A 138,861-nucleotide genomic window follows, 5' to 3' on the forward strand; every position below is an offset into this window, starting at 1 on the left:
CAAAGGTTGAGAGGCTTTAAGAGGGGATGCCTTGTTCCCTCCCTCTGGCTCTTTCTAATCTCCAAGCTCATTTGCCCCTTTTATTCCCCATCATTTTCTGTCTTCCTCCTCTCCCCTTTTCCATTATTCCAGCATACTCTATCCTAGTAAGGATAACTTTCAAGTTATCCTTACTAGGCTTAGCTGCTAACTAACCAGAAGTACATCTCCAGGTACACACTCCGTCTTTCAAAAGAGATATCATGACATGTACATCTAATATTAATTTAAAATACAGGGAAATGTCCAATAGTAAGAAACCTAAGAGCAAATTAAAATGTTACATCTCATGTATTTATGTTATATATTCAAGTATATAGAAGTTCTCATCTATGCTGAGAAGACAGTAGTGGAGACAAAGTTTTATGAGTAAAGGTGCTGATCTCAGCATTGTTTGTGATATCAAGTACCTTAAATATCTAACAATAGGCAGATGCTTGAATAAGTTATGGTACATCCAGGATGTAATGTTTGATAACTATCAAAAATTACACTTGTAAAGAATTTTAATGCTGGAAATTCTTGGGATATATTATTAATTGGAAAAAAAGATTAAACTACATGGTATGATCTCAATTACATGTTGACTTATAAAAAAATATTACAGAGGAAATCAATTTATTAATCCTGGAATAAAATATGCCAAGATGTTTCCATTTCATTTGTAGACTTTTTGAAATGATCATCTTTTCTGGCAAACAAAAATGTATAAAAATACAAGAACTTCTGGATTCACATTTGGCTACAATTGTGCATCCTTCCCATTGTTTTTGAAACATTATCAGTTGCTTAACCTAATCCCAAATTTTATCCCAGGCCAATGTGAACTAATCTCTTACTGTAGACGCAGGCATTTCCCAGGTCTGCCCAGTCTTCCTTCAAAGAGTCTAACATCCTATTTTCCTAATCCAATAGTAAATGTAATCTTCTCTGGAGGAATGAGACAATTTCTAGACTAAACCTTACAAACACGCTCTGGATTATAATGTCTGAACTTCTGCCAAATAGAATCTGAAACAAGTGTATTAGGGTTCTCCAAAGAAACAGAAACAGTACTACCCCTGAAATCATTGTTGCATTATATGCTAACTAACTTGGATGTAAATTTTAAAAAATAATAAAATTTTTAAAAACAAAACAAAGCAAAAAAAAAAACAATAGGGTATTTACCCATGTATATAAAAGAGATCTATTATCAGGGGTTGGCTTACATGACTATGGAGGCTAAGAAGTTCCACGATCTGCCATCTGCAAGCTGGAGGCCTGGGAAAGCTGGCTGGTGGTGCAGTTCCAATCCAGAATCCAAAGCCTGAGAACCAGCAGCACCTGTGTCTGAGGGCAACAGAACATGCATGTCTCAGTTCAAACAGAAAGAACAAGTTTGCCCTTTGCTTTTTGTGCCATTCAGGCCCTCAATAAACTGGATGATGCCCACCCACACTGGTGAGGGCCACCTTTACTCAGTGTACCAATTCAAATGTTAATCTCTTCTAGAAGCACCCTCACAGGCACACCAAGAAGTATTGTTTTATCAGCTCTCTGGGCATCCCTTAGCTCAGTCAAGTTGGCACATGAAATTAACCATCACAATGAGAAAGGGGAAAGCCCCCAAATGCAGCTGTATTTTTAAAATAAAGGAACACTCTTCTAATCCAAAAAGCTTCATACTTAGTTCCTTCCTCTCCTCCCCTTCTGATCAATAGTTGTAGTGTAATATAAAATTCATAGTTATGTCAATACTTAGAATACTGAACCACTATCTTGCACTGGAGTTCAAATTCCAGGCTTACCAAATAACATTATACTTCTAAAACAAACTTAGGTAGAACTTCTAGAATGGTATTTTTTGACAGACTCGAAACACAAGTGTTAACAAACAACAAAAAGTATCACATGCATGTGGTAAAACAAAACAAAAAAAAACCCAGCAAGCTATCAAGTGAAGAGTCTCCCCTTTTTCATTTCCATTTGTACTCTCTGGTTTTTTTGTGTGTACCCAGAAATGTTTGTATTTTTTAACACATGAATGTCAGCCATAAGTCAGTGATTCAATATACCCTTCATCCAGTTTCCTCAATGGTAACATCTTGCACAGCTATAGTATAGTGACACAAACAGAACATTGACATTGACGCGATCCATCAACCCTATTCAGATTTCATCAGTTTTTCGTGCACTCATTTGTGTAGATTTAGTTCTGTATTATTTTATTGTGTACGTGACCACCATCACAAGATATGAAATATTTTGAGCATAAGGGATCCTCATGCTCCCCCTTTTATAGCTAGGGCCACCTGCCCTCCCCACTTCTCTAAGCCCTACCAATGACCAATCTATTCTTCGTATAGTTTTGTCACTTCAAGAGTGCTATATAAATGGAATCAGATTGGCTTATTTTCACTCAGCATATTCCCTTCAGATCCACACAAGGTGTTGCACGTCTCTGGTTCTTTTTATTGCTGAGTAGTAGTCCGGGTATGGATGTGCCAATTTGTTTAACCTGTTGAAGGACTCTTAGGTTGTTTCCAGTTTGGGGCTATTACAAATAGACCTGGTATGAATATTCTTGTACAGGTTTTTGTGTGCACACAAATTTTTGTTTTTCTGGGGTAAATGCCCCAGAGTCATAATAAGTGCATGTTTAGTTTTATAAGAAACTGCTATACTTTTCCTAAGTGGCCATGCCAGTAGAAATGCATGAGTGATCCAGTTTCTCTGCATCCTCACCAGCATTTGGTGTTACTGCTATTTTTTTTATTTTAGCCATTCTGATAGATGTGTAGTGATAGCTCACTGTAATTTTAATCTGCATTTCCCTAAGGGCTCATGAACATCTTTTTGTGTATGCTTTGTCATCTGTACATCCTCTCCAGTGAAATATCTGTTCATGCCTTTTGCCCATTTTCTAACTGGATTGACTGTTTTTGAAATGTCAATATTGGGGCGCCTGGGTGGCTCAGTCGGTTGAGCGTCCGACTTCGGCTCAGGTCATGATCTCACGGTCCGTGAGTTCGAGCCCCGCGTCGGGCTCTGTGCTGACTGCTCAGAGCCTGGAGCCTGTTTCGGATTCTGTGTCTCCCTCTCTCTCTGACCCTCCCCGTTCATGATCCGTCTCTCTCTGTCTCAAAAATAAATAAACATTAAAAAAAAATTAAAAAAAAAATGAAATGTCAATATTGTTCTTAATAGTATATTTTAAAAGAATGTACATTTTAAGACAACTGAGGGAAAGTAACAGAGACTGGATATTAGGTGATACTAAGGAATTAAGTGTGATAATGGCAGGGTGGCATGCACGAGTAAGTTCTCATCAATTGGAATTGCATTCTGAAACATTTAGGGTAGAGGTGACATGCTGCCTTTTAAAAAGTTGGGGAGGTGGGGCGCCTGGGTGGTTCAGCTGGTTGAGCATCCAGCTCTTGATTTCTGCTCAGGTCATGATCCCAGGGTTGTGGGATCAAGCCCCAGTGTTAGACTCAGTGCAAGTGTGGAGCCTGCTTAAGATTCACCCTCCCTCCCTCCCTCTCTCCCTCCCTCCATCTCTCTCTCTCTCTCTCTCTCTCTCTGTCCTTTTGCCCCTCCCCCCCATGAAAAAAGTGGGGGAGGTGGAAAAAATAGATGAGACGATTGTTGGAGCTGAGTGATGGGTACATGAAGAGTTCATTATACTATTCTTTCCTCATTTATGTGTGTTGGGATTATTTCCATAATAATGTCTTGAAAGTGTACTGAGGGGCACCTGGCTGGCTCAGTCATTGGAGCTTATGACTCTTGATCTCAGGGCCATCAGTTCAAGCCCCACATAGGGTGTAGAAATTACTTTAAAAAAGGGGGGGAGGTGCCTGGGTGGCTCAGTCAGTTAAGTATCCAATTCTTGGTTTTGGCTCAGGTCATGATCTCAGGGTTTATGAGATTGAGCCCCGCATCAGGCTCCATGCTGACAGCATAGGACAGCATGCTTGGGATTCTTCCTCTCTCCCTCTCTCTCTCTCTGCCCCTCCCCTGCTTGCAAGGTCTCTCTTTCTCTCTCTCTCTCTCTCAAAGTAAATAAATAAACTTTAAAAAATGTACTGAAATTTAAATTCTGTGATATTACACATTTTCACATATCCCCACAGTACTGTGCACACAAGGTCAGCCTCAAGGACTTGCATCCTGTGCACTCACACAGGGCCCCATAACTGGTTTGATGCTCTGCCAGCACTGTCTTGTAATCCTTCATAATTTTGAGCAAGCGGCCCTGCATTTTCAGTTTGCACTGGACCCAACAAACTATGTACTGTATGCAGCTGTTCCTGTGAGCACATAATACATGCTGAGTAAATTCTTACCAAACAAATGGACCAAAGAAAAGAGGAGAAAGTGAGAGAAGGGAAAAAGAGATGGGAGGTGGCAAAAGAAGGAGATAACAAGGTCACAGAGGAGATGGGGGAAGTCTTGAAGTAGAAAAGGTGAACAGGGATTCCAGAAAATGATGCTGCCGGGGAAGTGCACGGAGAAAGTAGGAGTCCAACTGGAAGACAGGGACTTGGGGCCCATTATTTATCATTCTCCTTCTCAGAGGAAGCCTAGTCCTTCATTTGACTAAGATTCCCAGGTATAAGCAGAAGTGAAAGCATAAAGAAGTAGCCACTTGTATCCAGGGAATTGGCGGCAGGGAGGCCAACTGGATGCTGTTCCTCACTCATCCCGTGACCTTAATCCCAGAGAGTTCCTTCAATGTGTTCACAAATGGGAAAACTGAAACCCCTGGCTTGGGTCAGACTAATTCCCTCTTCCGCCAAGCCCATGTTCAAGGGTATGGCTGGTGCTAGCTGATGCCAGACCAAAAAAGACTGGAAAAGAGGGGGAGACAATTGAGGGAGGATCAAGGGATCCAAAGATCATGAATCACTAAATCAGTAAATATTTACTACCAACAAATGATACAAGCATTTATTGTCTACTCCATGCATAATGATGAGATGGACATAAAGAGAGTGTAGGGGCACCTGGGTGGCTAAGCGGTTAAGCATCAGACTCTTGATTTAGGCTCAGGTCATGATCTCACAGTTCTCAGGATCAATCCCAGAGTTGGGCTCTGCTCCGACAGTGTGGAGCCTCCTTGGGACTCTCTCCCTCTCTCTCTGCCTCTCCCCTGCTCACAAGTGCACGCATGCATGCGCACACACACTCTCTCTCTCAAGATAATAAACATTTTTTTAAAAAGGAGTGTAAACAAACCCCCTTTATATCCGTGATGTATTCCTGATCCCCACCCTTGTCAGCACCAAGTTTCTGCTCTCAGCAGCACTTTGTACCTTGTCTCTTTGTATCCTGCCCTACGGTTAGTCATGTACACGCCTTTCCCCTTAGGGACAGTAAGCTCTTTGAGAGTGATATTCCTGTCAGATCTACTGAATATGCCTTGGAGTGTCCTGTGTAGCAAGTGAACAGTAAAAATTTATTGAACCCAAGTTTGATAACTCACTGTTGATCAGGGTGTGGGCCAATAGGTAACCCTGCAATGTGAGTAGGAGTGTGAATATTTACAACTCCTTTTGAGAGCACATGGTGGTATCTATTAGAAACTTCACTTTCAGGATTTTTTCTGAATCACACATATGAATAAAAACACGAATAGGAATATATGAGGGCAACTGGCTGGCTCAGTCTTGATAGAGCATGTGACTTGATCTCAGGTCTTGAGACACATTGCATGTGGAGCCTACTTAAAATAAAATTTAAAAAAAAAAGAAATATATGAATTACAAAATCCTGGAAACAAACTAACTGGTTATCAGATAACTAAATGTTTATGGTTCAATAAATTGTTGTTCCATAAAACAGAAACCATTTTTAAGAATATAGTAGATGGAAAAAAAAACAAAACAGTGGTTGCCTATGGGGTTGACTGAAGGGGGCTTGCAGGGAACTTTGGATGATAGTAGTGTTTTGTATCTTGATTGGAATTTGGGTTACACAAGTATAAGTCTTTATCAAAACTTATGGAATTGCCCACTGAAAATTTGTGCATTTTACTGTAGACCAATCTTATTTAAAAAGAAAACAAGTTAACTAATATTTAACTCTAGTTACTTTTATGCATGAAAAAAGGTTAAATAGCTTATCAAAGGTCACACAGTTAGTAATTGGTAGAAATGAGACTTGAAACCTGGTCTGGCCATCTCCAAAAATATGTGCTTAACCGCAACCACGATACCTTCTTGTCTTCTCTTATTTAGGGACATATTCATGTGGGACATTTTTGCCACTATCTACAGACATCTTCTATAAACACAATGTATTATTTGTACTGGGCAACAATTACACTCAACTTCTCAAATTTGAGAATCACTTTTGTGGCTTAGTGCTGAATATCTGAGCTAGAGGGACAGCCTAAACCTCATATTCACTCAGCACATTGCCAGTGAGCTTTGTGTGGTATTACAACTAGTTGCTGAGTGATAACGTGTATTTATCCTTACATACTTGAGAATTTATGATTTATCGGAAGCATTTCCATTCAAGAAATATCAATGATGCTGATACAATTCACATTAAATCATTTATCCCCTTCCCTACACATTTGAAAGAGCGGTGGGTAAGGCAGCGAACACAGAGAAAAACACTTTCAGCTGAGTGAGAAGGTCAAGATTCTGAGTTTGATTCTAACTAAATAAATCATGTACTTTCTCTGAGCTGGTTTCCTCCTCTGTAACATGAAAATGATAATCAGACTTACCTACATGACTGTTATTAAGGATCAAATGAGATCAGACCAAATTGTTTCTACACATACACATTCCCACCTACACCCTTTAAAAAAAAAGTCACCCGCACATTGGGCTTCTAGAGCTATTCAGGTAAGAGCCTTATCTTTTGTAGTCACTCTTAATTAGCTCCTAAAAGATAAACATATACTGCTACAGAGCCTGAAATCTTAATTTCCATTCTTGCCTTATATGTTGATAACCTTACTTAATCTTCTCATAATCTCTTTTGCTGCCTTTGCTGTCAGAAGGTCAGCCTTTTCTTAAGATGCCAAACAATGAGAAAAATAGCATCTAACCACTCTTCCATGGAAACCCCAGAGTAATGATCTCAGAATGTCATAAGTATGGGGGCGCCTGGTGTCTCAGTCAGTTAAGTGTCCAACTCTTGGTTTTGGCTCATGTCATGATCTCACAGTTCATGGGATTGAGCCCCATGTCAGGCTCCATGTCAGCATGGAGCTTGCTTGGGATTTTCTCTCTCCCTCTCTCTCTGCCCCTCCCCTGCTCACTTGTACATTCTCTCTCTCTCAAAATAAATAAATAAACTTTAAAAAAAAAAGAATATCATAAGTGTTTTGTTAAATTATCATTATTAAGGTGGCCAAAAAACAGTGTTTATAGTCAGATGACATGGCGGTTAAGAGCCAGGTTTCCGCACTGGGACTATGGGTTCAAATCTTGACCCCAACCTTGATTAGCTATATATTTTCCTCAAGTTTCTGACCTCACCTATAAAATGAATATAATAATTATAACTACCTTTTATTACACTATATTTTAAATTAATTTGTATAAAGCATCCAGCATAGTGAGTAGTACACAAAAAACACTCCACACATGTTGGCTATAACACAGACCCACATTCAGAAACACCAAATCACAAGTATATGGAGACACAGAGAAGCACAGGGAGGGTAGACATCCATTATCATTCACAGGAAGTCTGTCAGTTATCTCTGCTTCTCCCTCCTTCCCTCACCTCCCACTTCTCTTCACCATCATCCCCCAAAATGGCACAGTGGGCCAGCCTAGAGCGGTAATCCAACTGCTCACAAGATGATTTGCAGAGGCAGGCAAGTAGAAAACGAAATGACTAATAGTATCCTTAGCACTCATACTAAGTTGGTGAAGGAAAAGAGGAAAAGTAAAACCTTTGGAAAGAAGTTTGGCCATATGTATTCAAGGCAACAAAAGCTTTCTTTCACATTGTCTTGATGACATTTCTTAGACTGAACCGGAGTAAATAATCCAAAAAGAAGGCAAAACTATACGTAAAAAGATGTTCGTTGTAGCATTTTTTTTTTAATTCTGAGAGAGAGTACGCATGCACATGCAAGCAAGTAGAGGAGGGGCAGAAAGAGAGAATCCCAAGCAGGCTTCAAGCTGTCAGCGCAGAGCCCAACGTGGGGCTCGAACTCACGAACCCTGAGATCATGATTGAGCCGAAATCAAGAGTTAGATTGACTCAACTGACTAAACCAACCAGGAGCCCCATTGTAGCATCATTTTTAAAACAGATTTATAGAAGCATAATTCACCCTTTTGAAGTGTAAAATTCAGTGGGTCTTTTTTTAGTATATTCGCAGAGTTGTGCAAGCAACACTAATTTTAAAAGCTTTTCATTACCCTCAGAAGAAATCCATTAGGAGTTACTCCCTATTCCTCTCTCTCTCAGCTCGTGGCAATCATTAATCTCCTTTCTGTCTCTTAAAGCAGTTGATGATCAACAACAACAACCAAAAAAAAATAAATAAAAAATAAGAAAATAAACTCATTGTTACCAAGTAACATAACATAAAGGTATGCTAAATTATGGTACATCCATTCAGTATTATGTGGCTGTTAAAAATTACCACAACAAAGACTGTACCAAAAAGTGAAGTATATACATGATATAATGTTTAGTATTTTTTAAGGATACAAAATTATGAATATACTCTAATTTCAACCAGGGTGTGGACAGACTAGAAGAAATGTGTAGAAATTTTAAATGGCCATGTTAGAATAATGAGATAGTGGGTGCTTTTTCTTTATAGTCTTTAAATATTTTTGCAAGATTTTATATTTAAGAAGTAGAATTTCTAGGAAATCTACTTAATGTTGATTAATGTAACAGAGAATACATTGAAGGGCCCAGTCAGCCAGCCAGCCAGCAATCCAGCCTTTCTGACGTGGACCCGGTTTTTAACTAGCAAACATCTCTAGTGTAGGCTCCTTCTGGTAACCAAGAGCCTCATGCACAAAGATCTCATTCTCCCAACTGCAAAGCCTGTAAAAGCCTGAACTGTAGACATTCAGTCTCCCCCTTTGACTCTCTTGCCTCTCAGCCTACGCTCCCTGCCATGTCCCTGTCCAGGGACTCACTCCTTAACAAAGCCCTCTTACTTATCACACATACCAATGACTCTTGGCCAATTTCCTTCTATTAATATATTAACTGCAGATGCAAATCCTTCTGATCACTTTCCTTTTATGGGACCAACAGTATGGAAACTGGTGTAAACAAAACAACAACCAGCTCCCCCCCTACTCTCCATTCCCACTCCCTGTAGAGACACAGCTCATTTAGACTAGCACAGCCTTCCCATTGCATCTTCTCCCTCCATCTGTGGGAGAGTCATCATTGATAGCCCACCATTGTACACACCTGCACTCCACTCCAGGCCCCTCATCCTCATCTTCATCCTTCTTCCCTCCTCTCTCCCTCTCTCTCTCACTCTCACACACACATACATACACTCCATACATCCTCTGATGCAGCAGCCCTGGCTATGCCCCACAACTGTCCGTGGGATTAGATTTGTGCCCCACTATCTCCTACTTCTTTCAGTTTGTCCAAAGGCCCGGAACCCAGCCTCCTCTGTCCTGCTCTGTTTCTCAAGAAAAAAGTATGCCTCCATCCTCTCTACACCTCCCAACACCTGCCTCACCTTGACTTATTGTCAGGGTTCCCTTAAAAGACTGGGTCCTTGGGGCTCCTGGGTGGCTCAGTCAGTTAAGTGTCCAACTTTGGCTCAGGTCATGATCTCACTCATGGCTTGTGAGTTTGAACCATGCATTGGACTCTGTGCTGACAGCTCAGAGCCTGGAGCCTGCTTCAGATTCTGTGTCCCCCTCTCTCTCTCTCCCCTTTCCCTGCTCATGCTCTGTCTGTGTCTCTCTCAAAAATAAATAAGCATTAACAAAAAAAAAAAAAAGAGTGGGTCCTGGATCTCCAGTGGGTGGTGAGGCCAGGCAAAATGGTAGCCTTCTTTTTTTTTTTTTTTTTTTTTAATTTTTTTTTTTTTCAACGTTTATTTATTTTTGGGACAGAGAGAGACAGAGCATGAACGGGGGAGGGGCAGAGAGAGGGAGACACAGAATCGGAAACAGGCTCCAGGCTCTGAGCCATCAGCCCAGAGCCTGACGCGGGGCTCGAACTCACGGACCGCGAGATCGTGACCTGGCTGAAGTCGGACGCTTAACCGACTGCGCCACCCAGGCGCCCCCAAAATGGTAGCCTTCTAATGAGAGCATTCGACTTTGTTTAGTGAGCACCTAACGTGTCAGAAACCAATGTCAGTTGCAGGGATTCAGAAAGTATTGAAACTAATCACTCACTTTGAAAAGCTGACAGTGGGAGCACCTGGGTGGCTCGTTGGTTAAGCGGCAGACCCTTGGTTTTGCCTCAGGTGATGATCTTGAGGTTTCGTGAGTTCAAGCCTGGCCTTGGGATTCTCTCAAGCCTGCTTGGATTCCTCAGGATTCCTCAGCCTGCTTGGGATTCTCTCTCTCTCCCTCTCTCTCTTCTCCCCTACTTGTGCTGTCTCTGCCTCTCTCAAAATAAATAAATAAACTTAAAAATTTTTAAAGAAAAGCTTACAGTGGAAGAAAGGTATGTAAACAGAAAATTACTAAATAAACAGCTAAAGGCTTAAACAGGGGTAGGAAGGAATGTTCTAGATACACTGTGGAGACAGCCTCCACAGTAGGCATCACCCTGGATGTGGCTTTTGAAGAATCAAGAGTCAAGTGGGCCAAGAAGCATACACCAAAATGTCTTACAGGCCTGCAGAAAACAAGTTCACAGAAACGGTACTTTGGCAGCAGCTGAAGCAGGACACGCCATCCCATGCCCACAGCAAACCATGCAAAGCACTATGTGATCTAGAGAGATTAAATAAATTGTGGCCTCCGCTCCTAGGCATTAAATACATTACCTAAATATAAGACAAACTATTCAGAATACAGTGTGCTTTGAGCAGAGGTGGAAACTGAATATAACTCTGGTCCTAAGTACAAAGATCACTGAGGTGGGGGTGGGGGTGACAGGAGCACTCTCATTAAGGCACGGGTACGGGGTGGGTGGAGTAAAAACCAAAAAAGAAAAAAAAAATCAAGGTGGGGCAACAGCAGGTCAAGTGGAAGCAGAAAGAGGAGGAAGCCTATGCCAGGAACTGAGGGATTGGAACAGAAAAGTGGGTGGAGCCAGTGGGCTCCACCCCCGCCTCCTCCGGCTCGGCTACAACCTACTTTCTGCGGAGTCGTTCCAGACAGGTGAGAGAGGAACTTCTAAGACCGGTGAGAAGGGTAGGGGGGGTTGGGTTCAAGAAGGGGGATTGGAGTTAGGGTTAAAGAAGGGGGTCTGGGCCCTACCTAGAGTCTTTGATAGGCTTCTTGATAGCAGAGTTCAGGGAATTCCTGATGGGTTGGTTTTGGGGTCCTGCTAACCAGGTGTTGCTGCTTCTCCCCACCAGCCTCCCAGCCCTTGTGGTAACTTCAGGCAGGAAGTTTGAAATCTGAGCTTACGGAGTTAAGGCCCATAGAGGATGGGGTACCCTGGCAGGTGCGGAGTATAGAGAGATCAGGAGTTATCTGGGCCTCCAGTTATCTGGGCTCCATCTGGGCCTCCAATAGATGGAGGCCTTTGTAAGGGGCCCTCTCATATAGTTGTGTCCCTGTGGCTTTGTCGGGTCCATGTACATTTTCTCCATCCAACCAGAGCACGGGCTGAGTAGAGGAAATGGGAAGATGGAGTCAGACAGGGTAATGGTGCTCCTTCCCAACTTCTCTCCCCAACAGGGTCTAAGTGGGGAGACGGGGAGGTAGGGTGGAGGTCCAGTGCAGAGCAATTATAGAGAAAAGGCAGGGTTTGCCTCATTACCTGGATTCCACAGATGCTGGTGAGCATCAAAGCCCCAGGCAGGGCCAGCCAGGACTGGGTCTTGGATGGTGTAGAAAGAGCTGGAAGGGACACTGCAAAGAAGAAGGAAGAAGGAAGGAAGGCAGGGCCATTACACAGTAAGTTGCATAGAAGATCCTGGGTTTATTTCCTGGCTACTCCACACGCACTGATACCCTGGCACTCTGATTGATCCTAGAGAGAATTACAAAGCTGAAGGGAACCCTGAAGGTCATATGTTTTGGCCATTTATTTGATTTGAGACTGAAGAACCTGAGACCCAAAGGTGTCCAATATGGTTACTGCGGAATCTGACCTGGCCGGGACGCCAGTTGCTAGTTTAGACACAATACCTGTGTGTCTTTTTGCAGGAGCCTGGGGAGGGGCCATGGTGCCAAGACAGTTTTGGGGGAGACTGGAGAAGCCGCTTCTCTTCCTGTGCTGCGCCTCCTTCCTCCTGGGGCTGGCTTTGCTGGGCATACAGCCAGACATCGCCCCTGTTGCTTATTTCTTTCTCACCTTGGGTGGCTTCTTCTTGTTTGCCTGCCTCCTGGCCTGTATTCTGGAAAGGGGGTTCCGATCCATGCAGACCGAGAGTTCGGGGGCCTCAAGCAATGCACGGTGAGTTAAGGGTCGGGCAGAATTCTAGGAATACATGATGGCCCCTTTTTCCTGGTGTCCCTCTAGTCTCTCAGGCATATAGCTCTGCTTCCCTGTTACTAGTATCAATGAGGGGGTGGGGGGTGGGGTTAGTGGAAGGTTCTTTTGCCAATAGAAGACAGTAAAGCGGAAAAGGACTCCACACAGGAGGCCACCAGTGATTTTATTTCTCCTCCCTCAGCGACAACGAGGCCTTTGAGGTGCCAACCTATGAAGAGGCTGTGGTGTTGGAATCACAGTGCCGCCCCCAAGAGCTGGGTCAACCACCCCCCTACAGCAGTGTTGTAACCCCTCCAGTACTTGAGGAAGGACAGCCTGGCCATCCAGAGGGGCCCGAAAGAGCTAGACTGGAAAGGCGAGTGGGCTCAGAGGGATCCACGACCTCAGGAAACCCTGGAAGAGCTCCAATCAGCCTTCGGCTTCGGGGACCCCGAGCTGTGTCCACTGCTCCTGATCTGCAGATCTTGGGGATGCCCCCCAAACTGGAGCCTCTTACCCCACCCCCTGACTATGATGTCAGCTTTGGTCAACCTGATGATGTTTTCTTTGAAAACAACCGGACACCCCCCTAAAAGACTATGCCAGGATATATCCTCTCTGCGCCAGACTCATTCATTCATTTGACCAACATTTCCCAGTGCCTGCCACGTATCAGGAACTCTGTTTCCACGTGGGGAACTTAACACCGAGGGGAGTCAGGCTATCCTAAGCCTCTCCCAGCTGAGATGTACATAGCACTGTTGGAGTCTTCGAGTAACATTCAGTGACCTACCCCATATCTGATATTTCCAGAGTTAGACGAGTATGAGAGGAGTGACCCAGAGAATCTGGAGAAGGAAGAAAAGAAACATCTGAGTGACAGCTATGTTGCTTCTGTTCTGGGTGCTTCATCTCTATTAGCACAAGAAGACTTTCCCAGCCTTGTGAGGTATTACTGCCCTCATTTGAAAAATAAGGATCCCAAGGGTCAGAGGAGTTTGATAATTTGCACAGGGGCACACTGCTAGTAAATAGCACAAAAATGTTTACTCTTCTGATCCCAAAGCCTACTGTATTTTCAATGCAAGGTCATCCACAAATCTCTCAATCTCTATCTTGAGCAACTGCTGGAGACAGGTGGGAGCCTTCCTAGGGACAGAACGGTGGACCAGTTGTGTCTGCGGGCAGTGTGGGCTGATTGTGACCAGGAGTGTGCCCTCTCTCCTAGATGAGCAAAGCTAATCAAAGCCGTGATAGCCCCTGCTCCAGGTAAGGGGCAATTTCTGCCCTGGGGCTAAAGAGCAGTCTCCAGGGCAGGGTCCCCACCCCATTGGGAAACTGGAGTAAACTGCCCCGGGGGGAGGGACTTCCGATTTTAAGACGAGTGGACAAGGGTCAGAAAGGATAAGACAGGGGCTTGCCAGGGGTGGCGGAGTACCTAAGGGTGACTCTTGAATCACCTGCTATGAAGCGCTGGAGCCACATGCACGGTGTCTAACCGCTTAAGCCTCACCCCTGCGCTCGGACCGCAGCGTTTTACCCCCGCACCCCCCCCCCCCCCCCCGGGTCCTGCTCGCTAAGATCCCAACAGAACACTAGATTTTCCGGAATCGTGCTTCGGCTGTAATGTAGGTTTTAGCCACTGGGAGCTGCTCGGCCATCGCTGACCCACCTTCCTCAGGAGTGCGCTCCCCACTTAGGCTTTCATCCACTGTGTGGTATCTGTGTAATGCCTAGTGCCCTCTATCTCTTCCTTATTCTGGCCCCAACAGTTCAACTTCAATAAAGCATAAAGTCCGGCCAAACCCGTCTCAGTAACGTTGCAATAGGCGGGTGAGACAGGGTGGGAGGCGCCGGAGAGGCATCCGCGATTTCCGCGGGAACCGACGACCAATCGGACCCCCGCGTAGGACAGGGTGTTTCCTCGCCTCCCCCCGCCCCTTCCCTTTCCGCCAAGAGCGCTCTCTCACCCCATTGGACGGCGCTTCTAGCGCGAGGGCTCTGTGCCTGCGCACGCACTGGCGACGGCAGAGGCGGGGCAGCTCTCGCGTGGGGGTGGAGCTAGAAGAAGCAGCGCGCAGACGCAATGTGCGCCGGCGGGCGGGGAGAGGGATGCTGAGGGCGTGAGGGTTTTCCGTTTGTTTGGATGTGGGCGGTACGCGCGCAGCCCGGGAAAAGCAGTAAATGGCGGCGCCGAGCGCGGCCTCCCGGCCCTGTCTGCACCGAAAGGAGGTAATGGCCGCTGACAGAGGGCGCAGGTGAGTGAGGGAGGGTCGCACAGGTCCTTAGTTGGGCCCAGGGAAGGGAATACGGATCATGGCCCTGGCGCCCCCTCCTCTCGGAGCCCCTGGAAGCAGCAGTGTCCACCCGTGCAGCCAAGGGTGGGAGGCCAGGCGAGTCCCCGAGGGGCGCGCGAGCGGCGGGCTTCCTCTCGGCCCTGTTCCTCGTGAGCCGACTGCCCCAGCCTGCTTTGACCAACCCCAGGGGTCTCTGGACATGAGGAGCTCTCCGGTACTGCCGAATCTCGGCTTCTCTTAAAGATTCTCCATCCTTTTTTTCCCTCTACTCCTATATGAGGAACTTTGCCCCCTTAAAAGCGGATGACATCTGCAGACCTCGCAGTTCTCCCTGATGTGCATTTGATTTGGATTGACTGTATCATGACACGTATTGCTTTGGGTACAGTGATCAGGTTTTCAAAGCAGTCGACACGGGCTTTAGGGGTTGAGTACTTTGAAAGGACGAGGTGGTTCCGAGACTCCCAGTGTGTCTCCGCCTCTGCCCCAGTTATATCATTTCATGGCAGGCATCACCCTGGATAACATTTTAATGCCTCGTGGTCCAGACCCAGAAGATTAACTTAGGGCTTTGGAGCCAGAACCTGCAGAAAAACACAGAATCCAGACTTAGGAATTCCTTTTGTGTCCTCTTCTCCTTTTCCTCCTCCCCTTCCATCTGTGGCCTGGAGTTCTAGATGATTATGATTACTTTGGGAAAGTCCACAATTGAGACTTTGGCCTAAAGTGGAATGCAGAAAGCAGCAGGTGTGTGGAGAATGGATAATGCTTCTAATTAAACCTAATTGACAATTTAAGTCTAGAACTTGAAAGAGTTAAGAATTGTGAGTCAGTTAGTGAATTGTGAGTATGGGTGAAATTGAATAGGGAGAGGCTCTTTGAGGGGGTTCTTAATGGAATGTCAACATTCAAGGGCAGGCTACAGATCTTGTGAAGGAACAGGAACAGTTGGCGGAGAGAGGGACTGGAGAGAAAGTATCAGGGAAACCAAGGGAGGAGAAAGTTTGAAATGCTGCTGGTAAACTAAGGGAAGAAACTTGAGGAAACCTGCTTCACCAATGATAGGTATCTTAAGGAAATACCCAGCATCTCCAGCTGTGATGTTGTCTTGCAGTTGGCCTGATAACATTTATTTTTACCAGAGTTTCATATATGCCATCATTGTTACTGGCTTGGTGTTTTCTAAGGTGATTCTTTTATATATGTATTTTTTAGATGTCTATTTATTCACTCATTAATTAATTTATTATTTAAGAGAGAACAAGCACAAGCAGGGGAGAGGGGCAGAGGGAGAGAGAGCATCTCAACCAGGCTCCACGCTCAGCACAAAGCCCCATGCAGGGCTTGATCCCATGACCCTAGGATCATGACCCAACCCGAAATCAAGAGTCAGACACTCAACTGAGTCACTCAGTCACCCTAAAGATTTTTTTATTTTAATTTTTTTTAAGTTTATTTATTTCAAGAGAGAGAGCACAGGAAAGGCAGCGAGAGAATCCCAAGCAGGCTCCACACTGCCGGCTGAGCCGGACACGGGGCTCAATTCCACAGCTGACTCTGAGATCATGACCTGGGCCAATATCAAGAGTCAGACACTTAACCAACTGAGCCATCCAGGTGCCCCACTTTTTTTTTTTTTTTAAACGAATCTCTGCACCCAGCGTGGGGCTCAAACTCACAAACCCGGGATCAAGAGTTGTTCACTCTGCCGACTGAGCCAGCCAGGCGCCCCTAAGGTGATTTCTTAAATAAGGTTTTTGATTTCTCCAGATCTATTGTAGCAGGTTTCTACTGAAGGTTTGGGGTCATGGGAGTATTTCTAATAAACAGAAACCCGAAGCTTAAATGGAGTTTCAAACATCACTGTCCCAAACCCTAAACTTAACTGAAGTTGGCTGCTTCCAATCTTGGGAATGTTTTGCTGACCACTTCCTCTGCCTTAAGGTCCACAAGCCATCCTCCTCTTGGGTCTCTCAGCTCTTCCAGGACTCTGCTTTTCCTTCCTCTATATATCTCTAACCTGGACTTAAGCCAAGTGCATCCTATAAATGCATGGTATTTAACTGATTCTAAGATGCAAATTCCTCATCCCCCCTCCCCCACATTTTAATATCTTTGAAATCAGTATGCATCTTTTTTTTTTTTCAACGTTTATTTATTTTTGGGACAGAGAGAGACAGAGCATGAACGGGGGAGGGGCAGAGAGAGAGGGAGACACAGAATCGGAAACAGGCTCCAGGCTCTGAGCCATCAGCCCAGAGCCTGACGCGGGGCTCGAACTCACGGACCGCGAGATCGTGACCTGGCTGAAGTCGGACGCTTAACCGACTGCGCCACCCAGGCGCCCCAGTATGCATCTTTAAATAGGCTTTAAAGTTATAAACTGAAGCTGTTATCTCATCCCTTTCCCGCCGTCAGACCCTTACTGTTGTCATCTTCTTGGGAACTAAGCAGGCTGGTGAGCTCTGGGTTTATGTAAACTAGGCACAGAGATGATATATATTGGAAATGGGAATTTTAAAATTCATAAACAGAAGCTGGTCTCTTTCCAAACCAATAGCAAAACCAAGAATCCTTGAAATAGCCATCTCTATTAAATTACCAAAAGAATTTAGCCTTTATGTTTTAACTCTTTAAAGTGATCTCAAGTTATGTTGATTCTGTTTGTCTTCTGTATTTACTGTGACTTTCTGTCATACTTTCTACTTACCCAGTTCTTATTTCTAGCATCATTTTGTCACAGGAACTTAAGTTTTAAAAACCATAGGTATAAGTGGGATCGAGAGTACGTGCGTGTGTGTACACCTATCTCATTTATTTCGTGTTAAAGCCAGCGATTGGCTTGAACTTTTGCCATTGTATTAAATTATTTTATTCCTCACCCGGGATCATTTTAAACATATCATTTATAGCAGCCTAGATAAATAATGCAAAAGGTTTTCTGGAGTAATCTTTTAAATTTTTTTTTTTAATTTTTTTAATGTCTTTATTTTTGAGAGAGAGGGACAGAGCATGAGTGGGGGAGGGGCAGAGAGAGAGACAGACAGACACACAGAGTGGGGAAGCAGGCTCCAGGCTCAAAGCTGTCAGCCCAGAACCCGATGCGGGGCTCCAACCCACAAACCGCGAGATCATGACCTGAGCCACCAAAGTCGGACACTTAACCAACTGAGCCGCCCAGGCCCCCTGGAATAATCTCTTAATTGAAATTGGTGTGTCAGAGGAATATTTCTTCTCATAAATACATGTGTGCTTCTGTGTGTATCATTTTTTTGAAGATAGGTATTTTCCTCCCCTAGACAGACTAATTCATCTCAGAGGATGGTCTCAGTTTAACATACTCCATAAAAAATTATACGTTATTTCTTTATGACCAGTGTGTTACTGCTGAATACTGCTTTGATTTTAACCAGATTCAATAAAATATGCTTAATATTGGTTATTGCAGTCCCATTCTTTGTGTTCTGTCTACCCACAGCTGTTCCATTCTACTCTTCTGTGCCAAATCTTGTACCTGACAGCCTTTCCCTCTGCCTTAAATCTGTAGGATACTGGGAGTGTGTGGCATGCATCCTGACCATCAGGAAGCACTAAAAAAGAACCGAGTGGTACTGGCCAAACAACTTTTGCTGAGTGAACTGTTAGAACACCTCCTAGAGAAGGACATCATCACCTTGGAAATGAGGGAGCACATTCAGGTATTTGGAAGCAAAAGAGAAACACCAAATAAATAAATTGGTCGTGGGAGTATGACAAAGTATGGCAAGGATGTAGAGCCTTACTAAGGAAATGAAAATGCCCTTCTACCCTAAAGCCTTAAACAGAAAAGACATATAATTTAAGAATAATAGGAAAGACTTCCCCCCATACATGTATTTTTCCTGTAAAAGGATTCTTGAGATTACTAAGAAGGTCGTCTGGAGAGAGAAAATTATAGCTGGATAAGTAAATATGATTTCATGTTGTTGTTTTTTTTAATCTTAGGCCAAAGTGGGCAGTTTCAGCCAAAATGTGGAACTTCTCAACTTGCTGCCGAAGAGGGGTCCCCAGGCTTTTAATGCCTTCTGTGTGGCCCTGAGGGAGACCAAGCAGGGTCATCTGGAGGATCTGTTGCTCACTACCCTCTCTGATCTTCAGCATGCAATCCCACCGGTATGGAGCCCTAGACATGTGGTGTGTTGAGAAGGATTCGTTTGGTGGGAAAGGAATTTTTGAGATGGGGCTGGGGAGACTAGATGATGGTTTTATTCAGACTGGATCATCTCCTTAAGACCTGGTATGATGGGTCCTGGTTTCTTACAGTTGAGCTGTGACAACGACTGGAGTCTCCCCTTCCCGATGTGTGAGTCCTGTCCCCCTCACAAGCAACTCCGCCTGTCTCCAGGTGAGAATCGATGGCATAACACATCCCACAGATTGACTTGTTTCTTGACTGGTATCTGACTTTGCCCTAGCACGATTCCTATTTATATTCATACTGGGAACAGTTTCCTCCGTGAATTTGTTAGGGACTAGCAGGAAAGTTTAGATGGAGTATTGGTTGGGCCTGCTTCCTTCCATCACAGATGATTTTTCCACAGTATTTAGCCCTTAGCTCAGGTATAGGTAGGAAATTCCTACCCGAGTGGCCTGGCTCCTTAAAGCCGCTACTTTAGAATGAGCAAAGACTACATTTTGGGCCACTAGCCTGCTGACTGAGTAGCCTATTGATTAGAACAAGGCTTTTATCAGATACCCCATTCAGTACGGTATGTGGGAGGGTAATCCAGCAGTGAGCAAAAGCACATAGGGTCTCTGCCCTCCTGGATTTGACAGTTTTGGGGAGTGAGCAGAATCGCTAATTATTAAAACCCCAGTTCAACGGGGTGCCTTAAGTTACAGTGAAGTACTAGGATTGACACAGATTGTATACTAGTGTTTTTGGCTCTCTGTGCCACAGATGCCGTGGAACACTCCCTAGACAATGGAGATGGTCCTCCCTGCCTTCAGGTGAAGCCTTGCACTCCCGAGTTTTATCAAACACACTACCAGCTGGTGAGTCATGCAGAATGCAAGAGGAAGAGTTGGGAAATGGGAGACCCTTCCTAGGCATCTGAACTTAGATTGTGTATATATCTCCTTCCTGCTTTATTAGTCAGAAAGGCATTACTGATTGGTTATCTTCTCTGGGCATTTCTCTGTATTGACCTGGTGGGGTTAACGAAAATAGGATGGCTTTGTTTTCTTGAAATGTGTCGGATTTTTTAGTTGGGGAGACATCGTTTGTGTCCATAAGAAGCTCTAATTGGCCTCCCCCATACCCCCATCCTGCCCCAGGCCTATAGGTTGCAGTCTCGGCCTCGTGGCCTGGCGTTGGTGCTGAGCAATGTACACTTCACTGGAGAGAAAGACCTGGAATTTCGCTCTGGAGGGGATGTGGACCACAGCACTCTGGTTACCCTTTTCAAGCTCTTAGGCTACAAAGTCCATGTTCTACTTGACCAGACTGCACAGGTACATCTAATGTGTGCATTGGAGGGCTGGGCAACACTTTGGGGCCAGGAACATTCACTGCTCTTCTACCTGCTGGATAGATGTTACTCAGGTGTTACTCAAATTATGGTGGGTTTTTTGTTGTTTTTGGGTTTTTTTTTATTTTTATTTTTTTATGTTTATTTTTGAGAGAGAGGGAGACGCAGAATCCAAAGCAGGCTCCAGGCTCTGAGCTGTCAGCACAGAACCCAGTGCAGGTCTCAAACTCACGAGCCGTGAGATCGTGACCTGAGCCGAAGTCGGACACTAAACTGACTGAGCCACCCAGGTGCCCCTCGAGTTCTATTTTCCTTTGTACCTTTTTACTCATTCTGTTCTGTGTCTTGCCTTGCAAGCTAGTTAAAAAAAAAAAAAAAAAAAGAATTCAGGCCAGCCAGCAGCTCCAGTGTTAAGCTTAGGGTCACTGTGCTCTCCTGAGCAATACCAGTCCCAGTTTGGGTTCTTACTCTTCCATGTTCAGAAACTTGGTTCACAGTCACTCAGGATGTGAGGAGACACTGAGATTCTCCCAGCCAATCAGGAAAGATACTTCTAAGCCATGATGACACAGGACACTTATTTCTTGGTTGATATTGTTGCTTACAAGTCCAGTTATTGTTGAAAAGATTACTTTGGCAGATAAAATTCTTGCAAGTGAAAGTTTGCTAGAGCTGTTCTTGGCAGTTTCCATGAATTAACATGGAAAAATTCCTTACCCTTACCAGTTGTGTGACCACAAGACAGATCTTAGAGTAGATTACTTCCGGACTAGATTCCTACAAATCGCAAGCATTTTCATTGTGTGCTATTCCCTGTTTCCCTGTTAACCCCAATTACTGAGCCGTACTGCTGACTTAGTTACCTTTAGGTATTTCTCTTCTGGAATTGATGATAGCCTATTGGTAAATAGATATTAATCTTCATTTTTTTTCCCATTTCCATCCTTTTGCTCTTTTTAAGTTTTTATTTTAATTCCAGTTAGTTAACATACAGTGGTATGTTAGTTGCATGTATACAAATATAGTAATTCAATACTTCATACATCACCCTGTGCTCATCATGACAAGTGCACTCCTTAATCCCCATCACCTATTTAACCCATCTCTCCACCCCTAATTCTTCATTTTGATTCCAGAATAATAGTACTTTCTCAAATTTGCTTTTGGGAACATCAGTGGTAAAATCAGAGTTTGTAGGAAATTCTCTTTGACTTGTTGAGATAGGAAATCTTTGTTTTGTCTTCAGCATTGTCTGTGGTCTTCATTTCTGTTTCTCAGCTATCTTCTATGAGAATGATTGTATACATGCTGTACTTTTGGTAAGGCTAGTTTCAACAGTAGATACCTGAGTGTTGTTATTTACCACCTTTTTACCACCTATTTACCACCGCTCTTTTCACCACCTTTGCAATAATAGCCCGTGCAGAGAAGTAAACCCATCCATGCTTCAAAGCCATGGCTGGAACAGCTTCTGTAGTAATCAAGTGATATTCAAGTAGGTTATATGCTCGGGGCACCTAGCTGGCTCAGTCAGTAGAGGCTGTGACTCTTGTTCAAGTAGGTTATATGCTTTCCTAAGAGGTCTACTGAGCGTGAAGGGAATGAGGGTAGGACATCAGCCGTAATTCCTACCAAGAGACCACTTAGAAGACCACTTAACAAAATGAATGTTTATTTATGTTTCTCTAGAGCTTTTGGTCTAGGCTTTTTTTTTTCTTTTTTAAATATTCTGAGAGAGAGCACATGCACATGTAGGGGAGGAACAGAGGGGAGAGAAAGAATCCCAAGCAGGCTCCATGCTGTTCAGCACAGAGCCCAAGGAGGTGTTCAAACTCATGAACCATGAGATCATGACCTGAGCCAAAATCAAGGGTCAGATGCTTAACCGACTGAGCCATCCAGGTGCCCCTCTAGCCATTCCTTTTACTAGGAAGTTATTATGTCATAGTTTTCCAAATTGTATGCAGTTGATAAGGGATTTTATATGCTTGATAATTAAAAATACAGTGCTGGGGTGCCTGGGTGACTCAGTTAATTATCTGACTTTGGCTCAGGCCATGATCTCATGGTTTGTGAGTTCGAGCCCCACGTCAGGCTCTGCTGTAAGCACTGAGCCCACTTCCGATCCTCTGTCTCCCCCTCTCTCTGCCCCTCCCCAGCTTGTTCTTTGTCTCTCAAAATAAACTTAATAAATAAATAACAACAGTCCTGAGTCACCAAGTCAGCTATATACTACTGTTTTTCAGAGGCATTCAGCAGATTTGGTATACCCATGAACCCACTTCACAAATACCATTCCCATTTATGCTAAAATTGATGTAGATTCAAGTACCTATTAGATTCTAATTCTCTGGTTACATTGTCCTAGGGGCTCCTGGCTGGCTCAGTTGGGAAAGCATATGATTCTTGATCTTGGTGTTGTAAGTTCAACCCCCACGTTGGGCATAGAACTTACTTTAAAAATTAATCAGAGGCACGTGGGTGGCTCAGTTGGTTAAGCATCCTACTCTTGATCTCAGTTCGTGTCCAGATCACAGGGTTGTGAGTTCAAGCCCCACGGTGGGCTCCACACTGGCCATGGAGCCGACTTTTAAAAAAATAAAAATAAATAAATATTAATTAATTTTGAACACTTTACAATGGCTGAGACGGAAGTATGTTTGCTTCTATAAATTTACTAGAAATTTTTTTTTAATGTGATTCTTGAGTTCACAGGACCTCAGATGAGGTAGTCTTGACATCAGCAAAAAAAGAAGTACTTCCCTTATATTCTTAAGGACCAAGCAAGAGTAGACAAGTCTTCTACAGTAGTTAAGATAAAGAAACCATCCCCTCAGTAGATGTGGTCAGAAAGATAAATGGATTGTGTGAGACTTGAGCTGGCCTTGAAAGATAGAAGCCCCTGAAGCACAGAGGAGTGGGGAAGGGGTCCTAGGCAGGGAGAATAGCCTATAGATAGAAATGTGATAGTAGACTAAGAGGGAAAGAATGTGTGTGGAAAATAGCGTAATGGCATGATTGTACTGTTTGTGCTCGGTGGTTAAATGACTGCATATAGAAAAAGAAAAATTAAGTAAGGATTTGAGGGTCTCAGAGAAATCAGGACCAAACATTTGGGCATTACCTGTGCAGGAGAAATACTTTAAGTGATAAGAATATGAAATCTTTGAGAAGGAGGTTAGAGTCAGAAGACCAAAAGGCATAGAACTAAACCTTGGGGGATAGCCCTCCCTGTAGCCTGGTCCTTAGCTCTGGAGACTCAGAAACATGAGGAGGACGTTGCACAGTCAGTTTCCAACAGTGGCCAATCAATCAAACTCTCAGTACAGTTAAAACCAGGTAGTTACAGTGGTTGTGATAATTTGGTTCTTTGGGCATCTGCACAGAATATTTTCTTCCTGGTAGGACTTCTCAAGAGACTCAACTCTTTTCTCATGTAATTATTTGGCAAGCAAAGAGAACCAAAAAAAGTTAAGATCTTTTTTTCTCCCTATTATACCTTTTTGACTTTAGAAATAATTGCATTTAAAAATTTGAAATAGTATAGTCTTAGAGAATTCACTCCACTACACGGTGCTGGACAGTACACTGGTATTCTCACTGCTCGTGGAGGTTTTCAGTTTTCCTCCTGGTCATCAAAGTCTTCTGTCACTGCACCTCCCATGAGGCTACTTGTTCTAGAATTAACAGTTATCGTATATTAGGAAATGAGATACATTTTATTTTTATTTATTTTTTTAATTTTTTTTTGATGTTTATTTATTTCTGAGACAGAGAGAGACAGAGCATGAATGGGGGAAGGGCAGAGAGAGAGGGAGACACAGAATCAGAAGCAGGTTCCAGACTCTGAGCTGTCAGCACAGAGTCTGACGCGGGGCTCGAACTCACAAACTGTGAGATCATGACCTGAGCCAAAGTTGGTCGCTCAACCAACTGAGCCACCCAGGCACCCCAAGGAAATGAGATACATTTTAAAGTGGCAGATTTCCTTTTACCACGTGGTATTTATTTTTTAAAAATTTTTTGGGGGCGCCTGGGTGGCGCAGTCGGTTAAGCGTCCGACTTCAGCCAGGTCACGATCTCGCGGTCCGTGAGTTCAAGCCCCGCGTCGGGCTCTGGGCTGATGGCTCAGAGCCTGGAGCCTGTTTCCGATTCCGTGTCTCCCTCTCTCTCTGCCCCTCCCCCGTTCATGCTGTGTCTCTCTCTGTCCCAAAAATAAATAAATGTTGGAAAAAAAAAAAAATTAAAAAAAAAAAATTTTTTTTGTAGCGTTTTATTTATTTTTAAGACAGAGACAGAGCATGAGTGGGTATGGGGCAGAGAGAGAGGGAGACACAGAATCTGAAGCAGACTCCAGGCTCTGAGCTGTCAGCACAGAGCCCAACACGGGGCTCGAACTCACGAACTGTGAGATCATGACCTGAGCCGAAGTCAGACGCTCAACTGACTGAGCCACCCAGGCACCCCCCCCCCCACCCTCCCGCCATGTGGTATTGATTTTTAACTTACATTTGGGTCACAGACTGCTTTGAAAATGTAAGGACATGCTATGGCTCATTCCTGGAAAATGCAGCTAGCCGTAAAGTTTTGCGTATCATTTCAGAGGGTTTATAGGTTATTCTCTTGTGTCCCCCAACCTCTGGTTAAGAACTCTGCTATTTTTAGAAGTACTGTAATTTTATCAGGAATAAATCTAGAGATCCTATTTTAAGCTTTGCTGCTTTCAGAAAATTTTACCCAAATGATATAACCCCCATTTGTCCATTTAGTACTATTAAATTCAATTACTAAGTGTGTGTGTTTTTACTTTGGGCTCTGTTGTCCACTATTTACTGACCTGATAGTCTCACTTAAGGTCAAAATGCTCTTGAGTAGGTACCAAACATACATTTTTACAACCTTCTTCCAGTAAAATGAACTTCAACTACTCTATGTTACAATTCTATTATGGTCGACTCAAGAAGAACATTCATACTCATGTATTCTCTTAAGATTATATATTCTAGAAATAAATGAATTTTGGATATCTTTTTATTACCGTAAGATTTGCAATATTATGATTGGCTTCTCTTTGCCCAGAAAATGAACATACTTTTCAATAAAGCCAAGTTCTTCATATCCAGTTTAAGTTGCAGCCTTTCAAGGCTTTTGTATAATTGTCTCCATTATCTGCAAACGGAAGTATTCTGAACAAATAGATTAGTAGTTCTCAAACTTTAGCATGTCAGAATCACCTGGAGTTTGCTAGGACCCAAGACTTTGCCTTTCTTACAACTTTCCAGAACTTGTAAGAAATGTATTATACAAGTGTGCTTTTTATTGGGGGCTGTACATGGTAACTAATGTGCCTAGATAGCATATTCATTTTCATGATATTAAAATTCATAGTCAAAATGAACTTGCTTTCTCCCTGCTCATCTCAAATAGGAGGGACCATTCAGACTTCTCTAGTTGTAGAGGGAGACCTGGATTTAATAGTTTAAATTGGATTATTAAACTATTTTGTATAGCTTGCCATTGGATGGGCCAAGTGTTTAAGGTAGAGTGATACTCACATGTGGCAACCTGGTGCATGACAAGTAAGGTTCTTAAGTTGGACTACAAGGTTGACCAGTAGTAGGTTTCTTTGAGAAAATGACATCGCTACTCTTTGTAAGATATGCACATTATAATAATGGCAGATCTTTGCAGTAGGTGCCAGTCATAATTCTAAATCCTTTCTATGCAGTATCTCATTTAATCTTTATACAAACTTGGAAAAAATTTACTCTTAATTACCCTCTTACAAAATGAGTATTAGAGCTTTGAGGGACGAAATAATTGATTCTAATTTATGAACTCAGGGATCAAAGCTAGGTCTGTCTGATCCTGTAGCCCATGTATGTACCCATGGCCCTGTGCTTAATTATCTTTACAGCACACTCTTCCCTGAAGTGAGCATTTTGTACAGATATCATCATTGTTTCTGGGAACTTAAAATCTCAGACAGAAAATAGCATAAAAGTGCTAGTATTCTCTATTGTCATGATCCTGTTAGCCCTTAGTGAGAACAGCTTATTTCCTTATGGCTGGGTAAATATTTGATTCACTCATAACTCACCTGGTGGTCCTCCTTGTGTCATTTTTATACAAGGGCATTTGCTAGAAGATTTGGTTGATGACTGGGGAGTGGATAAAGTTAACTATCTCATGATTAGCTTCATTAGTAACTTGCTTTAGTCCAGGAGTTCTTAACGTATCTCAGTGAGTCTGAATTTTGTGAAATTATATTCAGAATTCTGTGTCTGAAGTCATGCATTTTTGTGATGAGTCCATAGCCTTTTTTTAGCCTCTCATAGGGTCTCTGACATCTGTTATCATTGGCCACATAATATATAGAACGCATCAGGTCTTCTAATAGCTCAGGGTTCAGACACCAAAGAAAGATGATATTGGCGCAGACTACAGTGAACGACACTAACCAAAAGGTATTTTTCCTGCAGGAAATGCAAGAGAAACTTCAGAATTTTGCCCAGTTACCTGCCCACCGTGTCACTGACTCCTGCATAGTGGCGCTCCTCTCTCATGGCGTGGAGGGAGGCATCTACGGTGTGGATGGCAAACTGCTTCAGGTGTGTGTCATCTCGTGTCCGACAGCTGTCTGAGCTCGGTGACTTCCCCTCCTGCCTAGCCATCTCTCCTGTAATGGCTGCTGTGGCCAATACAGGACTCAGGAGGCCCTGCGGGCTACTTAACCTCCCTTCTCTTTCCTTCCTTTCTGGCAGCTTCAAGAGGTTTTTCGGCTCTTTGACAACGCTAGTTGCCCAAACCTACAGAACAAGCCGAAAATGTTCTTCATCCAGGCCTGCCGTGGAGGTGAGTGCCCTGGCAGACCAGCACCCGGGTGGTGGCTCCTGGGCAGCCTCCCACCAGCTCTCACTTTCCTGTTTGCTCCTCTCAGGTGCTATCGGATCCCTTGGGCACCTCCTTCTGTTCACTGCTGCCACCGCCTCTCTTGCTCTGTAAGTGTCTCCCGATGCATGGGGTGTGCTGGGACTTGGGCAGCCCATGGCTCTCAGGTTGGTCAGCTCTCTGTGCACCACCTTACCCTCTTCTCAAGACTCTTTCTCAGTGCCTTGCCTTCCTTCGTGAGAACTCTGTCACCTCTGCACTATTAACTCTGCTGCGCTTTCTTTTGTTACTCACTGCAGTTGAGGCACTTCTGTCTGTCTCTTCTGTCTCTCTTTCACTTCCTCTTTTCCTTCCTGCATCCCTCTTCCCCTCTCGTCTTTTCACCTGCGCTCCATCGTTGCCTCTTCATCATCCTTGTACCGGGCAGGGTTGCAGTGCAGAAGCCCCAGGTCGGGCTTTGTCTCTTACTTGTCCCTGAGACACTTCTGTTCCTCTTCTTTCTCGCCTGCAGCCAGGACTCCAGGACTAGGCTCCAAAGACATGCGGGCATACTCTTCATCCTGGAGGGCAACTCTAACTTTGGAGTCACATTTTGACTTTACCACTGACCAGTTCTGTCAAGTTAGAGAAGTTACTTGATGTCTCTCCACCTTAGTTTCCTGCGTACAAAATGTAGATAATGATCAGACCTACTTCGTAAGGTTGTTGTGATCACTGAATAGAATCATACACTTGAAGGGCTTACTTAGCACAGGACCTGGCTCATAGTAAATCCACAGAAAATGCCAGCCATGACCATTATTACATGGTTAGTGGCCTCAAGGGGCTTATAGTTTGGCTTAAAGGTCACTTTGTCCTAACGTACAAATAATTTTTTTTATCTGTTGTGTATTCAACAGATGTAAATGGTTAATACTGTTAATAATGTCATAATATCACCAAAGGAGATAATTTTATTAAGGTTCTACAACGTGACTACACTAGGCACTGTCACAAAGGCAAAAGAAAATGTGTGGGCTCTCTAACTGCTCCTCTTTAAAAAAAAAGAAGAAAAAATGTGGTGTCTCTCTAAATAGCCTACCGATGACTAGAAAGAGAAAGCAAATGTACGTGAAGTAGCTTGAGAATAATTCAGAGGCCTCAAGCAAGGGTGAAATTAGTGAGATGCAAACCATATGTGTGAAGGAGTAAGCAGTAGGGAATAGATCGTTTTAAGTTGGCTTAGTTTGAACACATTTGGTAGAGACTTAATTTAGTAAGGCTTAATTTGGACCCAAAATGATAAAATCTGCATAGGTGTGGCGTAGTAAATAGGGGCTTCCAGACGAAACAGGAATACAAGACCACAAGCACACCAGGACTAAAAGGACAGCCCCCACTCTTCCCCAGATGTTGTGCTGGGCTGGAAGTCTGCCCGGATCTGATTTAGAGACTGGGTATCTATGTGGGTGTGTAGTAAGATAAGGTAGGCCACTGATGATAAATCTTTAGTCAAACAGATTTTGGACTTCAGCAGATCATTGTGTGGAGCTGTTGGTAGCTTAAATAATGTGATGAATTCTTTTCCAGGACGATTACCGTGCTAGGGAACTGCACTGAGGAAAGAGTACGTGAGGACAGGAACTTAGTGTCTGTTCAGCTAGATGCCCAGCCCCAGAGCACTGCCTGATATATGGTAGTACTTAATAAATATTGAATGAAGGGATGAAAATTAATCTCCTTAAAAAAATAGCAATAATACAGAAAACAGATGGGATATTGTGTTATTGGAAGAAGCAATAACACTTATTGATTAATAGATCTGAGACACCAAGGGAGGAAAGAAGCTTCTTTTTTCTTGAGGGAACACATTTAGCTTGGCCTATTTCCTTTAGGAGGTATTATTGGCAAAGTGAAATGAAGATACTCGTGATCATTTTCTCCTCCTATATTCGGAGATCTGTGTACAGGATCAGAGCTGGATAGGGAGAAATTGCTCTTTCCTAGGGTAATCCGAACCTTCTCTCTCAGAGTAAATCCTTCAAGAGATGACCTTTGAAGATTTGAGCTCACCTGTCTTCTCCTGCACTTAGTTCGTGTAATTGATGTCTGTGAAATTACTCTCCCTTCCCCGGTTGACCGGCTCCCAAAGTGGAATGTGAGCTCCGTAAGGGCAGGAGACTCTCCTTCTCTACATCCCTAGGGCTTAATGCAAAGCAGTACCTGGCACATGGCAGTTGTTCGATAACTGTAGGATCAGTGAATTTTGGTCATTTCACCATAGTTCTTCAAGCTTCACTTGCCTTTTAGGCTCTTGAGTGTTGCATGGAACAGAAAGTACTGGAAAGGAGCATACTCTCTTAGCTTAAGTGTGTTGAGCTGGGTGTCCTCGGTTTCTGTCTCTGCTACTGACCTCACCCCACCCTCCTCCAAAATAAAAGTGCAACATCCAAATAAGACTATGTCTGGGCACAGAGGAGGCCTGCATCAGGAGGTTGGATATACTCAGGGTATGTTGAGGAACTGCTAAAATTGAATAATGGTGTTCTTTTTCAATTATCTAGAAGAAAATAGTCAAATTACCGCAATTTTAAGTTTTTCCTCTTATAAATTTCTCTCAGATCTTGGATATCTGCTATAATTTGGCTTATGAAATTAAAAATACCAAAATACCTTGGAAACTGAGCATGTTCAGTTTCATAACATAGATTTGAGGTGGTTTTTACATAGCCTACATGTAATCATATTGATTTATTAACTTGTTTTTTTGATACAAAGCTGCATTATCAATATTTGTGTTTTGCAATAAAAAGCACTGTGACTGGCAGGTACATTGCTAATTGAACAAGTAAATCATGGGCATATGATTTTTAGTTCTGTTTACAAGGAGTATTTGATCAGCACTCTGTGATTTACACAGCACGGATGGAGCTCAGACCCTGTACCTTGCACATGTGCAGATGCTTGAGCGTGGTGCCGGGCCTCTGGGTGCTCCCCCGAGGAATGGACGCGTGCTGGGGCAGGGATGGGAGTAATGGTTTTGTTGTTTTGTTTTTTAATTTCAGCAGCCAGAAGTCGGAGGCAACAGCTGGAAGTGGCTCTTCCCAGTCAAGGCCATAAGGAACTTTGGCTTGCCTGTGGCAGGCCCCAGAGCAATGGGAGGAAATAACATGTTTGTCCGTCCTGTCTGCCGTTGGTACAGATGAAACAGATCGTGGGGTTGACCAGCAAGACGGAAAGAACCGCGCGGGGTCCTCCGAGTGCGAGGAGAGCGATGACAGCAAGGAGATGCTGAAGACCCGACTGCCCACGCGCTCGGACATGATCTGCGGCTATGCCTGCCTCAGAGGTATCCTGAGCCCCCAGCCACAGTCCGAGGCTGCACCCTCTTAGACGTGCTCTTTCGCGTGCTGGGCTCTCTGACTGGGGAGGGTACAGGGTACCACGGAAGTCTACTTTGGGACACCCAGCTGCGTGAGGTATCCCGTGACCTCCGCAGTGTGGTTAATACTATCCCGGTTGCAGGCACCGCTGCCATGCGGAACACCAAGCGGGGCTCCTGGTACATTGAGGCCCTCACTCAAGTGTTCTCTGAGAGGGCTTGTGACACGCACGTGGCCGACATGCTTGTTACGGTGAGTAGCCTCTGCGCGGTGTTCCCCCTTCCTCCTCGTCCTCCCTTGCGCCATCCTTCATAACCTCCCTACCCTTCCTCTTGTGCAAACCCCAGATTCTCAGACTCTGGACTACTGGTTCCTGTCTTTCCAGGTGAACGCACTTATCAAGGAGCGTGAAGGCTATGCCCCCGGCACAGAGTTCCACCGGTGCAAGGAGATGTCTGAGTACTGTAGCACCCTGTGCCGGCACCTCTACCTGTTCCCGGGACACCCTCCCACGTGAGGCCCTCCTTGTCGTGAGGCCATCCTTGTCGGCACGGAGGCCACCGGGCCTTTTCTCTTCGGACGCATGGTTTCTGTTCCCCCTCAGGGATCGGGAATCTCCCAGGCTTGTGGCACACCACGCCCCTCATCGGCTCCTCCCTGTCTTCTAGCGCCAGGGACCATAGGCCAGCGGTCTCGCTGAATCTCCCTTCCTGTAGAGCGGGCTCTGGCTGGCCTGGCTGCCGGGAGTGTCTGGCTACTGTAGAGGCGCCTGGCGGATGATGTTGTGAACACAGGGTCTTGATGGGGAGAGGGCACGTGGGTTGCCTCGCTGCTGGTGTTTGGTTCCCGCCCTCAGGGCTTTTACAGACAGCACTTTGGTAATTGCTTTTATTAGTTGTTTTTATTAGTTAAGATGTTTCAGAGGCCATCTCCTGTCTTGTCTTTCTTTCATATCCCAACCCCGTTTCTCTCCGCCTGAGAGTTTGGATTCAACAGAGGCATTTTTCATTTAGCCTCAAGAGGGCAGGTGGGACTAAACGCACACTGTGCCACTGTGTGTGTGGTTGTGACCTGTGCGCCCCTTGCGGCACCACGGGGCCACCCAGTGGAAGGCCCGTGTTCTCCACTGTTGGCTCCTTGAGGCTCAAGGAACCCAGCTTCTTGGCAGAGGCTACAGCTTGGATGCCGTGTACCTAGAACTCGTTGATCTTTGCCCAGGGAGGTTCCAAAGATCTTTTAATCGGTTATTCTCTCTCAGCTTTTTTACTGAAATGAGCCTCGCGGAGAATGTTAGCAGAGGCAGATAAGAGTGGTATGCTTCCTCATACTCCATAACCTGTCCCCTTATCAACTTTTTCTTCCTCTGAAATGTCCCTTTTAAAAAGCGTCCTAGTTGTTATCTCCCTACTTCCTGTTTCTCCCCTTTTCTCCTCTCTTCCTTTCATGGCTGCCACCAAATCTGTCTAAAATACTACTTAATTGGATCATTTGGCTGCTCAAGGATGTCATGTACTAGTTTGTTCCTGCTTTCTGTTTCAGTATCAAATCCCCTTTTGATTTTATATGGCCTGTTTCCCTTGCCATATGTCTCCATTTTAGAGAGACTGTTGTTACATGCGTTATCATGTGTGCCATATGAAGCTTCCCTGTTCTTCAAGGCCTCTTGTACTTCCATTCTTGCCCCCTCCAATCTAATCTCTATATGGCAGATTTTCGTTTGGGGTCTTTATAAATCTGATCAGGTCACTCTCCTGCTCGAATTTCTGTTACACCTCAAGTAATGTCCAAACTCCTAACCTTGGCCTGCAGGGCTCCTACCCGCCCCGCTTGGACCTCACAAAATGCTGATTTCCCTCTAAGTGACAACCCAGCCCCTTCCTCAGTTTCTCAAACATTCTGAGCTCTTTCCCTGCCCTGGACCATCGCAGACACTCTTCTGGGGTCTCCTGAGCTCCAGTCCTCTCAAGTCATGGCCTAAATGCCACCTGCCCAAGACCTTTCTATCTCTAAATAATCTTCCATGTTTCCTTATTACTGTATCCTGTTTAATCCCCTCATTGCACTTAGCACAATTTATAATTACGTGTTTGCTTGCTTCACTTCATTTCTGTCTCCCCAACTAGGTCATAAGCTCCCTGAGGGTGGAAACCTTGTCTCTTTTGTTCTCCAGTATGTACCCAGTGCCTGGCACAGGATAGGTCTTCAATAAATGTTTTGGGACAAAATTTCCCTTTAAAATATACACAAGTTTAGTATTTATACTCTAGATTTTTCCATGTGTTTTGTTCACTGATACTGTTGGCTCTTGAAGACAGATGCCCTCTATCTCCTGTGGTACCTGGCACAGTGCCCAGCCTGTAGTAGTTCAGGTGCTCAATAAATACCTGTTCGGTGAGCCAGGTGGTTTGGAGACTTGTTGCAGAATTCTACCCTTGGGTCGAAATATGGAAGTATTCGGGTGATAGAACCTTTCCACTTCCCACTGCCGGGATTTTATATGCCTTCAGGTGCCAAATAAACGCTCATATTTATTACTGATGTATGCCCGACATCTCTGTTTCCACAGATAATCTTCTAAAGCCCACGTATTCTCATTTCCTTAGCCCCTTACAGCATTCCTCACCACCTTACAAGCTGGACACAGAGCCGAGCACCTTTGTTACTCTGCTGCATGATCTTTATTATGTATGCAGATGTGGGCCCATCTGAGTTGTCTTGGCCACAGGCAACTGCCCAAAATGTAGTGGCACTGGGATTTCTTATTGTCAGATGAGACCAAAGAGTCATTAGCAAGCATTGTTGCTTCTGGATTATGTAGATTATGGGATGAAAGCTGGAGAAAGAGATTGGACTGGAATAGGAGGATGGTCACGATTATAGAATTTACATGGTCCCAAGTTGGATTTAAGGCTTTGTAGCACGGACACGGATTTTAAGAGAATTCAGGGCAGCATGAAGGAGATCTAAGCACTGGGCTCTGTAGGTTAGAAAATCCTTGGGGCGCAGTGTATCTAAAGTGTGTGCCTGGAGAGGCAAGTGTGCGAGTGCATATGGGCCCAGTGAGAGATGAGAGATTCTGCAGGAGCCTCGTGGTGGGAGGCATCAGTGGGACCTGGGGGGAAGTGGTGAGGGATATGGAGGGGAAAGAGCAAAAAGAGTTGAGCTGGAGCACCTCACCAGGGGGAGGGAGGGAGTTGGCTGAACAACAGGGAAGGGCATGAAAAGCCTGCTGACCCTGGTTGGCTGCACCCCAAGGGAAAAGGGGCCGTCCTCAAGAGAGGAAGGGATACAAAGTTTCAGAGAGGCTAGGAAATTACTGGAACAGTGGGAGTAAGCAAAGTACCCATTTTCAGCAGGGGAGAGCTTCTTTGTGGGGGTGCTACGTTTGGGAATTACAGCGCAGTAGCGAGGTTTCTGACCTGGATTGCATGTCCTTCCCGCCCCGCCCTTGAATGAGTATCAGGTTGAATTTCACAGCTCCCCTCCCTTCCCCCCTGCTTACCTCTGCCAGGGATTCTCTGCTAAAATTATCCCCTCCCTGAGCTGGGGGCTGCCCTTCTCTGCAGCTCTCCTCCATCCAGCTTCCTCTTAAGGGGGAAGAGGAAATTGGGCCATGAGAGCAGAGTCGTGATATTAGGGGAGGGCAGGGCAGGCGCCTGGACCGAAGAGGGAGACAGGAACACGTGCACCTTCACAGGCCACCCTCCCTGCGGGCGCATGAGCTGGTCATTTTCCACTTGTTTTCTCAGTTGGGGGAAAATGAGGCTCAGACTTCAAATAACACAAAAAAGGGAAGAAACGTAGCTTGAAGGCCATGAAGTCTACAATTAAATAGATTTTGAATGCTGGCTCAGCCTTTTGAGGTATTGGAGACCTTGGCTAAGGTACCTAGCCTCCTGGAACCTCGGTTTCCCTTAGCTGAAAATGAAAAGTGTTCTCCCTTAAAAGGTCCCCATGAGGATTAAGTATGATGTGTGGTGACACAGTATTAATGCATTACAAATGCTTGAGAATTGTGAACTCTGGCAGAATGAGCTTCAGTTCAATAATATGCATTCATATTCAGTGCTTGCTCTGAGGGCAAACACTAGAAGTTTTTTGCATGCACTGTCTTATTACCATAACCCTCTAAGTTACTGCCTTTCTAAAGAAACTGAGGTCAGGATGTGAAACAAAATGTTAGCTTTAATGTATGCTCTTAACTAACAGTATGACTTCTGTGACTTCCTAGCATGAGATTTTTTTTTTCCTCTTCACTTTTTTGGGTTATAGATTTTTCCCACTGGGCTGGGAAAATAAGCCTGAGACCAGAGACTATCCCATCTTTGCACTATTTAGGTAGAGAATAGAGAACAAGTGTATCATGTTTGAGAAACCAGAAGGGAAAGAGACCTCTCCAGTGCTATCAGGAAGGCCTCATGCAGGCCTTGGAAGGGACCAAGTATTTGTAAAGATCGGGGGGGGGGGGGGGGGGGGGGCGGGGTCCAGTGGGGAGTAGAGAAGCTACTACTACCAGGGAGTACAATTAGAAGGTGTGTGCAGTTTGGGGGGGTGGGACTCAGAGTTAACAGTTGCCTAGGTGAAACAAAAGCATGTGGTCATGGGTTTGATGCTAGACTAGATGTGCAGAGGGAAAGTGATGTCTGGAGGCCGTTAAAGACAATGTAATGGTGCATTGTCTAGTGGGCTGGGGGGCTGGATTTGAAGAGGTCTGAAAACAAGGGTATAACCCAGAGAGAAAGTTCATGCTTCAGTTGATGGGAAGCTGTTGGGTGAGGGGGCGGGCAGTGGCTGGTTCACACTCACCTGTACTCTAACACACACTTTCCCCTGCACATGTGTCCCATATGGTCATTTTTGGCAACCTCCCTTCAAATAGCAATTCCATAAGCCTATAGGTTTTACTTTTTAGTATCGTAGACCCCAAGAAAATCTCTTCAAGGGGCACCTGGGTGGCTCAGTTGGTTAAGCATCCGACTTCAGCTCGGGTCATGATATCCCGGTGCGTGGGTTTGAGCCCTGCATCAGGCTCTACACTGATGGTGCAGAGCCTGTGTGGGATTCTCTCTGTCCGTCTCTCTGCCCCTCCTCCACTCACTGTCTCTTTCTCAAAAACAAAAAAATAAGCTTAAAAAAATATATTCAAAACCCCAGAATAATTCATTCCTTACACAGTATACATACCTTCTAGAATGCGTGCATGCTTATAAATTTGTTTCCAGATTGTGGAGCTTTTCACAGAACTCCCCAGAAACCCATCTTCCAAATAAGAACCCAAGCATTGTACCTATGGGTAGGGGGTGGTCATAGTTTACATGTTCTTTTCTCCATTTTAAAGACTTTAGTTAAGTACTCTCTACAGTCAGCATGGGGCTTGACCTTACAACCCCAAATCAAGAGGTGCACACTCCCCCAACCAAGCCATCCAGGCACCCTGACATTTTATTTTCTTGTTCTCTTAAAGATGGCAACCCATGAGATATTAACAATTTCCGATGTCAGACTCAAGTTACTCACAAATCCCTGCCCTCAGCGTTAGCAGCAGTAGGTTGCCTTGACTCTCCCAGTTTCAGAATCTGGTTTTTCTACTTCACAAGCTGGTGTTTCTACTTGGCTTGGTGGAGTGTGGATTTTCCCAGTCCCACTGATCTCTCTGCCTTCAAATCCTGGAATCTATAACCAGGTCCTGATTTTCTAAGGAAGCATGAAGAAACAGTAATTGTGTTAGATACTTGTTTCTCAGGATTATTGAGTGTCTATAGAAACTGGCTACATTCAGGAGAGCCCTTCTCAAGCGTGACGACGTTTTCTGTTTCTAAAGTTCCCCCCTCCCCCAAAGAACCTATTTTGACTTTGGCATTCTATTCTTTCATCTTACACCAAATCATTAGATCTCTTTCCTTACCTTCTGCCTGCAGAGAAGGCATCTGTCAGCCTTCAGGCCCTCACACCAGCACACGTTTGTAATCATTGGCGGTGGATTATAAGCCTTCGAGCTCATAGGGTTGGTGTTAGAAAACGTGCTTTTAATGGCATCCACCTCCTCTGCTTTGGACAGTGCCATTTAGCCAAGGTCAAGGTTTAATTGCAGAGCAAGTGATTGGTGTCAGTACCCTGCAGTCCCTGAACTTGGAATACCCTGGGGCGGACCCCACTTGGTGACAAATTCTAAACCATGCGTTGGCTCATGTTTGTAACTTCTATAGTGAGGAGTTCACAGGGGAAGGAATGTCCTAGGAAACTTGGCTTAAAAAAAAAAAGACACCAGATAGGGTAGTTGGGCCTTGGCCAAAACTTATTTATTGACCCGAAAAGGAGGAGTAGCAGAGAACTTCCCCGTCATCCTTTTTGTTTGTTGGGCTCATGATGAGAGACACTCCCTTCCCCCCCCCACCCACCCACCCCATGCCCCTGACCCACTTCTCCTTCTCCCATGTTATCTAACCTGCCCTGACAGACCTAGGCAGGTGCTCCATAGTCTACATGGAGGCTCCGTCCCTCCCCGAGAGTCCAGGCTTCTGGTGTGACTGACATATCTGTCTGGGAAGTGGGAGAAAGGCCAGAACCCAAGGCTGTTACCCCTGCTTCCCACACCCAGTGGGTAATAAGAGTGGCGTCAAGGGGATGACGCCAAAGCATTATTAGTGGCCTCTGGCAGATAGAAATAGCAAAGCTGGAGGGGCAACCTGAAAACTGGCCGGGATGGGAGAGTTGGCCCCACAAATGAAGACTCAATCTTGGGAAGATACTGAGCTGGGAGCAACTGGACAGGGAAAGATGGCAGAGAGGCACCAGTTACTCCCTCAGGTGAGTTATCTTCCGGATCCCTCCGTCCAGCACCCACCCCTCACCTTTCCTCGGGGAAGCGAGGGCAGGACACCCTAAGGGTGCAGGTCCGGTGCCCCCGGGAACACACAGGTCTGAGTGTGCAGAGCCCCTCTCCATGCTGGTCTGGGCGATGTTTATAGGGGGCCCAGTGGCTTGGGGCTGGAAGCCTCCTTGTGACTATGGAGGGGACAGGGCTGCTGGCCCCCACTGAGGGAATTCCCTGCGGGCTGTCCCTCAGGTTCTTGTCCCAACCCCTCCCCCGCACCCCTCTCACACCTGCTTCGACCCCAAGCAGATCAGATGTGGCAATGGGGGGGGTCATGTGACGGAGAGATGGCTATAAATAGCTGGGGGTGGGCATGCTGCCCCAGACGCCTTGGGGACAGGCAAGAGGACGGGCTTAAGGAGCTGTACTGGGGGAGGCCCCGGGGCGAGCAGGCCAAGGCCTGGCCCAGGGAAGGAACATGGAGCGGTCAGAGTCCCAGCGGCGTGGGGGGGAGCAAAGCTGGTGGGGTAGTGCCCCCCAGTACCAGTATATGCCTTTTGAGCACTGCACCAGCTACGGACTACCCTCCGAAAATGGGGCCCTTCAGCACAGGCTCCGGAGGGACGCAGGCCCCCATCCCAACACCCGCCCCACACAGGTAAAGTCCAAGGGGGAGGGGGTGGTGGAATCCGGGGGACAGTTGTGTGACGGCTGGGGGTGGGTGAATGAGGAATCAGGTGAAAGCGGGAGAAGTGTTGTGTTAACTTTAAAAAGTACATGGTGATGTGTTCAAAATACGAAAATCCTTCAAAGGGCTGAGCTTAGCTAAGCGTGCGTTTATAGAGATCCCATCCCCTTTTTTTATATAACCCTGACTAACAGGACACCCGAATCCTAGGGTGGAAAGGCATAGCCACACAGGCTTGACTAGCCCGTGCTTACATAACCTGCCCAGAGTGGTTGGCGTGGGAGCCCACACCTCTGTGTGAAGCTGCCTCTTACTCCCTCACCCCCACGCAGACACCACCAGCTCTCTCCCTGCTGACCCTCTGCAGTGCGCGCACAAATAAACGCTTCTGCACAAGGCAGAAGAAAGGTGCTGGGGTTAAGTGGAGAAAACGAACTGGATTGCAGATCAGTGATCAAAGGTACACCAGGGTCAAAATGAGCAGAAGAACCGCAGCCTAACTTTCGGGTGGGAAGGTCGATCAGGTAGGAGTCCATCAGGTTGTAGGCGCCCCGCCCCGGGGAGGTAGAGGTGTGCGTTCCTAGTGAGCTCACTGCGGGCTGACGGCACAACTATGAAGGAAAGCCTGCGAGGTTGCCGCAGGTAAACAAGCAGGTGATCCGTGAGGAAATGTGTGTGCACGTGTTTTAGCTAAAGATGGCGGGGAGGGGTGGGTGATGAGGGGATGCAGACAGGGCAGGGAACCAAGGGGTGGCTGTGCAGGTGATGTCAGCACTGGGGGACGAGAGGATCCACGCAGCAGTCGGCATCATCCCGGAGATGGAGATGGTTACTAAGGGCACCCCTGGGGAATCAGTGGGGGTGGGGACACAAAGTCAGGAGAGATGGGAATGGTGAGTGCGGGGAGAGGGGCTTCCCGGAGAAGGTGGGGCCTGGCCTGGCCTTGCAACACCAGACGGGATTGGACAGAAAGGCCCCTCCTCAGGCCCCTGCTCCTCTCACCGGTCACCACATGCCTCAGTGGGGCGAGTGAAATGCCGTCTAGGCGCGGCGACAAAGTAGCAGGAAGCTTCGTGATGGAGAAGAATGGTAAATTAATTTCAGAAGTAGAGCTGGCCTGAAAGTAAAGAAGAGAGGTTTGGACTTAAGTTTTTCTTTGTTTCATTTTTATTATGGAAAATTCCAAACTTAAAAAATAGACCCATGTAATGAACCCCCAAATGCCCCTTACCCAGCTTTCAACAATCACCGATATTGTGTCTACACTGCTTCACCTCTCCTTCCCATTCCCAGCCTCACCCCTACACACCCGTGAATCCCAGCACCCCCCTCACACTTGAGCTGTCCCTCCCTTCCCCCAGCTCTGCTCTGATGCAGTGCCTCGCCCTGAACCACCCGGCACAGATTTGGCTCTCTCAGGTGTTTCCCAGCCAGGGTTTGGTCTGCAGCACCCCCTTCCTCACCTCCACACCCCCTTCCTTGCCTCCACCAGCCTGGGGCCCCAGACAGCTGAAACAGCAGGTGGAGGAACATGCACTGAGCCACAGGGGGAGTGTCTGCTCTCTGGGGCCAGGTAGGGCAGGGAGGGACACACTGTCTCGCTCAGTCACCCACCTCATCCCAGAAGACAGAACAGCCATGAGCTGGGCAAAGAGTGTGCTCCTGTCCAGAACTGGGGCGTAAACTCTGCTGCTCATATTGTGAAATCAGATCTCTCCCACCCAGGCTCTCCCAGAACCGGCAACACGACCTGGCCTGACCCTGGCCCCAGAGGACGGAGCTAGTGAAGGGGGGGAGGACAGACCAAAAGCAGTGAGAGCCCTTGCTCCCCCGGCCCCAAACACGTGTTCTCCATGGGGATGAGAGCAGAGGGCTCCCAGATCTGAGGGGCGCCGCTCTGTCCTCTCCCCGTAGTGTGAGCGTCTAGTAATCCTGCCATGGGAAGTCCCTTACCAGGACTGCTTCCTGATTGTGCACATGAGCACAGGGAGGTGAGGCGGGTGGGCTTCCTCTGAACTTGAGAGAGCATCTGAGGGGCCTCAAGAGAGGCCAGACACACCAAGGCAAAGAGAAACCAAGAGTCCCCTGCTAGTCTGTCCTTGCTGGTCCACGTCAGGATTCCTAGGAGGGAGGCCAGGCAGAGAAGGGGGGTCTGGGATAGTAGGGAGAGGCTGACACACAGTAAGCTGGGTCACACATAAAACACCTGATTGACACGGATGCCCCGTCTTAGCAGAGTTCCTGTGTCTCCACTTTAGAGTAGAAGCTGGCCTCCTTGCCATCCATCAAGATGAGGACAGAGGTGGTGTGAGGATGGGTACAGGGGTACAGGCGTCCAGAGTGGGAGTGTGTAGATGGAGCATTGAGGGCAGGGACCACCACAAAGTGACCCTACGTGAGGCTCTCAACGCCCAGGAATTTAAAAAGCTGTTTGTTTCCTCTGTGGGTCTGGGTGCTTCCCTCCGTCTATTCCTTCGGACTCCAACAAAACAGACGTTTTCCATTCCCCCTGTGTCCAGATCTATGGCCATCACAAACAGCAGCCCCCGCACAAGGAGCAGGGCATGGGGATGCCCCCGAAGACGGGCTCCAGTGACAGCCTGGACAGCAAGGATGAGGATCACTCTTCTAAATGTCAAGGTGACGGGGACTGAGGAATAAAGGGATCTGGAATGGAAGGAGGCACAGGGATTAGGAGAACTGGGACATCCCCACCGCCTGTAGCTCACTCTCCACCCTCCCCTCACCCACACCCAAGCCCCCCTCCAAGCAGTAGGGAAAGGCATCTCTCTCTGCCTCCTCTCACCCTGCCTGGCTCCCTCCTCTCCCTCCCAGCCACCCCCAGGAAAGGAGAGTTAGAAAGAACTCAGGTATCCCATGGGCAAACCCAGTGAATGAGGTGCAGAGATAGACCAGACCCCAGGGGCCCAGCTCCTCCGCTCCTGTCCTCAGTCACAGCCCAGAGCAGTGACCGGTTAGCCGCTCTTTTTGTCTTTCCCTCTTCCCAGACTGTATGCGCCGCCTGGGACACGTGGTAAGACGGAAATTAGGAGAAGACTGGATCTTTCTGGTGCTCCTGGGACTGCTTATGGCTCTGGTTAGCTGGAGCATGGATTATGTCAGTGCCAAAAGCCTTCAGGGTAGGTTTAACCTGGTCCTTTACCCTCAGCCTCTCTTCGCACAGCGGTTCCTAGAGTTTCTAGAGTTCCTGCCTGGGATAAGCTGGGCGTGTTTGGGGGAGGGGGGGCCGCGGCACAGAGGAGGTCTGGCCCAGGAGAAGACCAGACCCGGCCCCAGATGCACTTCTGCCCCTTCAGCTGCTGCCAGACCACCTGTGGGTGCCCCTCTAATAGGGTGACCAGCTCATCCCCATTTCCCCAGGGCTTTTCTGGTTTGGGCACTGACCACCCTGAGTCCCAAGCACCCTCCCCCCACCCCAGGTTCTGGGCAAACTGGGGCAGCCTGCAGTCCCAGCACTCAGAAGTGGGGTTCGTGGACTCTACCTCCTACAAGTGGTGGGAACTTGGACAGGTCACGGCACCGCCCACAACTCGGGCTCCCTTGTGTCCAGTGAGAACAATACCGTGTGGTGAGGTCAGACGGGATGGCCAGGCCGTGAGGACGCTCCTTGCACACTGTGATGTGCTGCGCCATGGGGGTGCGGTGACATCCCGCCACGCTGGGACTGAGCTCAGGCACGTGTCTCTGCAGCCTACAAGTGGACCTATTACCAGATGCAGCCCAGCCTGCCTCTGCAGTACCTGGTCTGGGTCACCTTCCCGCTAACTCTCATCCTCTTCAGCGCCCTCTTTTGCCACCTCATCTCTCCCCAGGCCGTTGGTGAGAACCTCCCACCCCCCCATCCGCTCACCACCCTACCCCTGTCGTGTCATCAGTGTTATCTCTTTAGCCTGTAGACCCTTCCAGTGCCCTTCCTCCCTCGCTCAGCCCCTCAACCCAACTGACGGCCCTTTCCCCTGTCTTGCCATCGTCTCCCCACCCACGCCCATCACCACGTCCGCCTGTCTGGATGTTTGTCTCCCTTTTAACGTCTAGCTGGAAGCGGCACATAATCACTCTTTGAACCTTTTAGGCTCCGGGATCCCTGAGATGAAGACAATACTCCGTGGGGTCATCCTGAAGGAATATCTCACCCTCAAGGCCTTTGTGGCCAAGGTTGTGGCCCTGACTGCAGGGCTGGGCAGTGGCATTCCTGTGGGGAAGGAGGTAAGTCCACTGGTGCTCCGGCAGAGGGCAGCACTGAGCCCAGAGGGAGCTCTGGGAGCCTGAGACCGGGGGCGCTGGGAGAGCCAGCGCCAGGGTACGTTAGGGAGGGGAAATACTAGGGAAGGTCCTAGTCCTGGAGCAGAATAACAGAAGTCTGAGCCGGTAGGGCCTTAGAGCAGTCTCCCAGACTGGGCCCTGTTGACATTTTGGGTCGGGTAATTCTTGGTTCTGGGGGACTGCCCTGTGCATTGTGGAAGGTTTAGCAGATCCCTGGCCTCTACCTCCTAGATGTTGGTAGCGCCCCCTCGTTTCGAGAATCAGAATGCCTCCAGATATTGGCAAATTTCCCTGGGGGGTGGGGAGAGGGATCTGGCCCAGTGGAGGACCACTGCCTTGGAGGCAATTCAGACCAGTTTCCTTGTTTTAATATTACGGAAGCTGAACCCCAGAGAGAGGCTGTGTTTTTTTCAAGGTTATACTCACGTGCATTCTTGCCCGGCCACAATCGGGAATCCACACGGCAGCCAGAGTCTTTTCAAAATGGAATCAGTACTGGCAGAACCTCTGCTTAAGAACTTCTAATGGCTTTCCAGTCTTCTAAAAATCAAGTACAAACGTCTCTCTGGGGCCTAGGAGACCTGTGCTGATCTGGCTTCTTTCTGTCTGGTCTTCTGCTCTCCCAAGCCGCCCTTGTTCACTGCGTTTGGGTGACAGGGTCTTCCTGTCCCTCAGTCACACAAGCTGTTCCCGTCCCAGGACCCAGCGTGGAGCGTTCTTCCTCCTGACACCCACGTGGCTCACTGCCTCATTTCAGTGGAGACACTACTCAATTGTGGCCGTCCCCGAGTGCCTTCTCTAAACCCACATCACACCCTAGTCTGTCTGCCTCTCTCTATCCCCTCACCCTTTCTCATTTTCCCCACCTGTAGCCTCCCTGAAATGCTGGTCCATCTCCCCACCCCCACCCCCCACCCCCTTCCCCTCTGGAATGAAGTGCAGGAGGGCAGATCCTCTGTCGTGCTCACTGCCGCATTTCTGGCACCCAGCTCAGTGCCTGGAGCCATAAAGCTTGTCCAGTGAAGGACGCACAGCCTCCCGTCTGGACCCCTGCTGCTGACCCCTCACCTCCCTCTCTCTCCCAGGGCCCATTTGTGCACATAGCCAGCATCTGTGCTGCTGTCCTCAGCAAGTTCATGTCAATGTTCTGCGGGGTATATGAGGTAAGGTTGAGAAAGAAAATGAGGGACGGGCTGTGTGTGCTTAGGGCGTCGGGAGGGCTGCCTTTGCTCTGGGCTGGCCATGATGCTGAAAGGGGGCGTCGCGCTAACCCACGCTCCTTTATTCTACACACACACCGCACCCCAGCCCCCCCCTCCCCCGCCGCGGCCACGTACCCCAGCCTTTTCCCGGCCGCCCTTCTCCATCTGCTCCCCGGCTCCTCCAGGCCTGCAGGCCCACCAGCAACCATGCTGCCCCTCGTCAGTGCCCCCCACCCTCCCCACGCCCCCACCCCCGCGCCCCATCCAAGCTCCGCCCTTGCCTCCTGTACCCACCCTGTCCCTCTGTTTTCCTGGTCCTCCCCACCCCATCTCTCACAAGCACTGCTGCCCGCCCTAGCCCTCCACCCTCCTCGTCCTGCGTGCTTCTCTGTTGCAGACCGTGTCTGGGCGGCTTGATCTCCTGGTGCCGGCCTGTGCGGTGGGCGTGGGATGCTGCTTTGCAGCCCCTATCGGAGGCAAGTCCCACTTCCTCCCTACCCCGGAGCACGACCTGGAAGGGGGTTTGAGTGGCTGCCTAAGCTTTGGGGTGGAGAGGGTGCTCGCTGAAGGGACTGGTGGGTGGGCGTTCAAGGAGTGACCCCGGATCGCAGCCCCTGGGTTCCAGCCACCCACGCTTTTCCGCCAGAGGGCTATGTGTTCTTTCGCGGCTGGCGGCTGTTTTATGCAGGCTTTTATTGGTACCGTTTGTCTGAAGTCCTCTCTGCTTCTCTTCCTGTCGAAACTTCTTTCCCGGGTTGTCCGCATCTCCAGCCCCTCTCTGATGATCATTTATTGGCTTACCTGCCTTGCATATATTTACCTTTTATTTCTAAGTTTGGCTTGCCCTATGAGGTCACTTCCTGTTTGCCAAACCGAGTATCTCTTGACCTGGGAATCACTGGGGGAGATGGGACCACTGTGAGTCTCTGTGACTTAAGCCTCTCTTTCTGCCTTATTCCCCACCCTTGCCTGTTCTCCGTTCCTCTCTGCTCCTCTTCCCTGCCCCACCCCCCATCTCTCTGTCTGTCTCTCTCTCTCCCCTAGTAGCAGCCATACTATTACACTGACATGCTGACTGTGGGCTGTGCTGTGGGAGTTGGCTGTTGTTTTGGGACACCACTCGGAGGCAAGTGATTTACCCCCTCCTACATCAGTCCACTGCCTGGCCCTGCTCCCCGAGTGCGATACTGCCAGTTAAAACAAAAGTATGACAAGAACAGCAAACTTTTAGTGAGCATTTACCGTGTGCAGGTGATGTTCTAAGCACCTTACTCCTGCTAAAAACTGTATGAGACTGACAGCACAGAGGAGAGGGAGGAGAAAACTGATCACAGAGAGGGTAAGTGACTTGAGCAAGGCCAGCCCATTAGCAAGAGGTAGAGCGGGGAATGAAAACCAAGGCAGTCCCCCCAGTCCCCCTACTTGTAATCAATAAAGCCTGTCGAAATTGTTGGACACCTTTGCCCTCCACTTATTACGTCCTCTAACCGGGGACCTTATGTAGTGTGTTCTCCACGGGAGAGCTTCCATTGTGCGTGTTATCAAGGACACGGGGGTCTAGGTGCGGTTATTCAGACTAATGGTCAGCTTTAATGAGGGCTGCGGACAGGAATTAAAGCACCTTTGCTCCCTGACAGCAACATAAACCTGAGATTAGTTCTCCCCGCACATGAAAGGCAAAGGGCAGCTTTTCAGACTGTTTTCTTTGTCCTGGGTCACTAACAAGTGGGCACGGACAGAGAAAGCAGCCGTGTTTACTTAGTGGTGAGTCTGTTGTAACAAGATTAACACAGGATGGACTACATGGATCATTCATTCATTGGATTCATTGGTGATAAAAAGGGCACCGAGTTGACACTGGGGAAACAAAATTGCCGGAAAAGCATATGCTCCTTAAACGTTAGAGGTAGCTTTTCAATTATGAAAATGTAATCAGTCCCTTCATAGAGGAGTGCGCAGGTAACTCCCACGTCTCAGCTCAGGAATGACTTACGAGTAAGCGTTCAGAGGGAGCAGAAAGTGTGTCATACCCGTTTGTCCTGATGCTGTGCCCAGCGTAAGATCAGCTAGCATCCTGTCTGTACTTCTGGTGTCAGCTCTTGTCATTAAAGTCACCAGTCTCCATGAGTGAGGGGTGTATTTGAATTTCTGTACACACTTCAGTGCGTTTGAATTTCTGTACACATTAGACATTCACACTTAACATTTGCACCCACTTTCACCTTTACTTTCTCTTTTTGCCTTACAAATCCAGAAGGTCTAAAAAGCATTTTCAGACAGGTGGGCTTTTTAAAAAAAATTTTTTTAATCAGCCAGATTATTTTAAAATGAAGAGAATGTGTATTTTTTGCATAAAACTGGAATGTCTAGGATGAACGAGGAAGGTTTCTCTTGGTCCAGTGTAGAATATAGGGAAGGTGGTAAGGGAGCGACAGGTAAAACATGGCTCTTGACCCGAGAAAAGGTTCAGTACTGAAAAATTAAGATGCCATTTTCAGGGGGCGCCTGGGTGGCTCCAATCAGTTGATCATCCGACTCTTGATTTCAGCTCAGGTCATGATCCCAGGGTCTTGGAATCAAGCCCAGCATTAGGTTCTGTGCTGAGCATGGAACCTGATTGAGATCCTCTCTCCCTTTCTCTGCCCCTCCCCCACTTGCGCACACATGCACACACTCTTTCTCAAATTTTTTAAAAATTAATAAATACCCTGGAAGGTAGGCTTATTTGATTATTTTTCTTTTTTTAAGAACATAGAGTAATTCTGAAAGAAAACATTAGTAAAACAATAATTTATTCATTACATAGCCAACTCTTAATTCCTTACACTGATGAAAGAAATCTGCTTCAACAACCTGCTAAAATGACAAACATCTTTTTGCTTCTACCGTGTGCCCTCTGTGCCGTGTGCCCTCTGGGTGTGCTGGATCCCATACTCCCAGGGGCTCACAGCTGACGGGGTGGATGGGCAGATAAACCCATCATCATAGCCCATCCAAAGAAGTGTCTCGATGACAGTTTGGGCAAAGTGCAAGGAAGACAATGAGGACAGGGTACTTTGGACAGAAGAGGCAGCATTGCAAAGTCAAGATCTGGGGGCTGTAATCACAGTAGATGAGAGCATTGTTAAGAGAAACAGGAACAGGAAGTGAGTCTGCACAGGGAAACCACGAAGGAAGGAAATCATGAATCGTGAAGGTCCTCACAGGCCATGCACAAGAATGTAGATTCTATTCTCTAGGCCACAGTTTGTCCAAATGTGTTTTACAGAACATGGTTCTCCATGGCATTAATAGAGGTAACATGTGAAAAGTGTTCCAAGGTCAAATAAGTTGGAAAAACACTGTGTTAAACAGCTAGTTCTTTAAACTGGAAGAGTTATCGGAATGTTGGATATGCTGGCATGCTTTGTGAATATGCAAAATGTGGCTCCAGTACAGCATTTCCCACAGAATCCCTTCTGCAAGGAACTTCTCATAAGACTCAGAAGACCTCACAGATCGGGCTTTTGGAAATGCTGTCACGGGGGAAGGGGAGCCATAGAAGAATTCTGTACAAGGAAGGGAGTGACACATGACAGGCCCGGCACATCCATCCAGTCCCTCCAGCAGATGCGTGCAGAGTTGGACCAGCCTGTGGATTAACAGGATTAAGTCTAAGATTAAGAAGAAGGCTATTGTCAAAGCCCTGATGCCAGATGATGAGAGACTGAACTGGATAGAGGCAGAAGAGAGAAGAGGATGATACATACGGATGATAGAAAGTAAAATTGATGTGACCTGGAGGTTGATTTTATGTGAGGCTATAAAGGATGAGACAGAAAGAGGAATCTGGGCCAACTCCCAAAGTTTATTCCAAGGAAAATTGGGTGGACAGTGGTGCTGGTCAGCAAGACAAGGAATATGGGACATGAAACGGGTCTGGAGGAGTTGATCCATTTTACTTTAAATCTATTGAGTTTGAAGATCCAGTGGCATAGCCGAGTGATACCGACCAGGCAGCTGGACTGTTGAGTCTGAAGTCCAGGAACTGAGCTGAACACATGGCTTTGCTAACAAATAGCCTGTCGGTGGCAGTTGAAGCCATGAAATGGAGAAAGTGTGTCTGTGAGTAGCAAGAGCAGGAGACCAAGGTCAAGGCCCTGGCTTGGGCAGGGGCAAAGGAGCCAGAGGGGGAGAACAGGGAACATCCAGGGCGGCAGAAGAGAGCTGTACCACGGAACAGAAACCAGAGAGTTTCCAGAAGCTGTTTGTGTTTTTAATGCTTTGTTTGCTCTTAGCGGCACATTTTCTGCTTGGCTCAGACTAATAGTAAAATCAGTTCTCATTCCTGAGTATAGAGTGACAGACTGCTGGGGAAAGCATCCCAGAACCACATCATAGGAAAGAAAATCTAGCCCAGGGTTTCAAAATATGGTCGTAAAATATTCATAAGTTGGATAGCTTACACCCCAACAAATCAAAGCTGACTTTGTTTTATTACTGGTAAAGAAAAGGAGAGAGACTTCCTCCACCTGCTCCCCACACTGTGTCAAATCCTCCTTTCAGCCCGAGGAGACAGCAGCCTTACCGGCCGTGATTTGAGGAGCAGGGGCAGAAAGGGTGGCTGGCAGCTCCAGCTGCCCCAAATTCCCCCTTCCCTTGCTCCGCTCTCTGAAATTTCACCCGTTCTGTTCTCTCTTGTTCTCTCTCCTCCCCTTCCTCTCCCGTTCACCCATAGAACAGACAGAAAGCCCCTACGATGTGTCAGGCATTGTATTAGGTGGTGGTTTCCAAGGAACTTTTGATCCTAGGGGGAACTCAGAGATGGAAACACATAACAAGTGCTCAAACAGTCCAAAATTCTGAGACAGTCAGCTGTTTCCACATGACGAGGGGCACCTGGAATGCCTTCCCAGAGAAGGTGACTTTTGAGCTGACCCCTAGGGACCCTCGGCCAAAATGCTGCAGCTACTCTGTGAGGGAGTAACCGGCAGGCCACTATCCTCTTGGCGCAAGTAACTTACTCAACTATTGACTGTCACCTGTGAAACAGAGCGGGGCGGTCCCGGAGGAGTCCAGAGTTGTGACTTTGCATGTAGAACAGGGAGAAAAACATTGGCTCGGACGGAAGCTGCTACCTGAGGAGTCTCAGGCCAGCAACCGTTCACCGTGGGGGGAAAGGAGGAGACGCACCTTATCTGGTTCCTGGTTGCTCTTGGGCCCAGGCCTCTCCTCCACTCATCTAGTTACATGCTGCATTTTTCTGGTTTCTCTTCCTCATTTTCCATAAAGATGAGGCTTAGCTAACTACTTCTTCTTGCCATCAATTTTTATCCTGCATCTAATCAAAGTCCACTCCCGTATTCTTAATACGTTCAAAGGTTATTTTCCTTGCTGTCTCTTGAATCTCGCTTTTAGGCCCTCATTAGCGTTCCTCACTTTGTCCCTCCCTCTGCTTGCTATCGGTCTGTGTATCGACCTCCTCATTTTCCGCTCCAGCATCTGCTCAGAAACAGTGCTATTTAGGCCTTTTAATTAGCTTTCCTTCTGCCCCACTCACCTTTCTGAAACAAAATTGTTTTTAACTCCTAGCCTCTTGGTTTTTCCCCTTGTTTTTGTTATTTTATGTCAGGTTTTTAATGTTAACTTTTTTTTTTTAATTTGAGAGAGAGCACGCACAGGGGAGAGGGGGAGAGAGAGAGAGAGAGAGAGAGAGAGAGAGAGAGAGAGAGAATATTAAGCTGGCTCTGCATTCAACGTGCATGCACAGGGCTCAATCTCATGACCCAGGATCATGGCCTGAGCCAAAATCAAGAGTCAGACACTCAGCCGACTGAGCCGCCCAGGCGCCCCTAATATTAATTTTTAAACACTTTGATGAATCCTCTTCTTTTCTTGGAATATTGATTATTGTCAGCTCTCATGAAGGCTTCTCATGTTCATTTTTCTTATTTGTTCCTTATAAAGTTGCCTCAAGGTATGTGGTACCTGGGAGGAGGGAGTAGAGATTGGAGGGAATGTGAAGGAGAGTTCCCGTGGGTCCTGAGCTCTGCTGAGCACCTGCTCTGGAAATGTTTTCTCCCATAACTTCCCTGCAGAAACTTTGCAACAACCCTTAAGTCCCTGTGGCTATCTGACAATCGTGAATCCCACCCAACCCTACTTTCTAAGGGAGAGAGAGGGTGGGACCACCTGACCCCCTCGGTCTGTGGGTTGAAGACCACACTCCCCGTCCCCCACCCCGAGCTCCTTTCTGTATCTTACTGGACCACATCCCCGGCCTGCTAACAACCGCCAGCGTGAGCAGGTGTATGTTTTAGAGAGTGAGGTTCCAGGAGACCATTACTTCCCACTGCTGCTTCCCCTCGTGATTCAGGTTTCAGCAAAAGCACCTCGGGGCCACAGGGTGGGGGCTGGGGGAGAGCCTCTTACTCTGTCTGGCCCTGACCACCCCCACGCCCCTGCAGGAGTGCTGTTCAGCATCGAGGTCACCTCTACCTACTTTGCCGTGCGGAACTACTGGCGAGGATTCTTTGCGGCCACGTTCAGTGCCTTTGTTTTCCGCGTGCTGGCCGTGTGGAACAAGGATGCCGGTAACAGGGAAAGAGGGAGGCTGGTAATGGGGCGTGTAGGGAAGCTCCTTAGGGCGGTTTAGAAAAGGAATGGATGGCATTATTTCGGAAGTGGGCCCAAGGATATAGAGCAAAGATATAGGTCCTGGATCACGGAGTAGAAGGGCAGTGTTCGGCCATAAAAACTGGAAATTCAGTGGAAGAGGTGACATTGGCCTCGGAGGAAGGAAGGAATTGACCCTCGGCTGATGACCCTGGCTTCCCATCGGGTCTCTGTGGCGCTCCCACCATGCCTTTCCATCCCGTAGTCACCATCACCGCCCTCTTCAGAACCAATTTCCGAATGGATTTCCCCTTTGACCTGCAGGAACTCCCAGCCTTTGCCATCATCGGGTCAGTGGAGTGCCCTGGGAGTGGTTAGCTGGGGGTGGGAGCAGGGCAGGGTGCGGCTTTGGGCTGGGAGGGGCTCAAGCTGAAAGCCTGGGGGCAGGCGTGGGTGAGTGTGAGTTGCTGGGGGAGGGTGGGCGCCTGGTATTTGTTTCCCTGCCACAGCCAGGTCTGGGATGAGGGTTCCATTGCTGTATGACTTGCGCCCTCAGGATTTGCTGTGGGTTCCTGGGAGCTGTATTTGTGTATCTGCACCGCCAAGTCATGCTTGGTGTCCGAAGGCACAAGGCCCTCAGCCGGTTTCTGGCGAAGCAGTGAGTCACTGCCCTTCTGTGTCCTACCCATTTACTTTCTGCTTTCTCCACGAGCCCCTCCCTTTTAATCTTTCTCAAAGGCTGTAAATGCCAATACATGACTTGCGATAAAATATAGAAGACCTGATATTCCACATAGAGAGAGAACACGGTGTGGTTTGCCCGTTAAAGATTGCTTTTTGGTGGCAAGAACATTCTGTGTTTAAAGAGCTGAGGATGGGATGCCTGGGTGGCTCAGTGGACTGAGCATCTGACTCTTGGTTTCAGCTCAGGTCATGATCTCACAGTTCGTGGGCTCTCTCTCCTCTCTCTCTCTCTCCTCTCTCTCTCTCTCCCTCCCCCTGCCCCACTTCTCTCCCTCACTCACTTTCTCTCTCTCCTAAAAAAATAAAATAAAAATAAAGAGCTAAGTCTGCAGTGGGCTACTAGAACCCAGCTAGCCAGCTCAGTGTGACATCCACTGTGGCTAACTTGGGGGGGCTTAAATCTGTGTCTTTTTCAGTCGCCTGCTGTATCCCGGAATCGTCACCTTTGTCATCGCTTCATTCACTTTTCCGCCAGGAATGGGTCAATTCATGGCTGGAGAGGTCAGCTCCAAAGAGTCTGGGGAGGGAGGTGGGCGTCAGGTCACTGAGCTGGGACTAAGCCAGGGCAGGGCCACAGCACAGACATCCCTCCAGCTTCTGAGCACAGGTACTTTTACCCAAGTGTAGAATCTCTCCCCAAGAACAGACAAGAGAGACCCTTGAAAAATGAGACGAGAGAATCCACTTGTATGTTTGTTTGTTTGTTTGTTTTTTGGGAGAGAGGGAGGGGCAGAGAGAAGGAGAGATAGAATCCCAAGCAGGCTCCACGCTGACAGCAGAAAACCCGATGCAGGGCTCAAACTCATGAACCATGAGATCATAACCTGAGCTGAAGTCGGATGCTTAACCGACTGAGCTACCCGGGAAACCCCAGGAGAATCAGTTCTGTACAAAGTGCTAACACCAAACATCCTTGGAGACCTGCCCCCTTTTGCTTCTCCCTCTCACAGCTGATGCCTCGCGAAGCCATCAGTACCCTCTTTGACAACAACACGTGGGTAAAGCATGTGGGTGACCCTGCAAGCCTGGGCCAGTCGGCTGTGTGGATCCATCCACAAGTCAACGTCGTCATCATCATCCTCCTCTTCTTTATCATGAAGGTACCCCTCCCTGCACTCCTGACCCCCTAAGCTTCTGTCTGTTTTCAACCTGGAACCCATGGTTTGCGTAGGGTAGAAAAGGGTAAACTTCATGTGGACCTAAAAACAAGTAGCTGGAAACCATAGCGCAGGTAAGTTGCCCATCTATAGGAGTGAGCCAGTGTCTATTCATGTCAACTTAGCGATGTTACCATTATTACCATAAGCCTGCTAAAAGTTCCACTTGCTAAGTGCTTAAGATGTCACAGCAGCCTGGTAAACAAGGACAAGACGGGGTTGAACAGTATAGATGACTGTGGGAACACCTAAGATAAGCTAACCAAATCCCACCACATATTAGAGAATTGTATACTTCATTCTCCATGCGTCTGATTATCCATTTTTGGATGATTTGCATATCCATTTTCCCCCTGTCTAGTGGGTAATCTCTTTTCTAGAATTGCAAAAGAGATAAAATATTTAAATCAATTTTATTAGTGGCTATATGTAATTTTTATACATGGTATTGTTCCCTAGTTAGGTAGTGAGGCCGTGAGGATTTTACCACTCTCAAGCCTTTTTCTCCTAATTTCAGTTAGGAAACCACAACTGGTCTCTTACATCCGTTCTCTTCCATGTCTGCCCATCAAGAACCATGTATTCCTAAGCTTCTCAGTCACCACCTTATACAAAGATATTTTTATTTCCACCCCTAGTTGTGACATCTCTTCTGGCTGCTGCTTGCCTTTCTTTTTTCTCTTTTGATGATTGCCTTATTACTGACGGTGTGTGTTGCCTGTATGTTCCAAGATTTCCTCTGTATATTAGGGTTCTCAAGTAAAAAAAGACTGTCCACACTGAACCTTCATGCTTTTGAATACCTTGCTATTAACTTATCCATGATAATTTTTGTGAATCTATATTTTCGCAGGATATGAGTCACTAAGTTATATATGCTTATGGTTGGAAAAAATGTCTTTGTTTTTTGCTGCTCCTTTAATGTACTTGCCCAGGATCCCATGATTAAAGATACCAGGTGCTTGACGCACCAGGTTCCAAGTCTGTGACTTACATTCTCAGGATTTGCTCTGGGTTTCTGGAAGCTGTATCTGTGCATGTTCTTTCCCATTCCACTCCATGTGGGTTCAGTGGGTCAACAGCTTCCATATTTTGCACACCTGCTTTATTAATTAGGTCCGTTTTTGTTTCTTCCTTCACAAGATTTGATATTTTTATCGTAAAAGTGGTCTCGCTGTCTTGTTAGGGATTTGACTTTTGGACTTCCAGTACAGCGTTCATCTTCTCTCACTTATAAATCGCAGCTTCCTGTAAGTAACCGAGTCCAAGTTTTGATAGCATCTCAGAATTTATTGTTCAAGGAAAATAATATAGACTGAGCTGTATGGTAACTTTGGGATCATATATACTTTTTTTTTAATTTTATTCAAATCCAAGTTAGTTAAAGTAATGTAATAATGATTCCAGGAGTAGAATTTAGTATAACACCCAGTACTCATCCCAACAAGGGCCCTCCTTAATACCCATCACCCATTTAGTGCATTCCCCCACCCAAGCCCCGCCTCCCATCAACCCTCAATTTGTTTTTTGTACTTAGGAGTTTCTTATGGTTTGCCTCCCTCTCTGTTGTTTTTTTTTTTTAATTTTTTTTAATGTTTATTCATTTTTGACAGAGAGAGGGAGACAGAACGTGAGCGGGGGAGGGGCAGAGAGAGAGAGAGAGGGAGACCGAGAATCCGAAGCAGGCTCCAGGCCCCAAGCTATCAGCACAGAGCCCGACGCGGGGCTCAAACCCATGAACTGTGAGATCATGACCTGAGCCGAATTCGGATGCTTAACCGACTGAGCCACCCAGGCACCCCTCTCTGTTTTCATCTTATTTTTCCTTCCCTTCCTCTATGTTCATCTGTTCTGTTTCTTAAATTGCACGTATGAGTGAAGTCATATGATATTTATCTTTCTCTGACTTATTTTGCTTAGCATAATTCATTCTAATTCCATCAATGTTGCTGCAAATTGCAAGATTTCATTCTTTTTGATCTCCAAGTACTATTCCATTGTGTATATATACCACATCTTTTTTATCCATTCTTCAGTCGATGGACATTTAGGCTGTTTCTATAATTTGGCTGTTGTTGATAGGATCATATATACTTTTAAAATGTCAAGGTTTTGGGGCGCCTGGGTGACTCAGTCAGCTGAGCATTTGACTCTTGATTTCAGCTCAGGTCATGAGCTCATGGTCATGGGATTGAGCCCCACGTCAGGCTCTGTGCTAGCTGTGGAGCCTGTCTAGGATTCTCTCTCTCCCTCTGCCCCTCTCCCTTGCTTGCATGCACTCTCTCTCTAAAATTAAAAACAAACAAACAAAAAACCAACTTTTTTTTTTTTACAGGAGAACAAATCTACATCTTTATTTATTTACTTTTCAGTTAGTTTAAATCCTTGAGGGGTACAACGTCACACAGATTCTGTGGCCAATGGCTTTAGTAGGAAGGTTGCTTTGGAATTTGGCACGAACCATGCCACTGTTTCCTGGAGCATGAGTTACTTTTCCTGAGTATTCTGGTTTTGTTCGGTTTGCCACCAGGAGTCACTGTGTTGTTCTTTGCCTTGTACACAGAAGCACATCTCTTGCCTAGATAGAATTCAGTTTCATCTCTACATAAACACCTTCAATTTTAAGAAGAGCTGTGTGTTCCCTCTGGTTCTGGAGACCCCGCTTATAGCCAGCAAAAATGGCTTTGGACCACAGCCTTCCAGACATACTTGTCATTTTCAGGAGTCCTGTTCCCAGCAGGCCTCCACAGGTTCCAAGATAGTAGAAGGAGCAAAAATAAATAAATAAATAAATAATAAAAAATAATTAAAAGAAAATGTCAAGCTTTTGAAAAGTTTTGAAGAAACAAAATACTGTATATTTTTCAACATTTCCCCTACACCTCACTTCACCTCATCCCAGATTCCCAAGTATATATCTGGATTCAACTTCACAGATTAAAGTTTATTCTAAGAAGCCTAATTGGATTATATAGCAGGACTCAACTGTATGTCACTATTATTAATTTCTCACTGAATTACATCCTTGGTAATGTGTATATCATAAGCGTGTCAGGGGGAGAAACTCATATACTTCCTGGGCTATGTTTCAAGCCCCACAGTATGTAGCAGGCCTGTGCTATTCTATAATATTTATACACATAAAACCACTCACTGCTATAAATCTGATATTGTCTGATTGATTATCATTGCTTCCAGCATTTTCACTGTTCTGCTGTTGGACACATACACATCCCTTTATTCTGAAGTGTAGGTAATGGTCTCTCTGTCTTAAAAATAAATTAAAAAAAAATTTTTTTAAAAGGGTGCCTGAGTGGCTCAGTTGGTTGAGTGTCCAACTTCAGCTCAGGTCATGATCTCACAGTTCGTGAGTTCGAGCCTTACGTAGGGTGTGCTGACAGCTCAGAGCCTGGAGCCTGCTTCGGATTCTGTGTCTCACTCTCTCTCTCTGCCCCATCCCCAAATCATGCTCTGTCTCTCTCTGTCTTAAAAAAAAAAATTTTTAAGTATAGGTAGTAGGTTACCTATACACACACACATATATATACACACATACATACATACATACATACACAGGCAGTATCCATACAGGTAGATAAGGTTCTCAGCGATTGATGAAAGGAACTTCTGTATTCCTCAGTCTTAAGACATAGAAAGTATCACCATGCGGTAAGTCACCAGCTCCCACAATGCGTATGAATATTACAACTTCTCAGTTTCCCTTTTTAAGAGTCCAACATCATTACCTGGTATCACTGTTCAGCATAGCCCAGGGTTCAGTACAATTCTTCATAGCACCCCTTCTTGTGAAGGGTCTAAATAAAGTGACATCTGTCATAACAGGTGTCTACTTTCCCAATTCTCTAGAACTGGGTGTTTAAATTCTTGGGAGTTATTTGTGTTCCACATTACTTACATTGCTTCTGGATCCTTCCTTTCATGCGCTAATAGCTCAGAAAGTTTGCTAACCTCATATGTCATTCTTTGTGCTACAGGGGTTGATCACTTCCATGTCCTCTGATCCTCATCTGTTCTTACACATATCTTGGGGGATAATCCAAACTTTGTCCTCTGAATTCAGCCCTATTATCCACATATTATCTGTATTACTGGAGTGTTCAGGTTAACCCAAGCCAACAAAATTCTATATGGCTTTCATGTGCTTATTCCAAAAAGATGGCACAGAATAGTTCAAGGGGTCTCCAATTGTTATATGTCAGAATCACTTATGAAGGTTAAACTAGAAGGGTCTAGAACTCCATGTCTAGACAGACTGACATGGTGTCTGGTCATCTGCAGTTTCAACCAGTTTACCAGTGAGCATTTCTGTTGGGTGTTGTAGCAAATATTATCTCTGAGAAGCCTTTTCTGTTTTGTATGGACACTATTTGCACGGACACTTGCATGGACCAAGCAAACTCTCTTCTTTGTTTCCTTCCTCCCTCCTTCCCTCCCTCCCCAGTGACCTACCTACATCTGACTTGCATTTATGAGCACCATGCCAGTGCTGAGAGCAGGCAGAGAAGAGGCATGCGGTTGCTTTCTACTCAAGGCGTTCTTAGTTTATATCTCTTCACTTGACTTTGCAGTTCTCAACTGTTTTACCCACTCATATTCTGACCTGAAGAAGTATGTATGTATTTTGCATCAACTCAGAGCTTCTGGAAAGAAACCTTCCCAGAGTTTCTGTCATGGCTCTTGACACCAGCCCTGTCTCAATGGAATCTTTTTTTTTTTTTTTTAATTTTTATTTATTTTGAGAGAGAGAGAGAGACAGAGAGACAGAGAACGAACGAGGGATGGGCAGAGAGAGAGGGAGATAGAGAATCCCAAGCAGGCTCTGTGCTGTCAGACACAGGGCTCGAACTCACAGGCCGTGAGATCACGACCTAAACTTAACCGATCGAGTCACCCAGGCACTCCTCAAGGGACTCTTTCTAAGGTTTAGAATATTAAGAAATTTATTTCTTACCAGCTTACAGTAAATTTGCATAGGTTTTTAATTGTAAATGTTTCATCCTGTCAATTTGTTCGGACTTAGCTGCTACCATCTTTCACCAAATTAGTTTGAGATCCTTTTGTAAGATTAGCTGACTTATTTTGGAAGTGATACATAAACCTAATTCACATGCTATGTCTCACATTTTTATTTCTTTCACAGATATTTCAAAAGCTCAACCAATACTCTTTTCTCCACTCTTATTTCTCAATTCTTCTGCATTCCTTGCCACAGAATGTACCTATTGCTTTTGCTAAAATTGTTCCAATTTCTGTTGGAATACTTCCCGACAGAGTTGGCCTTGGAGATTGGCTAGGTTTCTCAGTGTGCCCTTCCAGGATGGCAGGACAGATCTGATGTGTTTTGAATCTCTGCTTAAGGTGATTTGATGTTAGGAAATGGCTCCGGCAAGACAGGCTTCGCTCCAGACTCCCTTGTGAAGTTTACCATATAAACAGCTTTGTAAATGACCACCTCAAAGCTACATTAGTCATGTAGTAAGTCACTACCACTTTAAGGTGTCTGCCACTTAGAAATGGGCTCTTTTTCAGAAACATAATCTGACTGGGAAAAGATATCCTCCAGCTTCAAGACTTTTAGGCTGTTCAGCTGAGGTGACCTTTTCAGGCTAAGAGGGTACAGTATAGGCCAGGAGCCTTCTGGAGCAGGGACAGGAGTCTTCAGGGGCTCCACTCTTCCTTCTAGATTGCCTAAAGGCAAACACAGCCGCTCCAAGTCAGAACAATTTGAGTTAACGATCAGGAGGAACTTTCTTATAATGTTGTCTTTGGTTGTCTCTTAGACTGAGCACTCCACGTTTTTTTTGGTTCTGGAGGAAGGGTGCAGACAAAATGGCTTCCAAAAGGATTTGCTATCCCAGGGTTTCTGTGACTCTCGAAGCAAGAAGGAGGGTTGGAAGTGGGGAGAGGGTGGAGTGTATGCATGTGTATTGGGCAGGGTTGAGAGGGTGTCCTGATGCCTCTTTTTACCCCAGTTTTGGATGTCCATCGTGGCCACCACTATGCCCATACCCTGTGGAGGCTTCATGCCTGTGTTTGTGCTAGGTAAGTTCTGGTGGGAAGCCTGGGATCTTACTGAGAGCTGCAATCTAGGGTACTGGGAAATCAAGGAAAGGTCTGGATGCTTGGGGCTTATGTTTGGTCTTAGTGCCCAAGCAGGGATTGGCTCTGAAAATATAGAGGATCTGGAACTTGGATCTTTCAATACCTTCGTTCCTTTTGTCTTTCCTCTAGGAGCTGCATTTGGAAGACTGGTGGGAGAGATCATGGCCATGCTATTCCCTGACGGTATCCTATTCGATGACATCATCTACAAGATCCTACCCGGGGGCTATGCAGTAATTGGTGAGACACATTCTACCCTCCGGAACCCCTAATAGCCACACTCAAACTCTCCCATGACATCTTTATTCCAGGCTTCACAATGAGGTTTTAATTTTTTGCTATTTGATTCATCTTTTGTTCAAATAATCAGCCCTTGGCTCTGACTCTCATTAGCTCTTATTGAATGTCTTTGAGCCTTAGTTTCTTTCTGTAGAAAAGGGATTATTATGGGGATTAAACAAGATAAGAAGGAAAGCACCTAGGATTGTGTCTGAACGTTTGGTGAGGGTTTTTTCTTTGCTTCCAAAGAATCAGAGAAACAGCAGTGCAGGTGACTTGCTTGGATACTCCCAACCTACCAGATGTGCCAATATCGACGGGACTTAAGAGTACATGACTAAGACCTAAGAACATGTGCTCATCCCTGCCACTTGTCACCTGCATGACTACAGAGCAAGTTAGCTACCTTTCTGCACCCCACTTTCTTTGCCCTCACGTGACTTCTGAGATATCTCACGGTCCTAACATTCTGATAATCTGTGATAATCCAACTGAAACCATCCAACTGAAACCATGTCTAACACAGAAGCCAGTGTAATCCCCAAAATTAGTATGCCTCCTCCCTCCTATGTTCTTCACCAAAATCCCATAACATCTAAGGCCATGCCTCCCTTAAATATAGAAGCCTTAACCGGCTTTGCATTGCATATGGTGACCTTACTCCCCGATCACAGTCCTTTACAAAAGCCTCTTTCATCAGTAAGAGTCATCTGCTCTTATTCCCCATCAAGTAAGCTGTACACCCAACATGGGGCTTGAACTCACCACCCCGAGATCAAGAATTGCACGCTCTACTGACTGTGCCCTTCTTTTTTGTAAATTTTTCTTGTTCTCTTTGCATGTATACCTTCTAGCAACTATTTCTGTTGATGGGAAAACATAACTAAAAACAAATAAGACGGATTCTGTTTTCAAAGAGTTCACAGAATCATAACATTGTAGGTCTGCAAGGGCCTTACAACTTATTTAATACCTCATTTACCTCAGAGATAAGAATATGGGATTCCAGAAGCATCAAGTTCTGTTTGCACAATTGAGAAACTGTAGAACCAGGATCTGACACAGGTGTCATGTTCCAAGTCCACAGCCTGAGTCCTGGGTTTGACCGTCTTCATTCATAAATTGTTGACATCAAAACCTGAGGCCCAAAGTAAAATGCTATCACTGGGTTTTAAAATGCTCAGTTAAGAACAGTCCAAACTTCTGGGGCACCTGGGTGGCTCAGTCGGTAGAGCATGTGACTCTTGATCTCAGGGTTGTGAGTTCAAGCTCCACACTGGGTGTAGAGACTACTTCAAAACAAAACAAAACAGAATGATCCAAACTTTCTACAGCAAGGAATAGATAGGACATCACTGTCTTCATTTTATAAGTGAAAATCCGGGCACACACAATGATTTTGCAAATTGCCAAAGGACATCGAGTAAGATTAAAATGGTTTTCTAATACTTGAGCATTCTCACCACTACTCTTGACAGATGATTATGTCAGGAGTGTTGGTACTGACTGGGGTCATGTCTCCCCATTCTACGTCACTCCCATGGCATCCTCACGTGCCCTCCATGCCAGGAATGGCAACCCTAACCCACCGCTTCCTGTGTGTCATTCTAGGGGCAGCAGCGCTGACTGGCGCAGTGTCCCATACGGTCTCCACAGCTGTGATTTGCTTCGAGTTAACGGGTCAGATTGCCCACATCCTCCCCATGATGGTGGCTGTCATCTTGGCCAATATGGTGGCTCAGAGCCTGCAGCCCTCCCTCTATGACAGCATCATCCAGGTCAAGAAGCTACCCTACTTGCCTGACCTTGGTTGGAACCAGCTCAGGTCAGGGGCACCAGCTGGAATTAGTTCAGACTTGATGGGGTGGGGGTGGGAGGTTCTGAGGTTGAGACCAAGGTTAGGGTCAACATTTGGAAACACTGCTTTTTACTTACTTTTATGTTCCCATGTACTTGATGAATATTATGAGTGATGGAATGCCTGGGATGGCAAAGGAACAAGCGTATGGTGGGGCTAACCCCCATGCTTTCTTCCTCCATAGCAAATTTACAATCTTTGTTGAGGACATCATGGTGCGTGATGTGAAGTTTGTTTCAGCCGCCTGCACGTATGGGGAATTGCAAACCCTGCTCCAGACCACCACAGTCAAGACTTTACCACTGGTTGATTCGAAAGGTCAGTGGGAAGGAAGGAAACAAACTCCTGAGCTAGCGACCTGAACAAGGGCTCCACAGAGGTGGAAGAGACACTGTAGTGTGGGCTTGTCATTAGGGACCAGCCATTTGTGCCACAGCATACCCAGCCTGTGTTCCTTAAGGAACACGATCATCTTTGAGAAGGAAAAATACAGTCCTAACACAAGCGCAAGAAGATAGTTAAAAATCCAATTAGAGAACTATAGCTGATTCTCATTAGTCATTGTAGTTATGTTCTCTAAAGTTGCCATGAACACTGAATTAGGGATATGATACTGAACCATTGCCCTGGAGGAAATACAGGGTTAGGTTCCTCTGGTCACATTTTCTTCAACTAATCAATGCATAAACTTGTTTTATGTGTGTTTCTCTTTAAAGACAGCTTATTTCATGTATATAGTGTTGATTCACTAACTAGAATTCATGGCCGACAGGGCTATAACTCAGGCCTGAACGAAGCTTGCCTAGCACACGGATGTTCTCCATAAGGCCCATCACAGCCTTCTTGCTTGGGGATGGGGAGGGGTGGGGTGGGGTTTAAGCAGCAAAATCACCAACACAGAACCAACAAAAATGTGAAAATGTGGCATTAAACAGACCATGGAAAGAATGCTTGTTTACAATATGGGAGCTGAAACAAGAAGCAGAGCATCACTTTTGCAGCTTAGCTGGGAACACGTGCACAGGGAGGCCCCTGGTCATTCGCCGCTCTGTACAGGTCTGTGAATGACGGCGAGGGCACCTTGAGCACTGATCTGGGGGTTACAAATACGCCCCCGTATTTGAGACAGGAGACAAATTTGCAATCAAGGAATCCATGAACAGTGAGGCTTAGCCCCTTACGTGGTTCTCTTTGCTACTTCACTAAACGGTAGCTGTTCTTTAGTGCCTGACGTGAGGGGCAGAGGAAACCGTTCTGTATGAAGGAGTGAATGGTTTATCCTTTTTAATGTTTGTTTATTTATTTTGGGGGGTGGGGGCAAAGAGAGACAGGGAGAGAGAATCCCAAGTACTCTCTGCACAGTCAGTGCAGAGCCCCGCTCAGGGTTCGATTTCACGAACCGTGAGATCATGACCTGAGCCAAAATCAAGAGTCCACACTTGGGGCATCTGGGTGCTCAGTCGGTTAAACGTCCAACTTTGTCTCAGGTCGTGATCTCACAGTTAATGAGTTCAAGCCCCATGTCGGGCTCTTTGCTGACAGCTCAGACCCTGGAGGCTGCTTCGGATTCTGTGTCTCCCTCCCTCTCTCTCTCTCTCTCTCTGCCCCTCCTCTGCTTGTGCGCTCTCTCGCTCTCTCTCTCTCTCTCTCTCTCAAATAAATAAACGTTAAAAAAAAAAGTCGACGCTTAACCGACTGAGCCACCCAGGCACTCTGAGGAGTGAATGGTTTAAAGCAGTGATTTCACACACTTCTTTATTTCATCATCCTTCGGCATTTAATCCTGCTGTGTATTATTTCTTGTGTAGTTTATATATCTATGTCTCACTAGATTGGGAATTCTTTGAGGGCAGACACTGTAACTTCTATTCCCTTCAGGCTGTCTCCCTGTAGGTATTTACTAGATATTAAATCGATACTCGCCTAGTGCTTGAATTAGTGTAATTAAGAAGAATCATGTACGGCCACTTGGAGCCATTAAATTTGTTAGTTCCTGATTTCAGATAATCAGAGTATCCAAATTGTTCAGGTTAGACTCATTTTAATATTTTCCCCAAATCCCAAATACTTTTTAAGTGGCCTCTAAAGCAGTGGCTTTTCATTGGAGTCTGGGTACAGCCAATGAGATACAAGGTTTTCATAATAATGACAAAGGCTTAATGGTAAGATTTATCTTAATAACACTGCCGCAATTTTATGGGCTTACAACTTAATGAAAAGGTTCATTATGGTAGCAGAAATTTCCGTATATGAAACACCTTCCCAGGAAAAGTAGGCGTTTTGTTTATATCCTAGAAGGACCCAGAGTCTTTAAGTGATTAAGCATCAGATATCCTTGTACACTTCTTTCAAAGTATATTCACATCTCAGCCTATATAAGTGGATTTTAAAGTGTTTTGGGTTTTTGTTTTTTGTTTTTTGTTTTTTTTTTGAGACAGGGTTGATTAGCTATTTTGATGCCAAGTTCACCTATTTACAAACAGCCTGTATAAGGAAGGGCTGCATTCAAATAAATAAGTACAAATTGGCACTAAGTAGGATAGTATCAACTGGGTCTCTAAGTGCTGAATGAGTGAAATAAAAGGGATTGGGTGAGGTCAGTCCTGGCAGATGTTTGAAATGAGTTTTCAGAAAGAGAGGGTAAAAGCTGGGAAGTGAAGCAGGGGTGCTGGGCTTCTGTCCCGGACTGGATCCTGCGGAGCGGGGAGTGGAAGGAGCGGGCCCTCAGGGTGTGCTCCGCTCTCCCCCAGATTCAATGATCCTGCTGGGCTCCGTGGAGCGGTCAGAGCTGCAGTCCCTCCTGCAGCGCCACCTGTGCCCTGAGCGGAGGCTGCGGGCAGCCCAGGACATGGCCAGGAAGCTGTCTGAGCTGCCTTATGATGGAAAGGCGCGGCCTGCTGGCAGGGGGCACCAAGGCGTCCCATCCGAGGGCCGGAGGGAGTCCTTTGCCTTTGTGGATGAGGATGAAGAGGAGGACCTCTCTGGGAAGCCCGAGGTGACCAGGCAGGGGTGGGGCTGGGGGAGCTGGATAGATTGGGGCAGAGGACAGAGAGGGCATGCTGATCACTGAGAAGGTCAAAGAGACCAGTGTCCCTGGGGGCCAGGGGCTGAAGGAGATAAGGTTGCAGGTGATGGTACCAATGAGAACCCAAAGAGACACAGGAATTCTGAAAGGGGAGAAAGAATAGAGGTCGAGAGATTTCCCAGGACACCAGCCGATAAGGGGGGGAAAGTGCTAGGCAGCCTCTTTCCCAGGACTGAGAATTTTTACTGTTCCTTACAGCTGCCTCCTCTCCCCGCTCCTCGCTCCTTTCCTGCCGCTCCATTGTCCCCAGAAGAGCCCAATGGGCCCCTGCCCAGCCACAAACAGGAGCCAGAAGCCCCAGAGCCCGCAGGTGAAGATTCTCCCAGCATGCACCCGCATTCATGCCTGTGGCTTCTCTCTGGGCTCTCCTCAACCTAACAGCTGCTACTATAAGGAGGGAGGCGGGGGGATGGGATTCCTATTCATTGAGTCTACATATTACCGTCCCAGGGAAGGGCAAGAGCTGATTTAGGAGGGTAGGAGAGAGGGTGTCCATGGAGGTGACGCATCCGGGAAGTACACACCTTGTTTGGCAAAGTGTCCGGGGTCCCGCAGAGCCTCCCCAGCGGGCCGTTTCCTCCTAGAACAGATACCACTCTGTTTCCCTTTCCATCCACCTGCCACTCCCCTCAGGTCAGAGACCCTCTGTCTTCCGGTCCCTGCTGCGCTGCTTACTGGGCAGACCTCGCCCCACGAAGAAGAAAACAAGCCAGGTGAGAGCAGATGTGTCGTGGAGGGTGGACAGGGAAAGGGGTGTGCCTCTGTGAACTGAGACATCCATGGTCCGCAAGGCAGAAGTGAGAAGGCCCCACCATGGAGAAGGTTCATATGGAAGGAACCATGACTAGGAAGGCAAGCATCTGTGGCCCTGGCCTGTGAGAGATGGCTAATGGCCAAAGGAACCATAACTGCCATGAAAAGGGAAAGAACTTGGACCTATGTCTTTCTTCTCTAGGAGTCAACGGATTTGGTGGACACCATGTCACCTGAAGAGGTAAGAGAAACAGGAACAACCTGGGGTGGACTGTTCTGCCAAATGGAGACACTGTTCCCTTTCTTCATTATGTTGTTGTAAGAATAAGATGCGAGTCTAGGCCAGAAAGCATTGTGAGAGGTTGGGAATGAGATACGACTATGGAGGGAGGGCTGGGCACATTGCTCAGAGGTAGCTGTTCTCAGAGGGATCAGAAGAGGGAAATTTTGAGCCTCCAGGCATGGATGGGACCGTAGTGCTCAGATGAGTCTTAGATCTTATAACATTTAGACATTCGGGATATTGTGGACCAGGCAGAGACTGTGTAGGAAGCATGAGCTTCACCTGAAGTAAAATAGCAGGCAGCCAGCAGTTACACATAGCGATGCAGAACAGCATGGAAGCTGAAATGGTCCATGCCTGCCGGAGGTTACGATGCTGGATTGGTCAGGGTCCTGAGACAATGGACTACAAGAAAATGCCAATAAACAAGACTGGAAAGAACCAAAAACCTAGGGCAGATATTGACAGCAGTGCCCCACTGGGACAAACACCTATTTCCTAAAAAAGGTAGTTATTGAGTCCGTGGGAGAGAAAATCTGGCCCTGAATAAGCCTGGCTGTGCGGAGCGGACAGACGGGGAGCAATGATCTGGAGGAGAAAGCTGAGCAGTACCGAACAGACCCTGGGGTTGCAGAGACACAACAGGGTCCATTAGCAGCCATTCCATTTAGCAAAAGAATGCAGGCCCACCATGGAACTGAAAAGGTAGAGTTTTTTAAAAGTAGGTAGATGACAACCATAATGGATATTATTTTAAAATAAGCGTCTTTTTTTTATAAAGTTTATTTATTTATTTTGAGGTGGGGAAGGGGCAAAGAGAGAATCCCAAGCGGGCTCTGAGCTGTTAGTGCAGAGCCTGACACAGGGTTCAATCTCGTGAACCATAAGATCATGACCTGAGCCGAAATCAAGAGCTGGAACGCTTTAATCGACGAGCCACTCGGGCACCCCTAAAATAAACATCTTCTTTGTTGTCCAGACTATATGGGGGAGGGCATGGGACATGACAAGAGAGGAGGGAAATCTGTCCCTTCTCTCCTTGTCACCCCTCAAAACACACACCCTTCTGATCAATGCCTTATGGACAAATGGAATAGATGAGCACAGAGGAGAGAACAGCTATAGCTTTTGCCCCCAGGCAGGAGTCAGATGGGTCATGACAGTGGTTGAGGAGGGTTTCGCTGGAGTTCAAAACCAATAATAATACTCTTTTAAAAAGTACCCCAGAGGGAAAGCTAGCTAGTTGATCAGTGGGGCTATTTAATGACCACTGGAAATAAAGTGCCACCAGAAAGCATGTATTTTTAGCTTATGTCTTTCCCAAAAAAGACTTTAAAGATGTAATCTCCCACATGACCCACTGGGCCATTCTAGGAGGATAAGATCCATAGGAGTAAAAATTCAGGATATTCTGAACATGGTTTTCGGATGAGATCAAGAAGGCACTCTTGGCAATATCAAGGTGACACCTTCGGAAAGAGTGGAAGAATTCACTAACAGGTCACCAGAGGTCATGTTTATCTGTTCCTCTGTTAGGAGTACACACAGTTAGAGCCCCAGTTTGTTACCAGGACTGAGCCTTTACAAGTAGTGGGACCCCAAAGCAGAGATCCCCTGCCCCTTGGACACAAGCTGGAGGTTCCTGGAACTTGATCAGCAGTCAAGGTCGGAAGCACTGCTCTACCTCTGTGTCATCTTGGGCAGGCAACTTATGCACCCTTTTCCTCTATCTCCTCATCTGTAAAATGGAGGTAATGATAGGTCATTGGAGAGGATTCAGTGAGTGAAGACATGTAAAGCCACCCGACTGATGCTTGGCACAGAGGGAGTGCTTGGTGCATGTATGCTGGAAATGGTTCTGTTACTGTTGTTGTTCCTTAAGGGAAGACAAGAATGGAACCAGGGAAGGCAGGAAATGGTCGTAGAAAGATCCAGGAGGACAGGATCAACCAGACCAGGGTTGGCAAGGGCCCTACAAATAAATCATATCTCCAGCACACCTGCTAAGTGGTCATCCATCCTGTGCTGTGAGGACCAGCCAAACCCTGTGTGAACCTCCCGTCAGGAAAGGGGGGGGGCCTGGAGGAGGTGTGGGTGCGGTCCAGAACAACCAGGAAGGGACAGATGGAGAGCACACCAGCCTGGACCATACACCCGGCACGAGAACCGGGACGTGGCCTTCAGAGACCTTCTCTGGAGCCAGAGCTCTCCTGGATCATTTGGAATCTTGGGGATTTGGGTGCGTGTATCTAAATCAAGAGGAAATTAAGGCCTTCGTGCCTTAATGCTTCTGTGATAGACAAAACAAAACAAAAACGGTTTGACTCCAGCCAGTCACATCGGGTGCCATGTGAGTCGGTACAGCTCTTCCTCACGCCCAACAGTCCCTGCAATCTGGAAGAGACGAATGTGCTGGTTTCTGCACAACACGCGGTGGGCAAATGCACATAACACTCCTAGGAGTTTACGTCCAGGGCGCCTGGGGGGCTCAGTTAGCTGAGCAGCCAACTTCAGCTCAGGTCATGATACCGTGGTTCCTGGGTTCTAGCCCCACACGGGGCTCGCTGCTGTCAGCGCAGAGCGCGCTTCACTTCATACTCTCTGTTCCGCCTCTCTTTCTGCCTCTCCCCTGCTTGCACTCTGTCTCTCAAAAATAAATAAACATTAAAAAAAAAAAAAAAAAAGAGTTCTTCATCCCTGTCCTGTAGGCAGAGTAAGACAAACGCCAGTAAAAGACTGAGCATGATCCATGTCATTTCTGTAAAGGAGGGCCCAGTAATGTGCTATAGGAAACGAAAAACCTGCTCCTGGGAGGTCAGGAGAGCCTGTGCAGGCAGGGTGGGGGCAGTAAGGGGAATCCAAGGGCCGAGAATAGCAAACGCAGGTTTGGGAAGGCACGTCTGGTTTCCCTGAGCAATGGGTATCACAGGAGTGGTGGAAAATAAGACTGGGCAGTTGGGTTGGGGCACGGGGAGTGGGGAGGGGAGGGGGTAGAGGACAAGAAGACAGAGAGGTGCTCTTTGTGCCTGAGAGACAAGGTGATGTGGGGCCTGATGAGGGAGGAGAGGAGAGGGTGCTGGCCCCTGGTGGGAAGGGAGGAGGGCTAGTACTGGGGGAGGGGGGCGGGGGGGCGGTCAGTGACACTCCATTGCGTATTTCAGGGTCTGGGCTGGCTAGGAGGGCTGTTTGGGGCCCCGGCTGTAGATCTGAGGCTGAAGGGGGCCCCGTGATACTGAGCGACGGCCCTACTCTGCCCAACAGATTGAGGCCTGGGAGAAGGAGCAGCTGAGCCAGCCGGTGTGTTTTGACTACTGCTGCATTGACCAGTCTCCCTTCCAGCTGGTGGAGCAGACGTCTCTGCACAAGGCGAGTCCTCGCCCACCACCGCTCCGGGCTGCTGCAGGCAAGGGAGGTGTGGGGCGGCCGCGCACTGACCTGCAGCTCTCTTCCTGCAGACCCACACGCTCTTCTCGCTCCTCGGCCTCCACCTTGCTTACGTGACCAGCATGGGGAAGCTCAGGGGCGTGCTGGCGTTGGAGGAGGTAATGACATGTCTCACTGAAGCAGCAGGAGGAAGAAGGGGCACAGGATAAGGGGGTGGGGAGGGGATGGCTTGACATCTGGGGGGGGGGTCCCCCAGACTTCCCACTCTGTTTCTCATGCGGAGACTGAAGGGGGTGGGTGGCGCAAGGGGCAGGTGGAGAGGACCGCCCCCAGGATCTTCGTGGACTGCTTGGGTTTGGGGTGAGGGTTCAGGGCGTGAGTCACAGTTCCATGTGTGTGATCTGTGGGAAAATGGGATGGGGTGGGATGTGGCTGAAGGAGGCCTGAGGGTCACCAGGAAGGGGCCCGGCCAGAGGAGCTGGAGACTCGGGCCCGGCGGGTGCGCCTCTTCCCCAGGCCCCGTCTCCTGCCTCTCCACGTGTCCTGTTCCTCCTCATCGTGCGAGTCTGTTCTCTCGCGCCCGTGTCTCTCACCTGCCCCATCTTCGTCCTCTTCCCAACCGTGTACCCTCTTTCCCTCTCCCCGCAGCTGCAGAAGGCCATCGAAGGGCACACGAAGTCCGGGGTGCAGCTCCGCCCGCCCCTCGCCAGCTTCCGGAACACGACGACAGCTCGGAAGAACCCTGGGGGCCCGCCCCCTCCCACGGACACGTGGAGCCTGCCTGAGGACGGAACCGGGGCGGCCGCGGCGGGGGACAGGGCTCCCGCCTCCCCAGAGACCCCCGTGCCCTCCCCCTCCCCGGAGCCCCCTCTCTCAGTGGCTCCAGCCAAGGTGGAGGGCGAGCTGGAGGAGCTAGAGCTGGTGGAGAGTCCCGGGCCGGAAGAGGAGCTGGCTGATATCCTGCAGGGCCCCAGTCTGCGGTCCACTGATGAGGAGGACGAGGACGAACTGATCCTGTGACGCCTCCAGGACCTCCTCCTCAAGACTGTCCAGAGGCCCCGGCCCCAGGCTGGCTTTGTGTGGGAGAGGGTACGTCCTGAGTTTGGAGGGATCACACCGATGTCCTGCCCCCTCCTGGGAATTGTGAAATGGGATAGTGACAGTCTTAGAGGAGGGTTCCTTGCAGCAGAGAGTAGCCTTGATCAGTTATTTAGGCCACGTCCCCCCATCCAGACAGGCAGGGGCTTCTAACCCCAGCGGAGGGCCTGATAGTCCGTGGGGTTTCCCGAGTCTCTCTGGTGTGTGGGGTGGGACATACCCTGCGACTTTCAGGCCTCCCCTTATTCTCCAGGAGCCCCTGATGTTCTTGTCCCAACACCTTCCTGGCTCTGCCTATGTGTCTGCCAGTCTCCATGGCGGGGACCCACATGACTGTGGCCTGTGGAGGAGATGGGAGGCCCTCATGACCTCGTGGACAGATGGCCCCGGAATATACCCCAGAACAGCCCGCACCCCTCTCTCAGAGCCCCCCACCCCGTTCTCCCACTGGCTCACACCGGCTCCCTGAAAGTTGCGCCCCACTACCTGTCACGAGGCAAGGGTCATCGCTAGGGCACTGAAAGGCCGGTCCCATCACCTCCTCCTTTGCCTCAGACTTAAGCAGTGCAATGTGGATAAAGGAGGGGCAGCCTGACAGAGAAAAGTTCTCTGTGGAGGAAGCAGGGTCACTCCTACCTCCTTCAGGCAGAAATCACTCCCATACCAGTTTCCTCACCCTCCAGTTTCACTCCCTAGAAACATACATCCCCCTCCCCAGTGTCATCACTGATCTGTCCTGCCCAAGGGTCGGCTGTGCCCTCCCGCTGCTGTGGCTGTGGCTTCTTCTACCCGGCACCAGGGCTCAGGGCAAGGTCACTGGGTCACTCAGACACCAGCCTTTAGGCTGGTTCTTTGTGTTCCTCTCCTAGAGGTGGAGAGAGGAGGGTTCAAAGTCAAGGTGGCAGATGTCTTTGATGCTTCCCACACTGGGGAAGTCAGATCCGTATCCTCCCCCAATCGGCAACAGGGTGTCTGCTGTTAGCCTGTCTTTCTTATAAGTGGTCTCGGGTGCTCTGAGCCTCCACACCCAAGGCTTTCCTCCCTTCCTCCTTTTATGCCTTGTCTGCTTCTGCAGTTTTACCCCTTTCCGACATTCTCCTCCCCTGTGCCCAGTCTCCGTCACCCCCCAAATAAGACACTCATAGTCAGATGTGCCACCACATTCTGTTTAGTGCCATTGAACACAGCCTGTGGCCCTCTCCAACATCACGTCCCTTCCACCTCCCCAGGCCGAGAGAGAGAGAGAGAGAGAGAGAGAGAGAGAGGGCACAGCCTGGGGAGGGGGTTGGCAGTAGGCATGTGAGCCCGTGCCCATGTGTAAATAATCTATAATATTTATATATATATATTTATATATAATTCTCTCTGTAATATATGTCATAGAATCTCTCTTGGGCCTGGGGTGGGAATGTCACATTAAGAAAACATGCTAAGACTGGCCATAAAAATGAATTATTTCCCAGACCTGGAAGACACAGAATGGGACGTAGAAGTGGGGGCAAAGAGAAGGGCATACACTCATTCACCAAGAGCCCCTCCTCAGCTGAGGGGCAAGAAGGAAGGCGTGGGGGGCAGTGGGGCAGTGGAAGGGGAGGAATGGGAGATTTGGATTTTTCTTTAATAAAGTGATTTGAAAATGAAAGTGCACCCCCCTCCCCCCCAAAGGAAAATCATTGAGCAAGAGCAGTTTCATTCACAAGAATATAAAAACAGCCCTGTTCCAGGACTGTCGTAAAACGTGCTGCACAGCCTTTAACCCCAAAGGAAAAAGCAACCCCCCGCCCCCCCACAGCCTCTTCCTGCACATGCCCCTCCCCTCCCCCTAGAATAGGCTATAAGCAAACCCCATGCACCTGCCCCCAGCACCGGAGAGCAGTTCCTCCCTCCACCAGAGTCCTAAGAGGGTCCCAGGGCAGGTCCTTGGTTCTTCTCCCTCTTCAGAGTGGGAAATGCAGGCCCCCACCTGACCTCTGGTCTGCAAGCCCCCTCCTCGTGCAAAGTCTGCTAGACTCCCTCCCAGTTCCAGCCACTGTTTCAGGGACCATCTGGCTTCCTGGGGGAAGGGAGGGAGGAAGGGAGGACGGGGAGAACGCCGCTTCAGTCCACCTTTCCCGACTCCACAGGCCCTGAGCAAAAAGGAACTGTAATGAACGAACCCGCTGGACTGGATGGCCGCTGCGGTCCGGGCACGGGGGCAGAACATAGGCACGAAGGGGGTGAGGCTAAGAGGGAAAGGTGGTGCGCTGAGACGGCAGGTGGCACAGGCGAGGACACAGGGACTCGCCAGCATGCAAAACCCCGAGGACCCGCGGCAGGAGTCTGGCGTGAGGGCCACGCGAGGCCACTTCCAGAGCTCGCAGCTACTGGTCCTGCCGCCACCTGAGGCAGGTCACGTTTTCAAACACGCGAGGGGTCTTCTGTTGAGACAGTTGTAGAAAAGGTGACTTTGCTTACGTGTGCTCACCGTGCCCACTCCTGGGTCCTCCAAAGACCGACCCCAGGAAAACCATTCTCCTCTCCCCTGGAGGACACGGGCCCTTGTTCTCGGCTGCATTTTAGAAGCACAGATGAAAGGGTGAACTCTGTGGGGGTGGGGTCATGGATGGACAGAAACACCCCGACTCTCAGCCTCCTCATTCCAAAGAAATAGAAGTCTGGGGCATGGGGGGGGGGTGCACTTCTGCCCAGGGTCTGGGACAGTGCTCCCTTCCTGGCAGAGGAGAAAGTGGTAGGACCCCTGACAAACTTTGGGTGGGACACAAGGCCTTGGACCCGCAGCCTTCGTCGGGCACGAGGAGAGGCAACAAGGAAGCTCTGAGCTTCTCTCTCCTACCCACAGTGTCCCTGTGTCACTGCAGCAGGGAGGGCAGTGTGCCGTCCAGCTCCACAGCTGCGGCGGCCTTCGCTCTACCCCCGGCCCCTGCTGTCAGGATCTCTCACAGAAGCGCCACACAGAGGTCCCCACCACAGTGGGAACTGGGTGGGGGAGGGCACGCCGTTCCAGGGGCGTATGCCTCACTGTCACCTGTCCTGGAAGGAAGAATACTCTGATTCTCCTCTCTTCCTCCACAGGAGGCCTGGGGAGGGAGGGAGAACACCTGTGAGGCCCTCTTTGGAGTCCTGGGAGCAGCTGAAGAAGGGGCAAAGGAGCCATGTGCCCACACTGCTCCTTCACAAACAGCCCACCCTGGCTGGGGCCTGACAGCACCGGCCTCCTCCCTCCACCCCACTCAACCCTGAGTCCCCAAGAAGTTATAAAAATGTAGAAAAGGCAAAGAGAAAAGTGTAAACAGCTCCAGAGAATTAGAGGGTGGATGGAGGGAGACACAGCCCTCATGCTTCCCCGTTTGGCCAGGACACCTGCATTCTGCATCACCCCCTCAGGGTCAGGGTTCCCAGAGCAGGAGCCAGAAGAAGGCAGAAAAGGAAGCAAGAGCTGGAGCAGCCAGCCCCGGCCCCAGATCCTTGGATCTTCCTTCCAGCCATGGGATAGTCAAGGTCCCAGAACAGGCGGCCATGTTTGTTCTTGGTCTCATCGGTGACTTTCTGGGCTGTGGGCAGGCCTTGATGTAAAGAATCGTGTTCGAGTCCCTGTGCATCCCAGCTGCCACATGCACCTCCCCCATGACTCCCGATCTCAGAAGCCCATTTTTCGCCGAGGGCAGATTCTCCACCCTCTAAGGACCTGTGCCTTTCGGTGGCTTCCCCTGTGCCTGTCGAGCCAAACCAATAGCCCCTGAGGTCTGTTCCTCGCGGTGGGGATGAGCTGGGGCTACAGCCAGAGAAAACACAGAGTCGGGAAAAGCAAGAGTGACATGGAGAAAGGAGGCATTCCCACAGCCACAGTCAGGGCTCCTGGAAGACGAATCAGAAAGTGAAGAAGTGAGATCCCATCGACGGCTACAAGCCGCTCTGTGCTCCCGACCTCGGGAGACGCCCTGGAGCTTCATCATCACAGACCCGGAAGCCCGCAGCCAAGCAAAGTTCACGGCCATCTGGTTGCCTGGGCCTCAGTTCCCAGACCTGTGGTTCTACAGCATATGCCTGGATTAAATCCCACCCTGGCTCTCCATTTTCCTGGCGAGGACAGGCAACTCCTGGGTTCCTCGTGGTCTTCTGCCCGGGTCTCAGCTGTACTGCTGGGGGAAGGGAGGGTGTTGTTGCAGCCAGGCCCCTCAGCTGGGAGTGGAAGGCTGGGCGTGGAGTGGGTGGAAGCTAGTTGTTAGCCTCGCCCTCCTCCTCATCAAAGGACTGCACACCTGAGGATGTGACATCAGACACCTTCCGGCTGAGGGCAGTGGCCATCTCAGGGTCTTCTCGTGGGGAAAGTGACTCCAGGTCCCGGCATCCTGCATCCTCTTCCTCCTCGGGGGCCAACGGCCTCTTCTCCTCCTCAGCAGGGCCCCTAGCCAGGTCCACCCCACCGCCCCCCGGAGCCCAGTCAGCGTCCGCCCCCAGCAAAGGTGGAGGCTCCTGAGCAGAGTACCCGGAAGCAGGTTGGGAAGGCCCCATTTCATGCAAGCTAGGCTGCGAGTCATCGAATGCAGGGCCAAGATAGGATCCTGTGGCCGGGGAGGCGATGAGGGACTGGTCACTGGCTTCCCAGGCATCTGACGACCCCAGACAGTACATGCCCTGGGACACATAGGAGTGAGGCCATCCATCCATGGGGGCTTGAGCAAGGGCATCTGTGAAGAGAATCACAGAGGTCGGCAGGGTTACAGAACGTCAAAAGCAGTAACAACAGCACAGAGGATGAGAGGGAGACCGCGGGGAGGAGAGTAGGAAAGCTGAGATGAACAGAAAGTCTCAGAAGAACAGAGAGGAACAGAGGCAGCCTAGATAGCAGACAAGGCCTCCTCGGCCTGAGAGGAACCATCCCTCACCTTGACTCTCCATCAGCTCCTGGTAGTTGTCACTGTAGTTGCAGCCCAATGGCTCCTGGGCGGAGTTGACGCTCATGTCCTCACCATCCATGGAAGACCAGGCCATGAGTGTAGCCTCGGAGATGGCAAACTGCTCCATGACACCTAGAAGAACAGTGGTTGGCACGAGATGGGTCTGGGAACCCTTAGACACATGCAGGGGGTAGAGGGACAGCGAGGCAGCGCCATTCAACAGAAATATAATGCAAGCCACTTTGGTAATTTAAAATGTTCTAGTAGCCATAGTAAAGACACTTTAAAAGAAACAGATGAAATTAATTGTTATATCTTACTTAACCCAATATATATTAGATTTTCTTTCAACACTTAATCCACATAAAAATGATTAATGAGATCGTTTACATTATTTTATTTAGACGAGTCTCTGAAATCCAGTGGGTATTTTATACTGACGGTGCATCTCCATTCAGACTGGCCACATTTCAAGTTCTCAGTAGCCACTATGTGGCCAGTGGCTACTCTACTGGACAACACAGACTTTGCATATGCCCCAAAATAGGGCAAAACCGCATGAGATTTCCCAGAAGGTCAGATTAAGAATTCCTAGAGTTGGGGCACCCGGATGGCTCAGTTCGTTAAGCAACTGACTCTTGATTTTGGCTCAGGTCATGACTTCATAGCTGTGAGATCAAGCCCCACGTCAGGTTCTGCACTGAGCATGGAACCTGCTTAGGATATTCTGTTTCTCGCCCTCTCTGCTCCACCCCCATTCCTCCTCCTCACCCCCCCAAATAAATAAATAAACTTAAAAAAAAAAAAAAGAATTCCTAGAGTTAAGGGGTCTTCTGGTAAGATATCCAAAGGGATTGAAATGAGGAATTCCCAGAAGTTTATCTTTGGAAGGTTTTAAGAATGTTAGCTAGTAGTCAAAGATAGAGGAATCTAAATGAGAGGGTTCAGGTTCAACAGAGAATCCCCAAAGGAGTACCATGGGCTTGTAGGTCCATAGTATTATTAAGTGGAAAGGTCAAGAGGGGTACCTGGGTGGCTCAGACGGTTGCATGCCCGACTCTTGATTTAGTCTCAAGTCGTTTGTGGGATCGAGCCCCACATTGGGGGCTGCACGGACAGCATGGATTCCTCTTGGGATTCTCTCTCTCCCCCTCCCCCACTCACACATGTGTGTGCACTCTCTCTCAAAAACAAAAATAAAATAAACATTTAAAAAAAAAAGTGGAAAGTTCAAGAAATTGGAAGGAGAAGGGAGGGAGAATAGACTAGGGAGGATGGGTAGACTTGGGAGTCCCCATCCCAGTCAAAGTCCTAAGTTGAAGTTTACATAGCCAGCTGCCCTAAACTATTCCCTACCCACTACATGTTTGGCTCCCCTCCTCATGGAGAGTTCTTCCACCATCCACACCACCAACACCGCCACCGAGAGCCCTCTCTTCTCTTCTGGATCTCATTCTTCCTACGTATCTATGGAGACGTGTTAGAGGGGCTTGGTCACTGTTGTAGGTATGCTATATGCCTGTCGTGTAGCAATACCACTTTCCTGGAAAGAAATCTCTTCTGTATACGACCCTCTCCTCACCCAGGCCCCTTGACCTAGCAGCTGTCACAAGTAATGAGCCAAGTAAAGGAATCCTCTACTGCAAGGTGCTGAGGAGCAAAGGCTAGAAGGGATCCTTACAGCCTTCTGTTCTTTTTCCTCAAGAATCATGGGTAGAGGGGGGCCTAAATGGTTCAGTCAGTTGAGCATCGGACTCTTGACTTCGGCTCAGGTCATGATCCCAGGGCTGTGGGATGGAGTCCTGCGTCAGACTCCACAGTGAGCATGGGGCTGCTTGGGATTCTCTCTCTCTCTCCCTCTGCCCCTCTACCCAGCTCTCATCTGCTCTCCACCCCCCTCCTTCTCCCTCAAAAAGAAACAAAAACAAAGAACATGGGTAGAAGGAGAGCCTTTCCGAGTGAGAGGCCCCTGCCTTTCCATCAGGTACTGACAGTCCTCCCATGTAGAACAGAAGGCATCTGGAACAGGTGGACCCACAATCCCATGTAATTCTTCTTAACTTCTGAGATGATAATGAAAATAAGTTTGAAGACCCTTATCCGAATCAATTAAGTCCAAGTGCCTGAAATCAGAGCTGATTGGGAAATTAAGTCTTATGGTCACGATATGGATAGAGCAAGTCCTGCCAGAGGGGATCAGGTTGGAAGGTCAGTCTCTGGCCATCCTGAACACGTGTCTCTTGAGGGTCCCAAGAACAAGTACCTGCTAGGAAACGTGCCTCCTTCTCGCCATCGCTGAGGTCGGAGTAGGCATCGGTATCCCTGCGCACCGCCTCATGGCTGTGTTGCGGCTGAATGGCTGGTGTCTTCCCCCAGCCCTGCCACTCAATCATGTGGGCCACCCGGCCTTGCCCCATGGCTGTGGGCTTCGTCACATGGTCCTTCATGCTGCGAGAAATCCCTGAGGGGCCAGACATTCCCCACATCCTCCAGAATATCACAGGATGCCCATACAAGACCCACCTGGTATCCCCACCCGAGTCCCATGGGACTCTGCCCGATGAGGGAAGGGATCCCTTAGGCCTCCATATGAGGGACGGCCTGGACAGGAGGGCATGAAGGAAAGGGCAAATAGGTCGGGGGGGGGGGGTCTTCTTTAGATCTGAAGGAGCAAGGAGATAGAGACAAGGAGTCTGTAGGGATTCTCCTCTCTGGACACATCCCCAGGTCGGGAGTCTCACCTGAGAATGATGATTTGGCCAGGGCCCCAATGCCGTAGGCATTAGAATTTCGCTTAAGCTTCGGCAGAATGGAAGTGGTGTCCTCCATGGAGAGCTGGGATAAAGAATGTGGGAGGAGGGGCAGAGGAGAGTTCACGATTTCCAGGAGGAAGGAAGGGCCTGAGCCAGGGCAGGTGATAAGGGAACCATTCATTACACCCAGGAGTCCCAAGGAAGCTCATCCCCTAACTGCCCTTGAAAAGCATGGCAGGTCGGTAGGGAACCTAGAACAGCTGTGTTCTGTAGCAGTCTAAGGGAGAATATAAGGGAGAGGAGCTAGAGAAAACCGGGGGGGGGGGGGGGTGAACTCACATTGATGCCATCCCAGGAGAAATCAGTTCGGGTTTGCTGTGAGGAAAGAGAAAAGGGAGCGGGGATCACAGGCACTTCCAGAAATGCAAGCAGCCCCCCCACCCCCACCCCCAGGGACTTCCAGAAGTGTGTGAAGTAGAGAGGTTTTTTTTTTTCCCACCCTCCCCCCCCCCCCCAGCTTAACATAGGGAATTAGGATCTCAGAGTAGAACATTTGGCCTGTGTTTTGAGGAAAGGAAATGTTCTGTAAAAGTGTCAGTCTGAAGGAGTGTCTGGGATGTTCTCTTGGAATTTAGGAAGATAATTCAAGGATCGGGCAACTGGGCGGCTTTGTTCAGGATGGTCTCTGGGGTCTTCTAAAAGTCCTTTGGTTAGGGGGGCAGCAGGGCACAGGGCCTCACCTCGGTGGACGGCCGGTGGAGGCTGCTCCCGTGCAGCGAGCTGGTGCTGTCCATGTTGATTTGGTCGACATCCTTCAGGCCCTTCCAATCCACCGCAATCACCTCATTCCCTGCAGCGGCCACAGGGTTACTTGCTTGACCTTCAGCCTCCCTAGGTCCCAGCCCACAGGCCCCTCTTGGGTCTCACAATGCTGAGGCCACAGGGGCAGCCCCTCCAGACCCCTCCCTTCCCTCCAGCCACTGCTCCTTCTGATAGCGCGGGCCCTTTTACATCCCTCCTCTCCCCCAAATTTTTGGTAGGGACAAACTGTAAGGTTGAGCCAAAATATTCCCTCCCAGGAAAGTGTTATATGGCCTTATTTGTTGTTGTCGAAACGGAGGGGGTCCGTGGTTGGGTTTTAGCAGGAAAACAGTTCTTTATTCTGTCCTGAGGAATCCTGGAGTGTTTCTAGATGGGAGAGCATGAGAGCTATGATGTTCCTACAATTAAGGGCAGAACTTCTTTAGGGGTGAGCTTCCCTCCAAGTGGGCTTTACGGCTTGTATCTTGGAGTTGGCGAATTTGTCTGACAGGGAGGGGATGTGGTGGGGCTAGAGGCAGGAACTGCGTGTGTTCACCCGGAAACGGTGACGGGAGAGGAGGCCAAGAGTGAGGTGTGATCGTTTTCCCTCTCGGTTGGGAGGCAAGTGATGGATGGGAGAGGAGCAAAGGGGGTCAGAGGAGGAGACAAGGGAACTTTTTAAAACTGGAACTGAAAGGATAGGCATTCAACTTAAAGAGAAGGCAAAGACAATGGGAGGGGTGGACAGGGTCTGAGGGCTGACCGGGAAACTGATGGTAATTGTTCAGGTGAGAGCATGTGGCCAAGGCAGACGCTGGCAACAGGGCAGGCTGGTGCCTCTCCGGGGAGGCAGGCGGGGGAGGAACCGCCTGAGCAGTTGGAAAGGGGCTCAAGGATCAGATGTCTGTGGAACCGGACCTTATAGGTCCTTCCTGCACGCGGAGTTTTGTGATTCTGAATTTGGGGTTAGGGGCCCAGTCTTGGGAAGGAGTGAAGGGCACAGAGTCTGGAGCAGGAGGAGGCATTCAGCATGCATCCCCACCGCTAGTGCAGAGGGATTGTGGTTAATGGGTGGGAAGGAGGCAGGACCCCTCCTAGGTGAACCCCTCTCCCTCAGGGCTACAGGGGAGTGAGGAGATGGGTCAGACCAGGGGCTGTGGCCGGAAGGGAAGAGGAAATGAGCCTCTGGGCGTAGAGAGCAGGAATGGGGCGGACAGAGAGGAGAGCAGGGATGAAGAGGGCAGAGCAAGAGAGAGGGGAGGGAGAGCTGAGTCAGAGCCCTGGGGGGCAGGGAGGGGGAGAGAGAGAACCCTGGGAAGAGGTGAAAGCAGAGGAGGGGGGTATCCATGGAAATAAACCGGGTCTCAGAGAAATCAGGCTTCCGGAGAGTGAGTTTGTTTGTAATAATAATACGAATTATTCTCTCAGCCTGAGGTCACTGGGTCGTGTAGGCGGGAGAAGTGGGGGAAAATTGGGGGTTTGGGGAGAGGGCTGGACTCATTCGTTGAGCCGTGAGCGTGGAGTGGGTGCGTGGGCCGGGGGACAGGGGGGTAGAAGCGAGGCAGAGGCTGAGGGGAGAGAAGACTTAGGAAGCGCCCGTGCCCGCCCCCAGTCCAAGGTAAATAAAGAGACGGCCCCGCCCCGCCAGCCCCCGCCGACAGGTGCAGGTCCCGGCTCCTCGGGCCGGCCCCACCCTCCTGGGAGCCGGCTCCCGACCCCGGTCCGTCCCCCTAAACCCCCGCCTCCTCCCCGCGCCCCCCAGCCCTTCCCTCCAGCCGGGCCCGGCGCGGCCCCATTTTCTCCGGGCGTGGACCCCGTTCCCCTCCCTGAGGCACCGGGCGCATCCCGCCCCCGCCCCGGAGGGAAAATGCACGTGAACAATGCGAATCGGGGGAGGCAGGAACGACAGAAAAAGGCAACAGAGAAGCAAAGAGGTGGGAGCAAAACACCCAAGCCAGACGGAGGCGGTGGGGAGGGGGGGGGGGGCGTGAGAAGGACTCCTGCCGGGGCGGAGGCCGGGGGTCCTCGGGAGGGGCTGCCCCAGAAATGGAGGGGGAGAGGCGCCGGGGAGGGCAGAGTCGAGGCGGAGGGCCTGGAGGTGGCGGACGAGGGGACGCGGGAGTAGGGAGAGCGGCCGCGGAGGGAGAGGAGGCCGGTGGAGAGATGATGGAGAGGGACCGCGCCTGGGGGAGGGCGGCGCAGGGAGGCCGGAGGGCGACGAGGGAGCGGAGGAGCGGAGAGGGCGGCCGGCCCCGGAGGCGCGAGGGGTGAGCGGGCGCGGAGGAGAGCCGAGCGCAGGGAAAGTGCGGGAGCCAGGCCGGGCGGGGCGGGGGGGGCGCCGGGAGCGGTGGGGGAGGGGGGCCGGGGACCGGCGCGGGCCGAGCCCGCCTCCGCCCGCCCCCGCCCCGCCGCGGTACCCACCCACGGTCCGGGAGCCGATGCAGCCCATGGCTCCGGCGCCTCCGTGGCCGGGCGCTCACCGCCGCGGGGCGGGCGCCGGGGGCAGCACCGGGAGCCGCGCCGCCGCCCCAGCCGCTCTGCAGCGCCGCGGCTGTCTCCGCTCGGCTCCGCTCCCCCCTCCCCTCTCCATCCCTCCCCGCGGCAGCCTCCGTCGCCGCCGCCGCCGCCGCCGCCTGGCTCCCCCGCCCCGGCTCGGCTGGCGGCGGCGGGGAGGGGGCGGCCCGGGGATTGGCTGCGCGTGGCGCCTCCCCGCCCCTGCCCTCGACCCCGCCGCCGCGCGCCCTGCGCACCTCGCGGCGCTCCCCTCCGCCGGCCCTGCCCTCGGCGCGCGCGCGGGGGCTCCTCGCCGGCTCCCGGCCGGGCTCGCGCCCCTGGGGGTGCCGGAGACCCGGGGGACGCCCGCCTCGGGTCTCCGGGAGCCGGGGAGAGAACCCCGCTCCTGGAGGATGGATTTCGAGGGCCGCGGTTGGGGATGCCCGGGAGAAAGGCGGGGCGGTGCAATAAAGCCCGGGTGGAGGGCCGCGGCCGCCAAATTCCGCAAACACTTGTTTTCTTCCCGGGGCGGCAGCTGGCACGCGAGCGCGAGCGCGATAGGATACGGCCACGGTTGCTCTGCGCTTCCTGTGCGCTGTTTAGTGCACCCAGACAGATCGCGAAGTGTTTGCGGGTGTCCTGGGCGCTCGCTGGAAACTCGCGGATGGCTGTGGGGGTGGGTGCAGATCATCTCCGGGCCCGACGGGGGCTGGGGGAGTGGAACGGGGCGATTCGGTACCAGCTAGAGGGAAGTGAAAATCGGGACTCGAGACCGACTAGAAGGCATAGTTTTAAATCCCGTTTAACTTTCTGAGCCTTGGTCTTCGCTGACAAACGAGAGCATGGATGTCAGGAAGGAAGCAGTCAAGAGAGGAGAGGATTGCCCCCTGGCTAGCCAGAAGGGGTCAGGTAGGTACCCAGGGTCTCGTGGGTAAGAGATGGAGAGAGATGGGGCGCCTGGGTTGTGGCCCAGGTCATCTCACGGTTCGTGAGTTCGAGCCCCGCGTCAGGCTCTTTGCTGACAGCTCAGAGCCTGGAGCCTGCTTAGGATTCTGTGTCTCCCTTTCTCTCTGCCCTCCCATGCTCATGCCCTGTCTCTCTCTCTCTCAAAAATAAGTAAACGTTAAAAAATTAAAAAAAAAAAAACTGAGAGAAAGCATGATGTACGTGGCAGGGGTCAAGTGGACACCACAGTTAAAGCAGGCAAGAAGTGAAGCCTAGGAAAGTCACACAAGAAAGGGCAAGGAGACTCTTTTTGTTTGTGGGTCTAAGCAGCACCCGCAAACCTGAAGTGTGAGACAGCAGACAAGGTCAGCACCAATGACAGAGCAAATGCTAATCCAGGGGCTGTTTGCTCCTCACCAGCTTTCATGTCCCTCCTGAGGTTGGGCAGGAGCAGGGCACCTGGCCGGGGGTCCGCTGTGTGGGTGTCCCCAGGGCAAGAGACCAACTCTAATAGATGCATCTTTTTAACCTTTAGAGTCTGAATGGAGACTAAACTCTGGGGTGATAATCACTACATTCTGTGGAATCCCAGATGAGAGATGGGAGAGAAGAGGCTAATAATCTAATTGCAGATCTGGGAGATGGGATTATGGAGACAGAACTGATCTTTGGTGTCTGTGCATGAAGAAATAAACCAAATCTGCATCTACAAAACCATGAGAGAGAAGAGAGAGCGGTCAGTAAGTCTGCTGAGATTTCAATCATCCGGTGTGACTGTGGCAAGACCTGATACCTTATTTTGACAGAAGAATTCCCAAGTATTTTCCCCCATATCTACTCTTGTTGGTTTTACAAAAGAAGCATCACATGGCTTCTGCCCTCCTGGAATATACTGTCTAGCTGCGAAGGAAAGAAAATGGAAAGAATGCGGGGGGGGGGGGGGGGAGAAGGGGGAGAGGAAGAAGGAGGAAGAGAAGGAGGAAGAGAAACAGCCTTCTTTACTACAGCAGGTGCCAGTCAACCCCTATTTTCCGGTGGAGAAGCAGTGCTGATGGGAATGTCCAGGTCAGGAAGTAACAGACAAAGTGGCCAGCTCTGCTCATGCCTTCCCCCTCGAACCTGCTCTGCCTCTGGGGTGCTCTCTGATTCCAGTATTCTCACTATTAGTCTGGTCCAAACATGGATACAGACCACTCCCCTCGTTCGAGGAGGCTGGGTTTATCCAAACGATCTGCATCAAGTCAACACAAGGGACCCCAGGCCTTGAAGACTCAGTCCTGGTCCACATTCTGCCTAAAGGGCATTTCTAGCATCAGAGAAAAGCAGAACATCATAGGCACGACACTGGCCTGCTTTCTTCCGGCTTCTGCTACAGGATCCTCTGCTCACTATTTAGAGGCATTCTCCTGGTCTCTTTGCCATCTTCTGAGCCAAGGTCAAAGATTCCAGTTCTGATACGAACAGGAACAACCTTTCTGGAGGACGATTTGACAGCACTGATCAAAAAATCTTTAAAATATGCATTGCTGTTGTTGCGACATTACTAAATTGTGACACAGCTATTCCATTTATAGAAATATTCCAAGGAAATAAAAATAGACCGTGGACAAAGATTTAATCTACAGCACCCATCAGGGCGCTATTTACATAATAATGAAAGAACTCACATGCTCAAACCTGGGGGTTAATTAAATAAATTACGGTATATGCTTAGAATACTATGTAGCCATTGATCATATTTTATAATTGTATTTGTTGACCTATTGTGACAAAATATATTGTGACATTATATAGAGAAGCAGGCTGTAATATAAGAATTAGAGTATTTCAAGTTTTGCTTACAAATCGCATACACACATTCTCCTGCCTTTTGTCAGATTTTCCATCCCAAGTAATTTATGGGATTCCCTGTGGAAAGCCTGTGTCTTACAGGAGTCCAAGCCCACTCATCAGTTAAGTTTGGCCCTCAATGATATCACAATATTAACCAGTCCATTAGCAAAGTCTAAAAGTAAAGGAGTTTGGCCAAATGTCCCAGAATGGCATTGGTACGACATGGTGAAGTGATGTTTCCACCCTCTCCATTGTTGCTACTTCATGCTCCTAATCTCCTATGGATAGCTCTTGGACAAAAGGAACAAAACCACATTCAGAAACAGTACAACCTAAAACAGGGACTCCTGGGGCACCTGGGTGGCTCAGCTGATTAAGCACCCAACTTCTGCTCAGGTCATGATCTCATGGGTTTGTTGGTTCGAGGCCCACTTTGGGCTCTGCACTAACAGGGCAGAGCCTGCTTGGGATTCTGTCTCCCTCTCTTGCTGCCCCTCCCTTGCTCTCTCTCTTTCTCTCAGAGATAAAACACACACACACACACACACACCTTTAAAACAAAACAAGATAAGACAGGAGCTCTTGTCCCAGAATCCATGGGCATAATCCAGAGTCCATAACCTTGGTTGGGAAGACCTAAGTCTTAAATTTTAAAAAAAAATGTTTTTTAATGTTTATTTATTTTTGAGAGAGACAGACTGTGAGCGGGGGATGGGAAGAGAGAGGGGGAGATACAGAATCCGAAGCAGGCTCCATGTTCTGAGCTGACAGCACAGAGCCCGATGTGGAGCTCGAACGCATAAACCGTGGGATCGTGACCTGAGTGAAGTTGGATGCTTAACCAACTGAGCCACCCAGGCACCCCAAGACCTAAATCTTTATGTTCACTGACTTGTACCTAAAATTCACCATGTCCTTCAGTTATGCATATAGGCAGCAAAGCACAGTGGTGTTACAGCTGTTGTACTGTGTCTTCACCGCCCATAAAAATCACAGATGTTTCCATTATACAACAGCTGCTGCAGATTTCTCACACCAGCCTTCATGTTCATCACTACTTTGAAACTATGGTGGTATTTACCTGTGTGCACGTTTTCCCATTTAATGCTTTTATAAAGAACCAGATACATTACCATATCACAATTTTATAATAACTTTTTTTTTTACATTAGTGGTTCCCTTTGTGTTTTATTTGATGCATTTGGTATTATTCTGACAGGGAAGCCGTGGATTTCCCAGATTGCCAAGGGATCCAGGGCAGAAAAATGTTTAAGAATCCCTGGCCTCCGGGGCACCTGGCTGGCTCATTCGGTAGAGCATGTGACTCTTGATCTCCAGATTACAAATTCGAGCCCCATGTTGGGTATAGAGATTACTTAAAAATAATTTTAAAAATCCTAAATAAAAAAAGAACCCTTGACCTCTAAATATATTTTTGGTAGTGGTGGTGGAGTGGAGAACTCTCTAATTCTGCAGGAGCTTAATAATCCTGTTAATAGTACCAACTTAAATGACCAAGTAAAGCAGATGACATCCCATTTTGAAGCCTGGGTCCCCCAAAACAAAGATATGTCCCTTTTATCCGCAGGACGAGAAGAGCCACATCCTAAGCTTCATGCCTGTCCCGAACAAATGGAGAGGCAACTCTAAAAACACAACGGCTTTGGGCGCCTGGGTGGCTCAGTTGGTTAAGTGTCCGACTGTAGCTCAGGTCATGATCTCCTGGTTCGTGGGTTTGAGCCCCACTGTGCTGACAGCTCAGAGCCTGGAGCCTGTTTCGGATCCTGTGTCTCCCTCTCTCTCTCTGCCCCTCCCCTGTTCACGCTTTGTCTCTCTCTCAAATAAATAAACTTAAAAAAAATTTTTTTTAATTTAAAATCACAACAGCTTAATAAAGAATTTATTTTGTTGTAATGGGAGACACTAGATCACCATTAAGGGCAGATGAAAAGATCCAACTGAGAGGGGGAGGTTCAAAGTACAGGAGAGGAAGACTCATCAATGCTGAACGTGACTTCCTAAGGCAGCCACAAGGGATGCCCACAAGGCTGAGGGAGGGGGACTGGGCTCAGATGGAGGAGCCCAGCGATTCTAGCAGATGGAACGATGGAGCAGATGCCAGTAGGTTGCACGTTTGGTGTCGGCAAGATGAGGGATTCCAGTCTGATGGTGTCTGTTTTCTCTGAGAAGTGGGAAGTGAGATCATCTACTAAGAGGGGGAGATACAATAAGATAACAATAAGTAATAGGCAACTATCACTTAGCAGTTGACAAAGCGTTTTCAGCGTCTTCTTACAACAGTCCAGGAAGGAAATCATTATATTTGTGTTGCAGTTGAGAAATCTGGGCTTAGATGGGGCGCCTGCGTGGCTCGGTTGGTTAAGCGTCCGACTTCGGCTCAGGTCATGATCTCACCGCTTGTGAGTTCGAGCCCCGTGTCAGGCTCTGTGCTTCAGAACCTCTCTCTCTTCCCCTTCCCTGTTCACTCTCTCTGTTAGAAGTAAATAAACATTAAAGAGAGAGAGAGAGAAAGCTGGGCTTAGAGGCCTATTAGCTTTCTTTTCCCCAAAATTACCCAGCTGGAAAGAGAAGAAGCTAGAGCATAAACTCAGCCCCTCAAATAGAAAATTCATCCTGGATGCGGTGGGAGAGAGCTTTATTTATGTGTTCGCTCCTCTGTTTTTTAAAATAACTAGAGTTACTTGGTTCAGGGTTTTATCTGATACACATTCCTTCAGTCTTGTCTTTCTTTTTTGAAGGTGGGGCCGTAAGCTGATGAGAGGGCCAAATCTGTCTACATTCCTACGTTTTGAAATGAAAAGGCAAGGATCTTTCTTCAGGGACACTTACAGCCACTACCATGGGTCTTTGATGCTGTCCTGAGGCACTGATGACTGGTGAGTCTCAGTTCCTATGTATCAATGCCGGTGTTTTGTATCAAAGTCTCTATCTCAGGGTGACAGCAGGTGACTCAGGCCGCCCCCACGTGTAGTCAGCTTCGTGGCAGCCCTTAGTGGCTCACAGGAGGCCGTGTTCGCTGAAGGCGCCAGAAGTAGGCCTGCAGATCCTGGAGAACTTGGGGAACGTGCTGCGGTCGGTCATTTGGTGACGGTGTACTTGGGAACAGCACGGGCATCTGGGTGGAAATCAGAAGACGCTGAGGCAGGGCAGTGATGGAGGTGGGTATTCTTTTTAATGGGAGTAATTGACTTAATCCTCAGGGAACAAAGACAAAGAATGGAACTTGGGGGTTAGGTTCCTGACACACAGGTGCAGACCCAGAGCTAAGTCACGGATGGGCAGGGGTGTTGGCAGTGTGCAGATTGTATTTCCATGGAGTAGGAGGTGGCCGCCTCCTCTGTGCGTTTGCCCTCAGAAGAGAGGCGGCTCCTGTCAGGGCCGCAACTTATACAGGCTGACGCGTTCCACAGCAGAACTTCTCTGGCTTCCTTGTTGGTGGTGGAGGCCAAAAGGCCCCATTTGACCAATCTCTGATCTCCTGGACATTGAGGAAGATAAACCCTTTTAGACCAGCATGGGTCATTGCTGGTTTGACTCTCAGATGATGTTTGAAACTTCGAAGAACTTTACGATTCTATGTAAGGTGAGCTCACTCCAACGTAGTGAGACAAGGAAGCTTGGTAGCTGGGGAGTGTTAGCGCCCTCCCCACCCCCCACCCCCCACCCATGGTGCAGCCTCCCAGTATGGGGCAAAGTCTCCTGCATGGGCAGGTCAGCATCACTGAATCCACATTTTAAGGATCCTGTGGATCCATTCGGCAGAAGAGAGTACCCAAACCACATTAAGATATCAAGGCCATGCATCTGCCCTATCTTCTCTTTGAGAAGCAGCTCTGTGGGAAAGGCTGAAAGAGAATCCCTTCAGAGTTGGGGGTTCCCACCAAACATTCCGATGAGAAAGGCCAGGCCAGAGGTTCTAGGCCAGTGGGATCCTACCTCCCTCATAGAAGGGAAGGTTTCGTCCAGAGGGCCCAGAACGATGTCAGGGCTCTACTACAGCTTCCAAGTCAGGCCCCAAGTATATTTAAGGGCCTCGGGGGTATCATTCTCATCATGTCCAGGTCACAGCCAGCAGCGGACCAGGCAGGATGCCAGAACCAAGGAAGCAGGCCTGGAGTTTGGGCAAGCATATGTCAGGGGCCGCGTAAGCAATAAAAAAATGGAGTTTATCAATCGTAAGAGAGCCAGACCAGACGGGACCTTCAGACATCAAGCAAGTGCTCAACACTCACACATCCCAGAGCCACTGACAGAAAGGGAAGAATCAGGTAGGTAACTCCAGACAGTCACTTCCTCCAGCCTACGTGCCAATGTGGTGCCCCTCCCTCCGGGAGAATCAGTGAGAATTGGGAACTGGAAGGTTCTGCTCTGAGCATCACATGGTCGATAGCTGTCTGGCCAGTATGCACTAACTCAGGGGAGAGGAGCAGCCCTGTCACATCATGCCTTTGGAGCCCTCTCACCTGCCCCCTGCTGGCACCCCCTTAATGCCCAGATCCCCCAGGCGAGATGCTTTCCTCTGCTTACTCCCCTGGTCTTGCCTCTGAATTACGAGCCTTGTGGCTGACACTCCATTACTACCTGCCAGCTGACAGTTGACAGCCCCCCTTTCGGATTCCTGAATATACCCCCATTCTGGGTTCCCAACCCCCTTGCCTTCCCTCGCTCTTGGGATGTCCTGCAATCTCAGCACGAATTCCCCTTGCAGATGCTTTCTTGGTTTTGCTGCAATGTCTAACTGCCTGGAATCTTGTCTTCTTTCCTGCAACTGGTCCTGGATCTTAAGTGGTGTGTGTTTAATACATAACGGGTCAGTGTAGCTCCAGGACTCCACCCTTCCCAGTCTGCTGTCTTCTTCTATAAGCAAGCCAGCCAGGTCCAGAGAAGACAGCAGAGGTGTCTTCCTGACAGTGGGAGAGCAGTGGATATACAGGGCATTAAATACAGGGCTGTGAGTGTTGGAACTGGACAAGACTGTAGACATCAAGTCTGTTGCTATAGTTTCACAGACAAGGAGGATTCATTGCTCAGATCTTCACAGTCCTATGGCTAAAAAGTGACAACTGAAACCAAAACTCGTGTTCTCCATCTCTCTTCTAGCATTCTTTGCCCTATCCCATGATGCTACCCTAAACCTACATTGGATTATTTTTCTGATTTTATTGTGTAAAATGTGTGTAACGCTGAACTCTGCTGAAATATGCTCAGATTGCATACTCCTTTGGCTCACGTAGACTGATCAGCTCCTTCTGGGTAAAATGAACATTGTTCTGAAAGTGTAGATTTCATGCTAAGTGTTCTTAACACAATAATAATAATTTAAAAAAAGAACATTGTTCTAACTTAGGAGTTCCAGGGCTTTCTTCTGGGTGTGTAATGGGTGTGTAATCTTTGTGTCTATGTGCAGGTCATCGTTTGTGGTTAGGGTTTTTTTGTGGTGATAAGCTGATGGGGACAAGGCTTCACTCTCCTGGGTGGTGGGGAAGGTGAGGGCTGTTTACTGACCGAATCAATCATGATTGTCCTGCCAGTGGGCAGTGGACCCACCTGGACGGGAAAGTCCAAAGGAGATGGGAGGTTTTGAATTCTGGGTGGTGCAGACATGTTTTTCTCAAGCAATATGTACTCATTTTAGAAAAAAGTTATTATTGTAAGTAGGCTCCACACCCAACGTGGGGTTTGAACTCAGAGCCCTGAGATTAAGGGTTGCACGCTCTACAGACTGAGCCAGCCAGGAGCACCTAGAAAAAAAATTTTTAAATACACACAAGCAGAAAGAAGAAACCAAAGCCATCACCTGTTATTTACACTATGCACATTTTGCAACATTTCTTTTCAAACTGACTTGTGCATACATACATATATATACGTACATATATATGTATATATATGTATATATATATATGCACCAGTGTGTGTGTGTGTATATATATACGTATATACATATATACATGTATATACATATATGTATATACGTGTATGTATATACATGTATACATATATGTATATATGTATATACGTATATATATACACACACACGTATAAATATATATACACATATACATATATATACATGCGCCGTGGCAGCGGGTGGTAACGGAGGTTGGACTTTATTACTGACAGTGGAGAATCGAGTTGAGGGAGGAGACGGGAGCAAGTTCTGCATTCTTTTTTTATTTATTTATTTTTTTTTTTAAATTTTTTTTTCAACATTTATTTATTTTGGGGACAGAGAGAGACAGAGCATGAACGGGGGAGGGGCAGAGAGGGAGGGAGACACAGAATCGGAAACAGGCTCCAGGCTCTGAGCCATCAGCCCAGAGCCCGACGCGGGGCTCGAACTCACGGACCGCGAGATCGTGACCTGAGCTGAAGTCGGACGCTTAACCGACTGCGCCACCCAGGCGCCCCGAGTTCTGCATTCTAAAGTGGGAGCTGGAATTTGCCTCTTGGTCTTTCACTCCCCATATCTCCAGTTTCCTTCACAGCCAGAGGGCTCGGAAGAGCTGCTAATACTCACCCTCATTTCCCTGCTTCCACCCACTCCTCACCCCACTCCAGGGTGGCGTCTTCACGGAAACAGCTCACGCGGCGGGCTCCTATATCCTCCGGCAGATCGTGTGCATTTCTAATACTAACCTGACATATCGGGAGCATTCCACAGTTGACCACTCCCTTGTCCCTGAACATTCTTTCCTGGTTTTCCTCCTGCCTTTCTGGCTGCTCCTTCTCTGCCTTCTTTCTTTGCCAATTCATTTCATTCATTCATTCATTCATTCATTCATTCATTCCATATTACAAGTATTTATTGAGCATCTATATGTCAGTACTATTCTAGGTGCTAGGGGCCAAAACTCATACCTTCATGAGGCTTACTGTCTAGTGAGAAGTAGTGAGGAGGAGTTAGCAATAGAGAAGTGAAATGAGTAATATACATTTCTTTTGGTGTTGATGCCCAGGACCTACCTATATAATACATTTAAAAAAAAAATTTTTTTTTTAAGTTTATTTATTTTTGAGACAGAGAGAGACAGAGCATGAACGGGGGAGGAGCAGAGAGAGAGGGAGACACAGAATCGGAAGCAGGCTCCAGGCTCTGAGCTGTCAGCACAGAGCCTGAGGCGGGGCTCGAACTCACGGACCGTGAGATCGTGACCTGAGCTGAAGTCGGACGCTTAACCGACTGAGCCACCCAGGCGCCCCATAATACATTTAAGGTCATTAAGTGCTTTAAAGAAAAATGGAAGAAAGGAGGATAATGAATAAAGGGCATTGGTGTATGTAGTTTTTTTTTTTTTTCAACGTTTATTTATTTTTGGGACAGAGAGAGACAGAGCATGAATGGGGGAGGGGCAGAGAGAGAGGGAGACACAGAATCGGAAACAGGCTCCAGGCTCTGAGCCATCAGCCCAGAGCCTGACGCCGAGCTCGAACTCACGGACCGCGAGATCGTGACCTGGCTGAAGTCGGACGCTTAACCGACTGCACCACCCAGGCGCCCCATGTAGTTTTTTTTTTTTAAGTCTGTTTATTTATTTTGAGCAACAGAGAGAGAGAGGTGAGGGGCAGAGAGAGAGAGAATCCCAAGCAAGCTCCCAAGGACAGAGAGGAGCCTGACATGGGGCTGGAACTCATGAACTGTGAGATCATGACCTGAGCCGAAACCAAGGGTCGGACGCTTAACTGACTGAGCCCCCCAGGTACTCTGGTGATGCGGTTTTAAATCGGGTGATCAGGGATGGCCTCACTGAGAAGGTGGTATTTGAGGAAGATATGGAGAAAATAGAGTGATCCACGCAGATGTCTGGGGAAGAGCCTTCCAAGCAGGGGGACAGCAGGTGCAAGGCTCTGAGGTGGGAATGTGACTTGCATTTTGGAGGGATAGCAAGGAGGCCAGTGTGGTTGGAGCAGAATGAGTCATAGGACATGAGCTCAGAGAGTATGTGGGACTCATTTGGGCAGAGCCTTGTACTCTGGCTTTCATTCCGAGTGAAAGGAGAAAGGAGAGTTTTGATTAGAGTAACATGATGTGAAATCAGATGAAGGGATAACAGTGGCAGTTATATTTAGAGTAGAGTGTAGGGAGGCAAGATATTGCAGTAAATCGGGGAGATGATGGGGGCTGTGAACAAGAGGGTAGTGGTAGAGATGGCAAGAAGTGGGCAGATTCTGGAAATGTTTTGAAGCCAGGGTGCGCAGGATTCGATGGATTTTGAGTGCCAAAGAAAGAGAGATGTCAGAGATATCTCCAAAATTTTTGGCCTGAACCAAAGAATGGAGTTTTTATCAGCTGAATGAGGAAGATTGTGGGTAGAACAAGTTTGGGGGGGAAAGAGTAGGAATTAAGCTTTGGACATACTTAGTTTGAAATGTCCACTAGATGATCAAGTGGGAATTAAGAGTAAGAGGCTGGATGTGTGTGTTGTTGGGCCATAGAAAAGATCCGAGATACAGGTACAAATTTGAGGATCATTAGCATAGGGATGGCATTTAAAGGCTTCAGACTGGGTATGGTCAGCCAGAAGAGTGGTAGGTGGAGGATAAGAGATGCAAGGACTCCTTCCCAGCACTTAGAGGCTGAGCAGATAAGGTGGAGCCAGAGGAGAATGAGAAGTATGGACCAGTGGGTTGGGGGAAAAGAGATTGTGGTGTGCAGAGAAGCAGCAGATGTTTCATGCAGAAGAGAGTAAACAGCTGAATCAAATATAGCTGATGTGTCAAAAGTAATTGACTTTGGCAATAGGGAGGTCATTGCTGATCTTGACAAACATACTGTCAGTTAAGTGGTGGGGGTCAAAGATGGTTGGAGCAAGTTAAGAGAAAATGGGAGAAGAGGAATTAGGGCTATCAAGTATAGAGAAGACATTTTGCTGCAGAAATGAGCAGAGAAATGGAGTGGTAGCTGGAGGGGGAAATGGGGTTAATTTTAAAGTTGGGGCCTAGCTGTATACTGATGATAATCATCTAGTAGAGAGGAAAAAACTGAAATTCAAGGGAGTGCATTAATTGTGAGAGCAACAATCCTAGGGTAGGTGAGAATGAATAGAATCTAGGGCAAGAGTGGTGATGGCAGCTGAAAAATGACTGTTGGGGGGGGTGTGCCTGGGGGCCTCAGTGGGTTAAGTGTCAGATTCCATTCAGGTCATGATCCAGTGAGTTCAAGCCCATGTTGGGCTCTCAGCTGTCAGCATGGAGCCCACTTCAGATCCTCTGTCTCCCTCTCTTTCTGCACCTCCCCTGCACTCTCTCTCTCTTTCTCTCTCTCAAAAATAAATAAACATTTATTTTTTTTTAAATTTTTTAATGTTTAGGGGCCCCTGGGTGGCTTGGTCAGTTGGGCGTCCAACTTCGGCTCAGGTCATGATCTCACGGTCCGTGAGTTCGAGCCCTGCGTCGGGCTCTGTGCTGACAGCTCAGAGCCTGGAGCCTGTTTCAGATTCTGTGTCTCCCTCTCTCTCTGCTCCTCCCCAGTTCATGCTCTGTCTCTCTCTGTCTCAAAAATAAATAAAAGTTAAAAAAAATTTAAAAAAAATTTGTTTTAATGTTTATTTATCTTGAGAGAAAGAGAGAGAGAGAGACAGTGTGAGCAGGGGAGGGGCAGAGAGAGAGGGAGACATAGAATCGGAAGCAGACCCAAGCTCTGAGCTGTCAGCACAGGACCTGATGCGGGGCTCGAACTGGTGAACTGTGAGATCATAACCTGAGCCAAAGTTGGATGCTCAACTGACTGAGCCACCCAGGCGCTCCTAAATAAACATTTAAAAATGACTATGGGTGGGGTGCCTGGGTGGCTCAGTCTGTTGAGCAGTTGAGCATCTGACTCTTGATTTCAGGGAAGATCATGATCCCAGGGACACTGGATTGGGCTCCACACCGAGTACCGAGCCTGCTTAATTCTCTCTTTCTCTGTCTCTCTCTCTGCCCCTCCCCTTCCCAGCTCTCATGCACATGCATATGCACTCTCTAAAATAAATTTTCTTTAATGTTAAAAAATAAAATAAAAATGACTGTGGGGAGTCCACTTTAGTAAGGGGGAGGAAAGCAGAGTGCAGCAAAGCAGACTCAGGTGGGAGGGTGGATGTCAGGGGAGCCTGGGCAAGATCTTTTCAATTTCTTCAGTTTTCTCAGTACAACAGGAAGCAAGGATGCAAGGTCATCAGCTATGGGTGTGGATGGGGAAGAAGTTGAAGAGACGGAAGATCTAGAAGTCTTTCAAAAGAGTGGGAAGTGAGGGGCGCCTGGGTGGCGCAGTCGGTTAAGCGTCCGACTTCAGCCAGGTCACGATCTCGCAGTCCGTGAGTTCGAGCCCAGCGTCAGGCTCTGGGCTGATGGCTCAGAGCCTGGAGCCTGTTTCCGATTCTGTGTCTCCCTCTCTCTCTGCCCCTCCCCCATTCATGCTTTGTCTCTCTCTGTCCCAAAAATAAATAAACGTTCAAAAAAAAAAAAAAAAAAAAAAAAAAAAAAGAGTGGGAAGTGAACGGGCAAGAGAAATTGCTATGCTTACCGGGAAGTAGAATTACTGAGTGGCACCTAAAGGCTTGTCATGAACTTCAAAATGAGATTGGTCAGAAGGGCTGTGTGCTTCCCTCCAGCCCCCCTGAGCTGCCCGGCTGCAGGGGTGCGTTTGGTAGAGCTGGGTGGAAGCCATGTTTGGGTTTTGACCAGTGAGTACCACAAAGTGAGAGGGAGGGACAAGGGAGTTGAGGGCAGGTGCAAGGGACTAGCTCTCATGATTGCCCAAGGCTTTTATTTATTTATTTATTTATTTATTTATTTATTTATTTATTTATTTTAATGTTTATTTTTGAGAGACAGAGAGAGATAGAGCGTGAGCAGGAGGGGCAGAGAGAGAGAGAGAGAGAGAGCCCGAAGAATCCGAAGCAGGCCCCAGGCTCTGAGCTGTGAGCACAGAGCCCGATGTGGGGCTCAAACTCACAAGCCATGAGATCATGACCTGAGCTGAAGTCAGATGCTTAACTGACTGAAGCACCCAGGTGCCCCCCACGGCTTTTAAACTGGGTAGGGAGGCAAGGGATACAGGAGTACTGATGCATAGAGGCACTTGTACCCCATTGTTTATAGCAGCACTCTCAACAGTAGCTAAATTATGGAAAGAGCCTAAATGTCCATCAACTGACGAATGGGTAAAGAAATTGTGGTTTATATACACAATGGAGTACTACATGGCGATGAGAAAGAATGAAATATGGCCTTTTGTAGCAACGTGGATGGAAGTGGAGAGTGTGCTGCTAAGTGAAATAAGTCATACAGAGAAGGACAGATTCCATATGTTTTCACTCCTATGTGGATCCTGAGAAACTTAACAGAAGACCATGGGGGAGGGGAAGGAAAAAAAAATGGTTAGAGAGGGAGGGAGCCAAAACATAGGAGACTCCTAAAAACTGAGAACAAACTGAGGGTTTATGGGGGGTGGGAGGGAGGGGTGGGTGGGTGATGGGTATTGAGGGTACCTGTTGGGATGAGCACTGGGTGTTGCATGGAAGCCAGCTTGACAATAAATTTCATATTAAAAAAAAAATCAACTGGGTAGGGAGGGCACGATGCAGGGGGAGGTAAAGAGAAAAGCTGATATAAACTGTAGTTCCCGGTGGGTCCAAGGATTGTTAAGGTAAAAGAAGGGAGTAAACTGGAAAGATAGAAGGAGCTGGTGGGAGAGAGGGTTGCTTTAAGCAGTTATTGCAAAGGGCTGCCACATGGTCTTCTAGAGCTGGGTTGTCCCCTGCATAGTCAGGAGTCATTAGTGACCTGTGGCCACTGAGCACTGAAATGGGCCTCATCTGAGTCCAGATGTGCTGTAAGGGTAAAATGCATGCCAAATCCCCAAGACTTGGTAACAAAACAATAAAAAAGAGTGTAAAATATTTTATTAATAATTTTTAAAATATTGATTACATGTTGAAATGATAATCTTTGGATATGCTACATTAAATCTATTATTGAAATTACTGTCACCTGTTCCTTCTTTTCTTTCTCTCTCCTTTCCTTCCTTCCTTCCTTCCTTCCTTCTTTTTTAATACTGCTGCCCAGGCTCTACCCTCAGAGATTCTGCTTGAATGTGTCTGGGGTGAGACCTGAGCATCATACTTTTTGGTTTTTTACCATTTATTTATTTTTGAGAGACAGAGACAGAGTGCAACCAGGGGAGGGGCAGAGAGAGAGGGAGGCACAGAATCTGAAGCAGGCTCCAGGCTCTGAGCTGTCAGCATAGAGCCTGACGAGGGGCTCAAACTCACAAACTGTGAGATCATCATCTGAGCCAAAATCAGATGCTCAACCTACTGAGCCACCCAGGTGCCCCAGTTTCTTTTTAAATTTTTAAAAAAATATTTACTTATTTTTGAGAGAGAGTGAACGAGCAAGAGCACAAGCAGGGGAGAGGGAGACAGAGGATCCAAAGCAGGCTCTGTGCTGACAGAGCCCAATGGGGGGTTTGAACTCAGAAACCTTGAGATCATGACCGGAGCTGACGTCGGATGCTTAACTGACTGAGCCACACAGGTGCTCTTTTCTTTTTCTTTTCTTTTCTTTTCTTTTCTTTTCTTTTCTTTTCTTTTCTTTTCTTTTTAATGTTTTTATTTATTTCTGAGACAGAGACAGAGCATGAGCAGGGAAGGGGCAGAGAGAGAGGGAGGCACAGAATCTGAAGCAGGCTCCAGGCTCTGAGCTGTCAGCACAGAGCCCGACGCGGGGCTCGAACTCACAGACTGCGAGATCATGACCTGAGCCGAAGTCAGATGCTCAACCGACCAGCCACCCAGGCGCCCCTAGTTTCTTTTTAAATTAAATATATGGCTCACATCACATTTCTGTTGGTCAGTATTGGTTTAAGGTATTACCATGGGAATAGTGGTTAAGGCAGAGCAAAGAGAGAAGTTCATGTTTGTGATGTTGAAATGACCAAGACTTACTGGCAAAGTTGTTTTGGAGAAAGTGCCAGTGAGCTAGGACAGAACAGTGTTTGAGAAATGAGGATGAATGGCCCAGGGCAATAGCTGGCTGTGCCTCTCAGAGGGCAGTAGGTGGTGTAGTTTGATGACAGGATATTCAAAGCTGGGACTTCAGGGAGGAGGGAAGGAGAATAGTGTGGAAGTAGTAACGGGGATCAAAAGGGATATCTGTGCCACATCCAGGGCTCCTGGTAAGAAGTCCAGGGGGACACATTTTGCGGCCACCTGACAGGGCTGCAAAGGGAGGTGTGTCCTCAGAGGGGATCCAGGTTAGAGCAGGTGGGGAGAGTTGCGGGAAGAACAGGCACATTTGCTGGCAGGGTCTGTGAGTTCTGGTTTCGGGAGGTGGGCAGAGGAGCAAAATGTGGGGGGAGCTGGGCATCTGGGGCTTCCTGCCGTGACTGACAGGGGGTGAAGGGGCTTAAGCAACCAGAGCAAATGGAGGCCAGGTGCTGAGTGTAGGAAGCGCAGGGGAGGAGGGGGTCTTTCTTCACTCCTATTGGAGGGCGGAGGGGCGGGGGGTGGGGCTTCCTTCCTGGGAAAGCGCGGCTCCCTGTCCCCCTGCCCCGCAAGTGCTGTAATGCATCAAAACCCAGCCTAGGCCCTCTCAACTACTCGCTAGGTGATTTTTTTCAGCCAGTAACAGCTTCAGATTACTAGTTGGAGGCAGACGACTTGTAAATGTGGGTACTCAGAGTTCTCTGCCCTCTGCTCCCGGTCGGGATGGCCCACTGTCCACCGTACCCCCTCTCATTCTTGGCAACCCCATAGCAAAGCACACAGCCTCACTCCCAGACCTGCACCTCACAGCCCTGAGCACCACACTCTGGGTAGGTACCAGCCAGAAGCTGGGCTGGGTCCATGACTCTTTCTCCTCAACACCCGCCCTGCTCCCGCCCCCCTCCCCCCCATCAAATGCAAACCATCCCTAGGTTCTGCGGATGATTTCATGCCCGAACAGCCCTCAGTCTGTCCACTTTCATCCGTCTCCACAAGCCTCTTCCTCGTGCATGAGTCTGTCCACATCTGTGCTCTTGTGTTATTCTCCACATTGCCCCTACAGTGAGATTTTCAACATTCCCACCTTTTCATGCATTCTTTTCAACCTGAAACCCTGCAGTGGCTCCCCACTGCTCTCAGGACAAAATATGGTCTGCATTTCTGTACCCCCTCACCCCCCAATCTTCCCAACCACCCCGCCCCCAACCTCCAGCTCTCCCAGGTCACGCCTCTGCCTCACCCTCAGTGGTCCCCCACGCCGGCCCTCCCTCTGCTCACGTGACCAATAGCCATCAAGGGCTTTGCACTTGCTACTACCTCTGCACGGAATGCCTTCTCCCTCCACTTCACCTCATTAACTCCTACTTCTCTTTCAGATCTCAGTTTGGCCATCCCTTTCTTAAGCTCCCCCACCAGATCACATCTCCTTTGGGCATCACATATCTTTCCCTTTACCTGCAGTTTTGCATTTATGGTTATTTGATGGGTATTTATCTCCCCTAGTAGAGTACCCAAGGACGTGGCCCCTTCATAAGGGCTGGCATCATGTCTGTTACTGCTCAGTATTATATCCCCAGCACCTAACAAAGTCCTGCACATAGTAGCTACTCAATAAATGTTTGTTAAATGGATGAATGAATGATTCAACATGATTCAAAAGGCCTTAAACACAGGGCCTTTCTGATCTAGTATGAGATTTCCACGGCTCTGAACTCAGCCGCAGTCAGTAAGTGTGTTCATCGCCCTGGGTTGGTGGCAGGCACTGGCTAGGCCTCCTACGCCCTGCTGCCACAGAGCATACGGATGCCTTTGCTGGAACTGGCTAGATTGCTTGTAGCCTAGGCGAGTCCTCTGGTAGCATCTCACACTTGGGTACGAAGACTTGTCTCTCGGCTAGCTCCAGCAGGTGGAGAGGTCTCCACAGGAAGACCTCAGGGTTCTGGGTGGATCCCCTCTTTCCGAGACTGAGTGTCCATCTGCCGTGTTCAGCGTGGCTCTGGATGGGCAGGTAAATAGCGACAAGCCCAGAGGGAGAAGGCGCCCCAGGAAGCGCCAGCACGCCCTGTGGCTTTGCTCCGGAGCTCAGAGCTCGTGCTCCCTTTGTCGGTGTGGCCTGGTATGGTTTTTCTTATTAGGCCCATCTTGTTAAAGGGGGCGGGGGCGGTGGGAACCACCAGAGAAACATCGTGCTTCTTGTCTGGAGCAGCTAGGTTCTCTCTCTATAGTTCACCCCCCTGGCCCCTGAAATGTTTACTCCCTACAGTCACTTAATCTGCAAGGTACAGTGACGAAGGCTCAATCTTTGAGGCCAGACTGTCTCCGATTTTGGCTTTCCTGGGTTCAGGGAGAAGGAAGGCAACAGACGCTCCACTAGGAGCTGCCTTGGTGCCAGCAACCCGCCTGTGCTGCTGTTGGAGCCCTGGGTCTCCTTTCCTGTCTGCCCTTCCCAGTTCTCTCGGCTGCTGACTCCTCGCCATCTGACCATCTGCTTACTCTGCCCCCACAACCACCGCGCATTTCTGCCTTGCTGATGCTCGCTGTGCTGTTGGGGGCCCATCTGGCTTAGACCTTGGGATGTATGGAGCCCTGCCTTCCTCCTGCTCCTCTGACCTCTGCTCCCTGGATGCCCTCTGCAGGCTCTGCTCGCTGCTGCTTTGGACCTGGCAGGATGAGGCTTAAGGGGCGCCAGGGTGGCTCAGTCGGTTAAGCATCTCACTTTGGCTCAGGTCATGATCTCATGGTTTGTGAGTTTGAGCCCTGCCTCAGGTTCCGTGCTGACAGTAAGGATAGAGCATGCTTGGGATTCTGTCTCCCACTCTCTGCCCCTCCCCTACTTGATCTCTCTCTCTCTCTCTCTCAAAAATAAATAAATAGGGGTGCCTGGGTGGCTCGGTTGGTTAAGCATCCGACTTTGGCTCAGGCCATGATCTCACGGCTCCTGAGGTCGAGCCCCATGTCAGACTCTGTGCTGACAACTCAGAGCCTGGAGTCTGCTTCAGATTCTGTGTCTCCCTCTCTCTCTGCCCCTCCCCTGCTCACGTTCTGTCTCTGTCTTTCTCAAAAATAAACATTAAAAAATATTTTTAAAAAACACTTAAGAAAAGAGCTGGATGCTTAACCTCCTGGAAATGTTCTATTATACAAAAGTATGCTTACATATGAAATACATATAATTTCATATATAATCTCCAGAAGAATGTAGATGTAGTGTGTGTGTGTGTGTGTGTGTGTGTGTGTATGAGTGTTACATATACAAAACATGTGTATATACACACATGCAGATGGACAGACAGCTAGGATTTGATGGCACCATGTGATGGAAAAGAAAACAGTGGCCCCAGTACTTAAGGTGAGGGATGGAGTTGGCGGCTGGCCTGCAGAGGGTGTTTGATGCACCAGACTGGGGCTCTGAAAGGGAAGAAATGATAGATGCAAGGGTGTAAGTGGAGGGCAGGAGTGTCTTCAGATAATAAAGTATTTGCATTGCAACTTTTTTTTTGAGTTTTGAAAGTCAACAAAATCCAACATCCAGTTGGCTTCAACTTCCTTAACTGAAAAATGGGATAATAATGTACATTCCTCATGGGTTTATTGTGAGGATAAAATGGGGTGATATGTTTAACATTTATTATTGAGAGACAGAGAGAGACAGAACATGAGCAGGGGAGGGGCAGAGAGAGAGGGAGACACAGAATGTGAAGAGGCTCCAGGCTCTGAGCTGTCAGCACAGAGCCCGACTGGGGCTTGAACTCACAAGCCGTGAGATCATGACCTGAGCCGAAGTCGGACAGTTAACCCACTGAGCCATCTAGGCGCCCCAGGGGTGATATGTTTAAAGTGCTTAGTTTTGTGCCTAGCTCCACATACTTTTATCCAAGTGAGCTATTATTATTGGTGGTGGTTGTTATGGTGGTTGTGTCCCTGCTGCTGCCACAGTGCCCAGCGCCACGCCAGGCACGCTGTTGACCCTCTGTCCATCTGCGGCCAGCATCCGGAAAGAACCTCATGATAGCATCCCTTGTTTGACTGCCTCTAACTTCTTGGTTTATGTTGTGTGCCCTTGAAGCAAATTTTCTGAGACCTGGTGAATATAAATCCTTGGAGGTGTGTAGAGATGTTTTAGGTAGCAAAGGTCCCTGTCTATTTTCTCACCTCCTCTCTCTTGCCTGGCCCCAAGCAGTTGGAAATGATCGGGTGGGAACATCTACTTACTTGCTACACTTTACACATACATACTACCTGAAAAAGCCAATTAGAATTGCTTACTTAAGAAAATCCCTAAGGGGCGCCTGGGTGGCTCACTCGGTTAAGCACCCAGCTTCAGCTCCGGTCATGATCTTGCAGTTTGTGAGTTTGAGCCCGCTTTGGCTCTCTGCTGTCAGCACAGAGCGCAGTTCAGATTCTCTGTCTCCCTCTCTCTCTGTCCCTTCCTGCTGTGCTCTCTCTCAAAATAAATAAATAAAAATTTAAAAGAGTCATTAGGGCTTCTCCTGTTCATTGTGTGCATTTTGATAGCATCGACCCTGCAGTTACGCTTGAGACATCCTGGCCTAGTGAATGTGTCCTTCTGGGATGCTCTGAAGTGTTTCTACTTGTATTTAGAAAAGCTGGCTTAAAACTCGTAGGTTTAATGTTCTGCATCCCAAATGCTATTAGTTGTCAGTAAAACTAAGCCTGCCTACGCACTCTTCTATTCTTGATATATAAATAGGTTCAGCTGCCTAACAATTAAACGTACTATATTTTGCACATGCACATTCCTCAAGGAGACATTTAGAGGGTAGATGGCTTTTACTTTTGCGATGCTATCTGGAAACCATCTTCCTAACTTTCTTCCCCAAGTGGGTATATGGTTGACCCTTGAACAACCTGGAGGTTAGGGGCCCCGACCCCTGTGCAGTCAAAAATCTGCCTATAACTTTTGACTTCCCCAGACTTTATTAATAGATTATCGTTGTCTGGAAGCCTTACCGGTAACATACACAGCTCATTAACACATATTTGGTATGCCATATGTATTATATACTGTATTCTTACAACAAAGTAAGCCAGAGAAAAGAAAGTGTTCACTTAATCTTAAGGAAGAGAAAAATACATTTACAGTACTGTATTTCTAAAAAAAAAAAAAAAAAAAAGCATATAAATAGACCTGCATAGTTCAAACCAATGCTGAAGGGTCAACTCTATTTTGAAGGGTTGGCAATGAGACTTTTGGTCTGTAAAGCCCAAGACACAATCTCCAACATGCACAGGAAATCCAGTATCAAATTTCTAGCTGATCTTCATAGGGACAGGCCCAGGACCAGCTCCTACCTGTCAGAAAAGGTCTGCACTGCATGCTTAATATCATACACGGCCACACATGTTTGTGGCCGTAAGAAATGCCGGTGACAAAGACAGTAAGATGCCAGAGAAGAGAAAAGATCAGTGGGGTCTGAGAAGATGAAATTGTAGTCTTAGGTAGAATTAGTCACTTAATAAAGTTGAAGGAAGGAGCAGGGCTTTGCATATTCCAAGGCCCCTGAGAGGTCTGCCTGCCAACCCTGAAGGGGAAACCAGCCTTTTTTGATGAACCCTTCAGAATTTCCCTTCTGGGCAGAACTGGGACTTGAATAATAACACCAAGCATTATATGGTACTTTCAGATAAAAAGTTTTATTTATTTTTCCATACGATGCAATGAGGGACGTGGACTAAATATCACCACTCTTTTACATAGAAAATGAAGCAGAGAATGAAGACACTTTTCACTTATTTTGGGCACTCAGGCTGGGTCTCTGAACCCTGACCTCACTCTGCTCTCTTGTATCCAGGGTTGCTTTATCTGACACCAGGGTGTAGGGGAATATGAAGTCTCACATTACAGCCCTCAAGATACCCAGCTCTAGTCTAGACCCTGCAGCTTACCGGGTCTGACCTGGCCCCATCTCCTAAGCTCCCTGCCTGTTTTCTCATGGTAAACGTGAGGACTGCGTCTGGCTGGTTTCTAGAGCATAGCCCAGAGGCTCGCTGACAGCAGGGGATAGCTCATTTGTAGGGCCAAGAACTGGAGATCAATACTGAGTATGGTGTGCCCGAGGGCACTGACTGCCTTAGATGGCCGAGAAGGCTGGCAGCACAGCAAGAGAGAAAAGGAAGCACCCGCGGGTAGATATAGTGGCCTTACAGGCCGAAATGTCATAGGTCTCCATACTTTGCAGGTAGTGAGTGTGTGGAATTCAAGCGGCAATTTGGTAAATTTCCACATTCAATTAAAGGTAAAAAGAGCCTAGGTCTTTCCCTTTGGCATAGCCAGGGGCACAGAGTCCAGGGCGGAGGAATCCGGTCGGACCAGTGGGGGGCTCCACCGATCGCAGGCTCCGTTTGCCTTGGGGCTGCCCCGCCGCGCAAAGATTCTCAGATGGGCGGGTCACGGTGGGCGCCGACGTACGGTCCGCGTCCGTCCTCCGGATACCCCCCAGCCCCAAGTCCGCCGGCCGCCCTCGCCTCCACCCCGCCCCCCACCTCCGTTCCGGGTCTCTCCCTCCCGTTAAGCTTAACTGATCTGCAGGCGGGGGCGCGGGTGATGGGAATTCCTAGAAGCCTTAGGCGGCTGCCCAGGATTTAAAGTTAGGATCCTCCGAGGACCCAGGAGGTTGGCGCTCACACCCCGCCTCCAGGTCACAGAAAGGCCCGGGGGGCGTGGGCAGGGAGAACCCCCACTCACCATCCCCGTCCACCCCGGATCCCGTTTCCACCCAGTCCTGCCAGTCCGGGCTGAGCCGGAGGGGACCGGGGACGAGGCTGGGCGCGGGGGGGAGGGGGGGAGGGGGAGGGAGGAGCCCCGGGAGGTGGCGGGGGCAGGTAGCAGCAAGGCCGGGAGAGGAGGGGGCTGGGCCGCGGCGGAGGCGCAGTGGGGCTGCTTCACCGCCTCTGGGGCACCCGTTGGACCTCCGCCGGCTCCGCCGGGAGTGGGGATAGTGAGTCAGATCTCGGGCACCCGCGGGTCGGGCGGGTAGCGGGGTGGGGGTGGGGGGGCGAGTCAGGAAATGACATCAGAGGCCTGTGCCTGGGGAGGGGAGGTCTGAGCCGGGCCGGGGCGGCGGGGGCGGCAGAGCGGGGGCGGGAGGACTTCGGCTGAGCCTCCGGCCTCAGGGCAAGAGCCGGGCCCCTTCCTGGGGGAGTTTCCTGCCGGGTCCGCCCTCTCCGCCTCTCCCCGCCCCCTCTCCGGGCCGCTCCTTGTATGGTCTGAGCGCCGCTCTCTCCCCGCCCCCTCCTTCCCTCCCTCTTCCCTGCGTCCCTCCCCGCCAGGCTGGAGGCTGCTCGGGACCCGGACGCAGAGTCCGCGGACCCGGCTGCGAGGCGGCCACCCGAGACGCGGCGCGCACGCTCCGGCCCGCGGTGAGGCGCGGGGAGCCGCCCGGCGGACGCGCACGGGGAAGGGCGGGGGCGCGGGCGCCGCGCGCGGGGGGCGGGGTGGGGGGGAGCCGGGCCGGCGAGGGGTCGTCTGCCCGGGTCGCGCGCCGCGTAACCTGGCCACCCGCCCCCAGCAGCCCGGCCCGGCCATGGCGGCCCCCCGCCCGCCTCCCGCGATCTCCGTGTCGGTCTCCGCTCCGGCTTTTTACGCCCCGCAGAAGAAGTTCGGCCCGGTGGTGGCCCCAAAGCCCAAAGTGAATCCTTTCCGGCCCGGGGATAGTGAGCCTCCCCCGGCCGCCGGGGCCCAGCGCGCGCAGATGGGCCGGGTGGGCGAGATCCCCCCGCCGCCCGCGGAAGGTATGCGGCTGGGCTTGGGGGCTGGACCCCGGCGGGCGCCGGGCCGGGGACAGCGGTGTCGGGAGTTTGGGGGTGTCTGGAAAGGTTGCGGCGAAGGGGGCTGGGCGCAGCTAGCCTGTCCCGAGCAGATGTTCTTACCTCATCGCGGAGCTCATGGCTGGGAGCCAGGGCTCCTGGGACCGTTCCAAGTCCCCCGCCTGGGGGGTGGGAGGCGGGAATGTGGGGCACGAATTTTCCCCTCTGGGTCCGTTTTCCCAAGTGTAACGGGAGCTGCATCACTCCTGGGTCGAGCCCCCGCCTTTACTGACCCCGTGCTCCCAGGGCGACCTGCGTCTTCCTTTGCTTCCCACACGCTCTCCGGCGAAGGGTGGGGGTGGGGGCGAGAGGTCGTGGGTTAGGGGTTAGAGCTGTGGAAGGAGGGTAACTTGGGGAAGGGGTAGAGGGGGCGCCGCTGACTGTCCTGTCTCCTGTCTTCTCTGGTCTTCCTACCTCAGACTTTCCCCCGCCACCCCCTCCCATCCTTGGGGATGGCGACGACTCGGAGGGCGCTCTGGGAGGTGCCTTCCCACCTCCCCCTCCCCCTATCGAGGAACCGTTTCCCCCTGCGCCTCTGGAGGAGGAGATATTCCCTTCCCCACCGCCTCCACTGGAGGAGGAGGGAGGGCCTGAGGCCGCCATACCTCCCCCCCCACAGGTATGGAAGCTTGGGAAGGGCGGCTACACTGGGACACCCCCAAAGGGAGCAGAGGAGGGTCCTTACCTCTGATCTCGCCTGCATCTCTGGCCTGATTGGGGTGGGGTGGGAACGAAGACCTGGGATGGGTGCTCAGACCCCAGACTCTCCAGCCCAGGGAGAAGGTGAGCAGTATTGATTTGGAGATCGACTCTCTGTCCTCACTGCTGGATGACATGACCAGGAATGATCCCTTCAAAGCCCGGGTAAGGGACTGGAGAGGGGGAAGGTGGGGGGAGGGGAGGAGGAGGGCAGGCCTGCTCCTCTAACTGAGCTTCTCTCTTCTCCCGCTACCTGTGCAGGTGTCATCTGGATATGTACCCCCACCAGTCGCTACTCCATACATTCCCAAGTCCAATACTAAGCCTGCAACTGGGGGCACAGCACCCCTGCCTCCTTGGAAGTCCCCTTCTAGCTCCCAGCCTCTGCCCCAGGCTCAGGCTCAGCCTCTGAGCCAGACCCAGTTCCACGTGCAGCCCCAGGTCAAGCCTCAGGTCCAGCTTCACGTGCAGCCCCAGCCCCAGCCCCAGCCCCAGGCCCAGCCCCAGCCTGTGCCTTTCACGAACACCCAGCCTCGAGGACCCCCAGCCCCATCTCCGGCCCCAAAGTTTTCTCCAGTGGCTTCCAAGTTTACTCCTGTGGCTTCCAAGTTCAGCCCTGGAGCCCCAGGTGGACCTGGGTCACAGCCTAATCAGAAATTGGGGTCCCCTGAAGCTCCCTCTTCCAGTAGCACAGGCTCCCCTCAGTCCCCCAGCTTCACCTATGCTCAGCAGAAGGAGAAGCCCCGAGTGCAGGAGAAGCAGCATCCAGTGGCCCCACCAGCGCAAAGCCAAAATCAGGTGAGGGAGGCGGGGGAGGCCAGGCTGAGACCAGGGGGCCGGGGAATGAGGGCGAAGGTGGTCCCAGTGAGGTGGGCAGCATGGTGGGATAGGAGTTTTGAGCCTCTGAAGTTGGCCAAGCGGGTCAGTGGTAAGAGAAAGCTCTTCTGAGTAGGGCCTGGCAGGGTCTGGGTCTGGGTGGGGCCTGACTGGGCTTTGGGGGAGCACAGTAGGCTGTGAATCAAGGGAAGGATTTGGTGGACCCTCCCTTGCACCCTGCCCCCTAGAATGTTAAAGGGAGGGATGAGATCATCACCAGTTTGACCTTGCTTCTTCCCCCTTCTTAGATTCTTGAGTACATCTCTCTGCTCCTCTGAGCCACCCTCACGGCCCCAGGGCCCACCCCAGGGCCCATCTGGTGATAAGAGTCACAGGGGCAGTAAACACTGGCTGAGCCAGCATCTGCTGGGTGCCAGGCTCTGTGCTCTGTGCTCTGTGCTCTGTGTTCTGGAGGGAAGAGATCTCAGAGGTTAAGTCTGAGGGAGTCAGATGGGCCTGGGATAGAATTCCCGGCTCACAAGACCCTAGGCAAGTTAGGTGAACTTTCAGCCTCAGTTTCCCCACCTTTACCATAACACCCCACACAACAGTTTTGTGAAGATTAAGTGAGCTCACTCAAAGTAGAAAGTGCTGGGGTCTGTATCTAGCTCTTGAATGCTCAAAATAGAAAAGTTATTCCTGTCTGACCATTTCTGCTTTCTGGTTGGGGGGATTGAGGTCTGAGTAGAAGGGCCCCTGAGGGTCGTCTAGTCCTACCAGCCATCAAGTTAACTGACGGCATGGGTGTGTGTGTTTGTGTGCAGACACAGTGGAGGAAGAGATACTAAATGCCAGTGAGTTTTGCAGAACCTGGTGTTTCAGAGCTCCGGACAGGCGTCAACATGGGGGCCTGTGGGTTAGGAAAGGCGTCATCGCACCTGTGTGCCTTGAAGGATGGTGGGACTTGAGGTTGGAGAAGAGCAGGAAGGGCATTTGGGCAGGAAGAGCATGAGCAAGACTCAAGGGCACAAGCATGCCAGGGTATTTGGAGAACACACAGTATAGTCGGTTCCTGTGGGAGTATTGCAGAGCTGTACCGAGGGAGGGAGGGGCTGGCTGGAGGGAGGAGGAAATAATAAAATAGCACACCAAGGGAGCATGTCCGTCCTGGAGAGTCACGAATGGGTTCTGAGGAGTTGCATGGCCGGGCTGGAGGGCTGGCGACAGCCGACAGCCCAGCCATGCTTTTGGAAGCTTTGGGAAAGGTTTTTTGGCAGAGGTGCAGGCTGGAGGTAGGAGGTCAGCAAAGTGAGGGAGAGTTCACTCCTGGGCAACTGTAGTGTTATGAAAAATAAGGTCAAGATAGGAGAGCTGTTAAAAAGGAAAAGCCTCCAGGCTTGGTAGCTGATAAGCCTTTGGAAGAGGAGGGGTGTGTTGGGGAATGACAGTATTGCTGACCGAATAGAGAAGTCCAGAAGGGGAAATGGTTCGGACGGGAAGGGGAGGGGTCCAGCTGTCAGCCTGTTGAGCAACAGGTTCCAGGAGGGCTTGGCCTCAGCTGGGACTGTCATTCAGTTAGAAATGGAGGCCTGGGTGTCAGGTGGGGGCGGCAGACTTGAGGTGTGGGTGTACATGGTGTAGTGTGTGGTGCCCCAGGCGTGGCACGGGCTGCCGAGGGGCCCAGGGGATGCCGAGCAGGAGGAGCTGAGGGCCTGGGAGGAACCTCGGGTGATGCTCAGGTTGACCACGAGGGAGGGGGGCAGGCGGAAGAGGGGCTCCAGGCAGAGTGGGGTCTCGTTGGAAGAGAGTGTGATGGCTGAGGAGTTCTTCATGGGTGCGGGCGAGGACTGAGCCCAGAGATTTGACTATTCAGAAGTCCTAGATGGCTGTGGGGTGGCCTGTTGGTGCCCTGTGGTGGGGAGGGTGTGCATGCGTGTGTGTGTGTGTGTGTGTGTGTGTGTGTGTGTATGCGTGAGAGAGAGAGAGAGGGAGAAAAGCAGAGGGAAGAAGCTGATGAAAGAGGGGTTTATGATGCCTGAGAGCAGGGGCTGCTGCTAGGATGGAGTCCTGGAGGGAAACACGGGGTCACCCCCGCCCCCAGGCATTCCCAGAGAGCAAGGGCAGTGTGGCCACAGGGTTTTCTGGGAGAGGAGGGAGCTGGAGCTGGCTGGCTTCCGTCTTCTCGGTCATGTAGGAGGTGAGGTCATCGGTGAGCGGGGAGCGAGCGGGGAGCGAGGGGAGGACGCAGTTGGGGGCTCGAGGAGATGGAAAGGTTTGGAACAGCTGCTGTGGGGAAGGCGACTGGGAATCCGCAGGAGCCAAATACCAGACAGCTGGGCTGAGGCTGGAGGGCGCAGAGGGTGCTGCAGTGTTTGGAGAACCCACTCTGCAGTGTTCAGGGAGCCCTCCACCTACTTCCTGCAGCTTGGAGTCAGAAGTAGGAAGCAGGCAGTGGCATGACCCAGGGTTGAGATGGAGCCAGATGAACAAGAGATGGTGGCTGAGGGTGGCCTTGTAGAAATGAATGGTTAAGGGAGCAGACCGGGTGGGGAGGCGAGCCAGAAAGTTTCGATGCTTCGATGCGTAAGACGCAGGGGGTGGGCTGGGAAGCAGAGAAGCCTTTCTGATCGGCTCATTTGGTTGGTGTGAATGGGGAAGGAGGGCGGAAGGTAATCATTGGGAGGTCAAGCGTAGGATCATGGCGTAAGATGAGCTTGACCAGTGAGTGGCAATTTCGAAGTGTTCCGTGGTGGAAGGTACCTGAGCTGGAAGCACGTTTGGAGCCACTGAAGTTGAAGAGCTAGAGGGCCGAGGGCCACGGGTGTTGAAGCTGTGGCAGGCAGAGAGGAAACTGTGGCTGGACTGAGTGTGTCTTGAAGGGTTGTGCATACCCGTGGGGAGCTGATGTCCGTGAATGGTTCCTACTTCCAGAGAGCGGGACAGGCATCTAAGTGGTACCAGAGAGCAAGGGCCCTTCCTCTGTCCCCAAGACGCCAGGAAGGGAAGATTGGGAGAGGGAGGGGTGGAGCTCATTGTGGGAAGGGGCTTACAGGGGACGCTCTATGTGGAAAACGCCTGGAGCTCTGGATGCACACGGGTATGAGCACGATGGAGCCGGGGCCGAGGGGAAGGTGGCTGTGGGAGGAGGTAGCTCGGAGGCTTTGGGGTTCCAGTGTTACAGGAACCGAGGCATTATTGGCAGGCGGCAGGTAGGACATTCCATTCTGCGGGGGCCGCAGTCCTGGGAAACCAGCCCCATGTTTCTGTGGGAGCCTCGTGGAAGCACTGGTAGCCCCTGCGGCAGCTCCCCTGGGACCGCTTGGGGTTCCTGGCAGTGCCCCCCACCCCCAGTCCGCAGCTCTCCCAGGACCCTCTTAATAGAAAGGGGAGGCGGGTGGAGGGAATGGTCCTTCTCTGAGGCCTGCTGGGGAGGCTGCTTGGGGAGCTGTGGGCTGGGCTCCCAACAACAGCCCTGGGGGTTTAACCTGTGATTCCCGCCTGTGTTGTATCCGCACGCTGACAGGGGCTGCTCAGAGCAGGCGGGCCGGGTAGGTGTGTGTGCACACGGGTGCACACGCCATCACGTGCCGACCTCTTCCGTGGGGGGCCATGTCTGCGCATGCTCTGTGGAGTTGACGCGTGGCCGGGTGTGTTGGCTGCTTCGGTGACCTCAGCTGCTGTGTGTGTGGCCTCTGTCCGCTCAGTTGTTCTGGCCTGTCCGTGACTGCCCGGGGGGTGGGGGGTGGGCAAAGTGGGTGGAAGGTTCATCCCCTTCCCCTTATTTGCGTGGTGCTGGGGGTCAGGGAGGGAGAAGGAGGAGCTTTCAGAGTCCAACGTGAGCGTCTGGGAAATGCGCGGGGAGTCAGTCCTCATTGGAAGAAAGTGGCCAAGCTGGCTGGGGAGAGTTCTTGGAGGAAGATGACTGTCGAGAGAGGATGAAGAGAGTGTTGGGGTTTCAGGTCCGCTCCCCTGGGGCCCCGGGACCTCTGACTCTGAAGGAGGTGGAGGAGCTGGAGCAGCTGACCCAGCAGCTGATGCAGGACATGGAGCACCCTCAGAGGCAGAACGTGGCTGTCAACGGTGAGCTCACGGCCTCCCTCAGGGCCTCCCGCCGCTGCCCCGCAGGCTCCTGGGCTCCGCACCCCGCCGCCAGAGCCTCCGATCCCTTGCCCCGCTCCTTCCTCCTATTGACTTCTGTTTTCTCTGGCCTCTCCAGAGTCCTGTGGCCGGTGTCATCAGCCCCTGGCACGCACGCAGCCTGCAGTTCGGGCTCTGGGGCAGTTGTTCCACATCACCTGCTTTACCTGCCACCAGTGTGAGCAGCAGCTGCAGGGACAGCAGTTCTACAGCCTGGAGGGGGCGCCCTACTGTGAGGGCTGCTATACCGTGAGTCAGGGCTGGGCTGAGGGGCACGCCGCCGTGGGGCTCAGTCAAGGGCCGGGTGGGGACTTGGGGCCGACGCACCTCGGCAGCTGCCTTTTGGGTGTCAGTTCCTTGCTGATGTCCTGCTGCTATCTCCTTAGGACACCCTGGAGAAGTGCAACACCTGCGGGCAGCCCATCACTGACCGCATGCTGAGGGCCACCGGCAAAGCCTACCACCCGCAGTGCTTCACCTGTGTGGTCTGCTCCTGCCCGCTGGAGGGCACCTCCTTCATTGTGGATCAGGCCAACCGGCCCCACTGTGTACCCGACTACCACAAGTGAGGACCCACCTCCTGTCTTCTGGGCTCTTCTCTGGCTGCCAGCCGCGGTCGTCTGGGAGCTGGGTTGCCTCCTGATTCTGAGACAGCCCCCAACCCCTGGCCTTCCTTTCTGGCCCCACATCCTGTGTGTAGACAGCAGAGACCAGTTCATCTGGATTTAGCTGTCCAGTGGCCTCAGACCTTGGTAGCAAGTCTTGGCTGCTGGCAAGTGCCCTCTGGCCTTTGGCTCGCTGAGGCTTCTCGTGGGTGCGGTCTTGTGTTCAACAATGTGTGCTGGAATGACTTCATTTCACGCAGGCTGGGTTCTAAAAGTTCTTTCGGAAATCAGCTTTTTAGAACTCTGGTTTTTCCCTAGAAACAGTGTTTACAAGGTGGCTACTTTCTGAGGCCAGTGGCAGAATCCCATAGCTCAAGGGCAGTGCAGGGAAGCTGCAGAATCCGACTCCCACCTCTGACGGTGTGTCTGAGGTGTGTGTTGTTAAAAATTCCACCTTAGGCGTCCAGAACTTCACATCCCTCCCTCCACACACCCCAGTGGTCTGGCAGAGAGACACCTGCGTGGCCGAAGGCTAGGGTCAAGGGTCCAGGGATGGGGGCTGGAGAAGGATGCCTCTGACTGCAGTGTGGATGACAGATGGAGTCAAGACCCAGTGGCAGAGGTTCCTGGAGTGGGTGAGGGGAAAGGTGGGAAACCCCCTTGACAAGGGCCAGATAAGGTGGCTCGTCTCAGGACTTTGTGTGGCGCAAAATGGGCTAAGTCTGCCCTGTTGCCGCGCAACTGCTGTCTCCCTCCCCTGCGCTTTCATGGGCAGCCCTGGGTACCCCTTGCCCCGTGCTGACTCCTGCCCCGCTCTCGGCCCCTCCAGGCAGTACGCCCCCAGGTGCTCGGTCTGCGAAGGGCCCATCATGCCTGAGCCTGGCCGCGAGGAGACCGTGCGAGTGGTCGCTCTGGATAAGAACTTCCACATGAAGTGCTACAAGTGTGAGGTTGGCCGGCCCCCAGGGCTGGGAGGTGGTGGGACACTGCTCGCTACCAGGTGGTTGGTGGGCAGTGCCAGCCTGGAGGTCGCAGTTGCAATTTTGACGGGGCGCGGTGCCCATACCTGTCCCCACCCAGATGCTCCCGTCACTGCCCATGATGCAGGGAGGGGTTTCTGCCCATGACGCAGGGAGGGGTTTCTGTGGGGTTTCACTGAGCTTCCGCTGTATTTCAGATAAACCAAGAAAGGGGGCGGCCAGTGGAGGAAAGGGTGTGGGGCTTCGCTATTTTGGGGAGGGGGGATGTGCTTGGTGAGGCTAAAGGAGGAAGTGAGGGGAGTTGAGGCAGGTGGGAGAGGCCCCACATCTTTTATTGGGTGGAGGCCTTGGGAACAGCTCTTCCCACTGCTCACCTTGGGCGGGAGAGGCCTAGGGACAAGAGTGAAAATGGGCAGAAGAAGTGAGGATAGGGCTAGGGGTAGGTGTGATTGGGGACACAGGCAGTGAAGCTGGGCATCAGCCAAGGCATAGAGCATTTGGTCTTCCTAATTTAAAGGCGGAGGTGTCGGGGGGGGGGGGGGGGGGCGGCGTGCACCGGGGCCTTCCCAACGGCGGACTCTTCCTTCCTTCCAGGACTGCGGGAAGCCACTGTCCATTGAGGCGGATGACAACGGCTGCTTCCCCCTGGATGGCCACGTGCTCTGCCGGAAGTGCCACACTGCCAGAGCCCAGACCTGAGTGGGCACCGGCGACTCCGTTCCTTCCCCATTAGCGGACCATCCACACTGAGACCACCCTGCCCTCCACCTGCCCTGCCCCCCTTCAGTTATCTTCTGATGTTCAGCCTCTCCTTCCACACCAGCCCCTGCCCTGTATCCCAGGTGTCCTGTGCAAAGCCCCGACATGGCCTAGGGCTGCAGCGTCCCAGCTCTGGGTTTCCAGTCCACCCCCGTCCTGCAGGGACCACCCCCCCCACCAAGGTGTGCCCCACCTGAGGGGGCACCAGGTTGAGCGCTGCTGCTTTCACTGCTGCACCGATGCCCTTGGCTGGTCCCCTAGCAGCCGTGCATTCTGCTTGCTGAGGGCCTGGAGACCCCCTGACTCGGGGAGGCTGGGCTGGGCTGGGTTGACTGGCCTGGACACCCCCACCCACCCCCATGCTGCCAGGTTGTGGCTATAGCTACAGATAAAAAAAAAACAAAAAACAAAAAACACCTGTTTTCCAGAATTCTCAGGAATCTTTCTTGTGTGTACAGCCCTCACGGGTGGGATGGAGGAGATACAGGGATAAAAAAGCCCGGGGTAAAGGTGAAAACTCCGTTCCTGTTTATTTACAAAAATATATATGTATATGTATATATATTAAACCCTCCCCCAAGTCCCTCCCCCAATTACCTTTTCACTTCTACCCCCACCTCCCTTTTTAAAACAAAGGCTCCTGGGTCCAGAGGTGAGTTCCTCAGGCAAGGGTGGGCAGGAGCAGCACCGAAGGCCTACATCTTGTAGGATGAGGGGAGGGCCATGGGGAGTGACCATGGCCCCATCCTTGCTCTTTGAGGCCAGGGTAGGTGCAGGAGGGGCTCAGTCCTTGAATCCCTGAATACTGCAAAGGATGCGCTTCTGGTGTCCCGGCAGCGTGATTCCCATCTGTGCCAGGTCCCTGTGGGCGACGAAAGGGGACTGTGAGTCTGGGCTCAACCCCCAGCAGCCCTCCCTGCCTGGGGCCCGCCTCCCCCCGGGGTTCTCACTCGGCCGTCAGCTCCAACACACACTCCATGGTGTCCAGCCCAGCCGAGCGGAAGTGCAGAATGTAGCGTTTCATTCGTATGGATTCCAGCCACTCAGGGACGCTTCGATAGGGGATCCCATCGGAGCCACTCAAGCTGGGAAGGCGGAGCGTCACCCTGTGGGACAAGGGGTCCCTCGGTTGCACGGGACGTGCAGGGGCTGTCCGCAACTTCCTGCCCCAGCTTTTCTGAGATCGGGGCTCAGCCTCTGAGCATCTGCAGCCAGCATTCAAGTTGGGTGTCTGAGCACAGAGATTATCTGGACTTTGTGGATTAGCCTGGCCATTGTCTGCGAACTCATTTCCTGGCCCAAGTCCTGGTGTGCTCACGGCAACAGGCAGGCTGACGGTCCTGTGACACTGATAGACTCAGGGGAGGTGACAGCCCTGGAAGCCCCCAACAGAAGCATGCCATCAGCCCATCTCCCACGGGAGTGGCCAGTCCTGAGTAACTGACTGGTGGCTGGTTAAGACTCAAGCGTCAACCACCGCAGTTGAGAGGAAGCAGACGGCAGGAGAGCGGAGGCTTTAGAAGCTAGGCATGGTCCTGCCGTTTTCGGGGCGGCCCCCTGAGTTCTGGGAGCAGCCACGGCTTGCCCCCTCCACCTCGGCTGTTATTCTTGCACTCTGACACCCTCAAAGACAATGAGTGTTGCTGTACTAAAGCCAGCCAGAGCCAAAACCATTAGCAAAGTAAATCTGCTGGGGGAAAAATATTCAACATTCCAGAAAGATTAGCACACGCAGTCTCCAGTATACGAGGGAGTTGTTGCTCCGAAAGATAGTTTCAAAAGCTGGAGCTTGGAGCATATTTCCTCCCAGAAACAAGGTTATATATGGTGGTGTGATATGGAGGCCAGCATGCCAGGGCTGGTTCACCCGATCCAGCATTCAGAGTCCAGCCGTGCCCATCTCCCCCACCTCACTCCTGCCACCAGTTCATTCTCCACATGCCGGCAATGTTTCTGGTAAAACACGATGCTGACCATGTCCCTCCGACTTACAAACTGGTCAATGGTTCTCTGCACTCAGGGTAGAGTCCAAACTTCTCAGCAGAGCTGGTCCCCCTTGCACTGACCCCACCATCTCTGCTGGGACCCTGCGCTATTTGTAACCGGTCTGCCCTAAGCTCCCCAACCCGGGCTGGCCATGTGCTCTGGGAGACCCCACGAGGCTGCCCCTCCCTCGGCCATGACATGCACACATCCCACTGTCTAGCACTTGCTGGTTGCTCTATCTCCCCCACCCCAATCCCCACCCAAGTAAACAAGCTCTCTGGAGTAGTTATCGGGTCATAGGCACTGTTTATATGTGCTTTCCATCTCTGTGCTTGTTTTCTATCCTACCAACCCAGACCTATCAAGGATGGGATGGCATCTTCTCCCCGAGGGCAGACGCCGTGCTCTGTCCACAGGTCCACAGGCCTAGCCCTCGGTGAATGTTGCTGAACGCCTATTTTCCTTCTGCCAGATCTGCCCTCCGAATCCCCTTGCCCTCTCCTATGTGGTTACCTGGGATCAAAGTTGGCAATGGTCCGCAAGGGGTGGGGGTTGGCAAGCAATTGCTCCAGATGTGCCTTCAGCTGGTGGAAGGAGGGCCGACGGGCTCGGTCATAGGCCCAGCAGTTCTTCATGAGTTCATAGAGAGGGGCGGGGCAGTCCACGGGAGGGGGCAGCCGGTACCCATCCTCAATGCTCTTCATTACCTGCAGCAGGGGAGCAGGGAGGGGCCCCATGAGAAGCCTCTGTGCACACAAGATCACTGCGATAGAGCCTCTACCCACCCCCTGACCAGTAGGAAAGAGAACAGGGAGTAAGACGACGGGGACAGAGGAGCAAGGGTGCAGAAAGACTGGGTCAGGGAGAAAGAATAGGATGTCTACAGGAAGGGGCCACGGGAAGGTTTGGGGAGATGAGAAGTCAGTCAGGGGTGACATGGGGAGGACTACCCCAGGCTTACCTCCTGATTGCTCATCTCCCCGTACGGTTTGTCCCCAAAACTCAGAACCTCCCACATCACAATCCCAAAGCTCCACACGTCGCTGGCCGTGGTGAAGGTGCGATGGGCAATGGCTTCGGGGGCTGTCCAACGGATGGGGATCTTTCCTCCCTAACAGGGCATGTAGGGCAGAAAGGTGATGTGTTTCAGGGCAAGGAGGGGCGCGAGAAAGCACCTGTGCAAAGGGATGAGTCATTACTGTGTCCACAAAAGCACGCGTCCCATACTCATACGTGTGTGACCGTATGTATGCCACACAGTTGCATGCGAGCGTAGACGCAGCGAGCGCAGGGCTCTAACCTGGGTTTCGTAAGTGCCATCAAAGTTGTCCAGAAGGCGGGTGAGGCCAAAGTCAGACACCTTGCAGCACAGGTTCTGACTCACTAAGATGTTCCTGGCGGCCAGGTCCCGGTGGACATAACTGTGGTCGCTGAGGTAGTTCATGCCTGACGCGATGCCCTGCAGCATAGCCACCAGCTGCCCAGGGACCAGCTGGTCTTCCTGCTCCTGCAGCAGGGTGAGCGGGCCAGTTAGGCACCGGGCAGGGTCTCCTCCTCCCAAACCAGGAGCCCAAACCCAGGCATCCATGGTGCATTCCCCTCCCCAGCTGGCTGTCCACCCTCCTCACCCTCAGGAAGGCATCCAGGGCTCCGTTCTCCATAAACTCCGTGATGATCATGATGGGCTTTCCTGAGACACAAAGCACAAGTCGGCCTGGCAGCCTCTACCCATCTCCTCCCAGAACCAGACTTCCTGCCCTTGGCAGCAGATCTCCCCTATGCTTCCGGTGCTCTCTTGCCCTCCCTTCCTCCTCCTTCCCTCCCCACGCTCCTGGAGACCACTGCTCCTACTCTTGGTGACAACGCCTTCCAGGTGCAAAATGTGTGGGTGGCTGAACTGGCCCATGATGGTGGCCTCTCGAAGGAAGTTCCACCACTGGCCGTCTGGAGATGTGTCTTTCAAGGTCTTAATGGCCACAGTCTTGCAGTCCTGGCTGGGGATCCTCAGGGTCCCTCGATACACTTCTCCAAACTCTCCTGGGTGGAAAGAAGACAGGCCATGGCCCGATGCCCCTGGGGGGACAGGTAGCAGTATCCTCCAGCACTCTGGTTCTTTTCTTCGCTGGATCAGAAAAGTGGCTTGCTCTTTGTGGGACAGGGGCTTGGGCCGTACTTCCTAGGCAAGGGGCCAGGAATCTGGAGGAGCGGTGCAGCCACACAACCTGTTCGGCACGGTGTCCCAGGTGAGCAGAGTTCTCAGCTAACAGTAGGTGCTCGGTAAATGCCAGGTGAGTGCGTGTCGTGCAGTGGCACCGGGCTGTGTTTATAAAGGGCGGGGTGGGCCGGGGCCAGTGCACCAGTGACTGGGGAGGCTAACCATTGCCTCCTCTCGCGCGAGCTCCTCCGGTCACAGCGCAGCTGGCTTGGCTGCACAGCCAGCAAGGACACTGCTGAGCTTTGTTCTCTGCTCAGATCCATTTCCTCTAGTGACCCAAGGGATCAGGGCAGCCCAAGGACACTGGGCCCCTGGTGGGGTGGAATGCAGGGCGAGGGAGGCTCTGAAGCTCTCCCACGTTTGGGAACCATCTGAGAAGAGCCTGAGCCTGGGGACGATGACCCCTCTGCTGACAAAGATGATGTGTTTAAGGCTGTTCATCAGAAACTCCATAACCACCGAAGCAAACTGTGTAGGAAGCAGGGGCTGCTTGAGGACATCTGATAAAGGGGTTACAGCATGACCACAGCAATTCGAGGAAGATTCAGGGTAGAGCAGAAAGGAAACTCATGTAGGAGCTCTTGGGTCAACTGACAGGCCAGCCGGCTCGCAGCTCTGTGCTGCCACACACAGGGGACCTGCGGGGCTCACCTTCCCCTATGACAGTGTCCACAATCAGCCAGCCTGGATCAAGCTCCTGGGTGAAGTCCAGGGCTCCCTGGGCAGGGTCCTCATATGCTTGGAGGTCCACATACGGCTTAAGCCACAGCTTGTCCTCTGCAGGCAGAACGGGGGGTGGGGGGCTCACCACAGGAACTCGAACTTCAAGGCTCAGGAGTTTTTTTGTTCCCATAAGAGTCCTGTTTTGGCTAAAGTGGGAGAAAGTCTCCGTCCTTAACAATGAGGTTCTTCCTCTGTCTACGCGCAAAGCTCTGTGTCCTCGCCCCCAGAGTCCCAGAGCTGCAGTCCCAGAACCTGGGGCTGAAAGCTGTTCACAGCCTCGAGTTACCCAATCTTTCCATGGCTCGCTGACCACACTTCAAATCTCTTGCCCTTCCTCTTCACCCCTGCTAGCCATACTCCTCCAATCACTCACACCTCATTCACATTCCCAGACAAGCCTCGCCCTCACCCTGTTACTCGGAGGGACCACTGCCTCCCCCTTTCGTGGGGGCACCTAATGAGGTGACCGGTAGGAAGCCCACATGCCTCGGAGGACTTCAGGGAGCCTGCCAGCAACCCCCTTCCCACCAAGCCTCGGCCAGCAGACCTGGCCAGCCAGGGTGTCGGAACAGTGGCACCAAGAGCTAACAGGTAATTGCACAGAGCCTCTGGGGGGCTATCAGTACAAAGTTAATTAACCAAAGTTAATTAGGTAGCAAAACAGAAAAGCTCCAGAGACCATGGCCCCGACTCGTGCTCCCAGAGTTGGCTTGGCAAATGTGGGTTCTTTGGTTCTATCCCAGTGGCTCCTCCCAAGCCTACACGTCCCCCCCCCCCCCCCCCCACACACACACACAGGTGCCCTGGGCTCACCTCGGTTCACGTCAGTGACGCGATCACGGGGCCTCTGCTGGTGTCGCCGCTGAGCTTTCCTGCAGGGGTGAGGGAGCATTGCTTTAGAGTCCCGGGACTGCCGCAGGGGCCCAGGGAGCTCTGGCTGGGTTTTACCCACAAACCACAGGGGCTGGGGGCACAGGACAGGGTGGGGGAATGCTGGAGGGAGCTTTCATACTAGCGGAGGGGAGGGGTGTTGGGGCTGCATTCCAGGGCTTCTGGGGCCCCGGGTGGCAGCCGGCAAGGGGCAGGAACAGCACCTTGAGCGGAAGAAGAGCATCCCCAGCAGCAGAGCTACGCCCAGCAGCAGCCCAAAGATGATGGCCACAATCTCTCCTCCAGTCAGGCCCCTGGAAACTGTGGCACAGGGGGTGAGGAGGGCTGGAGGTCTCAGAGTCCACAGGGACGATGAAGGCTACAAGGGCACACCCAGGGGCAGGTCCCTCAGTGGGCCTCAGGTGTGTCTCCTGTGCGAGGAGATGGGGGAGTGTGTGTGGGGGGGGAGCATGCGGAGAGGCCTCACCCCAGGGCCCTAGCTTTGGGCTGCCTGGTGACAAGCACGAAACCGGGGGGCTAGGAGGTTTGGCAGGATCCTGGCTGGCAGTATCCAGCAGCAGAAGGTGTTCTGAGGAGGGGCGCCTGGGTGGCTCAGTTGGTTTAGTGTCCCACTCTTTTTTTCAAGTGTATTATTCATTTTTGAGAGAGACAAAGAGAGTGAGTGGGGGAGGGGCAGAGAGAGAGAGAGAGGGGGAGAGAGAGAACCCCAAGCAGACTCCACGCTGTAGGGCTCAGACTCACAAAACATGAGATCATGACCTGAGCTGAAACCAAGAATCAGTCGCTTAACCACCTGAGCCACCCAGGTGCTCCCGGTGTCTGACTCTTGATTTCAGCTCAGGTCATGATCCCAGGGTTGTGGGACTGAGGACCCAGGTCCTTGCTGAGTGTGGAGCCTGCTTAAGATTCTTTCTCTCTCTCTCTCTCTCTCTCTCTCTCTCTCTCTCTCTCTCTGTGCCCCTTCCCCTGCTTGTGCTCTCTCTCTCTCAAGAAAATGTCTGAGATTACTATGGGGAGGGGGCTTTGTGGGAGTCCATGTGGGGCTCTCTCCGCTGAGGCAGTTCCTATGTGTACATGCATGTATGTGCATATGCACATGCATAGCGGAAGAGGAAAGGTCACTGATTGGAGCAGTGTTTGAGAAGCCTCAGTGGGATGACGGGTGCATGTGTGTTTGGGGCAGAACACAGGGTAACCCACCCACCTGGAGGGCTTGTCCGGAACTCATGGTCAGGGGAGAAAGGGCCAGGCCCTAGAGGGGTCAGCATTCGAACTCTGACAATGTACGTGGTGTCTGGCTGCAGTTCGGTCAGCAAGACCCTGGGTTCTAGAACCATCTGGTGCCTTTCTTCGTCCTGTGGATGAGAACCAACGGAAACTGGGCTGTGCAGAGAGAGACCTAGTGGAGGCGATGGCAGTCTTGGGATCATGTGGACAGGGGTGGCTTGGGGAATAGTCAGGGCAGGGCTGTTTGCAGGCTTTGTCCTGAGAAAGCCACACCGTTCGCTTCGGCCAGTTCTCCCTCCGTCCCATCACCCAGGCTAGGAATGGCGAGTTGTGCCCCAGAACAGACACCCAGACACCAGGGACTGTCCCTCTGCCTCATCCTCACCTGATTCAGCACATGCAGCTCGTAGCTCAAGTTCCCCCCTGGACTGCGGGGCCGGGACCCTGCCCAGGTCAGTTCCAGCTGCCGTGGCTCCTTCTTTACCAGCCTCAGGGACAAGCCTGACAGTGACTCTGTGAGTCAAGAGGGTTCCAGGGGGTTTGGGAAGAAAGAAGAAAGAACCTAAGTCGCTTTTTGATTGCTTTCTGCCCGTCAATCTGTCTCTGTGGTCCTGAGCCCTTCTGGTTTCCTCCAGTCCTGTCCTGGCCCCTGCCCAGGTCACTCACCTGCGTGCCCCATGCTGATGCTCAGTGAGGTGCTGGCATGCGTGGACGGGCCAAACCCCGACACTCCATTCTGGGCCTCAACGTTAAAGGTATAGTTGGCGTAGGGTTCAAGGCCGTTGACACGCACGGCCGGTGCTGTGAGCCCGCTGGCTCCCGGGGAAAAGCGCACAGTTCCCCCGCAGGGTTGGCAGGGTCCCCCGTCCACTGCTGCTCCCCGACACTGAGAACACCCCACACTGTACCTCACATCCTGGCGCCCCCCCATATCTGCTGGGGGTTCCCAACGCAGGGAGAGCTGAGTCCCCAAAACAGAGAAGCTCAGGTTTCGGGGAACTGAGGGGGGCCCTGTAAGGAGAAGAGGGGCCATTAGGAGGAACCAGCTTTGCTCTCATCTAGCCTGCTGGCCCCTGCCTCCTCCCACCGCCGAAGGCCTTGCTGGGAGATTGGATTCAGACCCAGCTCAGCTCTGCATTCTTCCAGGAAAGTGGGGGGAGGGGGAGGAGCTCTAACGTCTGGCACTTTAAATGGTGCCCAATTTCTGAAAAGTTCCGGAAAACTTCGACCTTAACATGGGCTCACCAAAAGTCCTGAGCTTCCTCACAGATGGCCAGGCCCTCCCCCTTGGACTCACGCGTGCACGCCACTTGGGGGCCCTCCCCCAGGGCTCGGAAATGGCCGCTCTCACAGGTGCAGACAGTGGCCCCCTTGGGCTCGGCTGTGCTGTGCTCTGGACACTTGAGACAATGTGGTGCATCTGTGTCTGCCCGGTAGGAGCCGCTAGGGCAGGCTGGAGGGAGAAAGCAGCAGAGCCATGGTTGGCCAATGTGTTTACAGGCAGAATCATCCCCATTCGCCACCGCCTCCAATCCTCTGTACCAGAAGCACCCTGCATGTGTCTCCTGGGGTGCTCAGCCACACAGTCAACACTTCGTGGAGATGGAGCGTGGACCTCCTTCCCTCCCTCGGCACCTGGAGGCCCTCCCCCGAGTGGCCCCTGCAAGTGCCCACCCCCTCCTCCGGCCTCCTTACCCAGGCATCCTTCACCGCTGCTGCCTTCCTCGTAGCCAGGCTCACAGTGGCATCGGCCCACGGGCACCAACCACTCACCCTCCGGACTGCAGTGCATGCGCGGTGCACCCGCTGGACCAGGGCTGGCCTGGGCATGGGGCAAGCAGGTCCCTGCCACTTCCACCAACCCGCCGGGTCCGGGCAGGGTGTCGGGGAATCGGGCCAAGCCCTGCACGGCCTCAGGACAGCGCTGGTAGAACACCCTTACAGACACCAGGGCCACGCAGGCACCTGGGTTGTGGAAAGCGAGGTAGAGGCCTCGGCGGGTCAGGCGGCCCAAGGAGCAGCGCTCCACGTTCAGCTTCACGGCGCCAGATGCGAGGTCTCGGATGGTGAAGCTCTGGTCTGCAGCCACAGTGGTCACCTGGGAAGGAGAGGTGTGCGAGAAGGGGATGGTAAAGTCATGCTTCACTCCCACGGGACAGAAAACCGTTGTTTGCTCTATACTTTATAGTTCAGGGACGCCTGGGTGGCCCAGTGGTTGAGCATCCGACTTTAGCTTGGGTCGTGATCTCATGGTTCATGAGTTCAAGCCCCACATCGGGCTGTCTGCTGTCAGTGCAGAGCCTGCTTTGCACCTTCTGTCCACCCCGCCGCTCCTCCCATGTTTGTACTCTCTCTCTCAAAAATAAATAAACATTAAAAAAAAATACTTTAGGGGTGCCCAGGTGGCTCAGTCACTTAAGCCTCTTACTTTGGCTCAGGTCATGATCTCACGATTTATGGGTTCCAGCCCCATGTAGGGCTCTGGTCTGACGGCTCAGAGCCTGGAGTGTTCTTTGGATTCTGTGTCTCCCTCTCTCTCTGCTCCTCCCCCACTCATATTCTGTGTCTCTTTCTCAAAATAAACGAACATTAAAATATACAATAAATAAATAAATAAATAAATAAATAAATAAATATAGTTTACACAACTGTAAACCAAGGGCTTATTACTTGTGAGCTACTGGCTAAGCGTCTTATGTGTGTTATGCTGTTCAGTCCTTGCAATAAACCTACGAGGTAGGATGGATTACCATCCCCACTTAACAGATGAAGAAACTAAGGCGAAGAGAGGCTAGACACCTTGGACAAGATCACACAGCTACATGATGGGACTGGTAACCAGGCAGTGAGACGCTATAGCCCATATAATTTCCACTATTCGAAGGTGTTCCCAGCGTCTGTGCCAATGAGGTGATCAGTTATGAAGTGCGTCATCATTCATTTATTACTAATAACAAACTTTACAACATCTTCTCTTTGGGAAAAAAAAAACAAACAAAAAACGAGCACGTCCTATAATATGCTTCTTACGCTTTTGCATTCCGGTACATCTTCTTGAGTAGGAAAGAGAGGGATGGTATTAGAGAGATAGCCTGCAGAGAAGTGTCTCCCTACACAGCTCTAGGTAGACCCACGGGGGTGTGTCACTCGCAAGCAGCCTGGGTGCTGATAGCAAAAGTCCAAATACCTCCACCAGGGAATGCCGTTATCTCAACGGAGGCAAAGCCGCCGAAACAGATAAGGCCGGCTATTGGCTAAATTGGCTATTATCACCACTATTTTAAGACAAGAAAACCTCTCAGAGGTTAAGTGCAGAGCGCAAAGGCCGGACGGAGCAGAAAAGGCAAAGCAGCTCCTCCTTATCCGCGGTCCGGCTTTCGCGGCTTCAGCTTCGCAGTTGTCAAAGCTGGCAGGGCTGTCAACCACGCCTGCGAGCAGAGGCTCCTCCTCCTGACCTTGCGTCAGAAGGTCAATAGTAGCCAGGTGCGCCGGCGTCACGTCACGTCACGTCACGCCACGTCACGTCACGTCACGTCACAGGCTGACGACAGGACTCAGCGGTGCTTCGTTCCTCTCTCCCTCTCCTGGAGAGGCGTTTTGTTATCTTGCAGCGCCACGAGGAAATGGGTGAGTACAGCACGTGAAATATTTTGAGACAGAGGGGGAGGGAAAGAGACTATACTCTGATAACTTATATTACAGTGTACTGTTATCATTGTTTTATTTTATTACGAGCCAGTGTTGTGTCTCTGGCTCCGTCCTGATTTATACGTGAAAGCTTAACCGCGGGAATGTATGTATCGGGGTTCAGTACTGTCTGTGCAGGCATCCCGTGGGGGGCGGGGGGGGGGGGTCCTGGGAGGTATGTCCCGCAGGTCAGGGGGCCTCTACGCTACTCAAATCCACCTCTTCTGATTGCTAGTCCCGCATTCTTGTCCTTATTGGACACCTAGATCCTCTTTCTCTTCCTTCTGCCACTGTCTCTTTTCCTGAGCTGAGCGGGGGCAGGAACCAGTGTTAGGACCAAAGTGGCAGGGGTGGGAGGTGGGGCGGGGTAGAAGCACCTTCTGGAACAAGGGCCGTCGGAGCTGAATGCCCACGTCCTGGTCGCTCTCCATGTACAGGAGGTTGAAGGTCTCCTTGCAGCCCAGAGGCCTGGCTCCCCCAGGGAAGCTCTTACAGTCCCTCACGGTGAATTGCAGCTCCACATGGACACGCGAAGCTTCCTCCCCCCGGTAAATCCAGTTGGAGCGCAGCCAGTGGTCAGTGTCCCCGCCATCTTGCAGTGGGCAGTCCTGGTACATGTAGAGGGGTGTCCCATTCAGTATCTGCTGCACTTCACTCCACTGCGAGAAGGAAAACTCCGAGTTAGGCTCCATCCAAGTCATCACCTGCTCCCTAAACTCTGGTTTTCTAGAGCTGATGATGGGGAAGCTGGTGTCAGAGCTCCCCCAGTTCACCTGCTTGTCCTGCTCTCTTTCCACCCCCCCGGGCTCCAGGAGAAGAAGCTAAATGTTTAGAGTCAGGATTTATTTGGATACAGGATGGGCAAGACAATACCCCCATGCGATCTGCAGCCAGCCCCGGTCTCTTCAGTGAGCCCACTTCAGCTGCAGAGGTATGAGCACCGCTTTTTTACCTGTCTCATCAGTCAGGATTGTCAAGTGCCCCAAAGGCCGACTTTTATGGCAGAAACTCATTCACAAAACCTTTCTGCCTATTTGTGTAGAAAAGAGGATAACTACCTTTAACATTAAGGCCCCTAAGCTTTTGGAGGGCACGAACAAGCATAAATCTCTTCTGTATGGAAGGAACTCACCCTCTCCAGTATTCCTTCCAGTTATGGTCACTATCAAAATCAACAATGGATGGGGTTGCTTGGACTCGTAGACACCATCTAGTCCACCCCCGTTAATTGCTTTTACACGAAAAGCATTTTATTTTTATTTATTTATTAAAAGTTTTTTTAAATGTTTATTTATCTCTGAGAGAGATAGTGCACAAGCAGGGGAGGGGCAGAGAGAGAGATGGAGACAATATGAAACAGGCTCCAGGCTCTGAGCTATCAGCACAGAGCCCGATGCGGGACTCAAACTCACAAACCATGAGATCATGACCTGAGCTGAAGTGGGATGCTTAGCTGACTGAGCCACCCAGGAGCCCCAAAAGCATTTTATTTTTAAACTTAGTAATAACAATGGCTAGCACTAATACAGGACTTACTATGCACCAGTCACTGTTATAAACACTTTCCATGATGGACACTGAGTCACAACGAGGTTAAGTGACTTGCCCTGTGCATTGTCATTAGGAGGCAGAGCTGGGATGTGCACCCAGGCACTCTAGGCTCCAGAGTTTATGCTCTTTTTCTTTCTTTCTCTCTTTTTTTAAGTAGGCTCCCTGCCCAGTGTGGGGCATGAACTCATGACCCTGAGGTCAAGAGTCACATGCTCCACTAAGCCAGCCAGGTGCTCCTATGTTCTTGATCATTTTATTTCTAAGGGCTAATTATTAAAGTCAAAGAAGGGGCATCTGGGTGGCTCAGTCTGTTAAGCGTCCAACTTCGGCTCAGGTCATGATCTCAAGGTTCACGGATTGAAGTCCCACGAGGGGCCCTGAGCTGACTGTGCCCAGCCTGCTTGGGATTCTCTCCTTTTCTCTCTGCCCTTCCCCCCTCCCCCCCACATGCACACACTTTCAAAATAAATGAGTTTTTTTTTTTTTTTTAAAGTCAAAGAATAAACATATGTAATATAAAGTGAAAGTCCTCCCACCCGACTACCTCTTCATGGGAAGTTATTCTTAACAATTTGGAGTGAAGCTCCCCAGACCATTTTTAGTGCCTCTAGAGAAACGTTTGAATGTTTTTCTGTGTTTTTAACATAATTTTTTAACCTGTTATTTTGTAACCTACTTTTTGTTTTTAACAAATAAAAAGTCTTTGAAAGATGTTCACGAGAGTATAAAAAGATCTACCTAAGTCTTTTTAGCAATCCATAAAATAGTATTCCATTGTATGGATGTACCGTAATTTATTTAATTATTCTCCTGTTGTTGGACATTTAGGTAGCTTCTAGTTTTTTTTTAAGTAAATGTGTAGATTTCTATAAGATTTCTGTAGAAGTGCTGTATTAAAAGGTAAATATTATAAACTTTGTAAGAAGATACTGTCAAATTGGCCTCCAAAAAGGATTTATCAATTTATACTTTCACCAACAATGCATGAGGGCTCATTTTTTTTTTTTGAGAAACTGGATATTGAAGATCTCTTTACTTTTGGCCTCTCTTATGGACAAAACACAGCTTCCTGCCATTTTAATTTACATTTCTTTTGAGAAGGAGGCTGTGCGTTTCTATTTTGTTCATTGGCTATCTGTATTTTTATGTAATTATGTGTTTGTAAACTTTGCCTGTTACCTTTTGAGTGTTCATTTGGATGAACCTTTTTTTTTTTTTTTTTTACATCATAGATGCTAATCGTTTGCTTGAAATATGTTTCAAATGTTTTCTTCCTGTCATGCCACTTAATTTGCTAATGATATCTTTAATGTTGGCCTACATTTAAAAATTTTACATAGTAACGTCTATCTTCTCTCCCTTTATGAATTCTAGGTCGTGTATTTTGCTTGGGAAGCTCTCTCATCCCAAACTTACAAGGATCTTGTGTATTTTCTCCTCATATTTCTGTGGATTTCGTTTTTAGGTTTAGATTTTAATCTCCTTAGAATTTATTTTTTGGTGTAAAGTATGAAATGGAGATGTAACTTCACATTCTTTTTCTTCCTTGTTATTTTTAAATTATTTTTTTTTTTAATTTAAAAAAAAATTTTTTTTTTTCAACGTTTATTTATTTTTGGGACAGAGAGAGACAGAGCATGAACGGGGGAGGGGCAGAGAGAGAGAGGGAGACACAGAATCGGAAACAGGCTCCAGGCTCTGAGCCATCAGCCCAGAGCCCGACGCGGGGCTGGAACTCCCGGACCGTGAGATCGTGACCTGAGCTGAAGTCGGACGCTTAACCGACTGCGCCACCCAGGCGCCCCTTAAATTACTTTTTTTTAAAGTTTACTTCTTTATTTTTGAGAGAGGGATGTGAGTGGGGGAGGGGTAGAGAAAGAGAGGAGAGAGAGAGAATCCCAAGCAGGCTCTCTGCTGTCAGCCCACAAGGGGCTTAAACTCACGAACCCATGAGATCTTGACCTGAGCCTTAAAGAGGAGTCTGAGGCCCTTAGAACATCTTCTGTAAGGGCTTTCATTGCTACTCTCAGCTCTGGGAAAAAGTAGGGGAAAGCACCCTCAACTGAGAATTGGGTGGGGTGTGGCAGGGGCAGGAGTATATGAGGTACATAATTTTGCACTGTGTGAGGCAGTTCAAAGATTGGGCAGGGGGTGTCCAGCAGTGAGGGCATCCGGAGCCTGTTCTTAGCAGGAAGCTGTGATGAGGAAGCCCAAGGGGAAGGCATGGCGTGGAGGTCAGGTGGAAGGGTGGTAGGCGGTTAATGTGCAGCTCATTAGCTAGATTGTCATGGCTGCAGCTGGAGCTCAGAGGAGCAGATGTTCCCAGCTGTGACTTGCCTTTCCCAGTTCCAGCGGTGACAGATGGGGGAGAACCAGCTGCCCAGGATCAGCAACAAGGATCCTTTCACTTATCACTCAGGCTGCTGGCTGCTACATGGGTACATTCTGGTGAGCCTGAATCCGAGTGCATGTGTGTGAGATGAGGGGAGGGGACACGGCAGACATTGGGAGTCTGTAACTGCTCCCGTCTTCTTGCCCTCCCGGTGCAAATATATATGTATATAATGCATATATATGCATATATATGTGCATATATGCATTACATATGCTGTTTGACCTGAGCTGCACAAGGGGCCTTGCTTCCACTCCAGCCCAATTAGGGAAGAGTTATTTGGGTGGGGGTGGCTGGGGCACAGCGAAGGCCTGTGGGAGCCAGCTAATGGACCTGCAGCCCTCATTGTGGAGTGATTAGCTGCTTTATGAGATGAGGCGCCTATTACGGCTGGCCTAATCCAGGATTTTCCAAGCAGCCCCTCCTGTAGGATACATTATGGTTTAGTCTATTAATTCTAATTATAGGCCACTCTGTGGGAGAACTAAGAGTAGAGCCAGGACCCTAGGACCCAGAGGGAAAGAAAGCAGGTGACCCCAATACCAGAAATAGAGGCTGCGTTCCTATAGGAATAGGAAGGCCAAAGGGGTCCAGGACCAGAGGGAAGGAGGCCCTGAGGCCAGACTCCAGGAAGCCGAGACAGCGAGGGCAGCCTCCTGGGGTTCTGTGGCCAGCTCTGCTGAGTGATGGAAAGGTGTGCTTTGGGACTCACAAGAACGTCTCTCTGCTCACTAGGTCTTAGGAATATTTGTGGAGGGAAGGGACTTGGAGCAGGTTCAGACAGCTGGAATGCATGCTGTGCCTGGGCTGAGGAAAATGGACAAGGTGCCAAGCGCTCAGGGACCTCTAGTGGGAGGGCAGCTTTGAATTTTGGGGAGGCAAACACCGTTTGAAGAACTTGCAGAAAACTTTGGCTTTCCTATCCAGAAAAGAATATCCCCATACATCTATGCAATTTAGGATCCACTTTTATGGGGTTCCTTGACCCTTGACCCTCTGAAGTCTGTCTGTGCAACTCTACTGGGATAGATGGACCTCGCATTGAAGATACATCTGGTGTTTTGGTTCTTAGCCCTCAATGATTGCATCCCTGGTCCCGTTCATCCTCTGCCTGGAGGACTGTGGTCTCATCACCTCCCAAGTCCTCTCTCTGGGGCAGGGAGGGGAGGAGCCAGGCATTGAAGCGTTCTTCTGGGGTGAAGCCTGAACCCCCCCCAAATGTCCCATTCAGGAGGCTCTGACTCACCTCCCTTCCCCCTCCCTGAGGAGACACTTCCAGTTTTTCCTGCTCTTTTCTCCGTTCCTCCACCCACCTCTCCGCCCATTTCCCACTGGCCTGCAGCTTTGAGCCTTCCCCTCCCTTGACACTTACCCCATCCTCTGGGGGATCCAGCAGCCAGCCCAGCTCTCCCTGTGCTGTGCTCGTGTCCATCAGAGTGACTGAAGTGGTGAGGAAAAGGTTGGTCACCTTTGGGGGAGGAGGACCCACACGTGCAACCCACATTCCTCATTCTGGGCCCCCAGCCCCAAGGCTTCAACATCCTGTTCCTAACAGCTGTGACTTCCTGAGGTTTAGCTGGGGAAGGAGGAGTGAAGAGCTCAGGGATTAGTCCGTCTTCCTCCAGAGTGTGAAGGGAGGAAGGCAGAGTTGGGCAAGGGTTGGAGGCTGGATCCTTGACCAAAGTCAAGGCAGGAAGTGTTGGGAAGCGCAGCCCCACTTAAGACCTGCACCCTCTCACTCAGCAGTGGCTGGTGCTGGCTGGGGGAAATTCAGCAGCTGCAAAATTGGAAGAGTGTGTGGGCAAGAGAGGATCTCAGCCCCTGGGGGTCCTGAGTGGGTAGGGTGTGGTCAGGGAACCTTACAGGGGGTTCCTGAGTGGGGAGGCTCCTTCCTACAGGCAAATGGCCTGCTCTGCCTGTGGTTGGGGGTGTGTAGTGCCGGTACCAGGCATAGCTCTTGAGCCTGGGAAAATGGGGGTAGTAGGGCCAGAGAGGGTGTACAGGCCTTCACCATTAAGATTTGATCTCTACATCTGGAAACTCCTGCAATCCCGAGTTCGAATCCATTCCCCAGTGGCAGGTCCCTCTGCCCACCCCCACCCCGCGCCCCCTCAGGCTTAGGATGGCATAAGGGGACTTCCCACCCCTGACTTCATAGGGTCCGGATCTTTGGGTTGGGCACCTGAGACTGAGACTGCCTGGGAATAAGGGATCCCCACGAGTGCTGGGGGGGGGGGGGGGCGGGGGTCTGGACGCCGCTTCCTCGCAGCGGTCAGTAGGTCTCTCCCCACCACCAGGCGCAAACTGTTGACCAGGGCGACTGACCAGGGCCACCAGTTGTTTGGGGGTCAAAGACCAAAGACTGGCCTGGCCAGTCGATCGCCTGGCGGCCGGGCAAAACAAGAGCGCTGGAGAGGGGCGCGCGCGGAGAGGGCCTCCGCAGGAATGCCGGCTCCTGGAAAGGGTGCCGGCCGGGCCCCTGGGGGGGGGGGGGAGCGGGGCGGGGGTCGGTACCTTCCTTGGTGCGCGCCCCGGGGGGCAGCGGGGCGCAGAGCAGCAGCAGCAGCCCGAGCCCCAGGGGCCAGCGCCGCTCCATGGCGCCGGCCGGGACCTGGGACCTCGGCCCAGACGGCTGGGTCAGGTCGCGAGGACTGGGCGAGCTGGGAGGGCCGGGCGGGGGCGGGGGGCGGGGCCGGCACCGGAGGCGGAGCCGGGCCTCACCTGGATCACCTTCTTAAAGGCACAGTAGAGCAGGAAGGAAACTTGTTAGACAGGTAATAAACTTCAAAAACCGGAGGCGTCTGGACCGGAATGAGACTGCGGGCGCCGCCTGGTGGGTGGGATTAGGAATCGACTAACCCAGTTCGAATTAACCAGAATTAACCCAGTTCTAATTCTAATTCTAATTCTAAACTCAACCTTTAACCTAATTCTACCTCTGACTTGAACTACACCTTTGTGTTTCTCCCTCTCTCTTTCTAAAGAAAGCATTTCCTAGCAATGTAATAGCCACGGGGGAAGGCAGGGTTTTATGCTGCAGTAGGGGAGGCTTAGACGACCATAATGCAAGGTGGCTACAACTCTGAGAGAAGCACCTGGAGACTTGGAAGAGGAAGGAAGCCCAGCCTTCAGGGCAACAGTAGGTGAGTCTTTAGGGAGTAGGCCGTGTGAGCTGGGTTTTCAGTGGCAGAGATTGGGAAAGGCATGAGCAAGGGCCTGAGGCAGGGAGCCCCAAGGTGCGCTCTGGGAGTGGTGAATGGACCAGTTTGACTGCTGGGGCACAGGATTTGTCTTGGGAGTGGGGCAGAGAGTCAGGTGTGTCCAGAGCAGGGAAGGTCTTAGTAAACATGTTACCATGAGCTTTACAGAGCAAAAGAGAGGAATCTGTGAGGGGTTCTGAGCACAAGTGTTAAGTGGGAGCAGGTCCAGCCTGCTTGAGTCCTGTCTAGTTGGAGACAACCCACGTCCCTCCCACCCTCTTGGAGACCTCCTTACATTATATTTAATAAATGTTTATTCACTTTCTACTTTGCATGCATCAAGCTCTGAGAGACTCAAAGAAGAGTAAGACAGTCCTTGCCCTAAACAAGCTATTAGTCGGAGGAGGGCATAAAGCCAACACATTTGACTCAGATGACAGATAGGAGTAGACCCCAGCTGAGGTACAAAATGGGGGCAACAGTGGCTCAAATGGGAGCAATACATCTATTTAGGATGGTGGGGGCTTCGCTCCTGGGGCCTCTCCTTCCTTTACCCTTCCCTGGGTCCATCTCATTTAGGTGAATGATTCGTAGTCTTTGTATTATTTCAGTTGTTGCATTTTCAGTGACTGTGGTACATTGCAGGTGCTTACTTTATTAATGAAAAATTAATACTTCTCGGGGTTTCTGTTTGTGGTACAGATTAAGAATGAGAAGAAAATGGCTTGTAATTTTCTGGCTCAGACTATCCTCATTGGCATGAATAAATAAATGTAATCCATATCCATGGATCTTGGTTGGAAAATTCACGTTGAACATAAAAGAAACAAAATGGAAAGTAGAATCCTCCCTTCTTCCACCCTCTAACTCCTCTCCCCAGTGTTAATGGCCACCGGTTGTGTCTTGAGATTCTCCCAGGATTTTCCCCCTAAGCACACACACATGCATGCTTTAAAAATGTATACAGAGGGGCCAGTGGATACACACTGTTCAGCACCAGGGGCCTCTTTCTAATGGTAAGTACTTTGGGAAGGAGGCGGAGGCTCCTGCAGGCCCACTGGGGTCAGAGCTTTGTGATTTCAGCAGGGAGGAATGGGCAAAGGGTGCACAGCCAACAGAAGGGGGGAAATGGAGCAAGCTTTGGACAATTGCTGCTAGGAAATAAGCCAGACTGTGGTGAGGTAATGCATGTGTTCGTTGCTGTGGTTTGTTAAAGTTACAAGACCCTTGGGACTGAAGGGGGTGGGGTGGGGGCTGCTCCGTGCGGGGAGAGGTGGCGTGAAGAGGGCTGGAAAGGAGCCTTGCTTTTGTTTTAAGGTTGCTTCTCTGTCCAGGTTCTGGAAGTGACACAGAAGGGGAATGAAAGCCCACCTTCTACCCCCATTCAGGATGCTCCCAGCTTGACAGTTCCTCATTCTGTTTGTGTGGGCTGAGGCAGGCCTTCGATTTCGGCCTCTGCCCTTAACTAGCACTGCTGCTTTGGTCAGGCTGTTTACACTCTCTGGACCTTAGTTTCCTTACATTCGAGTGATCTCTGAGGCCAGTTCCAGGAAAAATGGCAGGATTCGGAGTGAGAAGACATAGGCCAGCTCATTTAGCTATTCTGTGTCTCTGTTTCCTTAGCTGTAAAACTAAGGGGGGTTGGGGCAGGTGTGAGGATCAGAAGAGGAGAAAGCTCTTGCTAGCAGTAAGTTACCATACAGACACTGATGTGCTGGGACAGTGTTGGGGGTGTGGCCTACTGAGTTTCTCCTGCAGGGAGCTCCTGGAGTAGAACAGCCTCTGTGACTAAGGCATCACATTTTTTTTTCTTTTAAAAGCAACTTTATTGAGGGATAATTTGCATAAAATGAATTGCACCCATTCCAAGAGCATAGTTCAGTGGGTTCTGACAAAGGCATCCGCCCTCGTAACCACCACCTCACTCAAGATCCAGAACACTTTCATCACCCAGAAACGGTCCCTCATGCCCTTTGCTGTCAATCCCACCTGGGCTCCAGGCTTCCTGTCAATATAGACAAGATCCCTCCCCCGCCTGCAGGGGCCAGAATTTCCTGTAGTCTTCCCAGTCTGGCTTTTCCTTCCAGTACCATGCCCTGAGGTCCGTGCAGGTTGTGGGCATCAGCAGTTTGCTCCTTCTGGTTTGTCGACCACTGTTCCCTGTGTGGATGCCCTGGGGCATCATTTAACAATCCAAAAATCAAACCCAAACAGTCTCCCTCTGCTCTGCTTCCCCAGGAACTCCAGGCCCCTTACCTGAGGAGGCTTCCCAGAGGGACACCTGTCTTCCCTCTTAGATGGAGAGAACCCAAGTTTTCTGATCCTGTAGTTCTCATTCTGTAGTCAAGAAGGATAGAAAGGAAAGCCTGCTTATCCCTGCAGCCTCAGACTTCCTGGCTTCTGGCTTCCTCCTGCAGCCCGGACCTTAACACTCTCTGGTTCATATTGTCCCATCCCCCGCCTGTCCCTGCTCCTCCTCTCCAGCTCCACCTGGCTCTTTGCTGATCTGGGATAAGGTGAAATTTCACCCAGCCTAGGTTGAGGCCTTGTATGTCCATAAGACTCTGGCTAAAACACAGCCTAACCGGCAGGGTAACCCAGTAAGCTGCCAGCAACACTATGAAAGCATCAGTGCACGTTGGTTTATCAGATGAATATCAGGTCCTGAGCAAGGGCCTGTGTGGATGGGACCAAACAGCTTTGTTTTGGCTGCTGCGGGCTGGCCTGCACTTGCAGGCAGCACGATCCAGGAGACTGTGTGGGCAGTGGGAAGCGAAGGAACAGCTCTCTCAATGCATCCGGGTGAATTCCGCACATCTTTGATCACAAGGCTAATTTGGTCCTTGCCTTCCCTTCTCCTCTGTGCTCTTACCTATCTGCTCTCTGATCCTGGTTTACCATCAGGCAGCAGGGGTGGGGATAATCATAGTTACCATTTATTACCGCACCTACGCATGCTGCCAGGGCACTTCACGTACATTATTTCATTTACTTCTCACACCAACCCTTTGAAGAAGGTATTATTAGTTCTATTTTATAGATGGAAAAACCTGAGGCACAGGGAATTAAGTTACTTGTTCAAAGTCACTCAGTTGCAGAATCAGGATTTGAACCCAGGTCTGTTGGACTCTGGGGCCTTTGGCCTCCAGTTGAGATTCCAGAAGCAAAAGAAGTAGGCAGCACTTAAATTTTGTTTTCCTACCTTCTTCCCTCTGTCTCCCCTGGCTTGAAACAGCATGGATTAAAAGAAAGCCTGTTTTCAAACTTTCTAAAATGGAATCATGTAATATGCATTCTTTGGTGTCTGAGTTCTTTCATTTACTCTTATGTGTGTGCGTAAGAGTGTGCTGTTGTTGTGTGCTATTTCATCCTCATTGTACGATATTCCCCTGTATAAAGAACAGCTTATTGGGGCACCTGGGTGGCTCAGTGGGTTAAGCATCTGACTTCAGCTCAGGTCATGGTCTCATAGTTCATAGGTTCAAGCCCTGCATTGGTTTGGACTCTGTGTTGACAGCTCGAAGTCTGCTTGGGATTCTATGTCTCTCTCTCTCTCTCTGCCCTTCCCCCGTCCATGCTCTGTCTGTCTCTCTCAGAGATAAACATTAAAAAAACAAAACAAAGCAAAAACACTTTATTTTTAAAGACTTCTTGACTTTGTGGTTAAACATTCTACACTTAAATTGCCACACCAGGCCACTCCCATGGTTTATCTAGGTCTGGGTGTCTCTGGGTATCTGAGAGATGTTTGATCTTCCCAGAAGGTACTTGTGTTTTTGAAGGGGAGTTCTTGCTAGCCCCATGGTTCCTTTATTGATTAAATCTATTCAGGGGCAGCCTGTGAGCAATGCCACACTGCCGGATTGTCCCCCTTCCCTACTCCTTTGTATGGCCCTCCCGCCTTCCATGTCAGTTTGACAAAAGGAAAGCACCTGATTTATTTAAGTAGCCGTAACTCTTCATATCAGAAGTAGGACTGTTTTGAGACAGAAGCAGGTGGAAGTTTTCCCTGAGATGCCATATTTCCAAAAATATCTATTGGAAAGTCCTACTATTAGGGCGCCAGGGTGGCTCAGTCGGTGAAGTGTCTGACTCTTGATTTCAGCCCAAGTCATGATCCCACGTTTTGTGAGTTTGAGTCCTGCAACGGGCTCTGTGCTTATGGCGAGGATCCTGCTTGGCATTCTCTCTCTTCCTCTCTGCCCCTCCCCCATGTGTTTTTTCCTCTCTCTCTCCCTCAAAATAAATAAAACTATTAAAAAAAAGTCCTACTTCTGTCACTGAATCATGTGATTCATCATGTGATGACCTTGGGCATATCATCTGACTGTCTTGAACCTCAACTGTCTCATCTACAAAATGGGGGAAATGGTGGTAATGATGCTGGTCCTCAGCACCTACATCATGCACGAGGTGCACGAGGTGCACGAGGTGCACGAGGCGTGTACAAATACGATAAAGGATGCGAGCATATGCTCTGGCTCTGTCGTGTAATGTAAGGGTACATCTTTTTCCTTTTTGTGTCCTGTGTACAGGGCTGTTTGCAAGATGGATTTGGAGAATCAGGGAATAAGTCTGCTGAAGGAAGGGGCAGACCTAAGTAGCATCAGTCCCTGAATTAAAAGGGTTGTTTGGTTGAAGCTCAGATCTCAAAAAGAGGCAAGAGAAGAATAAAGCAAGAGCTAAGAGAAGTCACTCTTGATCCATTTAGATCATGAGGCATTATGGGACTAAATATGACACACTTTTGGGACATACTGCAATTCTGCTTGTACTTGTTTTTCCTAAAATTCGATTTCCCTTTGCAATGTTAAAATCCTGCCAAGCATTTTGGTTGTTTTAGAGGCAAGCAGGTAGTGAAAAATCCATGAGCCTGTGCTGCATGCTAGCATGGGCCACGAAGAGGAAATTCAAGGATGAATTCAAGGCTGGGTGGTAGCAACCACAAAGGAGGTGGGGTGACTTCTGGTGTTGATGGGAGAGGCAGCGGGGGAGGGGTGAGGTGGGAATTCCGTTGGGGTTATGCATTCGTTCCATCCAAATGTATATTTAGGTAGAGCTTTACCTCAACACCTTCCTCACCACCCCCTCCCCACCCCCCATTCTTAACCGTTCTCTCTCCAGAGGAAAAATAAAACCAGTTTACAGTTATCCTATTATTTCATTGATTTCTGGAGTGGCGACAGGAAACCTTGGACAGGTCAGTCGTGTGAAGAGGCTGTGACTCAGAATTCCTTGTACTAATATTTGTGTGCATCTCACGACAAACCCCGTGCTTCCACCTGAACTTGTTTGCTTGACCGCCTGAGAAGATAGCATTGCTAACCTGAGAAATTAATACGCTCCATTAATGCTTGGGCAGGTAGAAGGGAGGGAGGGAGAGGGAGAGAACAAATGTGTCTCAGTGAACGGGGACAGGTCAGAAATTTAGTAAGAACAAGTTGAGACAAGTGTTAAATACCAGAACCCCCGCCCCCCCCCAGGAGAAGAGTGAGAGCTTGGTCCTTGTCAAAATGTTTATTGCCTAGACCACAGGAAGAGGAGAGGGAGTGGAAGACTATGTTTCAAAGTCCATTTTAGTTTAGCTAGTATGAGAGAGGAGAGGGCTGAAACAAACTGTCAGCTTTGTCTTCTGGATTAGGCTAACAGTTTATTTGAAAAATTTACAATTTTTTTTTTTAAATTTTTTTTTTCAATGTTTATTTATTTTTGGGACAGAGAGAGACAGAGCATGAACGGGAGAGGGTCAGAGAGAGAGGGAGACACAGAATCGGAAACAGGCTCCAGGCTCTGAGCCATCAGCCCAGAGCCCGACGCGGGGCTCGAACTCACGGACCGCGAGATCATGACCTGGCTGAAGTCGGACGCTCAACCGACTGCGCCACCCAGGCGCCCCAAAATTTACAATTTTTTTGCTGGTCTAGGCTGGGAGTTCTGGGAAACTAACCCCTAGAGAGGGTTGGGATGTAGACTGGCAAAATCCACACTTTCAGTTTTAAGCTACTGGTCCTGTGGCCCAGAGCTAATGTTACATTGTTGTCCTATAAAAGAATTATTTTTTTTTCTTTTTTTTTAAATTTTTGTTTTCAACGTTTATTTATTTTTGGGACAGAGAGAGACAGAGCATGAACGGGGGAAGGGCAGAGAGAGAGGGAGACACAGAATCGGAAACAGGCTCCAGGCTCTGAGCCATCAGCCCAGAGCCTGACGCGGGGCTCGAACTCAGGGACCGCGAGATCGTGACCTGGCTGAAGTCGGACGCCTAACCGACTGCGCCACCCAGGCGCCCCTAAAAGAATTATTTGATAAGTGTGGATCCTATTAATTGGGCAAAAATTTGATTCCTTTTAAATTTTGCTTTGAAGAACTTTTTAATAAAAGGGATTCTAACAGGGCAATCCATACTTTTTTCTAAGTTCCAGTTAGAAAGTTACTGTTATGAATGCATACACACAGAAACGTGCATGTTTGAACATACAGATACCACCACTTGTGTTAAAAAATGAATGTACCCTTCTCCCAATAGATCCCCCAGTTTGGAAGGTATTCAGGCCATGGGTCATAAAATATGAGCGCCACCTGGTGAGGAGAAGCAGGTAACTGCATCTGTATCTTCAAGTATGCCATCAACAGGTATATTTATCCCATATGAAATCTTAGAATATCACAGGAATAATAATCAGCACGACATGAAAGTGACAGTGATTTTCATGACTGTGAAAATGGACAGCCCGTGTCGTCCCCGCAGCGACAGCCTCTGACCGGAGGGGAGGGAAGGTCCAGGTGGGAAGGAAGGGAGGGAGGGGCTAGTGATGGTGTGATGAGGGCGTGTCCTACTTTCAGGCTTCGGTTCTGGACACAGGGTGGTGGTGGTGGGGGGGGGGGTGTGGAGAAAGCAGAAACCCAAGTTGCCTAGGAGGTGCCGGCTGGGAGGAGAGGACCATCATTGTTTGCAAGGTGTCTGTCAGGTGCAAGCTGGAGAGAGATGTGTCTCCACTCCATTTGGCTATCTTACTCTGGAGCTGCTTGTGCCATCAGAGTGGCAACTGTTTCTTTTCATTTTTCTTCCTTTTTTTCCCTTCTAGTCTCCTTCCTTCCCCTCCCTCCCTGTCTTCTTCCTTTTTGTTAAACAATAATTCTCAGGAAGAACCATTTATTAGACCAAAAACAAAACCTGTACTTATACTACTGGATGTTTCATTTACTTAGACAGTTGTTTTTTTTAAAGCCAGAATTTATTTTTACCAAAAAATGCTCAACAGCCTTAAAAAAAAAAAAAAAGTTTCAAATGCCCAAAGATGCCCAGATTTAATTGAAGATAATATGAGGCGGTGTCTGTTGGTTTCTCCATTGCTAAAGCCTCAGTTTGATCCCGGTTAATTATATACCCGAGTAATTCTTCTGGTTGGGCAGTGAGAAAGTTCCTCTTTATTTTGGGGAGGCACTGAAGGTTAACGGAAAGGAATTTTAGGAGCCTTTAAATTCATATTGACTTGCAGTAGAACTCTAGATTTCTGCCTCCTAGATACAAGACTGTGGGCATTTTTCTTACCTCTCTGAGACTTAGACTTCCTCTCGTGCAAGCGGTTCACTTGCCTTCTGGGAGCACCTCCATGTGTCGGGAGAGGGTACGCCCAAGTGGAAGGCAGCTCCCATAAAACCTCAGGTGGAGGCAGAAGCAGACAGCCACACAAATACAGGAGGCTGATTTTGACAGGAACAATGTCCTCCTGCCACAGGAAAAGGTGGTCTTTGTGTTGGGCCTAGTAGAATGACTTCAATAGCGTAGTTCATTCATTCATCCAACAAAAATTTATTCTGCCTTTACTATGAGGTAGGCACTGTTCCAGGTGCTGGGAAATACCTGTAAACAAGGAAAACAAAAAACCACCTGCGCTCACTGAGTTTACATTTTAGGGGGAGGAACCAGACAGTACACAAATCAATAGGTTTTTCAGATAGAGCTATTGGGAGAACTAAACAGGGAAGGGGATATGAGGAGGTCTCTGTGTATCGATGAGGTGAGTTTGGTGCAGGGAATTGAAGGAGAGGAGAGAATGTGCCATACAGATTCAGATCAGAGGGAAGAAGAACCCATTGTGGCTCCAAGGCCCTGGGTGGGCACGAGCTGAGAGGTTCAGTGAAGGTCAAGGAGACCAGTGTTTCAGATGAGAGCAGGCAGCGGGGAGAGTGAGGTTAGGGACTAGACGGGATCAGCAAATGTAGGGCATTTCATACCATTTTAAAGACTTTTTGACTTTTCCTTTGAGTGAGATGGAGACCCTGAGAAGGGGGTCAGTCAACGAAGATTCACACTCGGACTGAGCTTTTCAAGGGGCCACTCCAGCTAGTGTGGGCGGGGGCAGGGCAGGGACAAGTTAGGAGGGTCGGTGTTGGCCCATAGAGAGATGGGAGGGCTTGAAGCAGAGTGCAGGGGCTGGCAAAAGTCACAGAGCAGCAAAGGTTGTTTCACGCCAGGCTGGTGGCCGCCATTTGACTGTACAGGGTGGGAAGATGGCAGGCTAGGAAATGGGAGGCTGTGTGGTGTGATGGGCTCCTCTGGGGTGAGGAGGGAGAAATGGGAGATAAGCTCAATTAAGGCAGATTGGAATTGGCCTTGGTGATCAGCTTAGAGTTTGAACTTTTATTCTCTGCATAACCCAGAGGCAGCAAAAGTAAGTTTTGAGCATGGGAGCTGCGTGATGAGAGATCAGGGTTTGAGCTCTGGTCGACAATGGAGGAAAGACTACAGGTGCAGAAGGAGGAATCAGAAGTAATGGTCCAGATAATGTGGTATATCTCCCAATCGAATGGGGACCCCCAAATGTGGGACAACTGATCGAGTGGAAGCCAGTGGTGTGGGCAGTGAAAGAATTCACCCAACACAGAACAAAAGAGAAGGTTATTGAATACATCTCAAGGGAGCTGAGGGCTGGATAGCAAAGGAGAGACTGTGAGGCAGTGGTGAGGGGCCACAGGTAATAGGGTGGAGTGATGGGGTAAAAGAATGTATTGAATTTCCCCCATTTTTGGTAATCTTCGGAACTGTACCTGGTTGTAATTGGTCAGTTAGGGCCTATGGGTATTTCGAGGTGGGTTGCTTAATGAGCCTGTTTGCATTCAGCTCTGTGGTCCCTATGGACCCTTTTGTCTTGATCCAGTTTCCATTGCTCAAGCCTGTTGCCTAAAAGTGGCCTCTGCAGGTAAGAAACAATAAGGGCTCAAACTTGGGCAGTGAGTGGAAAGGCTATATGAGTGACATTTTACTCACAGAATAACAGAGTGTGTTGGCCAGTTAGTCGGGGAGGTGAGGGAAGTTCACCATTTCATACAGACTCAAAGTGGTAAGAGTCATATTTTTGATTTTAGAAAACTGTATCTCTGTGGGAGTAGGTGTGCTGGAAGGAATGTCCACCCTCTGGAAAATGCTTTAGAGAAAATGATCAATCAGTAT

General features: G+C 49.8%; 6 protein-coding genes and 1 long non-coding RNA gene across 11 annotated transcripts; 5 read left to right on the top strand and 2 right to left on the bottom strand.

Moving 5' to 3' along the window:
* The first annotated feature begins 12,156 nt into the window (after positions 1-12,156).
* Positions 12,157-13,652, top strand: TMEM139 (transmembrane protein 139). The gene is made up of 2 exons (XM_043589786.1): positions 12,157-12,576; positions 12,797-13,652. The coding sequence occupies exons 1-2, from the start codon at positions 12,251-12,253 to the stop codon at positions 13,185-13,187; spliced, it is 717 nt and encodes a 238-aa protein (XP_043445721.1). The 5' UTR covers positions 12,157-12,250; the 3' UTR covers positions 13,188-13,652.
* Positions 13,653-14,684: 1,032 nt separating this feature from the next.
* On the top strand, positions 14,685-33,192 carry CASP2 (caspase 2). Of its 3 annotated transcripts, XM_043589781.1 has the most exons (11): positions 14,689-14,852; positions 18,439-18,589; positions 18,876-19,043; positions 19,194-19,275; positions 19,831-19,925; positions 20,208-20,384; positions 26,884-27,012; positions 27,166-27,256; positions 30,474-30,620; positions 30,797-30,906; positions 31,040-33,192. In XM_043589781.1, the coding sequence occupies exons 1-11, from the start codon at positions 14,779-14,781 to the stop codon at positions 31,169-31,171; spliced, it is 1,356 nt and encodes a 451-aa protein (XP_043445716.1). In that variant the 5' UTR covers positions 14,689-14,778; the 3' UTR covers positions 31,172-33,192. The 3 variants fall into 3 exon arrangements, with proteins under 3 accessions (XP_043445717.1, XP_043445716.1, XP_043445718.1); XM_043589782.1 differs by lacking the exon at positions 20,208-20,384 and having other exon boundaries at positions 14,685-14,852; XM_043589783.1 differs by lacking the exons at positions 30,474-30,620; positions 30,797-30,906; positions 31,040-33,192 and adding an exon at positions 27,342-27,406.
* Positions 33,193-37,055: 3,863 nt separating this feature from the next.
* Positions 37,056-70,696, top strand: CLCN1 (chloride voltage-gated channel 1). The gene is made up of 23 exons (XM_043589775.1): positions 37,056-38,126; positions 40,676-40,796; positions 41,165-41,296; positions 41,868-41,996; positions 42,250-42,383; positions 43,526-43,603; positions 44,690-44,768; positions 50,089-50,214; positions 50,502-50,586; positions 50,793-50,894; positions 51,397-51,481; positions 51,931-52,080; positions 58,131-58,200; positions 58,390-58,500; positions 60,151-60,364; positions 60,582-60,715; positions 63,148-63,392; positions 63,681-63,792; positions 64,116-64,195; positions 64,438-64,476; positions 67,780-67,884; positions 67,974-68,060; positions 68,551-70,696. The coding sequence occupies exons 1-23, from the start codon at positions 37,947-37,949 to the stop codon at positions 68,920-68,922; spliced, it is 2,970 nt and encodes a 989-aa protein (XP_043445710.1). The 5' UTR covers positions 37,056-37,946; the 3' UTR covers positions 68,923-70,696.
* Positions 70,697-72,279: 1,583 nt separating this feature from the next.
* Positions 72,280-80,003, bottom strand: FAM131B (family with sequence similarity 131 member B). Its single transcript, XM_043589784.1, has 7 exons — positions 79,874-80,003; positions 77,392-77,501; positions 76,991-77,026; positions 76,640-76,733; positions 76,162-76,359; positions 73,887-74,030; positions 72,280-73,688 (listed from the first exon to the last, which is right to left on the bottom strand). Exons 1-7 carry the CDS (start codon positions 79,899-79,901, stop codon positions 73,216-73,218), a joined length of 1,083 nt encoding a protein of 360 aa, XP_043445719.1. The 5' UTR covers positions 79,902-80,003; the 3' UTR covers positions 72,280-73,215.
* A 209-nt stretch (positions 80,004-80,212) lies between these two features.
* LOC122488458 lies at positions 80,213-82,920 on the top strand. Its single transcript, XR_006298617.1, has 2 exons — positions 80,213-80,854; positions 81,426-82,920. It is a non-coding gene; the product is annotated as an uncharacterized LOC122488458 (long non-coding RNA).
* A 19,821-nt stretch (positions 82,921-102,741) lies between these two features.
* Positions 102,742-112,118, top strand: ZYX (zyxin). 2 transcript variants are annotated; one of them, XM_043589778.1, is made up of 10 exons: positions 102,742-103,092; positions 103,245-103,464; positions 103,959-104,158; positions 104,311-104,403; positions 104,500-105,036; positions 109,014-109,134; positions 109,271-109,440; positions 109,578-109,756; positions 110,626-110,746; positions 111,371-112,118. In XM_043589778.1, exons 2-10 carry the CDS (start codon positions 103,257-103,259, stop codon positions 111,473-111,475), a joined length of 1,734 nt encoding a protein of 577 aa, XP_043445713.1. In that variant the 5' UTR covers positions 102,742-103,092; positions 103,245-103,256; the 3' UTR covers positions 111,476-112,118. The 2 variants fall into 2 exon arrangements, with proteins under 2 accessions (XP_043445713.1, XP_043445714.1); XM_043589779.1 differs by having other exon boundaries at positions 102,748-103,092; positions 103,242-103,464.
* On the bottom strand, positions 112,048-128,856 carry EPHA1 (EPH receptor A1). Of its 2 annotated transcripts, XM_043589776.1 has the most exons (18): positions 128,722-128,855; positions 127,580-127,647; positions 122,642-122,923; positions 120,273-120,675; positions 119,875-120,030; positions 119,244-119,588; positions 118,963-119,090; positions 118,555-118,705; positions 117,554-117,650; positions 117,273-117,331; positions 116,388-116,513; positions 115,373-115,558; positions 115,150-115,211; positions 114,822-115,028; positions 114,483-114,632; positions 114,035-114,228; positions 112,486-112,641; positions 112,048-112,397 (listed from the first exon to the last, which is right to left on the bottom strand). In XM_043589776.1, the coding sequence occupies exons 1-18, from the start codon at positions 128,801-128,803 to the stop codon at positions 112,319-112,321; spliced, it is 2,931 nt and encodes a 976-aa protein (XP_043445711.1). In that variant the 5' UTR covers positions 128,804-128,855; the 3' UTR covers positions 112,048-112,318. The 2 variants fall into 2 exon arrangements, with proteins under 2 accessions (XP_043445711.1, XP_043445712.1); XM_043589777.1 differs by lacking the exons at positions 112,048-112,397; positions 112,486-112,641 and adding an exon at positions 112,670-112,910 and having other exon boundaries at positions 128,722-128,856.
* Between the last annotated feature and the right edge of the window lie 10,005 nt (positions 128,857-138,861).

The sequence above is a fragment of the Prionailurus bengalensis genome, chromosome A2 (assembly GCF_016509475.1).
Source record: "Prionailurus bengalensis isolate Pbe53 chromosome A2, Fcat_Pben_1.1_paternal_pri, whole genome shotgun sequence".
Classification (NCBI taxonomy): domain Eukaryota; kingdom Metazoa; phylum Chordata; class Mammalia; order Carnivora; family Felidae; genus Prionailurus; species Prionailurus bengalensis.

Excerpts from the sequence above, each read along its gene's own strand:
- TMEM139 (XM_043589786.1), top strand. The coding sequence starts at position 12,251 with ATGGTTACTGCGGAATCTGACCTGGCCGGGACGCCAGTTGCTAGTTTA. Across the intron at positions 12,577-12,796 it reads GGGGCCTCAAGCAATGCACG|CGACAACGAGGCCTTTGAGG; the intron begins GTGAGTTAAGGG and ends CTCCTCCCTCAG.
- CLCN1 (XM_043589775.1), top strand. The coding sequence starts at position 37,947 with ATGGAGCGGTCAGAGTCCCAGCGGCGTGGGGGGGAGCAAAGCTGGTGG. Across the intron at positions 43,604-44,689 it reads TGTTCTGCGGGGTATATGAG|CAGCCATACTATTACACTGA; the intron begins GTAAGGTTGAGA and ends CTCCCCTAGTAG. Across the intron at positions 60,365-60,581 it reads CTTGGTTGGAACCAGCTCAG|CAAATTTACAATCTTTGTTG; the intron begins GTCAGGGGCACC and ends CTTCCTCCATAG.
- EPHA1 (XM_043589776.1), bottom strand. The coding sequence starts at position 128,803 with ATGGAGCGGCGCTGGCCCCTGGGGCTCGGGCTGCTGCTGCTGCTCTGC. Across the intron at positions 122,924-127,579 it reads TGGATCCCCCAGAGGATGGG|TGGAGTGAAGTGCAGCAGAT; the intron begins GTAAGTGTCAAG and ends TCCTTCTCGCAG. Across the intron at positions 119,091-119,243 it reads CATCAGCATGGGGCACGCAG|AGTCACTGTCAGGCTTGTCC; the intron begins GTGAGTGACCTG and ends CTTGACTCACAG.
- ZYX (XM_043589778.1), top strand. The coding sequence starts at position 103,257 with ATGGCGGCCCCCCGCCCGCCTCCCGCGATCTCCGTGTCGGTCTCCGCT. Across the intron at positions 109,757-110,625 it reads TGTGTACCCGACTACCACAA|GCAGTACGCCCCCAGGTGCT; the intron begins GTGAGGACCCAC and ends CGGCCCCTCCAG. Across the intron at positions 110,747-111,370 it reads TGAAGTGCTACAAGTGTGAG|GACTGCGGGAAGCCACTGTC; the intron begins GTTGGCCGGCCC and ends CCTTCCTTCCAG.
- CASP2 (XM_043589781.1), top strand. The coding sequence starts at position 14,779 with ATGGCGGCGCCGAGCGCGGCCTCCCGGCCCTGTCTGCACCGAAAGGAG. Across the intron at positions 14,853-18,438 it reads GCCGCTGACAGAGGGCGCAG|GATACTGGGAGTGTGTGGCA; the intron begins GTGAGTGAGGGA and ends TTAAATCTGTAG. Across the intron at positions 20,385-26,883 it reads TACTTGACCAGACTGCACAG|GAAATGCAAGAGAAACTTCA; the intron begins GTACATCTAATG and ends TTTTTCCTGCAG.
- FAM131B (XM_043589784.1), bottom strand. The coding sequence starts at position 79,901 with ATGGGCTGCATCGGCTCCCGGACCGTGG. Across the intron at positions 77,027-77,391 it reads TCCACCGGCCGTCCACCGAG|CAAACCCGAACTGATTTCTC; the intron begins GTGAGGCCCTGT and ends CTTTCCTCACAG. Across the intron at positions 76,734-76,990 it reads TCTCCTGGGATGGCATCAAT|CTCTCCATGGAGGACACCAC; the intron begins GTGAGTTCACCC and ends TCTTTATCCCAG.